At 36.6% G+C, this 130,688-nt stretch overlaps 3 protein-coding genes, 1 non-coding gene and 2 pseudogenes across 4 annotated transcripts; all 6 read right to left on the bottom strand.

Annotated features, from left to right (window-relative positions):
- Positions 1-32,350: 32,350 nt before the first annotated feature.
- LOC115966778 lies at positions 32,351-32,935 on the bottom strand. Its single transcript, XM_031085935.1, has one exon. The coding sequence runs from the start codon at positions 32,933-32,935 to the stop codon at positions 32,351-32,353; it is 585 nt and encodes a 194-aa protein (XP_030941795.1).
- Positions 32,936-47,252: 14,317 nt separating this feature from the next.
- Positions 47,253-51,063, bottom strand: LOC115969180 (thioredoxin M3, chloroplastic). The gene is made up of 2 exons (XM_031088769.1): positions 50,573-51,063; positions 47,253-48,039 (listed from the first exon to the last, which is right to left on the bottom strand). The coding sequence occupies exons 1-2, from the start codon at positions 50,787-50,789 to the stop codon at positions 47,723-47,725; spliced, it is 534 nt and encodes a 177-aa protein (XP_030944629.1). The 5' UTR covers positions 50,790-51,063; the 3' UTR covers positions 47,253-47,722.
- Positions 51,064-51,176: 113 nt separating this feature from the next.
- On the bottom strand, positions 51,177-51,249 carry TRNAR-UCU. The gene has a single exon. It is a non-coding gene; the product is annotated as a tRNA-Arg (tRNA).
- A 5,650-nt stretch (positions 51,250-56,899) lies between these two features.
- LOC115969615 lies at positions 56,900-59,027 on the bottom strand (annotated as a pseudogene).
- A 28,221-nt stretch (positions 59,028-87,248) lies between these two features.
- On the bottom strand, positions 87,249-89,080 carry LOC115967729 (scopoletin glucosyltransferase-like). The gene is made up of 2 exons (XM_031086857.1): positions 88,954-89,080; positions 87,249-88,846 (listed from the first exon to the last, which is right to left on the bottom strand). Exon 2 carries the CDS (start codon positions 88,839-88,841, stop codon positions 87,432-87,434), a length of 1,410 nt encoding a protein of 469 aa, XP_030942717.1. The 5' UTR covers positions 88,842-88,846; positions 88,954-89,080; the 3' UTR covers positions 87,249-87,431.
- A 15,663-nt stretch (positions 89,081-104,743) lies between these two features.
- Positions 104,744-127,595, bottom strand: LOC115969265 (annotated as a pseudogene).
- Positions 127,596-130,688: the final 3,093 nt, after the last annotated feature.

Raw genomic sequence — 130,688 nt, 5'->3', positions numbered from 1 at the left:
GTTTATTAAACAAACCTAAAACTAAGGCTCAAACTTGGCTTATTTATGAACAAACAAACATGAATGAGCTTTTTATTGAGCCGAGCCCAAGTTGTTTATGATCTGCTTAGTTCATTTATAGCCAGGGGGAGAGGAGAGAAAGAAAAAAAAACAAAAATAGTAGTAGCGAGAATAGTGTCTTGTTGGTTGTAGCACGTTCAAATTGGATGTTAAATTTTTTTTGATAGTTTGTTGAGACTAATGCATGGCTTTTGTGGGATTTTAGCTACATTTTTACCTTAGACTAGTAGTTTGTTGAGACCAATGTGTTGGTTAAGATAGATTGACCTCGGTTAATTAATTTAATTAGGTCAAATTACATGCAAATTGTGGAGGCACTAACAAATCACCAAATAAATTAAATGCAACAAAAATTAAATTGATATGGTGATTTGTTGACAAATAGGGAAAACCGTTCACAAGGCAAAAATCCCATCGGGTGAATTTATGGTCACCGCCTCCAAGAATCCACTAATCAATAATCAAGCGGTTACAAGTATGAGGAATCTTACCACAACCCTAGCCTATCCCAAAATACCAACCTATAGTTGAACATTCGCTTCAATACCCAATTGAACTTGATATTGTAGTAGCGTTTTTTCCTTTTTTGCACAAATCTCCAATTTGGGACTAACTCCTTTGCATGGATCCCAGTACGTGACTAACTCCAACAACTTGAATGATTATTGTTGCCAGCAAATTTCTTCACTTCATAAACAATGAAGGTTAGGAAGCACTTGGTTACAAAACTTTAAGGCGTACAAATGCAGTAGTTTCACACAGAGTATATGAGTTCTAGGTCTTTGTTTCCATACCTAATGACTTTTAAAATAAGCTTTATATATGATTAGATTTGTGAGAAAAGAAACCCTAATAAAAAAAGTTATCATGGGTCGAATTCCAGATCTGGAAATTCTGAAATCATAGATCTCAATAGATCAAGCTTGTGTCGAACTTCTCCATTAAACTTTGAAACTAGCATTTGTCTAGCTTCTGTTGAGACTTAATGAGACATATTTTCTTCACTTATTTCTCGAATCAATCTTTATGTCTTTAACAATACCACTTGATATGTTTGAACAACATACTCCTTGATATATTAAACCCAAATTAGATTTACCAAATTATAAGTAAAGTGTGTTTTGTCAAAAGATTAACCAATTAAATAAAAAATACGACCCTAACATGATGTGAATGCTCCAAGCTCAACTTCTTTTTTTGGAGGAACTAAGCACCGCAATCAATTTTAGTTGTAAACTATATCCTAAAATTTCTATATTATATATCATTATCCTTCTTATAAGTTCAAAACACTTTTTCAACTTGGATTCTACGGGGAAATTAGATTAGAAGGAACAATGGAAGAATAACAGAACAAAGTTAAAAAGTAAGCGTAGAGGTTCAATGAATCACTTTATTTAATACAATTTTTACCCCCACTCAAGGAGTTTGCTAAAAAAATACATGCAAATCATCTCCATTATACAATTATAGACACCATGGTTTTAAAAACCAAATCGGATCGGCCAATCCGATTGGTTCAACCTGGGAACAAAGCACCAATTTGGTCTGATAAAAACCCTTAAAATCGGTGAAAACCAGCCAAAACCTGGGTTGAATCGGGAACTGGAGGCAAAAACGGTTTATGTAATGGTTTGATTTTTAAAACCATGATAAACACCCTATTTCAATCCATTTTATACCTGAGGTTCTCAGTCTCAATAATGAAGTAAGTAAATAATGAAGTAAGTCCTAATTTCTACCAGAATTATCAAAATCACGTGTAAACCCCAATAGTGTTGATTAAAAGATTCATGCATAGTTCCAATTGCCATTTGCAATAGGTGCCTTAGAGTTGCACACCACTCATTGGCATACGACAGTGTGCCACTCAGAGACATAACCCTAAAAATCCTCATTTTCCATTTTGGTGATTGATCAAGTTAGCTAGTCTAGCCCGATAGTTAGCAAACACCAAATCCTATTAGCCTTCTTAGAACACTAGCATACAGGGATTCAAAAAAAAAAAAAATCCTTATTTTACATCTTCAAACACCACTTTATTTATTCTACCGACCCATTTCACAACTCACCCAACATCCCAGTTCTTATTTTTACATACAACCCAATAAAATAATATAAACTACTTATCTCTCTTTCTCTCTTTCCTCCCAAACTCTTTTTCTCTTCAACCACAACCACAAATATAACGAACCACCACACCCCTACCACAAATATAACTAACCACCACACACCCACGATCAAAACTAGCCACTCCATATAGTACCCATTATATCAACCACATCACCACATAATACCAATACCAGCAGCTGCTGCCACCACCCCCACAGCAAATCTATCACCACCACCACAACCTCAAAAACAATCACAACCACCATCATCATATGATAATACTCATACCAAAAATCAAATTTAAACAAAAAAAAAAAAAAAAAAAAAAAAAAAAAAAAAAAAAAAAAGAGAACAACAACCCACTATGATACCACCGCCGCAACTCTCCACAACATCAAACCATCTCACCACCACAATCTATGGACGCCCATTTTTTGGATTTTGTCACACATTGGGTCCTTGGCGACGTGATTCCTGTGAATTGTGTATCTAGTAGGAGTTGTGTGTGTTTGTGTGAGTCCCTTTTTCTTATTTTTATTTTAAGAGTTGCCACCAATCATTGGTTTTGTATTAGATGTGATTGGTCACCTAGGTGTGTAATTTATTTTAAGTTACCTAATTAACTAAACCAAAATTTCAAGGTTCATTAATTAAGGCAAACCAAAAGTTTTTGAACCAAAGATCTTAGACTCGGAAGTTTGGTTACATGTGGGGAAGGTGTTAAACACCCCACAACGCCTATCCAAAGATAGTATCTCATTTTTCCAAACATTAAATTTTATGAAGAAATAGAATACTTGGCATTTTGATTTTTTTTATAATGTTTTTTCAAACAATATATATATACACACACATGTGAGTAAAGATTTACATATGGCTAGCATATGAATATTAACTCCAACAAAAAATATACAATCAAGACATGTGAGGTATGTACAAGAATGTGAGTATACTTTACAATAGCATGTGAGTATTTATTTATTATATAGCTAGCATATGTGTGCTAAATGCCATACAAAAACAAACATAGAAAAAGATGGTTGGAAGAGTATCACCTTGTTGTCATTCACCATTTTCTCATTTTAATCATGCAAAAAAAAATGAAAAAGAAAACTCATTAGTGCCAAGAAATGTTAGGGACAATATAAACTTATAGGGTGTTCAAAGAATCAAGAGAATGAACCTTGAACGCAAATCCTCAAACTACTACTATTCTAAGAAGATGTTAGAAAATAAAAAAGTTACAACGTTATCTTTTATTATTTTAGAAAAGCACATATTTTTTTAGAAGAGATTTAAAAAAAAAAAAGTTATGGAAAAGGCATGTATCTTTTTGAAGAAAACATTTTTTGAGAACATACTTTTATACGTAGAAAAACACTTTTGAAAACATTTTATTTTTGAAAACATGTTCTTTATAAAATAAAATTGGAAAACATTTATATTTATTTTTTTAGTTTCGGGTTTCCCCTTTTTTTTTGAAAACAAATTTTTTATTTTGCAAACAGTTTTTTAAATAAATTTTAGAAAACAGATTTTTTTTTTTTTTGAAAACAGTTTTGTAAAACAAGTTTTTTTTTTTTTTTTTTTGGAAACATTTTTTGAAAACAGTTTCTAAAAACAGTTTTGTATGTAAAAATAAATTGTCTCATTTGATAACGTATCCATTTGATAACTTCATATACATTATGGTTTAATAAGAAGTTACATATTCTTAAAACATTGGTTAATGGAGAAGTAAGCTTTCTAAGTAACTCCAACTTTGATGGGCAAGTGGAGGTTATAGATACAAGGAATTTAGTCATCTCTCTATTTATAAAAGAGACATTCAGCTACACCATCAAAGATACTGAATATTTAGAGAGAAAAGAGGGTTAAGAGAGAGAAACCAATTTTATAAGAATTAAGTGCCTTTTATACTAAGACTGATCTTAAGAGATCTAATAATCTTGAGGTCATTGGTTACTCATATTCAGATTTTGCTAGATGTGTTTAGGTGGAGGAGCAATATCATGGAAAAGTTCAAAGAAAAGTATCACTGCTACATCCACTATGGAAGCTAAATTTGTGGCATATTTTGAGGTCATAGTTCATGGATTGTGGTTGTGGAATTTTGTCTCAGGACTTGGAATTGTTAACTCTATTTCCAAGCCTCTGAGAATTTAGTGTGATAATTCTACAACTGTGTTTTTCTCTAAAAATGATAAGCATTCTAATGGTACGAAACACATGGAATTGAAATACCTTACGGTTAAGGAAGAAGTTCAGAAACAATGAGTGTCAATAGAACACTTAAGCACATAGCTTATGATTGCAGATCCATTAACAAAGGGGTTACGTCCTAAAACATTTAAGGAGCATGTTGATCAAATGGGTCTTGATCGTAGAACATGATGGTTGTTATTTTAATGTTACCTTATGCTCTTGACACTTGGAGATCTCATTAAATGTGTTTCTAATTATTCCTATTTTATTTTATGTACATACATATATGATAATGAATGAATAATAACAAGAATAGTTTCTAACAAAAGAGACATTACTGTTGGACTTTTAAGTCACTTCTCATTGATAGGCTATATTAAGTAGGTTGCTAGTGTTGTAGTACATGGAAGGAACTATGTTGTATAATTGATATGGAACTGCCATGACTCGCATTAGTGGGTTGTTTAATTATAGTATTATGATGACCAATTTAAAGTAAGAGGATATGTACCATTGTGCACCTAATAGTTAATCCTATTAAGCCTTTTCATAAGTTATCATATGGGCCAAGTGGGAGAATGTAAGAATAAATTGTCCCATTTGATAACTTCATATATGTTATGATTTAATAAGAAGTTACATGTCCTTAAAACATTGGTTAATGAAGAAGTTTCCTAAGTAACTTCAACTTTGATGGGCAAGTGGAGGTTAGAGATATGAGGTTTTTGTTTTGAAAACTTTTAAGAAGAGCAAAGGAAAAGCATTTTAAAAAGACTCATTTTTTCTTTTCTTTCTTTTTTTTTTTTTTTTTTTTTTTTTTTTTTTTTTTTTTGAAAAAGAGTTCATTTATAAAGAAAGAGGTGTAAAAATATTTTTGAAGAAAAGCATTTTCTTAGAATAGTGTGTAGGGGAAATGTTTACCCAAGCATATTTATCTTATGGCAACTTTAGTAATGAGATCTGTAAAGGAACAACAATAAAAAGTGCAGAAAATAAGTTGCAAGGGAATTAAGGTGTAGAAATTTAAATGACGTAAAAGTAAAATGCAGAAAATTAAATGACAAGAATATAAATTGCTGAAATATTGTAAAGATTGATTAAAAAATGTTCTTTTTTTTTATCTTAAATAAATTTTAATCTCTTTCAAGCCTTATGGATTCTTCATCATAAAGAAATGAGATTTCTAAGTCATCACTATTCTTATGAGACATACCCATATTGTGCTCTAATGGAGGTTTAAGAGAGATGGTAGAAAATCTTTTTTTTTTTTTTTTTTTTTGGTGTCTAGATATAGTATACATACATACATACATACATACATACATACATACATATGTGTGTGTGTGTGTGCGCGCGCAATAAAATAAAGGGGGAGAGGGGATGTGCAAGAAATTAAATGAGATGACATAAAATAAAAAATGGGGATTGGTTGAAAGCAAATGGGATGACATAAATTAAAAGGGGATGGAATTGCTTGAAAGTAAATGAGATGACATAAATTAAAGAACAATCATAGTAAAATCCCTAAATGCCTAGGTGGGATGGGATTTCCTCCGCCTAAGGGTACCTCCCATACAAATCCTAGGTGATGGTCCAATACTCATCTAGGGAAAACAAGCACAATAATATGAACCAACAACAATAATATGAACATCAAAATAAAGAGATAGATAGATATATACACAATATATACAAGAGCATAGAAAAATAAAGCAAATACGAACAAGTAAGATAAAAGAAAAATTTTATATGTATGGAGAAAGATGATTACAATATAATAAAAAGGGTGGGATAGGTGTAGTTATTAAGAAACTAACCCATCCCTATACCCTTACCCACAAAAATTATAATAAAAATGGATGGAGCTTTTTTGTGTGAGTTTCCTAGAGAGAGAGAAAGAGGAGAGAGAAATTTTTTTATGAATTTCCAAAAAGGTAATTTTCCGGAATTTTTTTACTACTTTTTTTTTAAAAAATTTTCAATTTTCCTCACTTTTTTCTCACTATTTCACTATTTTCTCTACCTATTTCTTCCTATTTTTCTCCATGATTTTTCTTTAAAATGGGGAGTTTTTATAGAGGGATGAGGAAAATGGGAGGCTAGCACTAGTGTATATTGATACACTAATGCTAGCCTTCCACTTTTGCCACCTCATCAACCAATTTTTTTTTTTTATCTTTTTCTAATTTCCGGCCTGATATTTGTGCTGCTGTTTGGAGGCCTTTCTGAGCTCCATTTTCCTTGAATTTCATATGCATGGAAAGCTCTAGATGTCCAGTTTCCAATGGTTCTGGCCTTTGATTTGGAGCTACGGTCGTCAAGATATTGCGCTCAGAAGGAATGTGACACATTGCTGAAAATTTTTGTGCCTTTTTTTCTTGAAAAATTCATATCTTCTAATTTAGAGCAGATATTGTTAAGCCCTTTTGATGAAAATTAGCAAAGATCTTTTTCTTCGAGATGGTCCAGCCTGCTCGTTCCAGTTCTCGCCTAATCGGTAAAGTTTATTGCGCAAAGTTAGGTAAAAAACTACTAGTTTTTCCTATTAAAAAAAAAAAAAGTGAAGATTTTTATTAGGGTTTTTGGTATTTTAATGATATCTCATCCATTTTAACCCTGATTTTGGCCCATAAACTATCGTTTCGAAGGGAAAAATATGCCCTATGAGACAGTCCAAAATCAACACGATCTAGTAGTCGGATAAAAAAGTCAACTTTTTTACCATACCTGATTAGGGTTTTGATCTTAATTGCTATAAAATTGATTTTTCAATCATTGTGACTTTTTGATTCACCATTCAAACATTTTGTATTTATTTTTACCATTTTTGGCTTTGAAATTCATGATTTTGCACCTTTTTCAATCTTTTTGATTTTTTTTTTTTTTTTTTTGATGCATGAGTCAAGGCTAAATGAAATATAGTATTGACACAATCCACCACACCACACATAGACCAAAACCCACCATTGCATGACCCACCAAAACCCAAAACCCACAACCCATAACCAACGACCTCCACACCACCACGACCACCAATTCTAGCCTTATCCCACCTCTAGCCATTGATTCCAACCTTATCCAAACCGAGAGAAACCCAATCCAAGAGAAACCCAAACCCTAGCCACTAATCCACCACGCCAACCACTAAAACCCATAAACTCAATCAAAAACCACCAAAACCCATTAACTCAAAAACCACAAAAACCCATAAAATCTAAAACCACCAAATCGGAGAGTGAAAGAAAGAAGAGGCGAACAGAGAAAAGAAGGAGAGAGAAAATCGGAGTGAAAGAAAGAGAGAAGAGACAAAGAGAGAGAGTCAGAGAGTGAGGAGAGAGAGAGAGAGAAACCAAAACAGAGAGAGTAGGGAGATAGAAATGAGAGGAGAGAAGAAGAGGTGTAGCGTGATTGAAGAGAGAGAAAGATGAGATATTTTTAATAAAATAATATCTTTTTTTTCATCCTAAGCTATAGTTAGTATAAAAATATAGATTCCCACCCCTCTCCCCGGTGGCTAATGTTTGGCTTGTTTGTTGCTAAAATAGCAACTTGGGGGGGGGGGGGGGGTTTACACCCCCTAATGCTAGTGCTCTTAAGCCTATTGTAGAAATAGAAATTTTGCAACCAATTACAAGATTCCACATACTATTTAGTGGGTCCCATTAACATTATTTAGAGACCAATGTAAATATTCCAAGTGTTTTTAAATAAAAAATTACAAAGAATACTTAAGAGCCAATTGCATGTTGACACGTGTTAATTTAAATGACATAAGAACTCTAATTAAAATTTGCCATGTGTTATTTTAAATTAAAACACTTTGGCTAATCAAATAATGTCACATGTCCCTTGGAGAACAAGACATAAAGTCCATCCATTCAAATCATTACACGTGTCACTAATGAGAGCCAATCACATGTCTTCAAATCCTTTATAAATAGAGACCCTTCTCAATCTTATGGAGGGGATTCAGAAAAATTCAGAAGTCTTAAAGCTCTGCCATAATCAAGTTCCAAAGCCTCCAAGAACATCAATAACTTCAATGTTTGAATCTTAAGAACATTTCAAAGCAAAATCATTCAAGTCATCTTTCTAGATCTCAAAGTTCATTGGAATCAAGCTCAAAAGCCTCCATAAACACCAAGAGACTACAAATTAGTGAAATTCTACGAATCCAAGCCTCCAAGGTCCCAATGAACTTTCACTAAAAATCTTCGAAGACGAGGAACATTTATCTAAATCATTCTTCCTAGTCTTAAAGTTCTACTGGAATCAAGATTCAAAGCTTCCAAAAACTTCAAAGACTTTGATCCATCGAAACTTCATCAGATTCAAGCTCTAAAGCCTCAAAGAAATTCCACCACAAATCTTCTAATTAAGATTAAGAACACACGAAGAATACAAAGAACAAGAAATCTCTAACAAGCACAAAGCCAGAGATCATCGTAATTTCATTCCAAAGATCTTTCAATCTACTCCAAGGGGAGGATATCTTGTGTTTGAGTCAAGATCACATCGACACAATACTTCAATTGAAGACTTTTCCAAGGAGATCAAATCAAAGGATCATTCTATTGTATTAGAATCCAAATATAGAGAATTGTACTACTAATTTATCAATAAAAATTTACACTTGTGAAACATATTCAATTGTTTCATTTCCAAATTTGAGATTTTGTGCTTACACCTAAAAATAATACCCTTCACCTCCATTTCAAAGGATCTAGAAATCCCCCTGCCAAAACTTATACAATTTTACCATTGGCCTAGTACCAAAGTAATAAGCAATGATTTTTTTTTTTTTAGATAGATAGAATTCTACTCTAACTTAATCTAAGTGTATATGTGTAAAATTTTCTTATGAGATTTAAACCCCGGCTCTTACCACCCACACCTCATATGCACTTATACTTGTGGAGTGACTATCGCGCCAAGTGTGCATAATAGTAAAGACTTTTGAGAAAACTAGTATTTCACTCACTAGTCCTAATCAATCTCACTACCCATCCCATCTTAACTCTTTGAAGTTGCTAATACCCTATCTTGAGCCTTGCTAAAATGTTATACTTCCTATTTGGTTAAACAAAATCATGAAAATTGTTCCATTCCAATGGGAATGGCTGGAATTTCTCTTACCAATATGCAAACCGAAATAGTAATACCCTATGTTACACCTCAGATTAAATTTTGCCCAATTCTTGACTTGTTTTGGCAATTCTGGTCGATTTCAGCCAAAATTCATCTTTTGCTTGGTATGAATTTTGGCCTTCACCTATATGTGTCATATTTTGCTAGGTCAAAGCTCACAAACAACACTTCTCATTCTTTGATCTATGTCTCACTCTGGCATAGAGGAGGTGAAAAAAAGAAAAAGATGATGATGATGAGAATAAGAGAACAAGAGAGCACTGAGACTCGCAGTTGTTATAAGGAAGAAGATTGAAAGTCTGAAAGAGTAAGTGAGTAATGAAGAAATCTCGAAACAATACACCGAAATAGACTGATAATTAAATATTATATCCAAATGGACAAATTGTAATGGATTTGAAACGATATTCAGAACATTAGTTGAACACACAAAGTTATGATGGACAACTGAGAGACAAGTCAACTAATCACCATCGGTTGCTGCTAAGAAAGGAAGTAATGGACGATCACCATGACCCTTTCCTCTTTAACCTTTTATTTTCTTTATGAATCACATGTTTTGGTATTTTGCTTGTTGCCTTTTGTTCTTCTTGTTCTTTGTACTTTATTTTCAATTATTGCATTCACATTGCACCCACAAATCACCCATTCCTTTAGGACCGTTTGGATTAAGGGGGAGAGAGGGGGAGGGGAGTAGAGTAGAGTTGGCCAGAAATTAACCTAATTTTTTGCCAACTCTATTGTGGGTGTTTTGGAAAAATGGTTGTATAAAATAGAAAAAGTATGTTTTTATTGTAAAATAGACGAAAAATTTTACATGGACTGATGTGAATGCCCTAAAGGATTAAGGGCACGTTTGGTACACTAAATGAGAATTATAGCAAGAATGGTAATCTTTATTACTGGAAATAAAAAGTAATGGAATAAATAAACCTATGTATAAGTTTGGTTGTGAGTTATAATATTAGAATTAAATTTAAGATTTATTTTAGGCAATATCTTACTCACACAATTATATCTCCTTGATTTTATTTTTTATTTTTTATTTTTTTTTAAAAAAAATTAAAAGAGAGATGAAATTAGATCAATTTCTGGCCAACTTCCCTCTACTCTCCATTCCTCCCCTTCATTCCAAACAAGTCATTTAGAGAAGTGTGGATTGTAGTGTTATGTGGTATGTTGTGCTAGAGAAAAACGGTATAATAAACTGAAAAAATTAAACAGCATACTCATTTGGGAAATACCTTCTAAATATATATATATATATATATATGAAAAATTGAAAATGACAAAGTTTATCTCCAAACTAGTTTGAATTTTTTTTTTCAAACTTCGACTAATAAATTAGCATGATTATATATTTTGAAAATCGAATAATTGGATTGCATGTTCTTTATGTTCTTAACATGCACGTCAAATTTTGTTCGAATCTGATGTTAATTACTATTCAATTTATAAACATATTTTTTACGCATAATTTAATTAAGACTACAAAAATTTGAAATTTAAATATTTGATTAATAACATAGTTATTGTTTTTTTATCTTCTTGAAATTTTGCAAGCATAGAGAATATAATAATAAGAAAATGCAATTTGAAGGTAAATTTTTCAAAAATCATATCCAATAAAAAGATATAAGCAAAGTTTGAAGGGTTTTTCTTCAAAAAAATTTGTAGAGAAACTTTGTTCAATGAAAAATTGAAAAAGCTATCAACATCAAATACGGCCAAACTTTCTTCAGCCAGGGGCCAAGACCACCAAGCATTTGGGAATGGCAATGGAACCAATATAAAATCAACAACTTTGTCAAATTAAACATGATGGATCCATCTTGATGGACTTGACGTAAGACGAGTGTACTCGTATTGGACGGATCACGTTAGGACGGGCGTAGCGTGGATGGATCGAGCGGCCACGTGACATCCATTTCATCATCATGTAGTCTCCAAGGAACCTTAAATACTTGTGACACATGATTAGCCCTAATTCGTAGAGTCCCAACATGAATGGAATTCCGATACGACTAGAATTCTAGAATATACGTGTATTAATGAGTATCTTTCTTATAAGGAAAAGATTTGTTCCGCAAGTCTTGGGGTATGGCCCTATGCGACTATAAAAACCTAATGATCCTCAAGAAAAAGGTATGCATAATTTACTCCTCTCTAACACTCTAGAGTTGTGAGAATAGTTCTAACTTGACCTTCAGAGGGTATTTGGCCAGCACCATACCGGTGCTCTCTATTAGGTCTTCTCTTTTTGTTGTGCAGGTCTTGCTTCCAGTGTGCGAGGACTGTGTGGCTCACTGGTGATTTTTACGGCATCATTAGTTGGTGCCGTTTATGGGAAACGACAGCGATTTGTAAGCCATACAAATGCTTCCCGGACAAAGAGTTGTATGGTACTTACTCGCTCAATGGCAACCACCAACAACGTTCAAGGAGACGAGCCGTGACCCATTGCCCTAGAGAGACAGGTCCAAACCCTCACAGCTGTAGTGGAATGCCTTACCAAACAAAACGTAGTCCTAGAGGAGCAGCTACGGTAGAAGAATGTAGCCATAAGTATCCAAGAGGAGGATCAAGAAGGTACCAATGCTGAATGAAGAGACCAGGAAGGGCCGAAAGGAGGTAATGCCTCAAGCAGACCAGAAAGGTAGGACATGAGTCGTCCATCAACCGTTGATATGGCTCTGCCCCACATTGTCGCGGAGATGCAGATGATGAAAGAACGAATGGACTTCATGATGAACGCACTCAAGGGGAGAGTGTCCAGTGATCTCGACGATCTAGTCCACCGAACCGACTCACCATTCACCATGTCAGTCAACTCTTTCTTCCACCAAAGTTTTGTATGCCGCAGGTGGAAAACTACGATGGAAACAAAGACCTGCTGGATCACTTGGACTCCTTCAAGACCCTCATGCACCTTTAGGGGATACCAGATGAGATCATGCGCAGAGCCTTCCCCATCACATTGAAGGGCCTCGCAAGGGTCTGGTTGAGCAGGCTGACGCTCAACTCCATTAGTTCCTTCAAAGAGTTAAGCGCCTAATTCGCATCGCACTTCATCGTGGGACACAGGTATAAAAAGTCTACTACATGCCTGATGAACATAAAGTAGAGGGAGGACGAGACGCTGAGGTCCTACATAACTCATTTCAACAAGGAGACCCACTCAATCAATAAAACGGATGACAAAATACGCATAGCAGCATTCACTAATGGCCTATGGAAAGGAAAATTCTTATTTTCTCTATATAAGAATGATCCAAAAACCATGTCGAATGTGCTCTACAGGGCTACCAAATATATGAACGTGGAGGATGCATTATTGGCCCAAGAAGAGAAGCCTAGAAAGAGGGAAAGACAGGAAGACACTCGGCAGGATAAGGGTCGAAAGATGGCTAGAACCGGAGAATGACGGGAAGACCGACACTCCGAACCCCCCATTGGGAAATTTGCAAGTTTCACACCGCTAACGGCCTCGATAAACCAAGTCTTGATGCAGATGAAAGACGAAGGAGCTCTGACGTTTCCCGGCAAGCTGAAGGGAGATTCCAATAAGAGGTCAAGGGATAAGTATTACCATTCCACCGTGATCAAAAACACGACACAGCCGATTGCTAAGATTTGAAGCAGCAGATAAAAGCTTTTATAAGACAAGGGAAATTACAGAGGTTCGTTCGTAAGGAAAGGACGGATCCACCACAGGAGCAAGCCCCACAACAGGAGAATGAACGACTTAGACCCCTCATTGGAGATATAAGAATGATAGTAGGGGGCACAGCCAAAACCGAGTCGTCCAAGAAGGCCCATAAGACCTACCTCAGAATGGTCCAGAACGTCTAGCTGACAGGCTCCGTACCTAAGATGGCATAAATCGACAACCCTGTAATCGGATTCTTGGAAGAAGACACTTGAAGGCTCCACCACCTGCATGACGATGCACTTGTTGTCAGCCTACGAGTAGGAGATTATAACATGCACCAAATTCTAATCGACAACAGTAGCTCAGCACATATCCTATATTACCCGACCTTCCAACAGATGAGGATTGATAAAGAACAACTGGTCCCGATAAATACCCCCCTCGTCGGTTTCGGAGGCACAAGGATTTTCCCCCTTGGCGCCGTCACATTGTCAGTAACGGTAGGCGACTACCCACAGTAGATCACCAAGGACATAACATTCCTTGCGGTTGATTGTTCATCCGCTTACAATGTCATTCTTGGATGACCAACCCTCAACTCATGGAAGGCTATAACTTTAACCTACCACTTGATGATCAAATTCCCTATAGATTATGGAGTAGGAGAGCTACGGGAAAATCAGGTGGCTGCACGCGAATGCTATATTGCCATGCTAGAAATGGATGATCACCAACATACATTGTGCATAAATGAACAAAGGGCAATAGTAGAGCCAGTTGAGAAGCTAGAAGAAATAACCCTTGATGAATCAAAGCCCGAACGGACGACTAAGATGGGTACATTATCAAGTCGGATGGTACAACAAGCGCTTACAACTTTCCTTAAGGACAACCAAGATGTGTTCGCCTGGAGTCATGAGGACATGCCAGGGATTGACCCTTCAATCATAGTACACAAGTTGAATGTGTTGCCCTCATTGCCTCCCATCCAACAAAGAAAACGAGTGTTCGCTCAAGAAAGAGACAAAGCTATAGCTGAAAAAGTTCAAAAGTTGCTTGATGCAGATTTCATTCGGGAGGTGTACTACCCTGACTGGTAGGAAAATGTGGTTATGGTTAAAAAGGCCAATGGAAAATGGAGGATGTGCGTTGATTTCACGGATCTTAATAGAGCCTGCCCAAAAGACAGTTACCCACTCCCACGGATAGATGCCTTGGTAGACTCGACCGCAGGACACGAACTTCTGAGTTTTATGGATGCTTTTTCTAGTTACAACCAGATCAGAATGGAGGAAACGAATCAAGAAAAAACTTCCTTTGTTACGAGCCGGGGGCTTTTCTGCTACAAAGTAATGTCATTCAAACTCAAAAACGCAGGGGCGACGTATCAGAGATTGATGGACAAGATGTTTGTCCACCAGATTAGGAGGAATGTGCAAGTTTATGTAGAAGACATACTGGTGAAAAGCGTAAGGGAAGACGACCACTTAAGCGACCTCCGAGAAACTTTCGACACGCTCCAAACGTACAATATGAAGTTAAATCCGAGTAAGTATGTATTCAGAGTCACTACGGGGAAGTTTCTGGGATTCATGGTATCTCAAAGAAGTATAGAGGTTAATCCAGAGAAAGTACAAGCCATAATGGAGCTAGCTCCACCAAAGACGATTAAGGAAGTGCAAAGCTTGAATGGCAAAATAGCGGCATTAAATAGGTTCGTTTCACGGGCGATGGACAAATGCCTCCCCTTTTTTTCTTACATTGAAGAAGTCATTTGAATGGACGGACAAGTGCCAACAGGCGTTTGAAAACCTAAAGGCGTATCTGTCATCTCCCCCATTACTCAGCCCATCCAAGCCAAGAGAAGAGCTTTACCTATACTTAGTCGTCTGACAAGCCGCTATCAATGCCGCTTTGGTAAGAGAGGAAGATGGAGCTCAGAGACCTGTCTACTTCGCAAGCCGAGCATTTTAAGGAGCAGAAAAGAGGTACCCCCAGATGGAGAAGCTGGCCTTCACATTGGTAACTACGGCACGAAAGCTTAAGCCGTACTTCCAAGCGCATACCATTGTGGTCCTAACGGACAAACCTCTGAAAAGAGTCATGAATAGCCTTAAAGCTTTAAGACGGATAGCTTTATGGGTTGTAGAATTAAGCGAATTCGACATACAGTACTGGCCAAGGACAACTGTAAAGGGATAGGTTGTGGCTGACTTCATCGCTGAGTTCACTCTCATGGACGGCCAGGGGGCAGAAAAGATCCCCCTGTGGAATATTTACTCGGACGAATCTCCTAATAGGCAAGCAGGTGGAGCCGGTGTAGTGCTATTCTCCCTAGAAGAAGATAAGATCAAATGCATGATCCGACTCGATGCGAAAAATAATGAGGTAGAATATGAAGCCTTGATTGCAAGACTAGACCTTGCAAGGGCAAAAAACATGATCATACATTGCAATTCCCAAGTCATAACTAGTCAGGTCAACAGTGGCTACGAATGCAAGAATGAAAGAATGAAAAGATACCTCGATGAGATGAAGGGCCGAATTGGTAGTCTCCAAATCAAGTTCGTCCAAATCCCAAGGGCGGAGAACGAACGTGCCGATTGACTTGTTAAGGCTGCCTCAACAGAATGCATGCTTGTCCCCAATAGGTCTTATCTTTCATCTAAACCTCCTCGCTCATTGATGAGAATACAAGTGTGTAGGAGATAGGTATTGAAAACAACTGGACCCCGCCATTAATCTCCTACCTAAAGAATGGAATGCTACCGAACGGGAAAGACGCCACAAGGAAACTAAAGGTCCAAACCTCACGATTCGTTATTATAAAAGATGTTTTGTATAAAAGAGGTTTCTCCCGCCCATATCTGAGATGCTTAGTACCCGAGGAGGCAGAATATGTCATGAGAGAAGTTCACGAAGGGATTTGCAGAAACCACTCAGCGGCAAGATCACTAGTACACAAGCTGATTAGAGCAAGATATTACTGGCCCACCTTGCAGAAGGATGCGCAAGCCTATATCAAAACCTGCAACAAGTGTCAGAGGTTCAGCAATGCCATCAAACAACCATCCGAGGAACTAACCCCTATGACGGCCCCATAGCCATTTTCTTAGTGAGGATTAGATATCATGGGCCCCTTCCTTACAGCAGTCAGGTAGCTGAAGTTCCTGGTGGTCAACATCGACTACTTCACAAAATGGGTGGAAGCCGAAGCCTTAGCCACTATCACGGAAAAGAATATTCGGAGTTTTGTTTGGAAGAACATCATCTGTAGGTATGGGATACCAAGAGTGCTTGTCTCTGATAACGGAAAGCAGTTCGACAACCACGCATTCAAGGACTTCTGTTCGGAGCTAGGAATCAAAAACCATTACTCGTCACCCGCCCACCCCCAAGCCAACAGATAGGTAGAGGTTACAAACCAATTCTTGCTCAAGATCATCAAGACTCAGCTCGAGGGGGCAAAGGGCATTTGGCCGGAGGAACTTCCAAGCGTTTTATGGGCTTATCGGACAACACCAAGAACACCTACCGGGGAGACACCGTTCCTACTAGCGTACGGGAGTGAAGCAGTCATCCCAGCCAAAGTTAGACTCACAAGCTACAGGGTAGACAATCATGACGAACGGAGGAATGACGAGACCATGCGCCTGCAGCTAGACTTACTAGACAAAGTCAGGGCTACAGCTAAACAGAGATTGGCACAGTACCAGAACCTCATGGCCAAGCACTACAATTCCGGAGTTAGGCACAAGGACTTTCAGGTTGGAGATCTCATCCTAAGGAAAGTAATAGGCGCTAGCAAAGATCCTACCCAAGAGAAACTCGGCCCAAACTGGGAAGGACCCTACAAAATTACGTTGTGGTAGAGGAAAGGCACGTACCACCTCGAGACACTAGACGGGGCAAAAGCTACCCCATCCATGGAACACCGAGCACCTAAGAAAGTACTACCAGTAGAAAGCGACATTCAACAGATTCTCAGTTTTTTCACATTTTGCTAGTTTAATTTAATTATTGCAACATTCTCCGCTTTTGTAGTTTACTATCTAGACGGTTTATTTTCTCTTTTTAAGTTTTTAAGCTTCTCCTTTAAAGAACTACTTTTGGTTTAATAATACAAGGAATATTCAGATATGACTAGTCTTTTTATGAAAATTCTACTAAGTCCATAAAGTGGACGGTTCATCCATGAAGGATGAGAATTTTATGGACGGTTCATCCACAGAGGATGAAAATTGTATTCAAGTCCACAAAGTGGACGGTACATCCACGAAGGATGAAAATCTTACCAAGTCCATAAACTGGACAGTTCATCCATAAAGGATGTAAACACTATCAAGTACATAAAGTGGACGGTTCATCTAGGGAGGATGAAAATCCTAGTCCAAAAAAATGGACGGATCGTCTAAAGGAGATGAAAATTTTAGTCCATTTAGTGGACGGACAATCCTTGAATGATGAATTATTAAGCCTATAAGGTGAACGATCCATCCAGGGATATGAAAATTTTTAAAAGTGGATGGATCGCCCATTGAGGGTGAAAGTCTAACCAAGTCCATAAGGAGGACGGTTCCTCTAGTCATTAAGATGGACACAACTTAAAGTCCAAAACACAATGTGGACAGACACATTTTGGGATATGGGTTTTTAACTCCATGGCTAAAAAATGGAAGGCCTTAAAAGCACATAACAGATGGATCCGTCGAAATTCAAACCCCCATAATTTCCATTAAGGCTTAAATGACGGGTCATATAGAATGGACCCATTGTGTTCATAACAACCATGAAACAAGCAATTAAACCAAAATAAGCGGATAAAAATATAAAACCCTTGAAGGGAAATTGTTTAACATGGAAAAAGTGATGACGGATAAAATGAAAGGATTGTTCTCCCAACTTACAAAAAAAAAAAAAAAAACTACTCTTGAGGGTTTGCATCCTTCTCCTGACGGGTGTCATTCCCTACAAGTTGGACTTGACCTTGAGCATTCCGTGCTTGGAGTTGCATCCTCAGCAAAAAGATCCTCAGTATTCTCTGAGGCGACGAGCATGATGGAGGTTTGGCCTTGGTCTTCAACTTTGATGTTGGACATGTCCAAGTCAGGGTAGGCCCTCTTGACTTGACGGAGAGCATCATCAAAACCCTCTAGAAAAGAGTCTCCTAGCTCGGACAGCAAGGCGTCGGAGTTGCGGTATTCATGGATCGCCACTTCCTTAGCCTGACGGAGTTGATCCTTCAGGTCCTAGATCTCTTTATCCTTGTCCTCCAGGACCTTTTTTACCTCCTCCATCCCCTGCTCAAGCTCCTTCCTTACCTTCTCCGAGAGGTCAAACTTCTTTTCCATATTAGACTTCCATGCTTTGAGCTGATTCAATTCATCTTCCGTCAAGTCTGCCTTTGCCCGCACACGCTCCAGGGTTATCTCATGGTGAAGGCACCGTCCCATTAGCCCTTTCATGATGACCATTGCCTGAAAAGGGAAAAGGGGGGTTAGATGTGAACTAAAAAGTAGTGACAGATGGAAAATGGACAGATGGAGAATTACTTGAACTAAAGAGAATTACTTGAACAAATGGAATGGTTTCTTAAGTCTTCATAATCGTCAGTTGTCATGATGGACGTCAGCGTCTCTAGGGCATATTCGGGGTCCCCACGAAGAAGGACGGGTGGCTTCTTCTGAGAGGGTGACGGCCCCTTCATTAAGCCTTTTCCAGCTCCATGCTTAGTCGGGGTAACCGTCTTCGCCCCTTCTGCCTCCAGCCCCATGACGGTATCCGAAGGAATCCTGGGCTTTTTGGGTACACCGTCTTGTTTGGTTAAAGTTTTCCTCTTAGTGGACGGGTTGTTTGGGCCCATTCCCTTTGGTGCCTGAGTACCGTCCTCTACCTTCTTAGCAGCTTGGGCCTTAATCATAGCCCTCCTCTTGGCAGCATCCATTTCTGTAAAAGGAAGACGGACGAAAATTAGCTATATGGTAAGAAATCCAAAAATTCAAATAAGTGTTAGTGACAGACTTACGTTGGTGCACTCGAATGTCATATCTAATGGCCTCAGGGGTAGGCTCTGGTTCGTCACAATACCAATTAAGAGTGTTTAGCATAACTAACTTAGCCCAAGTCCTCTCATCCGGCTTGGTCTTATTAAAAATCCTTTCTAGAAAGCTCCACTACTCAAGAGTAATTTGTGGACGCTGTCGAATCGTAAAAAGAGAACGGTTAAAGAGATTGGAAAAAATGAAAACCGAACAATTAAAAGGACTCATGCATTAGGACGGGTGCATATCGGATGGGTTCAATATGCCCTAAGTTGTGTCGACAAGCATGAACTCTATGTCCCCTGGACGGCCTATCCATTCATTCCCCTCTAGGAAGAAATAACAACTCTTCCAGTTCCTATTGGAGTTCAGGGTCTCGTACACAAGCCTCAACAACGGGCTTTTAGGTGTAAAGCTATACATGCCCCTTGATTTATCTATCTCATTTGGATGGTAACAGTTAAGGAATTCTCATACCGCCAACCTCCTAGCACTTTCCGACATAACCCCATAAAAGACCTCCACTGCTAGGAAGACCTTCCAGGCATTTGGAGATACCTGGTTGACGAACAGGCCTAAGTGTTGGAGTAGCTCATGATGAAGGGAACTCAAGGGAAACCTGAGCCTAGCCTTCAACATCTCCTCATATACTCCGACACATTCCAAACCTTCGTAGTAACATTTCTCCGACTCGTAGGGCAGATGGACGGAAATGTTATCTAGTATCTGAAAATGGGCTCTAAACATTTTGAAATGTTTCTCTTTAATTGAGGAAGTGAAATAATTTACTGATCACTCAGGTAGCATGACGAATTGCCTAAGTCCATCAGGACCCACAACGGGTTGGATTGGGAGGTCATTGTTGTCTGGTCCATCATTAGAACCCTTTTCATCACTCATCTCCAAACCCTCATTCCTTGAGGACAGAGAAGAAGCAGACGGGCTCCTCTCTTTACTCTGACTATCATGGTCTTTGTGACCTGACGGGTACACTTCCTCGTAGCCCGCCCCGTCATAGACAAATGACTGGTGACTTGACGCACTAGACATGTCCTACAAGCGACGGTTAATCCTAAGACTTTGATGTGTCTGTAGTGGGCGACGGTAATGCAAATTTAAAGTGTAAAAAGAAGAAATTTTCTAAGTGGAAGGAGAGAAATACTCACCAAAATAGCAGGATGGACGGATAAGAGCTACAACAACGGGTAAAACGACTGGATGGTCTTGTTTGTCTAGCAAGGATGACAGATGTGCTCTGATCGTAGATTTCAACAGAAAAGTAAAAAGTGAGAGGGGGGAGGGTTGGTTTATATAGAGAGATATCACGGAAGGCAAAGTGACACTTCGATCCAAGAGAATGGCCACTCAACGAACGCCACATGTCCTGCGCAATAAATGATTTCAAGCCAACCTGACAAGTCTGAGGATCTCGAACGAACTGTCACCCCATGGTTCCTTCCACTCAATATCACGAACCCATAGGGTGAAGGGGGCAACTAAAGAGGAAAAATTAAACATGACGGATCCATCTTGACTGACTTGATGTAAGAAGAGTGTACTCGCATTGGATGGATCACGTTAGGACGGGCACAACGTGGATGGATTGAGTGGCCATGTGGCATCCAACTCATCATCACGTAGTCTCCAAGGAACCTTAAATACTTGTGACACATGATTAGCCCTGATTAGAAGAGTCCCAACATGAATGGAATTCCGATATGACTAGAATTCTAGAATATACGCATATTAATGAGTATCTTTCTTATAAGGAAAAGACTTGTTCCACAAGTCTTGGGGTATGTCCCTATGCAACTATAAAAACCCAAAGACCCTCAAGAAAAAGGTACGCATAATTTACCCCTCTCTAGTACTTTAGAGTTGTGAGAATAGTTCTAACTTGACCTTTGGAGGGTATTTGGCCAACACCACATCGGTGCTCTCTGTTAGGTCTTCTCTTTTTGTTGTGCAGGTCTTGCTTCGAGTGTGCAAGGACTGTGTGGCTCACTGGTGATTTTTACGGCATCATCACGTGAGATGTAGGGGTTGTACGTAATCAAATCAAGTCCACAACCTTTTTGTTAAGCATGTGTTGTTAACTTGTTATACTGTGAGTTCTAATTAGATCAACTATTGAAATCTCTCTAAAAATAAAAAATAAAAAACTTGTTATACATGAGATGGATTGCACTTAAAAAATCTAACTCCATCAATGGACGATCATGCTATTCTTGATAATGGATTTCAGTTTCTTGAAAATGGCGGGGTGCTCTTTAAGGAGGTGAAAACAAAGAAAATAAATAAACCAATAAAAATGTAATGTAATGATTTTTTGAACTGTTAAATCTCTTTTTATGGGAAGTGATTAGAAACAACAGAGTCTTATGTTGTTCTTTGTTTACGATGTAATCGTGCTGCTCAAGTGATGCAAAAGAGAAATACAGGGTCATATGTCCCTCTTTCTCTTCCCTATTGTATATATTGTTTTTACTTAATAAAATGTACTATCGTTTCCTCTCAAAAAAAAAAAAAAAAAAAAGGAAAAGAATCCTAACTCAACTAGAAAAGGGAAAGAAATTCCTAATTCAACAAGCAAAAATAAAAGAACATAAAATAAAATCCCATTTAAACTAGGAAAGAGGAAACAACATAAAATAAAAAATCTGCTTAATCAACCAATTTGCATCAACATGCCTATGATTATTTATCATTTGGACCAATAGGAACTATCTTCAATTATATTTTAATTATTCATTTTTGGATCAATCAAAATTACATTGGAATTAATCTTATACATGCATGCCGCCTATCAGTAGATATCATGTTTTCCAACCTTCGTTTAATCTCACCACCAGGGAAACCATCATTCTATGATGAAAGGAAAAATCAAAATTTTGATTATTATATTTTAAAAAACTTAATTGAAAAAAAAAACTTACAAGTCCTAACAAAAAAAAAAAAAAAACTCATGCATAAATTGAACCACAAATTGCAAGATCAAGCTGAATTATGATTTTTACGGATTATATGCAGTCCATGATTAGGGTTTATAACATGTGATTATGATTAATTTATTAAGATTGTTTATTGAAAGTATTAAAATATAATTTTAATTTATTTATGTGACATAATTTCATTAAATCAAACCTTAAATAAGAGGGTGGATGCATGCACTAGATAATTCCCTTGGATAGTTGCCTTAATTTTAAATAAATAGTTTATTATCTTTTAAATTAATAAACATTTAAAATTAATAAATATCTCTTGGCGTTATAATACTTGAAAAATGATAAAATAGGTCCAAAGTCGTATTTATCTCTTAGATTGATCAGAAAATCAAGTTGGACGCAAACCGAATAAACTTGAGTCTCTTATAGTAAAATGTCGATTAGATTTTTAAAGTGCATCAAGTGCCAATAGGAACTCAAAAAACATCAAATGGCACTTAAGTACTCTGTTTTGAAATCAAGTCTATATTTTTAAAGTGCATCAAGTGCCAATTGGCACTCAAAAAACATAAAATAACACATAAGAATTCTGTTTTGAAATTAATTCTTTATTTTCTTGATTTAGTTGAGATGCGACTTGATCCAATCATTTTCATAGATAAATGCCAAATAATTTTAGCATTGAGGAGTATATAATTCACTCCAACTTATCTACCGAGGATTTTCACCTTTATAAATTGAGGAGGTATCCTCAATTTCAAAGCACATTCAACATTTGAGTCCAAGAGATAGATTTCGAGAAAGTGTCTTAGAATCCCTAATTTTATCTTGAATTAACTCCCAACGGCCTCCATAAATCTTAAACATAAAATAGTCATATCATTTATTAAGCAAACATATTTATTGACAGACATGTAATAATTAAACTGAAAGTAGTTTATTATCAAGTATATTTAATGAGTGCTAAGTCATTTAAAAAGCAAGTATAATTAATGTTACACATTAACTACACATATTTATTAATGTAAGAAAAAATTGTTATTGTAAATCCTTTTTAAAAGTTAATGCTAATATTTTTACAAACTATTAATATAACAAGTTCTAACTAGTTCTTATCTAAGTTTACCACTAATATCACCTTTTCATTTACCAATAATCACTTATATCATCATCATTTTGTAAAAATTTTATGAAATAGTTTATAATTTTAGCATTTTCCTTTTAAAAACAAGCATGTTTTAGTGGAAGATATTACTTAATTATGATAAATTAATTACCATCAAGATATTTTATATGCAAGAAATTTTAATTGCCTGGTGCATTATTCATGGGACATGAACAGTGCACCAAGGTATATGAACAGTAAAAAAAAGAGTGAACAGTAATTTTTCACACATTTAAAAATTATTTTGTTATAATATTTTCAGTTTTCAGTTTTCAGCAACATAAGTTGTATCCAAACGGACCCTTAATGTTGGAGCATTAATTATGCGTATTTATTAATGCAAGACAAATTATGCAAATATTAAACAAGCATATTTTTTGCAATATTTTTTTTTTATTAATTTATTGCAAAAAATTTAAAGGGAAATGTTAACAAGTGCTCTATATGCATTAGTTTAGGAATTATTTTTAGAAACATTTTATGGAAAAATGATAAAGCAATTAATTTTTTTTATCAGCTTTATATATTTCCCATAAATTGGTTTATTAACAATTGCTCTAAGGGAATCCCTTAACATGACCCAAATTTAAAATCTAGATTTAGACAAATTTATTTTCTGATACATTTAATGAGTCAAGATATTTAATATTCAATTATATTTAATGTTGAATATTTAATGAACCATCCGACTTAGGTTAATGAGTGCCAAAAATGAAAAGCAGAAAAATTGCATTTACCTTCCCTGATTATTGAAATTACATTAAACTCCTTGTAGTTCTACATTATAATAAAAATGTCATTGGTTTTTTTAAATAACAATTATCTTTTGGATAAAGTTTAATTACAAAATTAGTTGTAGCCTAAAGCTACAACCTTACTCAATAAAATAAACATTACTACATGTAGGGTCACAATTCGGGGTCCAAGCCCAACCGTTATGGGGTTCTGGCCCAAGGAGCCCTAACAATGAATTTGTAGAGAGTGGGTTATAGAACTAGGCCTTAACGAAGTGCATACTAGTTAACATTGGACCATACAACAATTGAAAATAAGAAAATATCCTTCATGTTCATTAGATATACGGTCCGAGGAGACGTATGGGGTGTATCTCTGTCTCTGATCAAAGGCTAAGGTTCTTCTCCTCTTCTTCTGTTTTAAGTTCCTCCTTTTTCCTGTCCCCTTCTTCATGGGGACTCCCCTCTCTTATATAGCCCCCTTGAAGTCATCAGAATCTTACACTTGTTGATCATCTGAACCTTCACTTGAGTGCCCGTCCCATTGGACATCTCTCCCATCTTTTTGTAAGTTGTAGTAGTCAAGGTAACATTGTTCGCAAGTCCTCTCCACATTAATGCGGTCAGAAAAGTAGCTGTTATGCATTTAATGTGACAGCTGTAATCTCTCCATTGACATCCTACACTTTCTTACCTCCAACGGGCTTGTGGGACTCATCCTTGCTACTAATACTCGTTAGAGTGAATCTTTATTACTGGCTGAGTGCATGTTTGAGCCATATTTGGTACGTCCGAGGAGACATTCCTCCTCGAACCGTCTTTTAAACAATTTTGGGCCCATAAGAATTGGGTCAGGAGCCCTTTTGGTACCCACAACTTCTCCTCGGATGTGGTCGAATTTTATATGGGGCCCAAGGCCCATTGTATGTTCTGGGGACTTTACCCCTACAATAGCCTCTCAAAATTCTGGTTCTTTCCCTCTTATCCGAGGAGAAAATGTGGGATTTTGACACTTATGGGATCACTTATTGTAAATCTTTGTTTTACGCATGTGGAGGTACAGCCCCACGTGCCTCATTACTACTACTGGCGTTTTGTAACCCACGAGGCACTAATTATTGTGCTTGGTGGCTTTATGTCCTTCGAATCCAACAGTGGGGCACCTGATCAACGGTTGATATTTTCCCAAATCTTTGGGCGGAGGTAAGCCCGTTCAGTTTCTCCCCGCTATATAAGATTTCCTAGGAGAATTACATCCATTTTTTGAAAAAGCACTCAAACGTCCCAGAGCACTCCAGCACTTCCTTTTGCAAAGCATTCAAACTCCACAGACACTCCCTTGAAGATTCCCGGTAAGTTCTTCACAAGTTCGAGAGGTTTAGGGTCTTCGCTCCGGTAAGTGCTCATTTCCCGTATTACTTAGCCTTTCCCCTCTATTGCCTTTCCCGGCTTTCTTCCTTAAGTAAACCTTTTTCGCGTTGCCTAGGGTTAGTGGGATGGGTAAGCTTGAGAAACTGGTAGACTCTCCGACCGGTATGAAAGGCTTTAGGGCCAAATACCATATCCCACCGGGAGTAGGTCTAGAATATTGCTCCTCGAAAAAGATCTTAACCAAGAGAAAGACGGGGTAGGTCACCATTCCAATGATAGCTTTCATAGAAGGAGGAATGACGATCCCTATGGGGAGAATAACTAGGAATTATTTGTGTGGTCATAGGCTGGCCCCCCACCTGTGTACCGCAAACATGTTCCGAATCCTGGGGTGCGTAGACGCTCTAAACGAACAGATGAACCTCAACCTCTCATGGCACGATGTAGTTCACCTATATGAATGTCATTGCCTCAACGAGTCGTATTACCTGAAATCCAGGTCTGACGAGGTGAGGCTGATATCCTACCTTCCCAAGTCCAACAAAGGTTTGAAGGACGAAATTTTGATCGTCTCCGGAGCATGGTACGATGGTCTTCATTGCCCAATTAAGGCGGGAACACTAGGTGGGGCACTGTAGGGTCAAATCCCGTGGAGGGGATCTTAGTCTCGAGTTTTTCTCTTCCTTATTTCAGTTTTAGTTTTGATTATTTGCCTCCTCGGACTAATGTAACCCTTCCTTTGGGTTTTTGCAGACAAAGAACAAACAATTCTGTGGCTAAGTTTGGTCAACGTCTAGGCCCTCAACTTCCTCATAAGGTCCGAAATCTTTGTGAGTGAGGACAGGCAACTGCGTGCCGCTCCTCTCATCTTGGACTACGAGCCCCTTTCACGTGCTTTAGTGGATGCCGGTCAAGCCATCAGAGCTAGAAGTCCTCGATTAGCTCGCATCGACGTTTCTATACCAGGCTTTCTTGCTCAGAGAGACCTACCTCTCGTCCAATTGCCTATTCAGCGCACTCTTCCAGAGGTAGTTGTCCCAGGAGAAGGAGCTGATTCCTCGCACTCGTCTCTTGAGGCTCAAATTGACCAATTCCGCTTCGCCGAGGAGGGAGAGGTATCAGCCAGGCCTATAGAGCTCTCAGACTCCAACTCGGACATAGCTGCTCCTCGGTAGCTCACACTCTTGGCTTGGTAATTGCTCAGGTTGACACTAGCCAAGAGATTGAAGAAGAGGACATGGATTTGAAGCCAAGGTCTGGTCTCAAAAGCCTCTTGTCCAATAAAAACAAAGGGCAATCTTCCAGGGATGCCCCCAAGGAGCAGGCTATGTCCAAGCTTCCTCCTCCTCTTCCCCCCACAATTGACCCAGTGCTACAGCCTCTTCCCAATTTGAGGCGAAAGAGACCAGTGGAAAAGTTGGAAGAGGGCGAGGTCGACCCTGAAAAGGCTAAGCAACAGAAGAAGGGTAAAGAGCCCAAGGAAAAAAGAACAAGATCTGTTGATAGCCGAGACGAGGCAGTTATGAGGAGGGAGCAACAAACCTGGTCCCCACGCCTAGAGTTGGATGGCGCCCCTATCTCATGGGACGCGACTCTGTGGGAGTCCTAATGAGGACAAGCGTCTTATCTAGCTGAGGCCTTGCAGCAGCCCCTTCTCTTACCTCATGACATCAGATCTTTTCATGTCATTGAAGAGAGATATGGCCATGGTAAACGAAGACTCTTCCATATTCAATTTCTTTATTTCGCACCTGCCTATTTGTTATTTTCTTTTAATCAATCTTCCACTACTCCCACGCAGGTCACTCAACAAATTTTTGTAGCTAAGAAGTGGGCCAAGAAGTCTCGCGAAGATCTGAACACTGAGGTTCAATCCCGCCTCGCCGCGGAGAAGGCTACTGGTGTCCTCAGGCTAGAAAAGGATCGCCTGAATAAGGAAATAAAGGAGGTGCTAAAGGCTCGTGACAGTGCTGAGGCCGGACTTAGGACCACCACCAAACAGGCTGAGGACATACGCCAATAGCTTTATTAGTCCAAAATAAACCTTGCGACCGAGAAGCAGATGGTCTTAGACCTCAAGGCCGAGCTATCAAAGACAAAAGAGGTGGCTCGGTTGGCCAGGGAGTCGACTGAGGCTACTGTGGCAGCCTCCTACGAACGTGGAGTGGTGGATATCGAGGCCAGGCTGACCGAGGAGGTGGCTACGGTATGTAGGGACTACATTACTATGTCCTAGCGGGTAGCCTTGGACCGGGCGGCAGTTCCTGCAGACTCTGACCTCAGGAAAATTGGAATATCTTCTTTCCTGAAGATATTCGCGAGATTTCGGGCTCAGTTCCTCCTAAGGAGCCCCTCTTTGCTAAGGTTATTACTTTGGATTCCCTCATACCTAAAGCCGAGGAGGTGCGGCCACTTGCAAAGGACAAGTTGCCTGAGGACACCCTTACAATAAGGGACGTTGTTGCGCAAGTCAAGGAGGCCGTACCTGAGCCCAAGGCAAGAGGTGATCACCCTGAGGTAGAGGTCCCTACAAAGAGTTCTACCCAAGATAAAGCCTAGGGCATTAGTGTAGGACTTTACTTGTAGTCATCTTCTTTTATCTTTTATCTCCTTATTTTGCCAACGTTTGTAAGAGAACGTATTTTGGAAACCAATGAATGATATTATTTCTCCTTTGAATCTTGCTTCACTGCTTCCTTTTCTACCTTTGTTATAAATGAATTTCTGTTATGCTACTAACAGCTGAGAGCCAAACGTTATTCGAAATTTAAGCAATACGATTAAGCATGAATGAACGCATGAGAAAAATGATAGTTAACACTTAGATAAAACTGCATCGAGATTAATTTCCTCCAAGCTTGTGGTCCGAGGGGCCACACAGGATTTTGGGTTATGTTTAATACCTAGATAGACCTGCATGGTGGTTAATTTCCCCCAAGCTTGTGGTCCAAGAAACCAGGCAGGACTTGGGTTCTGTTTAACACTTAGATGAAACTATGCTGTGGTTAATTTCCCCCAAGTCTGTGGTCCGAGGGGCCACACAAGATTTGGGTTCTGTTTAACACTTAGATAAAATTGTACACTGGTTAATTTCCCCCAAGCCTGTGGTTCGAGGAGCCAGGCAAGACTTAGGTTCTGTTTAACACTTAGATGGGATCGCGTAGTAGTTAATTTCTCCCTAGTCTGTGGTCCGAGGAGCCAGGCAAGACTTAGGTTTTGTTTAACACTTAGATGGGACCGCGTAGTAGTTAATTTCCCCCAAGCTTGTGGTCCAAGGAGTCAGGCAGGACTTAGGTTCTGTTTAACACTTAGATGAGATTGCACAGTGGTTAATTTCCCCCAAACCTGTGGTCCGAGGAACCAGGCAGGACTTAGGTTCTGTTTAACACTTAGATGAGATTGCACAATGGTTAATTTCCCCCAAGCCTATGGTCCGAGGAGTCAAGCAGGACTTAGGTTTTGTTTAACACTTAGATGAAATTGCATAGTAGTTAATTTCCCCTAAGACTGTGGTTCGAGGAGCCAGGCAGGACTTAAGTTCTGTTTAACACTTAGATGAAATTGCACAATAGTGTAGCGCCAAGAATTACAAACTTTCATTAATAATAGTACATTTTCAGGTTATTTACATTCTAAGGGCGTGGCACTACATGTTCTTCCAAATCTTCTAAAAAGTAGGCCCCTATGCTGGCCACCGAGGTGATACGATATAGGCCTTCCCAATTTGGTTCGAGTTTTCCCCACGCGGGATTTCTTGCAGTGCCCAGGACCTTCCTCAATACCAAATCCCCGGGTGCCAGGGGCCTTAGCCTCACCTTGGCATCGTAACCTTGCTTGAGCTTCTGCTGGTAGTAGGCAAGTTGGATCATTGCACTCTCCCTTCTTTCCTCGATGAGGTCTAAGTTTTTTTCCAGCAGTTCGTTGTTAGCATTAGGGCAGAATGTGCTGGTCTTTAGTGTTGGGAAATTTTTCTCTAGAGGAATAAAAGCCTCAACTCCATAGGTCATCGAAAAGGGGGTTTCCCTTGTGGACCTGCGTGGCGTGGTGCGGTACGTCCACAAGACATGGGGCAGTTCTTCTACCCACCTTCCTTTCGCATCATCTAACTTCTTTTTCAACTCATTTACTATGGTTTTATTGACGGCTTCAGACTGCCCATTCCCTTGTGGGTAAGCCGGTGTGGAATACCTATTAGCAATTCCCAACTCGCTACAATATCTTCTGAAAGCTTTACTATCAAATTGGAGATCGTTGTCCGAGATTAGGGTATAAGGGACTCCGAACCTGGTGATGATATTTTTCCAAACAAATTTCTTGGTATCAACATCTCTAATGCTTGCCAGTGGCTCAGCTTTGACCCATTTTGTGAAATAATCCATGCCGACAAGAAGAAACCTTTTATTCCCCATTGCTTTAGGAAATGGTCCAAGATTTCCAGGCCCCACTGCGCGAATGGCCAAGGGCTGGATAGCGGATTAAGGGTTTCGCCTGGTTAATGTATATTCGGGGCGAACCTTTGGCATTGGTCGCACTTCTTCACATATTCCTGCGCCTCTTTCTGCATGCTAGGCCACCAATAACCTTGCATTATGGCCCTATGGGACAGGGACCTACCCCCCATATAACTCCCACAAATTCCTTCGTGCAATTCCTCCAGGATAAGTTCAGTGGCATCTGGGTGCACGCATAGCAAGTACGGTCCTGAGAATGAGCGCTTATACAATTTGGAGTCTTTGGACAGCCAAAATCGAGAAGCCTTTCTTCTAATCTTGTCGGCCTCGTTCTTATCTTCTGGTAAGGTGTCGTTCTTTAAGAATAGTACTAGAGGATCCATCCAGCTAGGCCTTGCCCTGACGCTGTGGACCCGTACCAAGTCGGTTCTCGCCATCGTTGGGTTGTATAGATCTTTTACGAGTATGACCTGAGGGAGTGGTTGAGCCGAGGAGGTGGCGAGTGTTGCAAGGGAGTCAGCGTGGGTGTTCCCACTCCTGGACATGTGCACGAGGTTGAAGTGATTGAAACGCGCCCGCAAGCGCTTGACTTGGACTAGGTATTCTTGCATTCTTTCATCCTTCACCTCCAATTCCTCATTTACTTGTCCCACGACAAGTCTTGAGTCCGAGAACATGTTTACGGATTTCCCACCCAGTTTCTAGATCATTGACATTCCTTCCAATAATGCCTCATATTCTGCTTCGTTATTCGTGGCGGAGAAGCCCAGCCTTAACGATTTTTCGATGGTAATCCCCTCGGGGGAAATCAAGATAAGCCCTACCCCTGAGCCCCTTCGGTTGACCGCGCCATCGAGTGTGCTTTCCAACAAGTGGGCTCTTACTGAGAGACTGTGCCGATCAGTTTTTCGTCTGGGTTTAGTGGCCCTCCTCCTCCTTCTAGTGTGGGTTCGGCAAACTCAGCTACCAAATCCACGAGAACCTGACCCTTCACAACGGTACGAGGCATGTACCTAATGTCGAAGACACCCAGAATCGTCCCCGACTTTGCTATTCTGCCCATGTAGTCGGCACTCTAGAGTATTGATCTGAGCGGGAGTTGGGTTAGTACAACAACGGTATGTGCCTGGAAATAGTGGGGGAGCTTTTGCGTGACTTGTATGATTACCAGGACGGCCTTTTCGAGGGGGAGGTAACGGATCTCTGCCTCGTGCAACGATTTGCTTACATAGCAGACGGGTCGTTGTGTGTCGTTGTCTTCCCAGATTAGCACTAGACTCACTGCGTGATGGGCTACCGCAATATAGGCGAATAGCACCTCTTTGGCTTCAGGACTGGACATGATTGGTGGCCAAGACAGGTATTCCTTAAGCTGTTGGAAGGCTAAGGCGCACTCTTCAGTCCACTCGAAGCCTTTCCACTTGTTTAACAAGAGGAAGAAAGGCCTGTACCTGTCCGCCGAGCGGGAGATGAAACGGTTTAAGGCGACAATCATGCTAGTGAGTTTTTGGACCTCTTTGGGTTTCCGAGGAGGCTGCAGGCTATGGATAGCTCTAATTTGGTTAGGGCTGACTTTAATGCCTCTATAGGTCACCATGTAACCTAAGAATTTCCCTGACCCCACTCCAAATGAACACTTGGACACGTTCAGGCGCAACCTGTACTTTCTCAGAATTCCAAAGACATCGCCGAGGTCTCTGATGTGGTTGGACACTAACTTGCTCTTCACCACCATGTTGTCTATATAGACTTCGATGCTCTTACCCATCTGTAGTTCAAACATCCTGGTCATTATCCTCTAGTAGGTCGACCCGGCGTTCTTTAAGCCAAAGGGCATTACGTTGTAATGGTAGTTTCCAACGGGCGTGACAAAAGCCATTTTTTCTTGGTCCTCAGCAACCAGGGGTATCTGATGGTAGCCTTGGAAGGCGTCCAAAAAATTCATTCGAGGGTGTCCCACGGTCGAATCTACCAATCGGTATATCCGAGGCATAGGGAAAGAATCCTTCGGGTAGGCCTTATTCAGGTCTGTGAAGTCCACGCAGATCCGTCATTTCCCACTCTTCTTCTTCACCACAACTGTGTTGGCCAACCACTCGAGGTAAAATACCTCCTTGATAGCCCCTGCTTTCTTCAATTTTATAACCTTCTCTCTCACCACTTCTACATGCTCTTTCGATGGTCGCCAAGGAGGTTGCTTCTTAGGTGTTACGGCCGGGCTAACATTAAGGTGGTGGCAAATGAAATCTGGATCGACCCCGGAGCCTCGTAGGCGTCCCATGCAAACACGTCCACATTCTATTTGAGAAAGTCAATTAGTGTTTCCTTCTCTTGGGGCGGCAGTTTTGAGTCGACATGAAAAAATCTTTTCGGGTCGGAGCCCATAAGAACTTTCTCCGAATCCTCACAACTCACTCCCTCAACAAGTCCCCCACTACCCGAGGCCAGAGCCGAGGTCGTTAATTACTATAAACCGTTCTCGACTGAGGTGGAGGGCTCAATACTCGGTCGTCGCGAGATGGCGGACACCATGCATTGTAGGGCCATGGCTTGGTTCACTATTATTTCTTTCACTCGACCCTCCGACGGATACTTCACCTTTTGGTGTAAGGTTGATGACACAGCCCCTAGGGCGTGAAGCCACGGTCTGGCTACAATGGCGGTGTAGGGGGAGTAAGCGTCTACCACTATAAAGTTCATCTCCACTACGTCTGAGCCTGTTTGTATAGGCAGCCTAATCATGCCTTTCGGAGTGATGGTTTTTCCCTCGAAACTCACTAAAGGGGAGTCGTATGCTGTCAGGTCCTCTGGTTTCAGCTTCAGCCTCTTGTACAAGTCGGGGTACATTACTTCCACGGCGCTGCCCTGATCGACTAGCACCCTCTTCACGTCATATCCCCCAATCCTGAGCATGACGACTAGAGCATCGTCGTGGGGCTGGAGGGTTCCCAGTTTGTCCTCATCCGAGAATCCGATTAGGGGCGTGGCCATCCCTCTAGCTCTCTTGGACTCCCGATCGTCAGCTTCAGCGAGGAGTCGACCCACCGACATTACTCTGAAAGGATGGGAGCCGGTCCTTCCTCGTGCGACAAGAATGACATTTATCGTGCCAATGGGTGGTCTCAATGTGCTTTACCTTGTTTTGATGTTCGACTGCTCCTGTCATCCAACAGGGTGATGCAATAGATGTCTCAACTTTCCCTCTTGGACTAACCGGTCCAAGTGGTTTTTCAGGTTCCTGCAATTATCGGTGGTGTGGCCAAGCTCTTGGTGATATTCGCAATACAGATTCTGGTTACGTTTCGTGGAGTCGCCTGCCATCCTGCTTGGCCATTGAAAGAACGGTTCGTTCTTCACTTTCTTTAGGATCTTATGTAATGGTTCTCGGAACACAGCATGGACTGCCTGTGCCCTGTGGATCCAGACTGCTCCTTATAATCCTTTCTCGGTCGGTTACTGTTGTTAAAGCGGTCCGACCTGAAGTCCCTCATCTCCTAAGGGACAAACTTCGCTTTTCCCTTTCCCGTCTGTTGGTCTTCTTCGACTCTCTTGTACTTGTCGATTTTGTCCATGAGTTGGCGCACACTAGTGACCGGTTTCCCAGTCAGGGACTTTCTTAAACCATGCTCTGTCGGTAGGTCCCTTTTGAACGTGCTAATGGCAACGTCATCGTAATTTCCCTCTATCTCATTATACATTTCCCAATATCTGTCTGAGTAGGCCTTTAGGGTCTCTCCTTCTCACATGGACAAGGATAGGAGGGAGTCTAGGGGTCGAGGGACCCTGCTGCTAGTTATGAAGCGAGAACCGAAAGCCTGTGTCAGCTGCTTAAAAGAGTTTATGGAGTTTGGCTTGAGGCTATCGAACCATCTCATCGTCATGGGTCCCAAGCTGGACGAAAACACTTTGCACATCAACGCCTCGTCCCTGGAATGGACGGCCATCCTCTGGTTAAACTGGCTTACGTGTTCTACTGGGTCCGTCTGACCATTATATATAGCAAAAGCAGGTTGGTGGAACCGTCGAGGAAGCTCAGCCTCCTCTATCCTACGTGTGAAGGGTGACTGGGAGATGCGGTCCAGGGCCTTACTCATGGTGTCGCTCGCTAGGCCCCGATAAGATGGGCTTTTATGGCTGCGTTTGTGAGGTTGCTTTTCCTCGTAGGAGAAGGTTTCACTTGGTGTGGTTCTTGATCTTCGTCTGTATTCATTATCCTCCTCATCACTAGTGTTCAGACTAGGGGAAGGATGCCTTCGCTGCACTCGGTGTAACTTCTTCTTCAAGTCGTCGATTTCTTGCTGTAGAGCCCAATGATCGTTTCGCTTATGGGATGCGTGACCTTTCCCTTTTGAGCGACTTCTGCTCGTGTGGGAGGTATTTACACTACTCTCTCGTCGCTTGTCTTGATCTCTCTCCTGTTCGAGGTTCAAGAAGTTGTCCTGCCGTTGGGAGTCTGTGTGTCCTGTTTGACGCGGACTTGATCCTTCCATTTCTAACGGTTTTACTTGCTGAGGCACGAGTTCTTCCCACAGACGGCGCCAATTGTAGGGTCACAATTCAGGGTCTAGGCCCAACCGTTATGGGGTTCTAGCCCAAGAAACCCTAACAATGAATTTGTAAAGAGTGAGTTACAGAACTAGGCCTTAACGAAGTGCGTACTAGTTAATATTGGGCCATACAACAATTGAAAATAAGAAAATCTCCTTCATGTTCATTAGATATACGGTCCGAGGAGACGTATGGGGTGTATCTCTATCTCTGATCAAAGGCTATGGTTCTTCTCCTCTTCTTCTGTTCTAAGTTCCTCCTTTTTCTAGTACCCTTCTTCATGGGGACTCCCCTCTCTTATATAGCCCCCTTGAAGTCATCAGAACCTTACACTTGTTGATCATCTGGACATTCACTTGAATGCCCGTCCCATCGGACATCTCCCCCATCTTTTTGTGAGTTGTAGTAGACAAGGTAACACTGTTCGCAAGTCCTCTCCACATTAATGCGGCTAGCAAAGTAGCTGCCATGCATTTAATGTGGCAGCTGTAGTCTCTCTATTGTCATCCTACACTTTCTTACCTCCTACGGGCTTGTGGGACTCATCCCTGCTACTAATACTCGTTGGAGTGAATCTTTATTGTTGGCTGAGTGCATGTTTTAGCCATATTCGGTACGTCCAATGAGACATTCCTCCTCGGACCACCTTTTAAACTATTTTAGAGCCATAAGAATTGGGCCGGGAGCCCTTTTGGTACCCACACCTCCTCGGACGTGATCGAATTCTATATGGGGCCCAAGGCCCATTGTATGTTCTGGGGACTGTACCCCTACACTACATATTTTAGAAATCTAACTGTGTGCATGTTTATTACACTCTTAATATACATGTCAAATTTTGTGTCAATTGAATATTATTTATTATATGATCTATAAATTTATATTTTATGTATAATTTTAAATTACAAAAACTTGCAATTTAAACAATTTATTGATGACATAGCTATTGATCTTTAATTTTTTAGAAATTTTGCAAGCATGGAGAATATAAGAAGAAGATGAATTCAATAGTAGATTTGTCAAAATTCACTTTCAATAAAAAAATATTAAGTAAGGTTATGTAATTTAAGACTACAACCAATTTTGTAATTAAACTTTGTTCTTACCTTTCTTACAACTTAAATCCGATAAATCCACTAAATAAACTTTAAAAATGATTATAAAATTTGTATATTTTTGCTTTATTCCTCTCCAAATGGAATTCCCATTTTATTATCTATTATTAATGGATTAAAAAGCAAATAGGGAAATTTTTAAATCCATAACCATAAAAAGAAAAGGTCAAGAAATCAACATTTCGAGTTTCAATATATCCCATTAAAGAAATATAAGATTTCCCATCAAGAAATAACGTTCTTCTTTAAAAAATCATCATAAACCTTATGGTGGAGCACTATTTCCTTGCTTAGCGAATTTGAGCTAGATCAGGAGTTACGCATAAAATTTCAAGAAGCATATTCGCATAGTTCATTGAATTGCAATCGTGTGTTTTTTTATTTTATTTATTTATTTATTTAATTGTATGTTTACAAAAACTAATGAATGGCAGAGGCCGAAGGGTATTTTGGTAGAAATTTCTTGAATTGTATCCTTCCATCATTGCCAATTATCCTTTATCAATACATATGTATTGATAACCATTTTTGAGGTTATTGTTAACCTTTGGATGAAAAGAAGGTAAAAATGAAAATAAAGAAGTTGAAAAACATTGCTTAAAGTGCTAGTGGATCACTAAGCATGAGGCTATTGGGGGGAGGGGATTTATCTTGCTATTTTTTTGGCACCAAAACCAGTGACAAAAAAATATCGACATTCCTCCCTATAATTCTTGAGAAACCTTAAATTCTTTGATGGCCTATTTTGAACATTGCAACATTGATTTTTTGAGCTTTTTCGATTTATTTATTTAATATTATTAAATTTGGATTAAAATAAATCTCTTTTTTTTTTTTTTTTTTTTTTGGATGATTTTAAGAATTTTTTTTTTTTTTTTTTTATATAAAAATTCCATTTGAAAGGAAGGGTGAAAATGAAAATATACAAAATTTAAATTGATTTTTCATTTTTCATTAGTAAATGAATGTTCCTAAACAACAGGGAGTTGGGTGTAGTTCATTTTGAAAATCTATGGAGGTTTGTGTACAATTCAAAACAATGGAGTATTTAGTATAATTAAGCAAAGCTTGGCAGAGGTTAATGCAATTTTCCTAATGTAAAATTAAGGTGCATTTAATACATGTAACAGTCACATTGAATTTGAACAAGCTTTGTATACCACTATACCTGCAATTGGGCAACCTCTAGCTATAAAAGTGAAAGGGCAATACATTTCAGGAGTAAACAAATATCTTCTCTAAGCACCATAAAAATGAAACAAATGATGGTATCCCAATTTTATTGTTTTGTGCTTGTCCTTCTCATAGCCTTTGACCTAAGTAGTTCTTCTACGTTGACATTGGACAATTTTGCTAAACACCATGTACTAATCATCAACAACCTCAACAACAAACTCCTTAACTACCATTGTAAATCTGGAGATGATGATTTAGGCATTAGAACTCTTCAGCCCAAAGGAGAGTGGGAATTCTCTTTTCGCCTCCATTGGATAGCTTCAACACTTTTCTATTGCTATTTTTGGTACGACAACTTCTATGCTGCTTTTGATGTGTATTCGGCATATCTTGCAAAGGTGTGTGGTGGGAACAATTACTATTGGACAGTACAAGAGGATGGATTCTACTTATATTATCCAGAGTTGGCTCAGAATATAAAGATGCATGATTGGTAACAATAATTATGAATTTGACGAAAAGTTTGCAAATCTAAATAAACAAAAATTTATGATTTGATGGAAAATTTATATGGAGTTTGCAACCTAGTTTAAATGGTAGTGTTGTTGACATCAATATTAGCGCGATCTCTGTTTTTCTTTTTTATTAAAAAAATCATTTCATAAGATGAGATCTATAGACCTTTTTTCCTTCAAAATTCATGTCTATGGAAATTCAACCTTCATCTAAGTCACTTTCAGCAAAAGTAAGAATAATCAAGGGTTGGTATAGGGTCAGGGATATACTTTAGCAAACCTTATTGTTGATGATACGTTTTGTGCTTTAGGGTAAATTATAAAGTTGGTCTCTATCTTTTAAGTCATATCTCAATTTGGTTCATAACCTTTCAATTGTGCCAATTTGATCTCTAACTTTTTAGTATTGTGTTAAAATGGTCCATACCGTTAAGTAATGAATGGAAAATGCTAATATAGCTAATGTTTAAAATAAAATATTATTTTCATTCACATGAATAGCCATGTGTATTGCCACGTCAACATTAAAAAGAAATTTAAAAAAAAAAAAAAAAAAAACTATCCTTAATGGCCTCTATTTTCATACTTCATAGTGTCCCCATCACCCACACCTCCGAAATCCATGAGATCAAACCATGGTTTTTAAACTTGGACCAAACCGGCTAGTCCGACCGAGTTAACCGTGAACCAATAATAAATCTGGTTTTTTAACTATGAGAACCTAGTATATATCATTTCTAAGAGAACCGAGTATACATGGAATAGGGAAAGCTGCCAGGATTCGAACCTGAATTCTCTCTCACCTTGTAAGCACCAAGTCTGAAGCCATGACCAACGGACCATGTGCTCTTCTTGGGAGCTAATATGCAGTATTATTAAATTTATATTAAATTTACATGATTTATAGTTTCTAAACTTCTATATTATATTTCTCAACATATTAAATATTACTATTTTTTTTTTCATTGCTAAATTAACTTTTTATTTAAGAATAATACTATGCAATTTATGAATTTATTTTAAAAGTTGTTTTTAGTTAATTGAAATGATTTCTCTTAAAGGATTATTATATATATTAAAAAAAAAATTATGCTTATTTATGTGGTACTATTTTTGTGGGGCCCAATAATTTAAGGACCAAGCCCGATTGCTCCTGGAAATTCCGAAGGCCCAGTCCGAGGAGAGCTGTGGCCCAAGCTCTACAGTACAGAGCACAAAACAATTTTGGAAAGCAGCCGAGGACAGTTTGGTCCTCGGCAGATCCTGAATCCCACCGAAATAAAGGGGTAAAACTGGTATAGGGACGAATTTGTAAGAAGATCCAAAATATCTTGGGGAAGTTATCCTTACTACCCTTCCAGATAAGACCCAACACACGACAGAGCCGTACTCTGCAGCCTTATCAACCATACCCAACAATTCTGGGATTAGACTGATGGGACAAATATCAGTCTTGTAAAGATTGACCCTACACGTGGACGAAGGACAATTAACACAGACGAGTATAAAAGAAGAAAGCAAGTAAATCTAAAGGGGATCCCATCCCACCTCCGAAAAAGGAGGATCACATGGGAGAAAACATCTCAACAACACCGGATTTCACTGAAGAAAGTCCGTCTTTGGATAACCAGGGTTAGGCCTCAATGGTCCTCGGATCAACTCCGAGGAGTCCCATCCCATATGGTGCAACGTCTTAGGGCTTAAATGTTCAGGCCCAACACCTTTTTCTACCTGAATTCCTCTAAAACCAGGATCGGACATCGCCCCGCGACCAGCGGCTAGCTTTTTAAGCCCACTCTCTACAAATTATATTGTGAGGGATCTTCCGTGCGCGAGCCCAACATCCTTATTGGGCCGCCAAAGAATCGTGTCCTTACAATTTTTTATTAACCTTATAATGTACTATTTTATGTTAACCTTATAATATCATGAAATTTTCATTGAAATTTTGTTTCAATTTTTAAGATATTTTTAGTAAATTTTGCTAATATTTACAAATTTAATATATTTATTTATATTTAAATAATTATTAAATTAATTATGACATCATCACGGTACGACCTCGGTTCGACCTTAAAAATCTTGAACCTCTCCCTTTTACGGTTCAATGAACGGTCCAGGTCTGAAAACCATGGATCAAACACCGCAAGTCTCAGTCTAGCATAGGCTTTCCTTGATAAACACCATGACTAAACACAAAAAACTCATCAAAGATATTCCTTTGCCAAAAGAAAACTGAAACGCACGCAATGATCCACAACACAATGTGTTAAAAACAATGCTATCAATACCCTTTGATGATGCAATAGGTGTGATATATTTCTTTGATTTTATAGTATTGATCTCGTATTTGATTTTGGGATGTGTTTGCATTTGTTTTCTTGGCTTATTTTCTTCTTAAAAGTTACAAAAAAAAAACTTGTGTTTTACTCCAATTTATATTCAATTGATTGGCCTAATTGAAGGAGCTTGAAGAGTTTCGGTCGTAGAGAGAGAGAGAGAGAGAGAGAGAGAGAGAGAGAGATAATGTTGATATTTATAATTAGTGAGACATGGCCGCTTTTTTTTTTTGAGAAGGTGCGACATGGCAGCTTATGTGAAAGTCATGTAGCATAAAAAATAATATTTTAATTTGAGCGTTAGCCATGTTAGTATTCTCCATTCTATCACTTAACGGCCACGTCCATTTTGATACAATACCAAAAGGTCAGGGATCAAACTGACACAATTGAAAGTTTAGGGACAAAATTGAAATATGGTTTGAAGGATAAAGACCAACTTTGTAATTTACCCTTATTAGTATTATCCATTCTATCACTTAGCAACCATGTCCATTTTAACACAATACCAAAAGATTAGGGATCAAACCATAGTTGTCAGTATCGTACGATACACGATATGTATCGAATCGTGTGTAAAAAGTTTCGTATCGTATCGGCGTATCATAAGTGTTCATGAATCGTACGATACAGTGTGTGTATCGTATGAATCGTATCGTATCATAAAATTGTATGTATCGTACGATACATAAACAAATGCTTTAAAATGAGATTTTTTGTTAAAATTTGTACTTTTATTTGAATCTAACAAGTTGTTAGACTTGTTTTTAACACAAAATTATTAGTTACTTAATTTAGCTTACTAAAATAACACATTCATAAGTTTTTTCCCCTCTCCTACAATTGCACTACAAAGTACATACTTACCTTTCATTTTAATATTTTAAAATTTATTTAAATTTTTTTTTTATTGTTATTTTTTTAAGTCCAAGAAACTAGAATGCCAAATTTTTTTTTTTTTAATAGAAATAGAAAGAACAAAAAGAGATAGTAAATGTTAATAACGAATGACAATGAAGAAAATTTTAATAAAGAAATAAATTTGTAAAATTATAAATATGATGATAGCGTTGACTTAGATGAGGTCGATTATGCAATTTGATGAAGATAATGAAAATAAATTATTGTTTTTGAGTCATTTGTAATATATTTTCACTTTTGAATTTAAGTAATTTTAATGTGAATGTTATGAACACATGCTAGTTTGATTTATTTAGTTAGTTTGTTAAATATTATTACATAAGGGATGAATAAATTAGTCATTAGTTGAATATATTTAAAATTTATAATGAATATATCCTTTATATATGTATATTTATAATTTTTATAAATTTTATTAAGTGTTTGTGTATCTTACGATACATGATATGATATGATACACGATACGAAAAAATTAAAAATCAATTCACGATACGATTCACCTATTGACAACTATGGATCAAACTGACATAATTGAAAGGATAGGGACAAAATTGAAATATGGTATGAAGGATAAAGACCAACTTTGTAATTTCCCCTTATTATTATTATTATATAACCAATAGGATGATGGTATGTAGTGATTATATATAATAAAAGTAATGTTTGAAATGAGCTTATATAAAAATGGTATTGCACCCATTAAAACTTAAAATCTTAATATAAAAAATCATAGTTCAACTAGGAAAAATAAAAGAACATAAACTAAGATCCCTTTTTTTAATCAACTTAAAATAAGAACCTAATTAAACTAGGAAAGAGAAAACAACATAAAATAATAAAAGTTATTTTAGAATCAACATGCTAATGATTATTTATCATTTGGACTGATAGGAATTATTCTCTAGTTATATTTTAATTAATCATATTATGACTAATTAAAATTAAATTGGAATTGATTCTCAAAAAATTAGATTAAATTGGAATTAATCTTATGCATGCAAGCCTATCTAAAACTATGTTTTGTAACCTCCGTTTAATCTCACCACAAGCAAAACTGTTAATCTATCATTAAAGGAAAAATAATAATTTTGATCATTGGATTTTCAAAATCTTGATAGGAAAAAAAATGTACAACTTCTAACAATCAAAAAAACATCTCACATGCTTAGATTAAGCCAGCCAAATTATGATTTTAACGGTTGATATGCATTCCCATGATTAGGTTTTGGTTCTTGCAAGTATTAATTTGAATTTAATTATACAAGATAATTTCATTAAAGCAAAGCTTAAATAAGAGTGTGGATGCATGTACTAGATAATTCCCATGGATAGTTGTGTCAATTTTAAATAAATAATTGATTATCATTTAATTTAAGAAAATTAGTAAACATTTAAATTTAATAAGTATCTCTTGGCATTATCTTACTTGAAAATTGAAATAGGATACAAATAGGTCCAAGGTCGTATTTATTTCTTTTATTATTCAGAAAACTAAGTAAATCAAACTCAATAAACGTAAGTGTCTTAGTCAAAATGCTAATTGACACTTTAGCTAGTGCATCAAGTGCCGATTGGTAGTTAAAAATAATAATAAAAAAATTTAAAAAAAAAAAAAATCAAATGACGCTTAAAAGCTATGTTTCAAAATTAAGTCTTTTTCTTGATTTTGCTTAGATGTAACTTAATCCAATTATTTTCAAATAAAAATGCCAAATAATTTTAGCATTGAGAAGTTAGTAATTCACTCTAACTCATCTGCCACAGATTTTCCCCTCTATAAATGGAGGAGGGATCCTCAATTACAAAGTACATTTAACATTTTAGTATGAGAGAGAGATTCTGAGTAAGAGCTACTAGGTGATTCTTTATTTTTTATTTTTATCAATCACTGTACTCTTCCCTCTTACAAGCCTAGAAAATTCTAGCTTTAGAATCTCTAAATTTATCTTGAATTAACATCCAACCATCTCCATAAATCTATTTTTACAAGATAGAAATTTCTTCCTAGAGACTTAATTAAACACCAGCCCTTAAACATAAAATAGTCATTACATCATTTATTAAGCAAACATATTTATTGACAAACAATCAATAACCAAACTAGAAACAGTTTATTGTAATAATTTTAGGATCATGCTAATGAATACCCTTAGAGCACTAGTTAAGAATCTAATTAAAGAAAGTTTTTATGAGAAAAGAAAAAAAAGCAATTAATGTTTTACCAATTTTTTTCATTTTCCATAAAAATGATGTCAAAACTTTCTTTAATTGAATTCTTAACCAGTGCCCTAAGACACCCGTTAGCATTTCTCATATAATATCTAGATTCAGACAAATTTATTTTCAAATACATTTAATAAGTCAAAACATTTAATAATCAGGTATATTTAATGCTGGATATTTAATACTACATTTATTAAGACTTGAGTTGATAAGTGCCAAAAATGAAAAGTGAAAAAATTGCACTTACCTTTCCAAAGATTTATTGAAATTATATTGACCACCCTCGTATTTTTAATTATACAAAAACCTCTTTAGTTTTGCAAAATAAACTACAATCACCTCTCTTCCAACTTAACAATGTTAAATCCATTAAATGAATTTTAAAAATAATTTATAAAATTTTTATATTTCCTCTTTTATCCTCTTTTTCAAATGAAATTCTTATTTTTAAATCTATAACTAATGGGTTGAAAAGAAAAAGGAGGAATTATTTTACTCGAAATTTTATAACAACCTAAAATAAGAAAAGTTCAAAAAATCAATATTGCAAGATTCAAGGAATATAAATATTATATTTCCCATCAAGAAATCACATTAGGAAAATTGTAAAAAACTTATGGTGGAGTACTATTTTTTCCGGCTTAATGAATTTGAGCTACAAATAAAAGAACGAGAAGTGTTCGCATAATTCAACGAGTTGCAACAGTGTTCTTTCTAACTGTATGTTTACAAAAACTAATGAAGGGCAGAGGTTAATGGGTGTTTTGGAGGAAATTGCTTGAATTGTATCCTTTAATCATTGCAAATTATCAATACATAGGGTAGGACTATCCCACCATTTTGGAGCTTATTGTTGACCTTTAGATTAAAAGGAAGTAAAAGTGAAAGGAAAAACACTGCTTAGAGTGTTAGTGGATCACTAAACATGGGGCAATTGGTGGTGGGGGGTGGGGGTGATTTTATCTTGCTATTTGTCGGGCACCGAACCCATTGACAAAAATAACATCAAACATCCTTCCTTAGAATTCCCAAAAAATCATGACCTATTTTGAATCTTGCAACATTTAGGACTTGTTTGGTAAGGTAGTTCAAAAAATAGTTTTTAGTGTTTAAACACTGAAAACTGTGAGTCCAAAAAAACTGTGGGCCAAAAAAAAAAAAAACCATGTTTGATAAGGGATTTCTTATAGGAGTGTTCGAGTTACATTTCTCATTTTAGGATGTTTTAACATTGAATTTAGAGAACTCATTTTACCAGTTTTTAGTTTTCAAATAACATTACTTAATGGCACTTTTATAAACATGTTAAAAACTATAGGTCCCACCTAATTAGACCAAATGAGGGAACTTTCTCTCTCTTCAAATAAAATGATAATACTTTTACTGTACTTGTCAACTTAAAAAAAAAAAAAAAAACACATATATACCAAACACACAATTATGTTTTCTTACATTCTAAAATATGTTATTTGAAACATAATACCAAACACATTTTTTGCATTATGAATACTTTAAACACGTGTTTTCACAATACTTTTTAAACTACAATTTTCACAAAATTTTGAACAAAAATACTTGAAATTTCCTATCAAACAGACCTTTAGTTCTTGACCTTTTCATATTTTTCGTTGTTATTGAATTTAGATTAAAAGAAATTTGTCTTTTCTCTTTTCCATGAATTTAAGGGGTGAGAAAGAGAGATTTTCATTTAAAAAGGAAGGGCAAAAGAGGAAATATGCAAAATTTTAACCTTTTTTGTTAGTAAATATAATGTTCTCAAGCAATAGAGAGGTGAGTGTAGTTTATTTTGAAAATCTATGGAGTTTTATGTATAATTCAAAACAAGGGAGTGTTTAGTATGGTTTTAGTAAATCTCGGGGAGGTCAGTGCAACTTTCCTAATTTAGAATTAAGGTGAATTTAATACATATAGTAATCACGTAGAATATGAATATGCATTGTATATGTACAATTAAGCAACCACTAAGTAAGCGAGAAATGCATTTCAAATGTAACAAAAATATTTTCTAATCATCATAAAATGAAATAAAGGGTAGCATTCTAGTTTTATTGTTTTGTCCTTGTCCTTCTTTTAGCTTTTGGACTAAGTAGTTCTTTATCGTTGATACCAGACTCATTTAAAAAACACCATGTACGAATCATCAACAACCTCAATTACAAATCCCTTACCTACCATTGTAAATCTAGAAATGATGATTTAGGTCTTAGAACTCTTCTACCCAAAGGAGAGTGGGAATTCACTTTTCGCCCCCATTGAATATATTTGATGCTAGCTTTTCTCTTGTTATTTTTTGTACAATAACTTCAATACTAGTTTTGATGTGTTTTCAACATATCTTAAACAAGAGTGTAATGGACGCAATTTCATTTGGACGGTACAAGAGGATGGATTCTACTTATATCATCCGAAGTTGGGTCAGAATGTAAAGATACACACGATTGACAAAAATAAATATATAATGTATAAAGGTGATGAAAAGTTTCCATATCAAAATAAATAGTAAATAAATAGAAAACTGATGATTTGATGATGAAATATTTATATGAATTTTGCAACCTAGTTGAAATAGTAGTGTTGCTAACATTAATATATGCTTGACTCAATAAATTGTTTATTTATTTCTTTAATAAACATTATTCAATAAATTATTTATTTAAACTATGGTTTTCTTATTTTCCTTGTTAATAAAATAAGGGCAACTTCATTGTAAAACTCTCAATCTAAGGGGAGATATATAATTAGTTAAATTGTCATTTTAATGGCACTAGTGTGACTTCTCTCATTCATATAGGTTTGGCTCAACAAGAATTCATGGGTGTGTAGTCTCTCACATAAGACTATAAGTATATAACTAAAAGAGAGAAAAAAAAAAAAATAGTGAGAGATGATAATAGTCTAGACTCTAGAGAGCTTGAGAATTGAGTTTGAATTTGATAGATTTTATGTGAGAGAAATACTATTGGTACTTATAGATTTTAGGATACTTTAAAAAAATAAAAAATAGCTGAGCAACAAATTAGGCCAGCAAACACCGATGGGTAGAAAAACCAACCCATAGCCTGTCCCATTAGGCTAGTGAGCTATCCATGGACCTCAACAGTATTGAGTTGGATTGCTCATTAGGCCGATGGGCTAGCAGGTTATTGGGGCAAGCCATGGACCATAAACTATTTGATGACCCTTACCCATGGCACTTGCAACAACGCTCACAACAATAAGCATGAATTTTCTAGACAGCAATTCTAAAAAATTCTATTAATTTTCTTTATAGTGTGTATTATGAAAGTTGCAGTAAAATATATTAACAAGAAAGACATCAATAAAAGACATAATTGAAAAGCCACTATTAACAAGACACAATCTTCAAATCACTTGTTAAAATAGTTATTAGACATCACTTTGGCACTTCTTTTTTGGCAGAATTCGAAAGCCTGGACTTAATCTACCCGCAATCTCAATCGAATGAATTGCATTTTGCTCGACTGAATTGTCTTCCACTTGAGCAAACTATTCAATAAATCTAAAAACCCTCAAACAGAGGGCAAAATTCAAGACCTGCAAATCTGACACAACACAATACAATGGATTGGAGTTTAACAGATTCGTGTCATAAAAAAGTTTATTTGTCACATATACACACACAAGCTCATGTAAATTGCATTTTGGATCCCTTTAAATATAAAAATCCATTCATATAAGTCAAGTGATATTTTGACAGAAAATAAAAAGGCTTTAAAAAATAGTTTACTTTCGTGCAAAATGTAAAATTTTAACAAATAGATGTGGTTTAATGAAGATTTGTAAAATATTCTTTTGAGTAAAATAGTGTCTGTTTCACATTCACAAAAGATTTACAGTGACAAAGATTCACCCAGAAAATAAAGTTACACAGCGGATTTATTGAATATTCTGTAATTATCACACAAAAAAAATAATAAAATAAAATTAAGGGCATTTCTGAAATATATGGAATAGATTGGGACGAGATTTTGTGTCCTAAATCCTGATACTTTTAACTCCTTATCATGTCTTACGAATTGAGCTCTGCAACATAATTAAAAAACTAATTTTTGAGATATTATTTAGATGATCGCATGGTTCCAAACTTCCAATATCATGAATTGCAATGTGCTTTTTTTAATGGTAAAAAGTTATGAACTAAGTGGTCAGTTTTATCTTGAGATCGTTAGAAACCAAAATCAGGTCTATTATAAGTTAATCTTATATTTTCTTATTCTTTTATTGGGAAGAAAAAATACTACTCGTATAGTGAACCAGCTAATAAGAGGAGCATGATTTGATGTCATCTTCCTTTAATGTTAATGCTTATATAATATTAACATTTCTTCACGGATGCCAGAGGTCTCATGGGAGAAGGAATTGGATGCCTCATAAGTTTCACATGGTTGTTAAAGCAAGACAGATTAGATCATAAACTTGACAAGCTCTGAATAATTACTTCTTAGATTGAGACTAACAAGTAAAACTGTAAAACCTAATAACAAGTGACTTCAAAAGAATGATATTCCATAGGAAATCAAATTACTTTCTGCAAGCCAATCGAGAAGGTTTAAATTCCAGATCCACTTAGGAGAGTAGGAAAACAATTGCCAAATATGATCACTTTCAACCTTTAAAAAGTTCCAATCAGAACTTGTGCATAGGGAACTTAATGCAGTTCAGATTTACAAAACTGAAAGGAAGAAACGACCTATATCTACAAAATGTAGTTTCAAAAGTTCAAGCCAGTTCTTCAGCCAAAAAATATGAAAAGCTGAGGGAGAAGAACATCACCACCATAGTGATGACATATTCCAACAGTCCAGCACCTATGTGGGTTATCCGGTAAGCAAACATCTAACATATATACAGCCAAGGTAGTGACACCCGTTGAAAGATTCGAGTTATTCAAATATTATGGTACTACTGGAAAATTGATTTGACTTTGCTTAAAGCTTCTAGTCATGCACAGAACTACGATTAAGATTTCAGTACCCTCTCAATGGCAGCCACATAGAACTCCTTTGGCATGGTACCTACCACAGAGTCACGTTTCTCCCCATCCTTAAACAGTAAAACCACAGGTACAGCCTTAATTTCGTAGTCCTCAGCGATCTCTGAGTCATTATCAGTGTTGAGCACAAAGCATTTGAGTCTCCCAGAATACTCTGCTGAAATCTCATCAATCACCCGGTGGACCATCCTGCAAGGGCCACACCAACTCGCATAAAATTCAACAAGGACAGGGATTTCACTCTTCAGAATCGACTTCTCCCACAATTCTTTTGTAACTGGAGCTGCACATATTAACATAATATTGTCAGGAGGGACATCCAATGTTTTAATCTTTGTGTCTCATTAGTCTCACTTACATTTCAGAAATAAAGCTATTCTACGTAATAGAAGCAGTATACCAAACCATAGATGTGTCAAGGCAGCATGTACCATTGCCTTGAGTACACATTCTATATTGCAGGCAGAGAGATATATTTCTCACTCTCAAAAATGTCATACCTTATGTGAGTGGAAATTTTTTTGGCTAGTCATGATCTAATCTAACACATTTGTTGAGGAATTATATAAGATGCAGAAAAAATCAATGATCCCATCACCCTCGGTTGCTGTTCTTCAGTTACCAAAAAGGTTGCTATTCTTCCTTTGTACTCCCAAACGCATTCAGATCTCACCCAAGGAATCCAAATTCAGAATTCAAACAGATAAAATATACCAGAGTTTAACAAATGACAGAAAAATCAAGTGAGGAAATCTATAGGAAATAGAAATAAGAAAACTGGGAAATCCATTTCAAGAGAGATACTAATTAAAAAAAAAAAAAAAATTTATGAGTAATTGATTCATTGAAAACGCACAAAGGGGCACAACCATAATACACGGGAAATATACAAGAGAAACACCAGAGTTATGATTGAAAATTAAAACGATCAATTGACTCAAACAATTAACATATGAAGGGAGTACATCCACAATAGGGAGAAATAATTTTATGGATCGAAGACCCAAAGGAAAATTCTCACCAATATCTTGTCTGGAAGAAAGAATTCAACAAGAATTATTACTTTATTTCTTTTTTTGATAAGTAATGGAAATGTTTTTGAAAAAAAAATGTATCAGCCTTGTCACCGAGAAAAATATCCTAAGAATTATTACTTTATTTCTAATGGAGACAGATAGAAAACACGGACAAAGCCAAAAACAAAAATTGTTCATCTTTATAAATAAATATAAACGAGAGAGAGAGAGAGAGAGAGAGAGAGAGAGAGAGAGATCCACACCAATCCAATACAATTGACTAACTGAACCATTTTCTTGAAAATGAAAAAGGAAACCAGATCAAACATGCATTAGCTAATACATGCAACATCATTCTACCTTATAAATTGTAGATTTGAAAATCTAGCATGTAATAATCCATTGCTTTTTGAAGTTCTTAGGATAGTGTCATATGGAGTTCCAAAAGATAACTACAAGTGTTACATGAAAATGAAGTTTAAATTGAAAACCTAACATCCAAATATCCAATGACTGATGAAATCCAAAACGTAAACTGACAGCGGTCTTCCTATTTCTGTATCTAAGAGATCTCCAATAAAGGCATCCTGATTTAATAAACCATTACTTGCAATTACTTGATCACCTCGCCAAATATACCTTTGCTGTATCACAAGCAAAAATTATATCGCTTTGTTTCCCCTGAGATTGAATCCACCATCCGCAAAAAACTGGGCCAACAAATAGGACACAATATACAGTTTAAAAATCATATTTTCACAAACTGTTATATTTGTAAAAATTTCCTATAAAATTGAATCAATTATTCCCTTTAAACCTTTTATTTATTTATTTTATGATGTGGAACCTCACCAAGGCAGGGCCCTTTGGCCACATCCCTTGGAAAGTAAACCACGGATACATGCCCCACCCGCTAGAACCGTGTATCAGGTAATCCAAGGGAACTCTTAGTGGGGTCAAACCCAGGATGTCTTGGGTCTACAGCTCATCTTAAGCTTCCAACTACTAGGCTGTACCCTGATTGGTCCTTTTAATCTTTTATGTTCATAGTTCTAATTAAAAGTTTGGCAACATATCATTTTACGCCCTCCTTGTGTGACTTCAAGAAAAGCATTTTGAGAATTTTATTATCAATTCGTCACATATAGATTCACATTACTTCATTTATTCATTACAAAACAATCAAATCCAAGGAAAATTAAATCCGAACCATGAAATGGACGAAATGAACTGTTTTTGAAATGAAGTGTGGATCATGTTCCCAAATCCAAAGGCAAGGTGAATATATTTTGAGAAGGAAAAAAAAAAAACAGTATAAAAAAGCATCTTCCAAATATCAATTCGCAACTCTTTCGATTCAAGGCAGTTTAATCTTGATCTATTCATTTCGATTTTCTTTCTTACTGGCAAGAAACACATGCACAAGGCGGATCTTGAACCCTAAACTACTAATCTTCCAATCTGTTCCTACTAGAGAAAGAACTCCGAGCTCATTGGCCTAATTTCTTGCTAAATTTTAGTTTCAATCTTCAGCGCACAGTTCTACAACTTTACGATTTCGATTCAGTTACCAATGATCATGACACACGATTATACAGCAAGAAAGTTGAAAAGAAAGAAAAGATAACAACTAAGACTTTTTTCAATCAAAGGTTTAATAGCAGCAGAGAAATGCAATATGATCTACAAGTTTCTCTTACTTTTTTTTGTTTTCTCGGAAACCAAACAGAGAGTAGTAACTAATATTCATATGCATAATCATAATTCAAGGGCAACAAAAATGGTTGAATCAGAGAGTACCTTTGGATTCGCGCGAGCAGAGAAGCTTGAGAGGGAGATGAGGAGATGGAGATGGAACCCTAGGGAAGGTGCGGGAATGGAAAGGGAATGAGGCGGGTCGGGTCGGGTCGGGTTTGGTCCGAGAGGGAGAGAAAACGAAGGGGCGTTGAGGAGCGCGTGGGAGAGGTAGAGAGAGCGGAGCCGAAACTAAAAGAGAAGGAGAGGAAGCCATAGGCATTTGATTGGGCACCAAACACAACACAAAGTAAGCGAAGTTGTTGTTGTTGTTGTAGGAAGAATGAATGAGAAACAGAGAGAAAGAGAGAGAGAGAGAGAAGACAAATGGTGTGCGCTGCTCGGGTGCGATTTGAGTCTGATTGATTTGTATGACCAAAAATTGAAAAAAAAAAAAATACAGAGAGAGAGAGTGGCGGTGCACTTTTTTATTTTCTGTTTGGGTTTCTCTGATCTGGTGAGGGTGATGGGTTGAATTAACGGAGGAAATGGGGTTTTCATATATAGTAGGTAGATAGGTAGGTGGAGTGGGGGGAGTTAACGAGTTGTTACTGCAGTTTGGAGTGGGAGTGGGACAGTTAAAAAAGGATATTTACTGTGAAAAACAGTACACGCCCGGTGGGACTCGAACCCACAATCGCCTGATTAGAAGTCAGACGCCTTATCCATTAGGCCACGGGCGCTTCTTGGAGATACTATCCAAATCAGTCATTATTAACTCTTTACGTTCAGATATTGGACATTTAGACAGCTCCAGCAAAAAAAAAGTTTTTTTTTTTTTTAACGAATCATTCTCTCTCTTAGATTACCCCTCTCATTAGCTTTCCCCCTTTAACTCATGTCTCTTCTTTGATAATTGATAGAAGCATTTGGGATGGTTATCGTTGAAGCGCGGTAGCCAAAATTGATCGTGGGTGGAGCTGAGTAGCTATTGGCAGGGCCAGTTGAACAGTAAATGTAATTTGTGTAATCGCCTAAAACCCCAAATAAAAGAAGGCCCACTTGTAAAAAAAAAAAAATATATATATATATATATATAATATATTTACCTATATATATTAAGGAAAATTATACATTATCACCCTAAACTATACCTAATGTTATATTTTGTACACTAAACTTTTCGAATGCATATTTTACACCTTAAACTATGACCATTGTTACACTTTGCACCTTGTACCTTGTCATTAAATTTGCTGTTAACTTGAATGAAAATTCAAAATTTATGGTACAAAGTGTAATAAGGAGTATAATTTAAGGTGGTAAAGTGTAATTTATCTTTTGTTTTTAAAATATTGAGAAGAGGGGCAATTAGATCTTTTCATGTGATGTCATATTTTTCCATCTAAGTTAATAGCAAACTTAACGTTGGGGTACAAAAAGTAACAATGATCATAGTTTAGGATGCAAAAAAATGCATTCAAAAAGTTTAGGATGCAAAGTGTAGCAAAAGGTATAGTTTAAGGTTGTAAAGTGTAATTTTCCCTATATTTTAATTACAAAAAAAAAAAAATAATCCTTTTATTGGTTAATAAAATGTATTAAAAATGCTCCATTGTATCCTAAAATGCGGAAAATTAAAGGAAAAAAGCAAAAATAGTCAAAATTTAACTAATAAAATTAAATTTTAGGAGACAAATTTATTAACTTATTCTTAAAATATGTTAAATCAAAATTAATATCAAACAAATTCATTAATAATACAATGTAATTATCTTGAAATATACTAAAAGGAGAGATTATAAATATTTAAAACAAAAGAAAAAATCTCTTATTTCTTTATCTCTCTGCCTCTCCCTCTATATTCTTACTTTTCTTTTCTTCAAGATCTTTTTTTATAAGCTCGGTCATTCATTATTCAGCCAACCCTGCATAACAGGGGTAACCCCTCTCTCCATCTTTGTCTTTCCAATATTTAAGATTGAAATGTTCGCTTTTTATTCAATTTAAATATTTTAAGTTATATTTTTTAACCCACTTGATTGATAAAACAAGGACAACACGCTGGTCTTGCTCTTGCACAGTTTGCTCACACTCCACAGCACTGTACAGTGACAATGCACACTGCACACAGCTTGACACTTGATAGAATGATAGGACTCTACTGTTGAGTATATAATATTTTATAATGTAAAAAAAGTGGAAAACATTTTCATAGCTGGCACCCACTCACATGGTTACACACTCACTAACCCACCCACACGGGTGACACCCACGCCCAATGTATTCCCACTCAAATTAAAATATTTTTTTATTCAAGCTTTTACTTTGTCAATTATTATAAATTATCATGCTAATTAATAATTTAATGTATATTATATCAACTCATTTAATATATGATACATATCATATATGTGTATGTATTTCTCAAAAAAAGAAAAAGAAATGTTGGAAGAATTTAAATATAAAAACTTATTAGTAATATTAATAATTTTGCATCTCAAAAAGTAAGAAAAATAGATTTTAAATAAAAATTAAATTTTTTTAATAAATGTTATTTAATTAATATTAAAATATAAAAAATGTCTCACGCAAAATTTTCACCTAAACACTCAAAGATGTAGAGCCAGCCCTAGCCACTGGGTGAAGAGGTTTTTTTTTTTTTTTTTTTTTTTTTTTTTGAGAAAGAAGAATTCATTCATTCAACCAAAAAATCAACAGAAAAGACTGTCGAACATTACAAGATTATGGGCATCACTATGGATGTCGCCAAACCAAATCTGGGGGGAATGGGACTGTCTGGCTAACTTAGCCAATTTATCAGCTACCCCGTTCCCTTTCCGTCTTACATGAGCGAAAACAACAGCTTGAAACTCAGAAGCCAGGTGCTGAGCATCCTCAATCAGGTGGCCAAAGGAGGCTAAACACGCTTCGCTTGAGTTGAGAGAGTTTGTTATTATTTTGGAATCACCTTCAAATATCATTGTTTGAAGATTAAGTTCCATTGCAAACAAGATCGCCCTCCTACAAGCTAGAGCCTCCACGTCTTCAACAGATGGAGGTAAGGAAATACGTTCGGAGAGAGCTCCAATAACTTTGCCTCATGGTCCCTGAGCACCACCCCCAACCCCGCAGCAGATAGCTCCTAGAAGATGGCGCCATTAAAGTTGGCTTTACACCAAGAATTGGGAGGAGGGGACCAACAGACTGATGTTGGAGGCTGGAGTGGTACTAGGGGCATATCTTGGACTTGTTGGAACTCCTGAAGCCGTTCAATGGCATCCTAGTGAATCTGAGAAAGGGCAACGATGGTGAACTAGTCCGAGACGAATTTCTCTTGAACCAAATACACCAGGCAATCATTGCAAATCTTTCAACCAATTGAAAGTCCATCATGTTAAGAATACCCAAGAAGAGGTCCTGGAAATTGACAAATCTTTCCGAAATATGGCGCATGCACAAACCGAGGCTGGAGCAAGTTTTCAAGAGGCATTAAATGGAAGATCAATTGAGTCTGAATCAGGGGATACGTTGGCTGATTTGGGGAGATCGGATGGCCAAGATTCGAGGGAAATTTTCGAGGAAAGGCTAAAAGAAATAGACATGGAATTGGGAACATTTGACAAGGCTAGAAGTGGGTTTATAGGGGACAACCTAGAAAGGGAAAAGGTGGGAAATAAGGAACTAAAGCAAGCTAGGAAAGCTGATGAGCCTACTCCTATATCAACAGATAGGCTTGCTGAAAATCTGGATAGACATGCAGAAAAAGTGGGGGCTGCGAAGAGACTTTCCCAGTCACGGGTACATGAGTCTGGAGCTAAAGTTCTTTCACAGACCAGGCTGCATGAGGAGAGCTTGAAAATAGACGTGGAATTAGGCTTAAACAAGGGAAAGGGAGATGCAGTTTCCTTACCTGAACCCACTATTGATCCAGCTGAAATTTTCGTAGTGTGGGAAGCTACCCCGCACATAGAACCAACCCGGCTAGTAAAGCCCGAAGGGAAGGCCCAGCCCAATGGATCCATTTTACTACCTAGTTCAGTGGGGAGCCCACTAGCAGAAAAGAAAGAAAAATCCACTAGCCAAAAACCCAAAGAACAAGGAACATGGGTGAGACTCCCACGTCCAACAAAAATCCCAATTAAAGGGGCAAATGATTGTGTCGTTGAAACCAGAAGAGAACCAATACAGAAGGCTAACCCACGACCTAGCAAACACCAAAATACCTCGGAAGATGATGTCCTCTGTTCAATCCCAACGGCGGTGGCTGTTGTCCAGCCACGCCGGAAGCCATGAACGGCATCAACTAGAACTGTCGTGGGTTGGGAAGGCCACAAGCAGTCTTGGAGCTCACCGAGATGGTGAAACAACACTCCCCATGCTTCGTGTTCTTGATGGAAACCATATCAAAAGATAAGTTTCTCAAAAGCCTTTGCCGTAAACTTAATTTAAATAATTTGTTTATTGTCCCTAGACACAACATTGGTGGGGGTTTAGCTCTGTACTGGAAAGATGGCCTTAACTTGAAGGTACAGAGCTCTTCTCCTTCGCACATCGATGCAGTAGTCGTCCCAGGAGTGGATGATGCTTGGCGACTCACCGGTTTCTACGGAAATCCGGTAACCGCCAACTAGGAACACTCATGGGCGCTACTCAAGCATCTATGTCTTCAATTTAATCTGTCGTGGCTCTGTGTAGGTGATTTTAATGAGATTGTGAAGGCGGGGGAAAAAAGGGGCGGTGCTCCTCGGCTTGAGCACCAAATGATAGAGTTTAGAGGAGCTTTAGACTTCTGTGGTTTCAGGGATCTGGGCTTTGTGGGTGCTCCTTTTACTTGGTGCAACAATCAATTTAATGGGGTTGTTACTTGGATCAGATTGGATAGGGGAGTGGCAACGGCTTCATGGTTGCAAAGGTTCCCTACGGTGCGGATTCACCACATCTCGGGTTCGCTATCTGATCACAGCCCTTTGTGGATATGCTCTGATGACAAATATGTCCTTTTCTATAAGAGTGGCAGACCTTTCCGCTTTGAAGTGATGTGGATGAAGGACGCTGGTTGTGAAGGGGTGATAAAAAATGTGTGGGCTGACCTATTCCCAGGCAACCCCATTAATAAAGTCGTTTCCAAGGTTGAGGCTTGCGGCATAAAGCTGAAAACTTGGAACAAACTTACCTTTGGGCACATTCGGAATCTTTTGGTGAAGAAAAAGAAAATGTTAGCACAGGCAGAAGCCTTGTCAATGGCTGGTCAAAATCATGAGCAAGTAAGGATCTTAAAGGGGGAAGTTTATGAGTTATTGGTAAAGGAAGATTGTATGTGGCATCAACGATCAAGGGTGGATTGGCTTAAGGCGGGGGATCTCAATACTAGCTATTTTCACAGCCGTGCAAGCCAACGAAACCGGAGAAACTTTATCTCCAAACTGACTTGTGAGGATGGTCGTGTCATTGAGGAGGAACAGGAGATTGGGCAAGTGTTGGTCACGTATTTTAGGGAGCTGTTTACTTTAGAAGCTCCATCCAATTTTGATCCCATCCTCCAGGGAATCGAGAAAAAAGTGACGCCTTAGATGAACTCGGAGTTGACAAAGGAGTACACAGCAGAAGAGGTTGAGATAGCCTTGAAACAAATGAAATCCTTTTCAGTGAAGAGTTGATTGTGGGTGCCAATCTTGACTTATGGATGGCTAATCTTAATCGTGGGGGCATTGGATCCAATAAATGAAATCCTAACTTTTTTTTTTAAATAAAAAAAGAATAAATAAATAATATTTAATAATAGAAAGTCGACTTCTTGTAAAAGTAAGAAATAGTAGAAATATAATTAATGGAAAAAAAAAAAAAAGACTTTTAAAGTTAAATTATTGAAACTTAAGAAATAGTAGACAACTAGACATTTATCTTTCACTTTTAGTATTATATATAAATTCGGATTGGACTATCAATCCCAAATTCCTAGAACCATGTCCTACAATTATTAAAGAACAACGAAGCAAATAAAAATAACACACACTGAACAACAAGGATAATAAATCCTTTTTGTTTTATATATATATATATATATATGTGTGTGTGTGTGTGTGTTATATCTATAACCAAATGTGCATGCGCGTTTGGTTACAAATTAAAAAGCCAACTGATTTTACTATTTAGCTTAGTTTTACTACTATTTATGGACCTCACTGCACTTTTTAGTACTATTTATAACTCTCACTGTACTATTTTAGCTAACTTTTACCTTTATCTACAGTACTTTCAGTAAAGAATTTTCAGTTTCAACTAAATAAGCAGATCTCAAATAGACCATCTATATATATATATATATATATATATATATATATATATAATGATAATTAAAAAGGCTATATTAGCAATTTTTATTACCACAGATCAAGGGCAATGCAACCTTAATTCTTCAATTAAAGCATTCAAATTAGAGTAGGATGATCCTCCTTCTTCAACGGCCTTCCTTGCCATCTACCCAAGTGCCTTGGCTTTGGCTACTTCTTCACCCACCAAAATTTGTCTCATTGCCTTCTCTATTGCTTCCCTCTTGATACCATCTACCACTCTAGTCCATTGCTTAGCACCAACACTAATCCCAATTTTCAGTACCTGAGTTACTAACTTCTCATTGTAAAATTGCTCAACACCCATAGGCCATGAGGGATGGAACTACTCAAGGGCAAGGGCAAAGGGGGGCCATGCCCCCCACCCCCCCCAAAAAAAACAAACCTTTGAGAAAAAAAATGCTAGTATGTGTATTAACAAAAAAAAATTAATTATGGCTCTTAAATTTATATACTTGGCCCCCATCCCCAAAAAATTTACAAATTGACCCAAAAAATCCAACAAATAGATAACAAGCAAAATCTAAAAAAAAAAAAAATATATATATATATATATATAAATGTACATATCCAAATAATAAGAAAAATCTTTGGAAAAATCATAAATCCAATCTAAGCAAAAACAACAATAACAAATTAATTACAAATCCTAGCAAAAAAATCACAAAAACCTAATAACCTTTAGTAGGTCCTTTACCCAATTTCTCCCTCTCACTTGAGGGCTCTATGCCCCTCTCAAATGACTCCACCCTCATAGCCATAGAGACAACTCATATGCTACATATTGATCGCTTCATCCACACATCAGTTTGACTTTGAAAATATTAAGACGTGTCAATTGATTTGCAAAACTCTTGATTATAAAATCTTATTATTAATTTCTTTTAAAGAAAAAAATAGAAATAATAATTAATAAATTAATACTAATAATGCTACTTTGTCAACTTCTAATATTGATATTCCAATTTTTTAAAATCTAAGAACAAAGAACTTTGGCCCCCGCAAAGTTTGAATCCTGGTTCCATTCTTGCCGCCATGTGACCATGGGCACCCCTGCACTCACTCCTTCCAAGGTTGAATTCCACCCACAATGAGTCACAAATCCTCCAACTGCTTCATGATCAAGAATCAAAACTTGGGGTGCCCAACCTGTTATAATTAGTCCTTTACCTTTTATTCTTTTCTCAAATCCTTTAGGTAGCCAATCTTCCTCCTCCTTCTCGTTTTTGCCTTTTCTCACAACCCAAATGAATTGTTGTTTCGAAGCCTCAAGACCCAATTTCAAAATACTGGGAATCAGTGAAGTTTGGCCTACTCCGAAAACAAATATAACTAACTGAATTGGGTTTCTTTGTACTAAGCCACTTTAAACATTCATTTTCATCTATGGAAGCTTCCTGTCCCCTTTGGGCTTTATCTTCAGCATCCTTGTTGCATAGTGAAACTGGACCTATATGCCATGCCTTTCTTCCCATGACGTTTCTAAAATGATCTACATAAGCCGACTCAAGCTCATAGAAGCTGTTAACAACCACCCCATAACTTGTCAGCTCTGATTCCCTAGCTTCTTTCAACAACTTGATATAGTCCGTTTCAACTTCTAGCTGAGTGGTGTCTGGCAGTTGCTTCCTTGTCAACTTTATCTCCCCTGGAAAATTAGGAATGACAAAAGTTTCAAAATCAGATGACACTTTCTTGTGAGGTTCATATGGCCCTGTAGCATGGGCTGCAGCCATAGAGAAAAAACTGGTCCCCTCGAAAACAAGCCTAGGAATACCAAATTTAGCTGCAACATCAGTTGCCCATGGAAAGAACATGTCAGCAACAAGGCAACTAGGTTGGTACTCTTGTAGTAGTTGCTCTAGTGGTTGTTGGAGCATCTTAGTGGCTTTGATAAATTTGTGAGCCATTTCTAGGGAAGTCCCTAAGTCAATATTCTCACATCCTTCAGGCAGGCCAGCCTTAATAGCCGGGAACTTGATGATTTGGATATCAATGTTGATGCCATGAGTTTTGGAGAATAATGGCATGTTGCGAGGAGTAGTGACAATCGTTGCCTTAACACCTCAAGCCGCAAATAGCTTGGCCATCTCCATAGTTGGTATCAGGTGGCCATGGCCCATGAAAGGGAAGAAGAATATGTGAAGCTGAAGACTTTTGCTACCCATAGCACCCGGAACAAGCAGAACTAGAAAGGTTATTAGGTTAGGCTATATTTTTCAGATTTGGTATAAGAAATTTGTTAAAATGAACATTGTTTATAGTAGCCCATGCGCATGGACTTGATAAAGATACTTTGGAATAATATTCTTCTTTAGGTGGCAATAAAAGACACATAGCAAGTTATGATGGGTAAAACATAAAGTGGAACATAAAAAACGATAAAAGATGATTTGTATTCAGAATAAAATAACTCAATAATTTTCATTTCCCAATGCCTACATGTTAAGAGCATTTGCAGCAGTGTAGCTATATTGCTAAATTTTTGCTCCTCAAACACAAAAATGATGCTCCAGCAGTGAAGCTAAATCTATTTTTTTTTTAGCTCCACTACTATAGTGCACATCTATATATAGATGTGCACTGTTCATGAAAGCTAAAAAAAATTATTTTATTTGGCCGGTGATTAAAATAATAAAAATGCCTCTCTCTCTCAATCACTCTCACCTTTCTCTCTCTCAGTTACTCTCTCTCTCTCTCTCAGTCACTCCGTGCTCTTCGACCCATGCCTCCACCAGCCTCAACGTCACCGGCTCAAGTCGACCCAAGCCCCAAGCCTCCGACACATGCCTCCGCCGGCCTCAATGTCACCGGCCCAAGCCGACCCAAGCCCTAAGCCGCCGATCCACGCCTTCGTCCACTTCTCTTCCACCGATCAGACCCATGTTGACACTATCCTCCCTAAGCCGCAAGCCACCGCTACCTCCCATCTCTTTATTCTCTTTGTTGTGATTGAGTTTTTTTTTTTTTTGTTTTTTTTATTTTTTAGTATTTTCATATGGGTTTGGTGGCTGTGGTGGTGGTGGGTTATTTTGGCTATGGTAGTGGTGGTGGATGATTTTGACAGTGGGTTTGTGGATTTTGGCTATGAGTTTTGTGGTTTATAATTGTGGTTGTGGCAGTGGCAGTGGGTTGTGATTGTGGTTGTCATGGCTGGTGGTTTGTGGTGACTGATGGTGATGGGGTTGTGATTGTGGTTGTGGTTTTGTTTTTGGTTTTTCTTTTTTTCTATGTTGTGTTGTGGTTGCCAAAGTAGAGTGGTGGTTGTAGCCGGCGGTGGTGGTGGTGGTTGTGGTTGTGGCTGATAGTAGAGGTGGTTATGGTTGGTGCTGTGTATATTTTTTGGGTAATGGGATATATTATTTTATTATGATGTTTATATTATTTTATTGTGTTGAAACTAAAATAGATCCACTGCTGCAGTATGTGTATAGGTAAAATAGATAAAGTAACTTTTGGTGGAAATAAAAAGCTAAATTTTTAACTCCACTGCTGTGGATACTCTAAGCATATGGTCCTATATATAATTTTATATTCCCATAAGCTTTTTTATTCCTACTAATAATGATAGTCAATCAACATCACATGATGCACGTGGATCGATTAGTTTTACCCAAATACCTACCATTAAATTTAAGCTATTATTTGCAAATAACTTATCAAGTTTTTTGTTGAAATTTTTTTATAAAAAGTGTGCTAAAGTATACTTGTATCTTGATTTTTTTTGAAGAAGTAAGAAAATGAGGGAAAGAGTGAGCATTTAAAAAGATGCACATCATATACTATATAATAAAAGTTTGGCTTAGAAGTCATAATTGCGCTGAGTGATTTTACCAAATTATAGCCATATTTTGGATAAAAACAATTTTTTGGATAGAGACAACAACTTATTTATTCTTATCAATTTCTTTAGATAAAATAACAATAGTGTTCTAAGAAAACATGCAACATGTATATAAGTTTTAACTGATATAGACAACAACTTATTTGTTCTTATCATTTTCTTTAGATAAAGTAATAATAAATATTTTAACAAAATATGCAACATGCATTTTAGATAAAATAATAATAAATGTTTTAATAAAACATTCAACATGCATTTAAATTTTAGTTTATAGAGATTTCTTTAAATAAAGTAACAATAACTGTTTTAATAAAACATGCAACATGCATCTAAGTTTTAAAATTTTAATTCCTACTCCAACTAAAAATCTATTATTAAAATTTCAAAACTTATACATATTAACCAATGATTTTTCCATAGAATCTATCTTGCACATCACGTTTTTGTTTATTTATTATTTATTATTTATTTTTTTCTAGTGGCAACTTATGCATATGTATTTGTATTGGGAGGATATACATGTTGTATAGATTCATAGGAGTTGATACATTTATATGACTCTCTCTCTAGAACAATTTCTTTTCTTAATAAACAACTACCCTCATTTGGTGTGGATAGCAACAAAAAATTCTTTACCTACAAAGACGAATTTGGTTAAGCGACAAATCATCACAAACAATACTTGTGAGCTCTGCCAAAACCATCAGGAAGACGTTGGACATGCTCTTTACCACTGTCCGAGCCTTGGGGAATTGTCGAGCAAGATCCCCTTATGGAACCATAGCAGTCTCTGACAAGCCTTGTCCTTCATGGATATACTAGGTTGTGTTTTTACAGAGAACAAGGATCCAGCTTTATTCTCCATGGTTACTTGGGCCTTATGGACTCGACAAAATAATCTCAAGCTTGGCAAACCCACGGTTACCCTTGATCAGCTGCTGCGTCAAGCCAAGGACAGATTACGTGAGTTCAATCTCCATAACACTACGGTGATTCCACCAGTGGGCAGACCACCAACACATTGGCTCCCTCCAGTAGCATCTCAGTATAAAATAAACTTTGACGGCGCCTTGTTCCAGACAGCAAACTCCACTGGTATAGGAGTGATTATTAGGGACGAACGTGGCCAGGTTATGGTTACTCTATCCCAAAAAATTCCTCCACCCTTTACAGCAATTGAAGTAGAAGCTTTGGCAGCTCGATGGGCTCTGGAATTGGCTATGGAAACAAGTCTTGATTAGGTTACCCTTGAAGGCGACTCATTGATACTAATCTCAGCTCTCAAGTTGGACTCCCATTCTTTGTCTCACTTTGGCCATATAGTGAAAGACATCTAATATCTTGCCTCTTGTTTTTCAAAGATTAATTATTCTCATGTATGTAGGCACTATAATACTGTAGCAATTCACTCTCAATTCCAAGTCTGGATGGAAAATGTACCACCAGATGTTACCTCTATTTTACGGACTGATTTTGACCGTCTACCTTGAATAAAATGCAATGTCTTTCTTCTCAAAAAAATAAAAATAAAAATAAAAATAAAATAATACCCTCATTAATTATTAGATTAGCTTTTTTATTAATTGTTAAGATATATTTCCTCAAATTAAGGGATAAAATTAACAATAGTTTAATTTACGTAAAACTTTATCATTTAAATTTTAACAAATTTAAATTCTATTCAAACTAAAAGTCTGTACAGCCCCTAACATCCAAGTCCGTTTGGGCCTTGGGCCATGGATCAATAGTATGGCCCAGGGGTCCAACCTTTGTTCCACTCGGGATCCTGGCCTAAGCCCACAATAACTACGAGCCTAAGTTGGGTGTTGTTCAAATGCCTAATAAGCGGATAGCGGATTCCTGGTCACATATTGCTCAGCAAGTCATCCCCGGACAATATGCAAATGTTCGGTTACATCGCCCTGTGAGTGCTCGGTAATGCCTTAGGAAACTTCGCCACCGAGCACACTTGCTGCAGTGGGAACCATTTCCAAAGCCACTCACACCTAAACATCCACTTAAAATTAACGACATTAGACCTCTCATTGCACTAGTTTAAAGGTAATGATAATCCCCCTATTAATAATTGGCTATAAATAGGAGAAACTAAAGAATGGAGAGGGGGATGCAATTTTGTGGAGAGAAAAGAGAAAGAGAAAGAGAGTCTAAGAGGAAGAAACACAGAGAAAGAGAGAAAAGTGATCTCATTGAGTCTCTAAATCTAGAACGACCCAAAGTAGGATACCCAAACCCACCATACAAATAAGTTGTGAGCCCAAGTAGGGGTTTGGCCCAGTAACCCTATCTTTGGCGTGCACAATTGGCGCCCACCGTGGGGCTCTCCTACAACGTTGTGGTTCTAAAGGGACTCGAGCTTGGGAAAAATATCTAAAAGGCATTCGGGGAGTCATGCGGAAAACGGATCCGTAAGATCTTCTCGGGGATCTAGCTGGCGAGAGTGCGAACAGAAGGAACAAGAAGGTAGGGAGCATGATCAACAAGAAGAAATGTTCGGCACGAGAGAAGGATCGTACCAAACCCAATGAACAATCTCTGGTGCCACGTGACGTAGGTAGAGGGAGGAGAGAGATGAAGAGCTTGAACGGCTGCGTAAACTAGTCAGGGGCTTGGAGCTGGAGGTAAGGGGCAAGCATTGGAGAAGAGACAGAAATGACCAAGAAAAGGAGGTTGGCAACGGGGGAAATAGATATGGGGAGGGATCTAATCAGTCTGGATCACGGCAACGACGAAGTCGTTTACATTCCCGGGAATCCCGTCAGTATCGAGACCATTCACATTCATGGGGATCTTGACGATATAGGAACCGGTCACTCTCCCGAGAGTTAAGGCAAAGTCGAGACCGCTCACGTTCTCGGGAGAATCAAGTCAGGAATTCAGTCTCCCCAGAGGAAAGACGGCCTCGAAATGCTGCCATGGATGCTATGAGTCGCGCTTTGCGAAAAGAGGCTCAGTCCCCATTTTCGGATGACATAGAATGGGTTGAAATGCCGAGCAAGTTTACCCGCCCACCGTTCAATTGCTATGACGGGAAAACAAACCCAGTAGAGCATGTTAATCATTATATTCAGATGATGTCTCTGCATACTCATAACGATACGCTGATGTGCAAGGTGTTTCCTTCGAGTCTAGGACCAACCGTTTTGAGGTGGTTTAACGGGCTACAGAAAGGATCCATACGTAGTTTTTCCGAGCTAATTCAGGAGTTCGGCGTTCGGTTTGTGACCTGCAACTAAGTACCACAACCGTTAGATGCACTTTTGTCCATGAAAATGAGGGTAGGAGAGACCCTCCGTAGTTATGCTAGCCGGTATTGGGAGCTATACAATGAGATAGGCGGAGATAATGAAAGGGTCGTAGCAAGTACTTTTCGGATGGGGTTGCCCGAGGACTCCAAGCTACGGGAGTCGTTGACTAAGAAGCCTCCCGAAGGCATAAGACAGCTTATGAGACACATTGAGGAATATAAACGACTAGAGGATGACCGGCTGCAAAGTAAGGGCAAAGCACCGATGATGAATCGTCCCCGGCAAAGTGGTTTTCCTTTCAGATCCCGAGGGGGCTTGACGATTTAAGAACCGGCAACACAGATGGGAGAAGTGAATGTGACATTTAAGGAACCTGTACACAGGATTTTTGACCAGATCAAACACGAGCCGTATTTTCGATGGCCGAACAAGATGGGAGGGGACCCATCCAAGAGGAATCAGAATTTGTACTACACCTATCACCGAGACAAAGGTCACACTACCGAACAGTGTCGGGTGTTAAAGGATCACCTCGGGCAATTGGTCAAGGGTGGGCACTTAAAGGAATTTATGCTAGACTCGGGGGGCAGAGTTGCTGGGCAAGATACTTGGCAAAGGAAGAACCCTCTTCCACCCCCTGTAGGGGTGATTGAAGTTATCCATGCTTCTCCGGAGGGGCTTATTGTAGGAAGAAGGAAAGGGGTGTTGACTGTAGTACCAATAGAAGGTCACTCGGATGTACGCCGCCGGATAAGAAAATGAAGTTTGCACGAGAGCCTATCGCATTCGATGATGAAGATTTGGAGGGAACAATCCAACCACATGATGATGCATTAGTGGTCATGGCCCGGATAAGTGGCTTCTTGGTAAAAAGGGTAATGGTAGACCAAGGAAGCGGAGCTAACGTAATGTACCCTGATCTATTCAGGGGACTCGGACTGAGGAAGGACGACCTTGTGAAGCACACTTCACCCTTGGTTGGGTTCGATGGTAAGGTAGTAATTCCTGAAGGGCAAATTTCACTTCTCGTAATTATGGGGGGGAAGGAGGTGGAAGTAACATTTACAATAGTAATTTCATTTTCCTTGTATACTGCGATTCTGGGAAGATCGTGGATCCATTCAATAAGGGCTGTCTCATCTATCCTGCATGTAAAGATCAAGTTCCCAACCGAGCAGGGTATTGCCGTAATAAGGGGAGACCAGCAAGTGGCAAGAAAGTGCCTTATTGCCGTAGTTAATTGGAAGCAGGGGAATCAAGTCAATCAAGGAGAAATAACCAGACAACTAGTGAGAGACAAGGGGAATGGGCAGTTCGAATAGGAGCAGGTTGGGCGGGAAGATACATCCTGAAAGGTCCATTTATAGCAATCACAAGGGCCTCGAGAAGGAATGGGGGCTGGCTGCGCCAAAGAGCTAATAAAGGTAAAGACATTATCGGATACTAATAAATATTTTCAGGTTGGAGCAAGTATGAAAGATGAGGATAGAGTGCAAGTGTTGCTGTTTCTGACTCAAAACATAGATGTCTTCGCTTGAAGCCCTTATGAAGTTCCCAAGGTTGACCCTGGGTTTATCATTCATAAACTTAATGTAGACCCCTCATATCCCCCGAAGAAGCAGAAGTCGAGAAGATCAACTAAAGACCATGTTGAGGCGATAAGGTAGGAGGTTAAAAGGCTGAAGAAGGTCGGAGTGATAAAGGAGATCTTTTTCCCGAAGTGGCTGGTGAATACCGTGGTTGTTAGGAAGAAGGACGAAAAATGGAGGGTCTGTGTGGATTTCACGGATTTAAACTGAGCATGCCCGAAGGACCTGTTTCCTATGCCAATAATTGATCAATTGGTGGACGCCATTTACGGGCACTTGAGGATGAGTTTCCTGGATGCCTTTCAAGGATACCATCAGATCGCCTTGGCCGCCGAAGACCAGGAGAAAATGGCATGCATATCCCCCGACGCTAATTATCATTACACCGTGATACCCTTTGGGCTAAAGAATGCCAAAGCGACATATCAGCGGATGATGACGAGGATGTTTCGGGACAAAATTGGGCATATGGCTAAAGTGTGTATTGAAGACATGGTGGTAAAGAGCAAGCAAGAGGCACGGCATGTAGAGGATCTTCAGGGGGTGTTTGAGATATTGCAAAAACATAGGTTACGCCTTAACGTAGAAAAATGTTCCTTTGGAGTGGGGGCTGGCAAATGTTTGGGATACTTGATCACTAGCCACGGGATAGAAGTTAATCCCAACCAGATCGAGGCCGTGAAGCGTCTCAGGTCACTAAGCAATCCGAAAGAAGTACAGGTGTTGACTGGGGTGTTAGCCGCTCTTAACTGATTCATCTCAAAATTTTTCGGATCACTGCTGTCCATTTTATTAGCTTTCAAAGAAGTGGAAGGGAGTTTGGTGGGATGATGAATGTGAAAAGGCTTTCCAGGATCTCAAGGAATACTTAACGCAGGCACCGATGCTGATAGCACCAAAGCCCGGAGAGGAGCTGTTTATGTATCTCTCGATATCCGACCATGCTATAAGTACCGTACTTTTAAGAGACTGGGGAATACAAAAACCCGTGTATTATATTAGCAAGACCCTAGTCGACGTAGAGACCAGATATTTTCCTTTAGAAAAATTGGTGTTGACCTTAGTACATGCCACCAGGAAGTTGCCTTAGTATTTTCAAGCTCATATAGTGTATGTATTGACCGAATACCCCCTACAGTCATTATTGAAAAGATTTGACTTCACGGGGCAGATAGCTAAGTGGGGGACACGGCTCGAGGCATTCGACGTAAGGTATAAGCCAAGAAGTTCATTAAAAGGGTAGGTATTAGCTGATTTTGTGGCAGAATTCTCTCCTAAGAACCAAGGGGAAATGGGCTGTCAATTGGAGCATCACCCGTGGAAGGTTTATGTGGACGGTGCTTCTAGCGCCAAATGGGCCGGAGCCGGGATCGTCATAATTACTCCAGAAGGTATTCTGTTGGAGCATTCATTCAGGTTGGGGTTTAATGCCTTCAACAACGAGGCAGAGTATGAAGCTTTGCTTGTCGGATTGAGGGTAGTCTCAAGATTGGAAGCCTGAGACATGGAAATTTATTTGGATTCACGGCTGATAGTTAATCAGGTGCAGGGAAGTTTTGAGTCTCGAGATCCCTAGATGAAAGCATACTTAGAGTTGGCAAAGCAGGCCATGAGTAACTTTTGTATGGTGAAGGTGATCCAAGTGGCCCAAGCGTAGAACAGACATGCCAACTCCCTCGCCATGCTTGCATCATCAATAGCCGAGGAAATTCCCCGACTAATCAAAATGGAGCTTGTCCCTGAGCCTAGCATTAAGGTGGCAGGAGATGCGGGGGCCGCAAGGGTCGAAGTCACAGCAATTGCGAGACTTGGACCATGCTAGATGAATCCCATCATTGACTTCTTAGCCAAGGATCAAATCCCGGACGATGAGAAGGAAGTCAACAAGATCCGCAGGGTAGCTGCCTGGTATTGGTTGTCGAAAGACTGGAAGCTCTATCGCAGGTCATTTGGGGAACCGTACCTTTTATGCTTGCACCCAGAGAAAGTAGGCCAACTCTTGGCCGAGTTACATAAAGGGGTGTGCGGCAGCCATGTATTAGGACGATCATTGGTGCACTGACCAATGATTCAGGGATTCTGGTGGCCCTAAATGTAGAAGGATGCCGCAAAATACGTTTGCAAGTGTGAGCAATGTCAGAAGCATGCCCTCCTGATTCACTAGCCAGCAGGCCATTTGAACCCGATTAGTAGCCCTTGCCCTTCGCATAATGGGGGCTTGATATCCTCGGCCCATTTCCCCGAGCAATGGGCAATCGAAGATTCGTTTTAGTAGCTGTAGATTACTTCACCAAATGGGCAGAGGTGGAAGCTCTGGCTAATATCCGGGACGTGGATGTGAAGAAATTTGTGTGGAAGAATATAATCACCAGACTTGGGGTGCCGGACTCCCTTATATCGGATAATGGACTATAATTCGATAGTCAAGCTTTCTGTGAATTTTGCAACAACCTCGGCATCAGGAACAAATATTCCTTTCCAGCGTATCCCCAAAGTAATGGCCAGGCTGAGGCCATGAACAAGATAATCATGAATGGCCTAAAAAGAAAGCTGGAAGGTGCAAAGGGTAATTGGGTCGACAAACTACCCAATGTTTTGTGGGCATACCGGACAACTCCTCAGAGGTCTATGGGGGAGACCCCATTCTCTCTCATGTACGGGGCGGAAGCCGTGATACCAGCCAAGGTCAATTTATGTAGCGCGTGAGTTTTAGAGTTCAACATGTCCCAGAATGACAGTCTGCTGATAGAGCGTATTGATTTACTTGAAGAATATCGAGATACAGCGACTATACGACTAGCTGAATATCAGCAAAAGCTTGCCCGACGCTATAACCAAGATATAAGGGTGAGGGAATTCAGTGCCGAAGACCTGAATTAAGGAAAACCGTAGGAAGCATGCGAGATACAAATGCCGAGAAGTTAGCCCAAACTTGGGAAGGACCGTACAGAATTATAGCCATTGTAGCGTAGGAGCATATTATCTAAAAGACATGGACGAGATACTGTTGCCCCCGGCCATGGAATATTTATAATCTCAAGAAGTTTTATCAATGACTATCCATACACGGAAAAATGTACCTTGTACTAACTAATATGATAACGATGTAACTTGTTCGTGTAGGCTCAATCAACTCTATTTGTTTAGCACATCCGGTCGTTAAACGCGGAGGAAGGTGAGGAGATTCAAGTAGTCAGTTATATTCTACGGACAGAAGTCTGCTTCTCGGTTCGATCCCTATCACCGAGCAAGTGGAAACCTTATTCAAAAAAACATTCTAAGGACAGAAGCTTGCTTCTTGGTTTGATCCCTATCACCGAGTAGGTGGAAACCTTATTCAAAAAACTTTCTAAGGACAGAGGCCTGCTTCTCGGTTCGATCCCTATCACCGAGCAGGTGGAAACCTTATTCAAAAAACATTCTAAGGATAGAAGCCTGCTTTTCAATTTGATCCCTATCACTGAGCAGGTGGAAACCTTATTCAAAAAACATTCTAAGGACAGAAGTATTACAAAGAGATTAGAATATAGCTGCATAGTCATAAATGCAATTAAGGCAACTAGTCGGCAAATAAACCTTAGTCAAAATCAAGCATGAAAAATCAATTACTTCATCACCAAAACCTGGTGACATTAAGTTTAAACCTGGAAATTAAATAATTGTTTAGTAAAAAAACCACAAATTAACTGTTTAGTCGCCACAGTCCGGCGACGTAGGCAAACCAACTCAAAATAAAAATTACTTAAGTAAAAGTGAATGAGGAATAATGTAAAATAGGTTCTGCAATTAAGCGGTAAGATCCACGGGTTACGTCTTGGATGCCATCTTGGTAAACTGATGCTCAGATGCAAAAGGTTGGGGGTGAACATTTTTGCCGGAAGGGCCATCAGTGGGGGGGGGTTGCTGGTGGCTTCTGTCCCGATCAGTTCCACATGAGCGTCAATCTGCTCCACCAGCTCCCTCAAACTGTCCATCTCCTCCTCATCAGTAGGTCCAGCAGGGTTCTGCGCGGTTGGGGAAGGGTCCGGAAAGGGAATCCAGTTAGGGTCCCTTAGAGGGGAGTCCTCGGGCACTTCTGAGGCCTGTAGGGCAGCCATCCAGCCCTCCTGAAAAGACAGCTGTCGAGCTTCCATTACGACCAGTTCCACGCCCTTCTCCGCATCAGCAAATCCCTTATCATATCACTTACTTTCACAAGCTTTCAGGGCCGCTCGTAAATCGGCTACTTCCTCGGATAAGGTGACGTTCAAGCTCGCTGCTTTGGCCAGCTTCAAGTCCGTTTCATTTTGTTTCGATACCACCTCCGCCAACCTTTTCTCAGCCGATGCCTGGGATTTCTCCGCGGCAGCAAGTCTCTTCTCGGCAGCATCAACGGTTTTTGTTTTCTCCTTAGTTATTTTAACAGCCTCCTCCCTACCGACCTTTTCCCGATCAACCTCCTCAATAAGATCCTTCACCCTCTTGTTCAGGATATGAGCTAGCTGAGCGGCCTATTAAAGATGACATTAATCACGCATGGTAATTTAAAGAAACAACATATACGACAATAACGAGAATGTGTGTAAAAGGCAAGTATACAAGAGAAGAAAAGTTACCGCGATAGTGTGCCATTGAAGTCTCCTCCCCATGGATTCATCAGTCCTATCTGCAAAGGCGCTCACGTCCTCGAGCAGAAGGAGACCGTGCACTAAGCTTTAGGCAATACGGCCCCCTTCTCCTTTCTCTTATACTCGTACACTGGCACTAGCTGGGAGAGGCGTGCCATCCAACTAGAAGGTGGGTTGCCACAACTGTGCTGGTCGGGAGGAAGAAGCCACGTTTGTCCTGACCTGGTCCTGGGGCTCCCGAATAGTAACACCCCTCGACAGTGAGGGGGAGTTTGAATCTGAGCGTCTCCCAGGCTGTTGGAGGTGAAGTCAACGACCCGTTGTCTTTTGCGAATGCATCCGGAAGGAGGAGGAGGTGGGGGATGGGCAAGAGGAGCCGGGCCACGTCCCTAGGGTGGCTGTTACTGCGCAGTCTGACTTGCACCAAGGATAAAACAGCTAACTGTTAAAGTTTTGTGGGTCACCATCTCTTTGGGGACAGAGTGCGTCCTGGAGAGTCACTGGATTCTACGGCTTCTTATTCGGCTTCCTGAACAGGAGCCTTAGGTTCTGTAGGTACAACTTCACGTTGGACGGCCTCGTGAGCACGTTCTCGGAGATATTAGGATGCTACTTCGGCTGATTCGTCCCTTATAGGCGTGAGTTCATCCGAACAGGTGTATTGCAGGCTAATATCTCAGGCTTCACCTACAGTAAAATTGGGAGGCAAGAAGTTCGTATGTCGAACATCTATATAGGAGAGGAGAGGGCTGTCTATAATAAGGGCTTGGTCGAAGGATTGCCAAGTGGAATACACAGGGTCCACGCCGAGGATGAGATGGGATGCTCAGAGCTGCCCGTCCCGATGAACAAAAATCTCGGACCTGAGTACAAAGTTCAGGTCTCAAATGTGAACCGTTCTAATATCTTGGGTAAACACCGAACTGTCTGCAACAAAAGATAGCGAATCAGAGTTAGGGTAAATAAAATAGCTACGAACAGAAGGGATAGAATAAATTAAATATTAGAACGAACCAACTTCATGCTGAGATAAAGAGGGAGGGATACCACCGGCAAACCAATTGCCGCGCACCTAGACGTATTCCCCAGCAGAATTTCTATTATAGTCCGGCAGGCACGAAATTAGCCGTACCCTCATGTCTCTAACCTTTAAATAGTAATTGGATTTCTTCTTTCCACATAGGCTGTACATGTGGTTTATGTCATGATGATCTAATTGCAAACCAAATGTTTGGTTTAACCTACTCACACAACTCACTACCCGGTAAAAATTGGGGGGAAGTTGGTCAGAACTCAATCCAAAATATCTAAGGGCATTAAGCAAAAGTGGGTCTATAGGAAATCTAACCCCGCCCTCTAAAATAAACATCAACGGGAAAAAGGCAGTGCCTTCCCCTCTGTGGAGAGCGATTTCGCTTTCATGGCAATACATCACCTCCACATCATCAGGAACGCTATAGTTTTGCCTAAAAGTTGCTAAGGGAACCCCGACATTCAAAAGATAAGCAAAACTCATCCTAAAGCCTAAGAATCGGAAAGAACTTTGGGAAAAGAAATTAAAGCAGAGGAAAGGGGAAGAAGACTTACTTTTGGCTCTAAGGGAGAGAAGGATTCTGGGTTTGTGGCCAGGTATGCTGGTGAATGCTCGACAGAGAGAAAGTTCAAAGGACAAAGAATGAAAAGTGAGAAAATGAATTATGATGGACTATTTATAGGAACCAAGGAAAATGGGCATCGGTTAATAAGCAACAATTGGTGTTAATTAGCAATAATGAAGCAAAAAGAGAGACCTTAGAAATACCTAGAGCCACCAACACGCACGCCTCGGTTTGTGAACCAACAGGTAATAATGACGGCTGAACTAGAAGGTCAGATGCAATGCGCCTTTTGAGAAACGCATTAATGAATCTCTGTAACTGCCCAAAACATACCCATTGAGTTTCTCGGGCAACTACTGCCTCTCTGGCTCCTTGATTCGTCCCCGAAAGCCGAGAACGAATTAAGGGGGGGCTAATGTATGGCCCCTAACATCCAAGTCCGTTTGGGCCTTGGGCCATGGGTCAATAGTATGGCCCAAGGGTCTAACCTCCGTTCCGCTCGAGATCCCGGCTCGAGCCCACAATAACTACGAGCCTAAGTTGGGTGTTGTTCAAATGCCAGATAAGCGGACAACAGATTCCAGCTCACATATTGCTCGGCAAGTCATCCCTAGACAATATGCAAATGTTCGATTACATCGCCCTGTGAGTGCTCGGCAGTGCCTTAGGAAACTTCGCCGCCGAGCACACTTGCAGTAATGGGAACCATTTCCAAAGCCACTCACACCTAAACATCCACTTAAAATTAACGACATTGGACCTCTCCCCCCCACTAATAATTGGCTATGAAAAGGAGAAACTAAAGAATGGAGAGGGGGATGCAATTTTGTGGAGAGAAAAGAGAAAGAGAAAGAGAGTCTAAGAGGAAGAAACACAGAGAAAGAGAGAAAAGTGATCTCATTGAGTCTTTAAATCTAGAACGACCTAAAGTAGGATACCCAAACCCACCATACAAATAAGTTGTGAGCCCAAGTAGGGGTTTAGCCCAATAACCCTGTCTTTGGCGCACACAAAGTCTATTATAATTTTTTTTTTAACTTCCTTCCCTAGAAAAAAAAAAAAATATATATATATATATATATATATATATATCCAAAATCCCATACAACACCCTCACATTTTTTTCCCCCCTAAAGTTGCATTTTTTTATTATTAATTATTTAAAAAATTATTTTATTAATTGTTAGGATATATTCCTCAAATCAAGGGATAAAAATTAATTATAATTTAATTCAGCTAAAACTTTATCATCTAAGTTTCAGAAATTTAAATCCTACTCCAACTAAAAATATATTATCAAAATTTCAAAAATTATATATATATTCAACAATGATCTTTCCATAAAATTAATTATTCTTGACTCTCACGTTTTTGTTTTTTGTTTTGTTTTTTTTTTTTTTCTCGTTTTTTTTTTTCATGTTGCAACTTATGTACGCATATGTATTTGTATATGATAATTTTAATTAAATAAATTCATATTACTTATTCAGTTATTCTTATTTGTTTCTAAATTTTCACGTATGGATATTATGTCAAAGGAAGTCCACTATGTATTTGTGTGTTTTAAGTTTTGTTTATTCTATGTGTCTAGTTTGTAATTTCCAATTAGCTTAACTGGTAAACTTTTTGATGGTTGAATAAAAGATCTAGGATTCAATTCCCACCTATACCAAAAACCGATTGGTGTCTTGATTTGATGATAAATGAGTTATTATCAAGAATGGACGTCATAGGTTGAAACTCTTGTAAACACAAAACTTCTCAATTGCGGAAAATCAAACAACTGAAATAAAATATGGTTTGCAAATATAAATTTGTAATGATGAATAATGAGTACAATCTCTATTTCAATTTTTTTACAAAAGAATACCCTCTGATTCTATCTTCTTTGAACTTGACCCGAACAAGAAATCTTCTTGACTTTGGTTGGAAGATGGATTGAACTATCTTCACAACAATTCTTTAACTTTGAGCTTATTACAGATTTATTATTCTTCAAGTATTCGAATGTGAAGGCTTTTAGGTTGAAGTTCTTTGGGGCTTTAGAGGTTTGATTCGTTGAGCTTCAAAGATTTGGAGTTTGTTGAAGTTTATGAAGGCTTTTCAACTTAATTCTAATAGAACTTCAAAGAACTTCTTTGAATGTTCTTCATGTGTACTTGAGGTAGAATCATGTAGAATTTCTCTAGAGTTTTGACGTCTAAGAAAAATTGTGTGGAATAAGAGGAGGTATGCTCTCTATTTATAGTGGTTTCAAAGGATAAGTCCCACTAGGGGTGTCAATTCGGGTTAACATGTCGGGTTTGTGTTGTGTCGAGGTAGGGGTATTCAACTAAATGGCTCGACCCTAACCCGGCCCATTTAATAATCGTGTCATGATCCTTCAACCCTAACCTAACCTGTTAATAAGGCAGATTGACTTGATGCAACCCATTTGACACGCTTAATAAACGAGTCGTGTTGGGTTGACACAATGTAACATAACCCATTTCAACTTGCATAATATTTAATATAACATCCATCTATAATTTTTTTTTTTTTGTATCCTAAAAGCAGTGCATACACTTCAAGTTTTCAACCCACATTTAAAATAATATAGTTCAACAAAAATATAACATTCATCTAGAAATAAGTTCTTTACACTCTAAAAGAAGTGCATACACTTCAACTCAAATTCAAAATAATATAGTTCAACAAAAACAACATAGTTTAACAAAAACAACATAGTTCAAAAAAAATATAATATCCTTAGAACTCGTCAAATGCTAAGTATCAATATTGAAAAAATTGGAGCAAATAGTAGACTAATCCTGACTATGACTACGATTATCATCCATAGAGAGAGAGAGAGAGAGAGAGAGAGAGAGAGAAATAACTTGTTTAAGACTTTGAGTTTGAGAATTGGACATGAGAGAGAGAGAGAGAGCAATAACTTGTTTAAGACTTTGAGTTTGAGAATTGGACATGAGACTATAAAATAGTAGAGTGAGTAATATTGCTGAAATAAATAAATAATTAGATATTTATAAGAAGTTTTAGAGATTTAGGGTTTAGAGATCTAGGGTTTGTAAAATTTCAATTTTCAATTATATTCTTTGTAAGTTTTTGTAATTACTCACTTTTCTTTTTAAATTTAAAATATATATTGAATATAAAAGGTATTTGACAAATTTAAAATAAAATGAATATTTATTTGTTATACGAGTTAAATAGGTTGTATTAAGTGGGTCATTTTAGGTTGACACAAATAAATTGGCGTGTCAAACGTGTCTATTACGAGTTATGCAGGTTGACCCGCTTATAACACGTTTCTTATTGTGTTGCTTTCAGGTCGACCCGTTTATGACCCAAACCCATTAAGGCACAACCCTAACCCGCTGTCGGGTTTATGTCATGTTCGCGGGTTGGGTCGAACATTGACACCCCTAAGTCCCACTTGAGATTGACCTCCTTGCAGATAATTATCGCTATTTTTTATTTATTTTAATAGTGATAATAATTAACTATTATCATTCCAATTTAATTGAGATATTTATCTCTATGGCAAAACTACTATTTTCATCCCTATATTTTTACTCCATTCCCACTTTGGTCCCTCCTTTTTTATTTTACCATTTTTAGTCCCTAAAATGAAAAGCACGTTCTATTTTAGTTCCTACCGTCATCTCACTAATGTAAATTATCTACATGGCAAACGAAATGAACTATTGGCACACAAAATGCTAATGTGACCATTAAAATATAAAAATAATAATTTTTATTTGGCATTAAAAAATGCCACATCAACATTCAAATTTAAAAAATTAATTTATTAATTTTAGCTAAATTAAAAAAATTAAAAAAAATAATTAAAAACCAAAAATCACATGAATTAAGATCTAAGTTTATCTCGAACAAAAACAACAAGAGCACCAACCCTGATTGAAGAACACAAAATTAAAAACAAAAAATCACAAACCTAGAAAATAAGAATACAAAATTAAACTTTAGATCCACATTAGATTAAACATGAACACAAAATTTAAAAACCAAAATTTGGATTTCTGGGTTTTGTAAACCCTCTTTCTCCCTCTCTCGAATTTAAGGCTCAGATTTTTATATTTATTTTTAATTTCCATTCAATGAGATTCCTGGGTTTTGACTCTACGCGTGTGTATTCAAGTTTGAGATTGCAAGTGGAGAGGTTTTGTTTTTAGGTGCAAAGTTCTTTGGCTTTACGTTTCATTCTTGGGTTTTGTTTTAGTTGTGTGTTTCTCTTTCAGTTCAGGTTTTGAATCATTTGGCAAAATTTGGGAAGGAGATAGGCATGAGACATGAGCTGGTTGATAATTTGTTGGCCTAAACACAAACACATTAGAATTCACACCAACATTCTTCACAAACAAAGATAAAATTGAAAAATTAAACATGAACACATTAAACATTTGAACAAGAACACAAACCCAAAAAATTTAAAACCCAAAAAATTAAATTCAAATCCACATCAACACAAAATTAAACATGAACAAATTCAAAAAATAAAACCCCCACACCAGTACACCACCAACGCATCAACCACAAAAATCAAACCCAGATTTTTAGCCCCCCAAACACTAAATTCAAACCCAGATTTTCAGCCCCCAAACATAAAACTGAAAACCCAAATTTTCTTATACTTTCTGAGAAACCAAACACAAAACTCAGATCCAAACCTTAGAGCTAAAACCAAACCACCTCCAACCTTAGATTCAAAACTATCAAACCCAAACGAAATGAACCTCAGACCTAAAATCGGCTTAATGAGAGTACTAAACTCCACAAAACCGTTGGATAGATAACACCCAGCGAAGCAAGAAGTTAACAAAGCTTTTTTTTTTTTTTTTTTTTTTTCTTTGGGTTATGGCTACTCTGCAGTTTGCACTCCACGGAGAGAAAAAGTTTGTTTTCTTGTTTGGAAAAAGGTTTGTTAAATCATTCAAAAGATTTTAAATTTCACTTGCTAGCTAGGTTAGATAGATGATATTGACCTTCACCATGGTGTTGGGTCTGAAGGGCACCCAAGTTAACTGAGGTATTGCTGGCTAAAGGGCACCCAGGCTAAGAACAAGTAACGTGCTTCATCAATGAATTGGCTTGTACTTCCCATCCCATAAAAAAAATAAAAATAAGAATTGGCTTGTGTTCTTAAATTTGGGTTGGTATTCTTGTTGTTTTGTTTAAGATAAACTTCGATCTTAATTCATGATTTTTGGTATTTAATTCTGTTTTTTTTAATTATTTTTATTTAGTTAATAAATTAAATTTTTTAATTTGAATGCTGATGTAGAATGCCAAATAAAAATTTTATTATTATTTTAATAGTCACATCAGCATTTAGTATGTCAACAGTATACTTCATTTGTCACGTAGACAATTTCCGTTAGTGAGATGATGGTGGGGACTAAAAGTGAAATCGTTTTTCATTTTAGGGACTAAAAACAGTAAAATAAAAAAAGTAGGGACTAAAGTGGGAATGAAGTGAAAATATAGGGACAAAAATAGTATTTCCGCCTATCTCTATTTAATTAGAATAATTATCATCAAGATATTTATCTTTATTTAATTAGGATAATTATTATCTTAAATGACACATGTCAACACTTGATTTATCTAATTTAATGACATATTAATTTAGAATTTGTCACTAAATTTTAATGTAGCATTTTATAATTGGCTTAAAATTTTTCCTCCTACAACTAGCTCCCAAAAAAAAAAAAAAGTTTGTAAGCATTTTGATTTTTTCAATTGACTATCACTATGAAAAATTGGTTCAAAATATATCTTTCATGTGCTATAGTGCAATCTGATTCTAAGTCATTTTTACTTATTGATTATTAAAATTTTATCAATGTTTATCTATTTTTATATTTTAAAATTTTGTTTATGCTTTATGTTAATTTCTTAATATGCGGAATTCCTCCCATATTTCTTCAAAAGTCAATCTAACTAAATTCAATTTAGAATTCCTCCTATATCTTTATAGATAATAGATAAAATTTGGTTAAATTAGATTCATTGGTTCAAATTCCAATGTAAGTCTATCTTCACTCAACTTCTTTTTCATTTTTTTAAAGTTCTAAAATTTGGATTGTTTTTCATGTGCATAAAATTAATATATGTGTTCTTAAAGGCTAAAACACAACATAATTAAAGGCATTACTCAAGTTGTAAAATAGGGTGTCAGCCATTTGAAAGATTTATCAAAATAAAACTTAAAAATGAAATTTCTTTTAGGTGTACAAATACAAATTTTTTAATCAAGTTTGGAATTAATTATTTTAGGATAACTTTATTTATGTAAATATTAGAAAAGATTTAACTATTGTGTTCTCACCATCATTAATAATAAGGAATCATAAAAAAAATTAGGAAAGTTTTTATTGATAATTTGAATTAGAAATATTATATGTAAGGGCAAAAATACAAAATTATGCATTTTAATAATTTTATATAATAATAATAATAATAATAATTTATTTTGTTAAAAACGAGTTCTAAAATTATGTAATATTTACTCATTTAGTTATTATTCCTATATATATATATATATATATTTATATCCATTATTAAAGCAGTGCAACACACGAGAATTTCACTAAAAAAAGATAAAAGTTAAAAAGTTGAGCTTTTAAGCTAATGTCTAATAAACACGCATATTCATTAGTTTTCAATTACCAATTTCTTAGTGCCGCTCTTTCTCAAAAGTAAAAAATAAAAATTGACAAGGTTGGCAGTTTTCATAGGAGAGTTTTGTTTTATGTCGATGCCCGGCCTCAATTGGAGCAGAAAATCGCTACCGTCAGCCCTTCGTTCGACCACCCGCCTTGACAACGCTCCCACGCGCGCGGGACCTGTTGGAGGCCCCTCTCGATTGGTTGGTGTGCTTGGTGTGGTTCAAGCGGAGCTTCGGGTGCTCTCTCTCTCAGTGGAGGAAGGTATTTTTCTACCTTTGGCAATGTGACAGGAATTATGGCCATATTTTAAGGGAATTACCAAAGGTAAGTGAAGTCACCACCAATCATTAGGTTTTTCTAAAGTTTTATTGGTCACCTGTTTCTAGTTGATTTTATTACTGATCCTAAGCTTAAGAAAAAGGGTCTTTTTTCCTAATCTAATGTGGATGGTAAAAAGTCTTGATTCATGAGTCCGAAAGTTTGGTTATGTGTGGGGAAGGTGTTAGGCACCCCACAATGCCTGTCCAGTGACAGTTTTTTGTTTTGATAAAATCTAAATTTTTGGAGATTGGTAGTAAAAAACATTATTTTGGCATTGGCTTTTGGGCCTTCACATGCATGGGGGCTTTGAGGTTTGGCTTTTGAATAGATGTGGTCCTAATCTATGCTTTCTTAAGGCATTTAGGCAAAGTACCAGATTTCCAAGGCAAAAATCCAACGACATGTCACCTTACTTTCGCGACGGAAATTAGGCATCGCTTTGCCTTAGGTAGCATGGAATGTGAAAATCACACCAAGAGGGGTGAGCAGGTATATATATATATACATACATCATGCATAATGCAAGCACATAAAGTAGGAAAGTAAATGCCTACATTCCTAGAGCATGGTCCAAAATATAGGTGCAGAAAAAAGTAAACAGGGGTTGCCATACTCTAGAGATAAGGACGAATGGTACACAGCATGATATACCTAATACAACCCATCTAAGAGAGAAAGGAGGGAGGAAGGAGGGGGGTTTAAAAGAGTACATAACAAAATAGGAGAGGCTAGACCCCTAAATCTATTGAACATGCCGCTTGGCATATCTACATACTTGCGTCTTCGCCCTTTTTGCTTGTGCTTGGGAGACCGTGCCCTAGCTCCATGCGTTCTCGATCCATATGTGTACATGCAAAGGTAAAAACAAGAAACCAACAAACAAGCAATGGAAGGAAAAGATGCAAAGAGCATATGAAAGAGGCATAAAACAGACAAGCATGATAGACATAGCAAGCAAACAAGTGAGAAGACAAACAAGTAAGAAAGCAAACAAAAGGTGGTGTCCGCGAGGGACAAATGTAGGGGTGGATCGAATATCCATAACTTCATTGTGTTGAAGCATGGATGACACACTAGCAAGCAAGACTCTTGCATGGACATGTGAGCAAGCATGACAAGATGCATAGAAATCCAACGGGTGGCACAAACAAGCATGGCAAGCATATCATTGCACGGAGAGAAAAGGGGAAAGGTATGTACGAAGAAACTAGCATCATGGTGATGCATCCGAAATGGTTACAACCAACGGGCCTCACGGGCGTCGAATGTAACCACACAACCACAAACCCGCTAAGGGCGTCAAGCGTGGCAAAGCCAAGAACTAGAGAGGCTAACATAGAAGATAAAGCATAGAATCAAGCAAATATAGACATGCAAATAAGGATGATCCAAACCCTTTGATATGGGCCAAGGTGTACGGATGATGATCAAGACCATAAAAGGGGTCAAGATCTAAATCCTACTGAATGGCCAAAACACAAGAAAGAAAGACAAAAGTGACAAAAGGGCTACAATAGCATATGGCATGACAAACATAGCCTAGGTCTAGGCACACAAACATGGCATGGGGCGCACAAGCACATAGGAGGTAGTATAAAGCATGTAGAGAACATAGATACATGCATGTAAACACAATGATCTACACATATGAGCATATTAAATATGCATGTAAGCATATGAATGTACATCTAAGCATGCGGATGTAAGCATAAAAACATGGAATAGATCCAAGCAAGGCATAGTTAATAACATCATACAAGCATGTGAGCATGTAACCCTAACATCAACCTAGAACAAAAAGAGGAACAAAGCATAGGAAAACATGGCATATAACATAAGCATGTAGATCTAAACATATAAGCATGTAAAGATGTAGATTTGAGCATGAAACATGGCATAAGGCATAAAAAGCAAGGAGATGTTGGCTAGAAGCACAAATAAACCACTTAACATGCTAAAGAAAGTAATAAATCATGTTATTCAAGCAAAAAGAGCAAGATAAATATTATAAAAAAATTTAAAAGGTTAGGGGTGTGGATAGTAGCTAAAAAGTTACATCCACACCCCTAAACCCCAAATCCAAAGTGTAGAACCAAGGAGAGAAAGATAAGGTATAAGAACAATACCTTGTATTTTTGATGAAGAAGAAAAATCAAGAGGTTTTGATGTGTTTTTTTTTGTGTTTGAAGAGAGCAGGGCGCCTAGGAGTTTCTCTTTTTTTGGGTTTGAAGGGTGCCTAGGGCCTTTTATAGCCCCAACACTATTTTTGAGGCGACGGCCCTTCAAGGGCTTCCACCTTCAAAAGGCCTTGGACTGGGTTGATCTTGGCACCCTTAGAAAGATCTTGACTTCCTGTTTCTGAAAAGGTATGGAACTTGAAAATCCAACAGTCGAATCAAAAGTTATGGCTCTCAGAAGTTAGTGGTGCATCGATCGATGTATTAACCCGATTTTCATGATATCTTGGCCGTTCTAACTTTGATTTCAACCTATGAATAGTCGTTGGACTGTGAATTTGATAATCTTTGCAATGACGTCAGTTTCAACCCTTTCTGACGACTGGATCAAAATTGAGGTTTTTGGGGCCTGCCAAAAGTCAACTCCAAGTCAAGTTTGGTCAAACTGGGTCAAAGTTTCCAAAAATCTCTGAGAAGCTTAGGTTTGATGAAAATTGTTGTTTTGTGAGGGTTTTGACCTTGTTTGACCTTCAGTCAACCCAGGGTTGACTAGGGGCATTTTGGTCGTTTTGGCTGAAAGAGGCACTTTGGGTGCTCCGGTGTCCGAACGAGTTGTGCCACGTCATTCTAGATGTTCTCACGGTCCCATAGAGAGAAAATAATATCTTTGGATTTTTTGAGATCCGACATGCAAATCGAGAGCGACCAAAATACAGTATCAACATTTAATATCCTGGTAGTGGTTTTAGAGATTGAGGCTTGGGCTGTCATTATATGGACTTTTTGTTGTTGTTGTTGTTTTGCTGAAACTATATAGGCTATTTTGGAACACAAGAGATTGAACTGTTACATGAGGCAACCCAAGTGCACCCCAGGAAGATTATGGAAAAGGAAAATTAATGCATGTCAATAACATAGTAAATAAACATCAAAATTATTATTTTGTGATTAGTATTCGTAAAATTTATGTAATAGAATCTATAGTATTTTTAACATTATATCTCAGTTGCTTTAAACACTAATGAGAGGCAATTGGGGTGTCGCTTGTACCTATATAACTTTTTTGAAAATCTTTGAATAAAAAAAAAAATCCCTCTAATACTTTTTTATTTTATAAAAAAAACTGCAATACCAATATGTATTAAACTGGTGTAGGAAAAAATATACAATTTAATTTTTGTAATTATTTAATTTTGGTATTTTTTTTATGTAATTTTCGTTATTTTAAGTTTAAGTTATTTATTTCCTTATTTTTGGGTGTTTTTAATGCTTTTTAGGTCAAATTTGATTCATGTTATGGTTAGATATTAATTAGGAGTTATTTTAAAATATATTTTCTTATTTGTCAAGTTTTATGGAGCCCTTAAATAGGCCTCTAAGTTTGTAAATGTTTATTTTTATAGAGATCATTATCAATAAAATTGCAAAGTTTTTCTCAAACTTTTCTCTGGTGGATTCAAGGAACTTTTCATGGATTCGAGATTTATTACTAGAAATTAACAGTTTAATTTCTATTCTATCAAATAGAGTATCGTATGTGCTTTTTTCTGGCTTCCACAACATCATAAACTCGAGAACTTACAAAAGGGCAATCCTCCCTACATGCTGACAACAAAGGGGAAGGCAGTAGATTGCCATTGTTAAAACAAAAGGATGCATTAGAATTAAAAGCTAATTTAGCAAAGGAGTGAGTTGTAACGTTGCAAACTCTCTTGACCCCAAAAAAAAAAAAGAAAAAAAAGAAAAAAGAAAAAAGAGGAGTAACTAGAAAAGTCTTTAGCTAAACATAGTGTTATCTAACACTATGGAAATGGACCCGTCAACACAATGGCGGAACCACTCGAGTACCCAGGGGGACCTTGGTGCCCCCAAATTTTTTGAAAAAAAATTAAGGATATATATATTTTTTTGGAATTATCCTAACTAATTTAAAAATTTGTAAAGAACCTTATCATTTTGGCCCCCAACCTGATAATATATATATATATATATATATATATTTATATTTATCACTAATTGGATTTTATTTTATTTAAATGAAAGTTATATTTATTTTTAGACTTTTTTATAAGATTTTTAGACTTTCTTAAATTTGGATTTTATTTTATTTAAATGAAAGTTTTTTATCAGATTTTTAGACTTTCTTAAATATATATATATATGTCAAATAATTACAATAATTCAACATTTACTGTCTTTAAAATGAACATGTAGATATTTTAATAATTACCTCAATGATTAAAAGAGAAAAAAAATTCTAATTTTCATACCAACACATTTACTTGTACCATATCAATAGAAAAATTGAACATTCAGAGGCTTTGTTGAATGCTGATTCACTGCACCAAGCCACCGCAGGTGACTCTCACTCTCTTCGTTTGCCTTTTTCTTCTTCTTTCTAGTTCTTTCCTTTAGGCTGCTGCAGTTTTGTGATTTGCAATGTAAAACGTAAATCTAATAAAGCTTGAAGCTTCCATGACTAGACTAGACACAAAAAGAAGACAAGCTTGAGCCTTGAAGCTTCTGTGTAGGCCCTCACCCCTATGCAGCACCATGTCCCTGACCGGTTGACCACTTTCCCAATTCCCACTATTTCCCAGGTAGTTTATTTTACTTTTCATTTGTTTTCTTTTGTTTTTCTTTATAATATATTAATTATTATTATAATAATCAAAATATTATATACCATGGTACATTTATAATATATTATTTGTTATTATAATATTCAATATATTTATATCACAGTACATTATAAAGGTACATGATTAAAATATACTACTATATTAACATGGTACATTTATAATATATTATAAATGTGTCTGGCCAAAAGATATTAATTTTTTCAAGAATTATTTTACTAACTTTTAACTTAACTTAATTTTTTGTTTAATATTTTTTAATGTAAAAAATTATAAGATTTGGTTATTAATAAATGATGGCCATGTCGTATTTGAAGGGTTAGACTTTTTAAAATAATTATATTTTAAACATTATTTAATAATCATGGACTCATTTTATTATTTATTATCGTTCTTAAATTGCTATCATATTTCTCTAAAAAAAAAAAAACAGATATCATATTAACAATATATGAAAAATAAATGTTTAAAAATATATAAAACATATAAATACAATTTTTTATAATTAATTAATATCCGTATCCCGTTGCGCACATGTTGTATCTGAATTTTTCAAAAAAATTTCATATTGCCATGTTGTTAGGAATGCTATAAGCATATGGATAATAATTGTTGTATTGAGATTTAGTTAGTTAGTTAGTTACAATTCCAAGCATGTTAATCACATTTAGCACATGTTGAAATTATTAATGAATATGGGGAATAATAGAACCTAGTTAGTTAGTTACAATTCCAAGCATGTTAATCACATTTAGCATATGTTGGAATTATTAATGCACATGGGGAACATGGGGAATAATAGAACCAATAGGATGAGGCCATGTGAACCAATGAAATTAGAGCTAGTCTCCTATAAATACATGATTGTAATCCAATATGAGGAATCAATGAAGAATAAACCAATTTGTTAGTGCATTTCTCTCTCTTAATCTCTCTCTTTCTCTATGGAGGGTGACTACCTCGAATTAAGTCAATTTCCCTATAATCCCTATCCATTCCCCTATAATTCTCATTAATCTCCATTAGGAACCACCGGGTTCCTATCACATGTTGTACCCAAATTGATGTTAACTTTGTTACACAACCATAACCATCTTTGCATCTACCTTCCAAAAACACAATAAAACACACCAAAAGTAGAACATAGATTTGAGAATCAATCTCTCTCTCTCTCTCTCTCTCTCTCCACGACAATCTAAGAAACAATAGTTTTTTTTTTATTAGCTATTTTTTTTTTTTATAATTTTAATATCTAAGATCTGAAAAATGAAAATCTCCTAACAAAATTTTACTCCTTTTTTTTTTCTTCTCCATTTGTTCCCTTTTATTATTTCTCTCATTTTTTCCACCTTTGTCTTCTCTCCTTGTTTCTTTTCCTTCCTCATCTTCTCACTTTCAAGTCTAAGCCATGCAGATTATGAGGAAGCAAACAACTTGGTTTAGGATAATTATTGAGTACTCCCGGAGTACTATAAATTCATACTCCCCCCCTCACATAATTGTGAATTCCATTAATTAAATTCATGGTGGGATCCACAATTCATGTGAGAGGGGAGAGTATGCATTTATGGTACCCCGGAGTATTCAATAATTTTCCCTTAGTTTATTGGTGGAGGCATTGAAGAGTGGGACTTGACCAAAGTGAATTATGGCAGATTTTTGGTGAGTTTTAGGAAAGTTGTGTAAAATCTTGTTGGGACGACAATTTTGCCTTGCCCTACTTGACCTACCTCTCCCTACTTTGCCCCACATGGGTTTTCCTTGCCCTGCAAAGGTTGTGGGCCGAGGATGGGGAGAGATTTTAGCCCTGCACCGTGGGGCGGGGATGAGTTTAGAATTTTTAGACCCAACTACCCCACATTAATAAGGGTTAAATTGTAAATTTTTTCATACCCTAAAACCCTACTATTTAAACAAATATATCATCAACTTATTTTGTTCTACCCAACAAGGATCTCTACCTTTTTTTTCTTTTTTTCTCTATCAAGGTTGGAAATAAGGTACCAATTTTAACATTTTCTTTTATCTTTTATTATAAAAAAATTTATATACTATTGAATCATTGATTTTGTATTATGAATTTTTGTTTTTGTTGTGATATTGTCTTGTTAAACATTTTAATAATATTATTCAATTTTTGCTAAAAATTAATTTGATTTGATGGGATAAATTTATTTTTAATTTCAAGTATATTTTTAATAACGAAATAGGTTTTATTGAAAACAATTGCAATAGTTGTGGGCAAATTAACAAGAAGTAAAGTTTTATAGGGTGGGGTGGAGCTTCGCGGGCCCCCAAGGGGAGGGGATCAAGGGAGTCAATCTTGTACTGGAGGTTGTATTGGTTTAACTAGTGGAACAATATATTTCGGTACCGGTCAATACCAGTGTACCATTTCGGGTTTACCGTTATTTTTTATATTTATAAATATATATATTATAATAAATATAAAAGTTTACCATAAAAAAATACCTCAATTCAGAAAAAATTATTCATGGTTTTAGACTTTAATATCAATTAAAAGAAAAAGAAAAAAAATACAATATGAAAAATAGAAAACTTAATTGTTCATTGTATACTAAGAAAACAAATAATGCTAATAAGTTACAATATTTACCATAAACAACAAGTGAAGGAATGAATTAAAGCCAAAAAAAAAAAAAAAGAATGTGAAGGAATGAAAGAAAAGAAAAAAAGAAAGAAAGAAAGAAAGAAAGATGGACACGTGATGACTCTAAAATAGCAAAACATATACAATAAGTGCATTAAATTGCCACACCACTTCCACCTAACCATCTGACATCATTAACTAAATAGTTAGATAAGAAAATTTGAAAGATACAAAGTTGAAACCACACAATTGTAGTGCATTAGTAGTGAAGAAACCAAAGATGCAGGAAGAAGTTGCAATGGTAGCTACAATCGAGAGGAATGGGATCTAAATTAGAAAAGGGTATAGAAGGAAAAAAAAAAATGAAAGATTTGGAGCATAGATCTTAGCCAGTAAGCACCAAGTTAGTGAGTCACAGACCCATTTTTCTCATCTTCTTCTTCATTTTCTTTCTCTTTTTTCTTCTTGTTTGTACCGGTCCAAAACCTCTTTACCGGCCGAAATGCCCAAAGTATCCCGAAATGACCAGAACAGACCGGTACGACCTGGTATACGAGGCGGTATGAATCACAGCAATTTCTGTATAGGTGATGGTTTTGGTATGAAAATTTCCGGCCATACCAGCCGGTATGATACGAAATTGACTATTGGCTATGGGGCAAGAAAATTTTCTCCATCATGCGGGATGGGACAAGAATGGAGGAAGAAAAAACCATGTAGAGTAGGGGCAAAGACCCATCTTTCAGACCCGCCCCACCTCGCCCCATTGCCATCCCTAAAATCTTGGCTATTGAGTGATTGATCTTGCTAATGAAATCCTAAATTTTCGATTTTTTTAATAACATAGAGTAGATAAATAATGTTTAAATAAAGTAGTAAAAAAAGCATAGAAAGTCCACTGTTTGTAAAAGAAAGAAATGGAGGCAAAAAAGGAAAGAGTGACTTTTTTGGTTAAATTTAGCTAAAAATCTGGCCTAATCCCATGCAAAATGCTATAAAAGTTGAAACGTAAAGAAATAGCAGACAACTAGACACTTATCTCCAACTTATTATAGTATTATGAATTTTGATTGGACTATCGATCCGAAATTCCTAGGACCATGTCCTACAATTATTGAAGAACAATTAAGCGAGTGAAAACAACACACACTAAACAACAAGGATAACAAATCCTTTTTTATATATATAATGATTAAAGAGCCATACTGGAAATTTTTAGCGCCAGAGATTAAGGGCAATGCAACCTTAATGCTTCAATTAATGCATTCAAATCAGAGTATGATGATCCTCCTTCTTCAACGGCCCTCCTTGCCATCTCTCCAAGTGCCTTGGCTCTGGCCGCTTCTTCACCCACCAAAATTTGCCTCATTGCCCTTTCTATTGCTTCCCTCTTGATACCATCCACCACTCTAGTCCATTGTTGAGCACCAACACTAATTCCAATTTTCAGTACTTGAGTTATCAACTTCTCATTGTAAAACTGCTCAGAAGCCATAGGCCATGTGACCATAGGCACCCCTGAAGCCACTCCTTCCAAGGTCGAGTTCCACCCACAATGAGTCACAAATCCTTCCACTGCTTCATGATCAAGAATCAAAACTTGGGGTGCCCAACCTCTTATAATTAATCCTTTACCTTCCATTCTTTCCTCAAATCCTTTAGGTAGCCAATCTTCCTCTTCTTTCTCATTTTTTCCTTTCCTCACAACCCAAATGAATTGTTGTTCTGAAGCCTCAAGACCCATTGCAAGTTCGAAAAGCTGAGAATCGCTAAAATTTGGCATACTCCCAAAACAAATATAAATAACCGAATTGAGTTTCTTTGTACTAAGCCACTTTAAACATTCATGTTCATCAATGGAAGCTTCCTTTCCCCTTTGGGCTTTATCTTCAGCATCCTTATTGCATAGTGAAACTGGACCTATATGCCATGCCTTTATTCCCAAAACTTTCCTGTAATGATCTGCATAAGCCGGCTCAAGCTCATAGAAGCTGTTAACAACCACCCCATAGCTCGTAAACTCTGACTCCATAGCTTCTTCCAACAACTTGGAAAAGTCTGTTTCAACTTCTTGCAGAGTGAAGTCAGGAAGTTGCATCCTTGTCAACTTTATCTCTCCTGGAAAGCTAGGGATGACAAAAGGTTCAGAATCAGAGAAGACTTTCTTGTGGGGTTCATATAGTTGCAAACTATGTTGTGAAGATTGGGAAAAAAAACTGGTTCCCCCGAAAACAAGCCTAGGAATACCAAATTTAGCTGCAACATCAGTTGCCCATGGAAAGAATAAGTCGGCAACAAGGCAACTAGGTTGGTATTCTTCTAGTAGTTGCTCGAGTGGTTGTTGGAGCATTTTAGTGGCTTTGATAAATTTGTGAGACATATCTAGGGAAGTCACTGAGTCAATATTCTCACATCCTTCAGGCAGGCCAGCCTCTACAGCCGGGAACTTGATGATTTGGATATCAATGTTGATGCCATGCGTTTTGGAGAATAATGGCACTTTGCGAGGAGTAGTGATAATCGTTGCCTTCACACCTCGCGCTGCAAATAGCTTGGCCATGTCCATCGTTGGTATCAGGTGGCCATGGCCCATCAAAGGGAAGAAGAATATGTGAAGCTGACCACTGTTGCTACCCATAACACCTGGAACAAGCGGAAATAGAGAGTTTATTAGGCTAGTCTATATTTTGCAGTGTCGGTATGAGAAATTTGTTAGACATGAACATAGGGAAACAGGAAGACAGGAATACTTTGGAATATTCTTCTTTACGGTGTAAAATGCAACGCTCTCATTTCAGTGTCCACAAGTTGTTGCCCAATCCAGCGGTATGAAGTTATTAGGCTAGGCTGTTATTTCAGCGCCGGAATGAGAAATTTGAGAAAGAATAATATTCTTCTGTCGGTGGTAATAAACACGTTCTTGTGCACTCCAATAATGTCCTGTATAATAGTATATATAATTTATATCCGCATAAATTTTTTTTATTCCTACTAAGGGTCTGTTTGGATAGAGCTGAAAACTAAAAATTGAAACTGAAAACTGAAAAATACTGTAGCAAAATAATTTTTAAATGTGTGAATAGTATCGTGAGACCCATTATTAATGAAAAAGTTGCTGAAAAGTGATATTTGTAGATCCATAAACAATGCACAGACACACTATTCAAGGGAATAAAGTCAAAAGTTCCGGTTTTTGAAAAAAAATAAAAATAAATTCACAAAAACGCAAACGTGCGTCTGGGAAGCGCATTTGCGCTTCCCAAACGCACTCTAAGTGTTGGTTTGGATAGCACTTAAACGTGCAATGTCTGCGTTTTAACGCGTTTTTTTTTTTTTTTTTTTTTTTTTTTTTTTTTTTTTTTTTTTTTTTTTTTCAGGCGCAACTGTTGACCTGGTCTTTTGTGAACAGTGCACTTGTGCACTGTTTACGGGTCCCACAAACTCTATTTTTTATCAACTTTTTCATTAAAAATGTGTCTCACGGTACTATTCACACATTTAAAAATTATTTTGCTACAGTGTTTTCAGTTTTCAGTTTCAGCAAAATAAGTTATATTCAAACAAACCCTTAGTGAATAAACATCACATGATTCATTTATCAAAAAAAAAAAAAAAAATCAAATGATTCACATGGACTGATTAAGAAGGTACGTAGTTGTACCCAAATATGTCAAATGGACTGAAAAAAAAAAGTTTAATATATTACAAATATTACTGCCAAATTTCTTAAAATTAATGCATGTCAATAACATAATAAATAAAAATGTTAAAATCAAGGATGAAACTAGGATCCCGAGTTAGGGGGCTGTAGTATAAAAAGAAAATTATTATAAAATTTCGAGAAAAAAAATTGAAAAAGTTATGAAATTTCAATTAGTATTAACAAATTGTCAACAAATGCATAAACACAACTATTTACTATGCCATTTATCTATTTTGTATCATTTGTGGCTAAAACAAATTCAATTTATATAAACATATAATAATAATAATAAAAATCATCCACTAACATAATTGGGCCCCGCCTCATGTATTTATTGCTATACTTAAATAGTTGCAGGAACGTAGGTGAAATTTTTTATCCAAACTCTAATTTTGGACCCATTTGATCCACTAGTTTTTTTTTTATTTTTATCGTAGAGAAAATATCTTTCAATGTACTAACTCATTGCACAACACGAGTCATTATTGAAACAGAAGAGGCATTAAGCTCTCTGCCCCTCTCTTCTCTATTTCAGATAGTATAAGGGAATTGAGAAATTGAAAAGATAGAGATCTCCTACTCAAATGAGAGAGAGATAGAAATACCAGATTTAGAAGCTAAAGTGTAGCTTTGTCATATGTGTTGTGTTAGAAGTGTGCTTAATCTGCTGCCAAGTTGTGCTGTAGTTCAGCGTCTCTCCCATTTAAGGGTTGTTTTTTTTTTTGGGGGGGGGGGATTTGATGGAAAGATAAATAATTTAAATTCACAGAATAGTTTTGTTTCAAAAAATTTTAAGGTCTGGGCTTTTTTTATTTTGGTAAAATTGGTAGATTACGCTAAATTTTGTAACTTTTTTATTGTTGATTTTGTTATGGGGATTATTTTCTTGGGTTTTCTTGGGCTTATATACTAATAATTTTTTTCCCAAATTTAAGGGGGGGTGGGGGGGGGGGGGGTGTCACTGCCCCAAAGCCAAAGAATGGCTCCGTCCCTGGTTAAAATGATTATTTTGTGATTAATATTTGTAAAAGTTATGTAATAAAATTTATAATATCTTTAATATTATTCTATAAAAAACATAGACCACTGCTGCATATATAATTTTCAATAGGTGAGCCATCAGATGAGCTTCTTGTTAGTGAACGAAGAAGATCATAATTAACAAACCAATGTTAGAAATCTATGTCAACAGCTTTGATCTTGTGATGACTAGTGATCTACGTGCATGTTGCTTTCACCACGCATCGGAGGCAACTAAGGTGTCACTCATATTGTCATACTCATACCTATAACTTTTTTATAGTCTTAAAAAAAAAAAAAAAAAAAAAAAAAAAAAAAAAAACTCTCTCATAACCTAGTGTAAGGAGGATGGGGGACTACACATGCTTGAATAAATAATCAAATATTTGAAGAGATCTGAATACTCTGTTGACACCCAATTTTGCAATCTGCATTTAACCTCACATGGAGGGTAAAATGGTAATTTTACCTTGAAAATAGGCATCTTAATTGTGGTCATTAGACCCTTAATCTCATTTTTCCAAAATGATCTTGATGTTGTAACGATCAAATTAACTGATCATAAGCCCTAATCGGATCATCAGATTGAAAGTTATCTTCAAATCAAGTTTTAATGGACGAGATGCACTATCACAAATTGAGTCCAACTATATGTGATTATGAACAATTGATTCCAATTGGTTATAATTATAATCAATTTGAGATTAATGACGTGTCATAATTTGATTGGTTAGGACTACATTATATGGTAAGGTTGCAACTAATTAATTAGACAAAAAAACATTAATTATTCAATGAGTAATTTGTGTAATTATCTTTTAATTAGGGTAAATTTGGAACTAATTAAGTTTAAAATTGGAGTGATTGGAACCTATTAATGTTAATTGGAAACTAATTTTGGACCTATTAATGTTAATTGTGCTGAAATTATTTTCTAACAAATGACCTCTGCTCATCATTTCATTGATATCTCTCAGAATATTTTGAATCTGTGAATGAGATTAATTTTCCCAAAAACTAGATATCTGAGGCTTCAATTTGAGTATAAGAACGAGACAATTCCGATTAGAATTGAGTAAGATGTGATTTTTTGAAATTGGCTCTACAGGTTGTTACAGTAGCTACGGGAAAACCGAATTTTGCTCGCTCTTTACTCCCACCAATCTTTACATTTAATGCACTAGATTTCCCCAAGGGCTAAAATAAGATCTAGGTCCATGATTCTTTGTCAACCCTTATTAAATGACACTATTTATATTTTCTCCACTACTATTATATAAACCCCCCCTTTCCTCCATTCCACCAAAAAAAAAAAATTCTCTCTTCTTTTCTATTGAGTTCTAGTGAAGTTGAGTAGTCTTGTCATATCTTGGTCTTCTTGAGACTCAAGGTATTGAGTGAGACTCACTCTCCCTCTCTTATCTCTTCTTTTCCTCCACCCTTAGGACCTCCACCAAAAGTCTCCTCCTCTATCGTGTGGATCTTGCATGAAAGTATAATACATTTCCCTAATTGATTTTTTATGTTTCCATGATGGAAATTTAAGATTAAAGCATGATAGTAATTATTTAAAGGGCCATGCTAAGGGCACTCATTAACAATCCATTTTAGAAAAGTTTTGACATCACTTTTATGGGAAATGAAAATAGTTGTCAAAATATTATTAGTTTTTTTTTTCCCCATAAAAACTTTCTTTAATTAGATTCTTAACCAGTGCCCTAAGGGCACTCGTTAGCATTTCCCTTATTTAAATTCTCTTGAAAATATTTGAATGTTCTTATGTGTTTTTCACAAGTTCTTCGTTATTTATCACATATTCATGCATAACACTAATTTTAATCTTAAATCCACATAAAAAATATGAAAAACATGTTTGTTTTGTAAGTCTTTCAAATCCTTGAATCTAGGATATCACCATTGATGGTGTAATGAAAATCCACAAGTCTTGTCTCGTCCATATAAGTCGTCCAAAGAAAAGAGAGGAAGAAGGAACATCCTCACGCAGTTCAACCTCATCCGTCCTTTAGCCTTAGACGAGCATATTTCCACTAGGTGTGAGGGAAATCGAACCATTACTAGTCAAGTCCAATCGTTGTGGAATGCAGATCCAAATAATGTAACTTCCATGGCAGTTATGGAAGTTACCTCCGAGCCTTTTGGACTGCTCAACAATAGGAACAGTTACCAAGCAAGTAACCGCTCCCCGCATGCTATATAAACGCTCGCCAACAAGAGAGTAAGGGATTCTAACACTTCCAATTTATTGGGAATTACAGAAAGACTAACTTTACCATCGGAGGGTTCTTGGCCGGCTTCCACCGGTCTCCTCTGATTTTCTATTTGTTTTCTTAGGACTCAGTCATAAAATCATCAACGCCCGAGACTTTCAGCCCACTGATATCACAGGATTCATCAATTGGCGCCGTCTGTGAGAAAGAAAGAAATTTTTTGTGTTTGAACTTCATCGTTGAATTTTGCGATTTCTTTCTCTGACAAAGGGCTGAAATGGTACGGACAAGGTCCAGGGCTACTAGCCTAGGCCCTCAAGAGAGCAGGGGAGACCGTCAATCAGTGCCTACCATGCAACCATCTTCTGTCCAACACGTGCAATCCATGGCTGCCGCTATGGTGGAGTTAACCCTCCAGAACCAGGAGTTGGTCAGAGAACTTAATTTAAGGAAGCAGCGTCATGATGGGAACACTGAAGGACAGGCCTAGAGTCAAGATGGAAGGAATGTTGAATTTGAAAGCCAATCAAGGGGTACCGCTTCACGGAGGGTGCCTCATTTGGAAAGGGAAATGGACCAAATGAGATGAACTATGGATGAGATGAAGGAGAGTATGAAGAGGACGAACCCTATAGAAGATTTGGTTCACAGAACTGATTTCCCCTTTATGGCTTCCATCAATGCTCACCCTTTGCCACCCAAGTTCAAGATGCCTTCTTTAGATTCGTATGATGGGACACGGGATCCGTTTAACCACATTGCCACCTTCAAAACTACCATGCACCTTCAAGGGGTTCCGGATGAAATAATGTGCAGAGTTTTCCCTACTACCCTCAAAGGACCCGCACGAGTATGGTTTAGCAAAATACCTCCGAACACGGTAACGTCCTTCGAAGAGTTAAGCAAGTTATTTGTCAACAATTTTATCGGAGGGCAGAGGCACAAGCATTCCTCGTCCAGTTTGCTAACCATAGAACAAGGAGAGAATGAAAGTTTGTAGTCCTTCATCACGCGCTTCAACAGGGAAGCCTTGGCAGTGGACGAGATGGATGACAAGCTCCTTTTGGTGGCTTTCCACAATGGGGTTCATTCTGACTTATTCGTCCATAAGTTATATGAGTAGGAGCCTCAGACCATGGCATGAACTCGTCCATTCAGCCCAGAACTTTATGAATGCAAAAGATGCTATCATAGCTAAGAAGAGGAAGAGAGTTGAGAAAATGGAAGCCAACCCAACACGCCATTCAGAACAAGGTCCTCATCGTAAAAAGGGACTAACATAAGACAAGAAGGATTGAGACAAGAAGGAACCCCTCAGCACGAAGTCAATAGTATACACCACTGAACGTGCCGCTCGAGCAAGTCCTTATGCAAATCAAGGATGATCCTTCCTTGAAGTGGCTAGAGAAAATGAAGGGAGATCCTAATAAGTGCAATAGGAATAAGTATTGTCGCTTCCATAGAGATCATGGGCATGATACGGACAAATGTTTTGATCTAAAGTAACAGATTGAGAATTTTATAAGGTAGAGAAAATTGAGGAGTTTCCTTGGACGAGACCACAAGGATGAGAAATTCAAGAGTAAAGTATAAGAGTCGTCACAACCACCGCTTGGAGAAATCAGAGTTATCATAAGGGGAAGTTCTACAGGCCAGTCGTCCAAGTCCAAGAAGGCATACCTGAAGGTGGTGTAGAGCGTCCAACTCTTTGGACGGTCACCCAGAGTAAGAACCACAGACGAACAAGCAATCACATTCACGGAAGATGAAACTGAAAGAATTCACCATCCTCACGACGATGCTATTGTCATTACCCTGCTTATTGCTGACTACACGACCAGAAGGGTGCTGGTGGATAATGGAAGCTCGGCAGACATTTTGTATTTCCCAGATTTTTAGCAGATAAGGCTAGGACGAGACCGGCTTCGTCCAGTGAATTCCCCCTTGGTAGGTTTCGGTGGAATGAAGGTGCAGCCCGTGGGTACTATTACATTGCCAGTGGTAGTGGGGGCATATCCACAGCAAATCACCAAGGATGTGAATTTTCTTGTGGTAGACTGTTCATCCTCTTATAACGCCATAATTGGAAGGCCAACTTTAAACAGTTGGAAGGCTGTTACATCCACCTACCACCTGTCGGTCAAGTTTCCAACAGATTATGGAGTAGGACAAGTACAAGGAGACCAACTAGCAACGAGAGAATGTTACCTGGCCATGTTGGCCATGGTTGAGCAAGTTCAGACCATGAATATTGAATAAAAGAGAATTGTGGTAGAACCCATCGAAGTTTTAGAAGATATTTCCTTAGATGAAAATAACCCTGAGAGGTGTACCAGGATTGGGGCAAATCTAGAAGAGAAGATTAAGAAGGACCTCGTCCAGTTTTTGAATAAAAATACAGATGTATTTGCTTGGAGTCATGAGGATATACCAGGTATAGATCCTAATGTCATCACCCACTGTCTGAACATATGTCCTTCCTCCAAGCCAGTGCGACAAAAGAAAAAGGCGTTTGCCCTTGAGAGAGATAATGCTATTAAAGACGAAGTTCAGAAGTTGATGGTGGCGAAGTTTATACGAGAAGTGTACTATCCAGATTGGTTGGCCAACATAGTAATGGTCAAAAAGGCAAACGGCAAGTGGAGGATGTGTGTAGATTTTATTGATCTAAACAAGGCTTGCCCCAAGGACAACTATCCATTGCCGCGCATTGATCAATTGGTGGACTCTACTGCTGGCCACAAATTACTTAGTTTTATGGATGCTTTCTCAGGATACAACCAAATATGGATGGACGAGGCCGACCAGGAGAAGACATCCTTTGTTACTAGTCAAAGCTTATTCTGTTATGAAGTAATGCCCTTTGGCTTGAAAAATGCTGGAGCAACATACCAACGATTGGTCAACCACATGTTCCGTCCTCAGATTGGGTGAAACGTAGAAGTCTATGTGGATGACATGTTGGTAAAAAGCTTGGACAAAGGAAAACATCTAGACAACCTACAAGAGACCTTTAATACACTCAGGCGGTACAGTATGAAGTTGAATCCCAGCAAGTGCGCTTTTGGAGTAGCGTCGGGAAAATTTCTTGGATTCATGGTTTCATATCGAGGGAACGAAGCAAACCCGGAAAAGATTAAAGCAATTCTAGATATGAAACCTCCGCAGAGTATCAAAGAAGTCCAGTCTCTTACCGGGCGAGTTGTTGCCCTCAACAGGTTTGTTTCTAAAGCTACTGACAAGTGTTTACCATTTTTCAAGGTTCTAAAGAAAGCATTTGAGTGGACGGACGAGTGCCAAAGAGCCTTTCAAGACTTGAAGACGTACCTCGTTACGCCCCCGTTGCTGAGTCCGTCCGTGATGGGAGAAGAGTTGTTTTTATACTTGGCGGTGACCCCACATGCTGTGAGCTCAGCATTGATAAGAGAGGAAGCGAAAGTACGAAAGCCAGTATACTATACTAGCAAGGCATTGAGGGGAGCGGAAGGATGATATTTGCTAATAGAAAAGCTGGCCTTCGCACTTATTACGGCTTCTAGGAAGCTGAGACACTACTTCCAAGCCCATGTAATCAATGTTATGACAGACCACCCGCTCAAGAAAGCCATGAACAAGTTGGAAGCCACAGGAAGATTGATCCAGTGGGCTGTCGAACTCAGTGAGTTTGACATTCAATACCAACCGAGACATGCTATAAAGGCTCAGGCCTTGGCAGACTTTATTGCGGAGTTCACACCAAGCTGCGATGATGTAGAAGCAATGGATAGTAAAAAATGGGTCGTCCATGTGGATGGCTCGTCCACGCAACATGTAGGAGGAATATGAGTGGTTTTGCAATCCCCTAAAGGAGATAAGTTGAAGCATATGGTCCGTCTGCAATACCGAGCAACCAACAATGAAGTTGAGTATGAGACCCTGCTCAAAGGGTTGGAACTGGCTAAGTCTATGGAAGTGAAGTCAATACTCGTCCTGGGAGATTCTCTATTGGTCATGGGCTAAATAAATGGGACATATGAGGCAAAGGAAGGACGAATGACAAAATACTTGGAAAAGGTGTTACAGCTTGTGAAGAAATTCAAGGAAGCTAACTTCGTTCAAATCCCAAGGGAGGAGAATGCGGAAGCAGATACTTTAGCAAAGGAAGCCTCAGCGACTGGAGCCATGGACAAATTTGACGAAATTCAGTACGTCCCAGGTATAGATCTCCCAAAAATGCAGAAAATAGGGAATGAAGAAAATTGGATGACCCCAATAATGTCATACCTAAAGGACGAAAGGCTTCTGGAAGTGAAGGATGAGGCCAGAAAACTCAGGATTAAAGCAGCCAGGTATGTCCTTATGGACGAAATTCTGTACAAGAGAGGCTTTTCTCAACCTTATCTCAGGTGTCTGGCTCTGGACGAGGCGAACTATGTGTTGAGGGAAGTTCATGAAGGAGCCTGTGGAAATCATTCGGGAGCCAGATCACTCATCCACAAGGTCGTCCGTGCAGGGTACTATTGGCCAATTGTCCAAGCGGATGCAAAAGCTTATGTCAAGGTATGTGACAAATGCCAACGATTTAGTAATGTCCCCAGACAACCATCAGAGTATCTCACCCCAATGATGGCCCTGTGGCCCTTTGCTCAATAGGGACTAGACATCCTGGGTCCCTTTCCACTCGGAACTAGACAAATGAAATTTTTAGTGGTAGAGATAGACTATTTCACCAAGTGGGTGGAAGCAGAACCCTTAGCAAGTATCACACAGCAGAAGGTAAAGAACTTCGTCTAGAAGAATATAGTGTGCAGGTTTGGGGTGCCCAAGTTACTGATATCCGACAACGGGCGACAATTCGACAATTCCCTTTTCAGGGACTTCTGTGAACACTTTGGAATCCAAAATCATTATTCCTCCCCCGCCCACCCTCAAGCCAATGGTCAGGCCAAAGTTGCAAATCGATCCTTGTTGAAAATCATCAAGACTCGACTTGATGGGGCAAAGAGAGTATGACCAGATGAGCTACCTGGTGTCCTACGGGCGTACAGGACGACGGTGAGGACCCCTATAGGGGAAACACTTTTTAAGCTAGCCTATGGAAGTGAAGCAGTCATACCTGCAAAAGTGCACATGGCTAACCATAGGGTGATGTCATATCAGGATAAGGATAATGAGGAGTAACTCTGTTTGAACCTTGATCTAATAGACGAGGTAAGGGCAGATGCAGAAAATAGGGCAGCGAAGTACAAGAACCTCATGGCTAGGCAATATGATGCAATGGTGAAGCCAAGACGTTTCAACGTAGGAGATCTCGTCCTGAGAAAGGTCTCTTTGGCAACCAAAAACCCAGCTCATTGGAAATTGGGCCCTAATTGGGAAGGACCCTATAGAGTTATCAACTGTAAAAGGCAAGGATCTTACTACTTAGAGGCACTGGATGGGAGAAAATTGGAACATCCTTGGAACGTGGAGCACCTGAAGAGGTACTATCAGTAAAAGTGAGCCTGGACGAGTATTACTATGGATGAGCTTAGAGCTTGTCTGTCTACTTATGTTCTACTTATGTGTGATGCTGTTTGTGTTTGATACTACTACTTTATTATTTATGTTGTGGTTATTTGTGTCGTTATTATGGACGAAGTTATGGAGTTTGTACTAACTAAATAAAAGAGGCATTAGTATGTATGTGCCTTATCTATAAACGATATTTTTGTTATGTACAAAATGTTGTGTGAATTTCAAATCTTCATGCTATTCTCGTTCAAGCTAACCCACAAGGGGACTAAAATTTTTTTTGAGACGAATAAAATCTCTGGACGCGGAGATGTAATGTCTAAGCTTTCCTAAAGGTAAAGCAAAATCTAGGCACCCTTGTCCAGAGAAAAGGACGAGGTAAAGCCTATACCTTAAGCAAACCAGTGAGCCAAGGGATACTCGTCCATACAATGGACAAAGTAAAGTATAATACATATCCAGACCATGGACGAGGAAATCCATAGACGAGTGTTTTGAACTTGTTAAACCACCTGCTAAAACAATCCAGTCCATGGACGAGCAGAATGCAGGGTCTTATCCTCATTAAACATGAAAATCAGCCTAGTCCAAGGACGGGTAATGTTGATAACTACCATTTCACAAACAAATTACATTTGGTGAAATTCTAATAAAATGGTAGAAGTATATATATGAAATATGGACGAGTCAAACATGAAGTCTTGTATATAGAAATGAAAAGTCTCGTCCATGCATATATAAAAGAAAAATAATAGCATTCATTCAATTATTTCAAAGGTGGACGACCAATGTCCAAACACCCTTATGAAAGTACAAGTTTAATAACTCGTCCTAAAACCACGGACAAGCCTAATGTATTTGAGTTGCATCAAAAGGTCCCAAAACTAAGGACCAAACAAAAACAAGAAAGGAAAAATACAAAGTTCTGTAAAAACTCGTCCTTATTGTTATTGTCACGCCCCGAACCCAACTATAAAGACAGGCATGTGACAACTACCGCATACTTATAAAGTAAGCACCTTACAAGTGTGCAAGGTCTTCTTAGCAACTAAAATTTATCCTCAAAAATTAAATCAAATAAATTCAAAATACCTCAACAATTTCTTTATGAATAGATCTCCAATAATTTAAAAGGAACAAAATCCAAACCTCATGTACATAATGCCAATTGGCCAATAAATATAAAACTATTAGAAGACCATCCAATCCCAAAATCACTAAGCTTCTTTCCTGCTCACAACACAGCATCAAAACTTCCAAAACTTGCTATTCTTCACAATCTGAAACTGGAGGGGAAAAAGGGAGCGAGTTGACAACTCAATAAGTAACTAAGGTCCTAATAAGTTCTATCAAGCAATGGATCTATAGAGTAATAAGATGTAATATGAGTCTTCAAAAGTTATAATTTACTATGGGTTTTCAAAAATAACTAAAGAAGTTTCATAGTCTTAAAATAATAAATAGTTGCAAATAGATCACATACTTTAATTTGACAAATATATCATAGATGGTTTAGAAAGTAGTCAGTTTTCCATATATCAAAGCTATAACTTACATATGTTCCAAATAAATACATAAACAGTTTTAATGACTCAAAATAGTTCAGATACTCAAACATTTCCAAAATCACATATGTAGTTTTAAGGACTCAAAATAGTTCAAATATTCAAACGTAATTCATATTCTTAACAATCTTATGACTATGGTCATGCTATATCCTCGTGACTGGGCATCAGAGTACCAATGAATAACTCCCATTGGTTGGGTATCAGAGTACCAATGAATAATCCTCATTGGTTTGAATATCAGAATACCAATGAATAACCCTTATTGGTTAGGTATCAAAGTACCAATGAATAACCCCCATTGGCTGGGTATCAGAATAACTTCATAGTCAGATTGATCATAATCGTATATATGAAATCACAGTTTCTAACAAAAAATATCTTATTCAAATACATACATACATACATACATATATATATATATATATATATAATCATATATTCAATATTCAAATCTATTTGTGATATTTCTATAATTCTTTACTTGAAATCAGTAATACAATAGAAATAAAATTGTAACAACTGTAAACAATTTTCAGTAATTAAAATACGTAAAATAAAACCAATTAGGATAAGGTTACTTACCTCCAAAAGCTATTCCAAAAAGAACTTTTCCCTAACACTTCCTCTAAAAATCCTTAGATTTCACCTTGTGTTCCATTGAATTGATAGTGGTCATGATGTTGATCTATGAATCATTGTGCTCTACTTGATTTTTGAGATTCCAGATTACTTCAAGTGTGAAAACAATTTGAGCAGTACATTGTTCTTGTAAAGAATTTGTAGGAGAATCCAAATTTGGAAAGGCTATGGGGGTCCAGCAATAGCTTCACAATATCTATATTATTCGAAATAGGGAGAATCTCAGATTTCAAAGCCCCATAAGCTTGTTTCTCAAAAAAAAAAAAAAAAAAAAAAAAAAAATCCCCATAAGCTTCCAAACCAAACATCCCAGCAATTGCAATCTCAGAGCTATGTTCGGTTTTAGGGGTAGGATGCCTGTTGGGATTTCACTTTTATGATTTACCCTATGGTCTTGACTCGTCACATTTGCTGATATAAAACAAAACTTTCCTTTGGGTCTCTAATTGATATCAGTCAATCTTGTCTTCGTGAGGAAGGGATGACAATCTACTTCTTAATAGCTTCCACAGATTTAGCATCAAATAACTCCACCAATCTCTCGATGTTTACAATCTTGAAAAAAAGAGGCTTGATACCATCATGGGATTGCATATTATGAGGTATGTTTAAGCTTTGTTTTGTATCCATTAGGCCATGGACCCAAGGATCCTTCTCTACTTTAGTCTTTTGGATAATCTCCCCTCTCAAAATATCTCTCCATATACGTTGACTTAATAAGCTTATATATATAGCTAGGGTTTCAACTTTATTTTCTAAAACTCCCTTATAATTGTAAATTATAAAATTGACCCCACAAAAGATTTACTTAAATACCTTTCCCTTTTCTTTTTTTTCCTTTTTTCCCGGATATTACAGTTATACATGTTTGGGCATCATTGGTGGTTGCATTGGCGGAGCCAGGGAGGTGCCAGGGGGGCCATGGCCCTCCTGACTTTTCAAAATTTCTCTTTATAATATTTGATAAAATGGGAAAAATGATAAATTTTATGGAAATTAAAATACCCCCCCCCCCCCAAGGATTTTGAGATTAGTAAATATCCAAAACAAACAAAAAAAAAAAAAACAAACAAAAAAATCTTTTGAAACAACCCAATGAAATAAAAGTTTTGGCCTATCTGCATATAACAAACTCCCTTACGTTGTTGCCATTTTGCCTCCACAAGTTGCTGTTTTGTGAACTCAATTGTGGCACTTTGCCTCCACAAGTTGCTGTTTTGTGACCTCAATTGTGGCTAAGTCATAGTTGGACTCGACGAGTGTGCCTCAGGGCCGGCTTAATAGGTGATGCAAGTGATGCAATCGTCTAAGGCCCCCACTTGTAAAAAAAATTATATATATAATATATTTATTTATATATTTTAGTTAAAAAAATTTTAAGCATTTTTATTGGTCAATAAAATGCATTGAGGAGGACCCATTGTATCCTAAAATGGAAAATATTAAAAAGAAAAAAAAAAGTCAAACTTCAACTAACAAAATTAAATTTTAGGAGACAAATTTATTAACTCATTCTTGAAATATACTAAAATCAAAATTAATAACAGACAAATTCATTAATAATACAACGTAATTGTCTTGAAATATGCTAAAATACATATTATAAATTTCAAAAACAAAAGAAAAACCTCTCATCTCTCTATCTCTCTGCCTCTCCACTGTCTTACCTTTCTTTTCTTCATCTTCATCTTGATTCTTGATCTTTTTCCATCAACTTAGTTAGTCAGTTTGGCTTGAAATTTTTCTTTGTTGATTCTAGCATCATACCAGTCTACCAGTCGGGCACAAGAGGTATTCTTCTTCTTCAGTTCTTCCCCTCTTTCTCTTTGTCTTTTCGAAAATAAAGACTTAGAGTCTTCTATATTTTTAACTTAAATTATATATATTTTTAGTTTGTTTCACACTTACTGCACAATTGTTTGATGGGATGGGAGTCATGAGACACGTCTTTTTTGCTAATGATGGCTTTTCTAATTCTGCCCCTCTTTGGACCTTGAATCATTGATAGTCTGATACTCTAATAGGACAAAACAAACACAAAGTACTAAAAACTTTACTAAACTAGTACTAAACTCTCTTTTCTTTCCATAGTGGTATTCTCTTTGATAGGACACGTTTTTTCTTTAAAACTTAGCCATAGGAATATAGGATGTAGTGGAGTACAGCTGGATGGTTCTCACTTTTTTTTTTTTTTTGATAGGAGTACAGTCCACAGACCACAGTTATAACTTACACGGTTTGGTCCGATGGTTTCTCACTTTTTTTTTTTTTTTTTTTTTAATCTGACACTTTATTTATTATTATAAATTATTATATTAATTAATAATTTGATGTGTATCATATCAACTCATTTGTGTTATAGTGACACTAATTTATTAAACTATGTATTAAATTAATTTTTATTTGTGCAGGTTTAAACTTTAAAGTGGTCACAGCTTTAGAAAAATTTCAATAAACAGGTTCTATTGTTCTATACTTTAAATTTTATTTTTAGTTAAATTATCATTTTTAATTATAAATTGTGTAACAAGAAAGATTAAGTGGATTAGCTATATTATCAATTGAAAAAGAAATATTAGAGGAACTTAAGTAGAAAAACTTAATTAGTAATTTTGCATCTCAAAAAGCAAGAAAAATAGATTTTAAATAAAAAAATTCAATATATATATTATTTGATTAATATTTAATTATAAAAGAACCCCATTTAAAATTTTCGCCTAAGGTCTCAAAAGTTGTTGAGCCAGACCTGGTGTGCCTAGTGGTAGTATCTCTCTTTGTTGGTCTGTTTTGGTCATTTTGAGTTTCTGTTGTTATTTTAGGATTTTATGTTTAGTTGTATATTGACTACTTTATTGATATGTGTAATATATTGATATATTTTATTATGTTTATTATATGTATAGTCTACAGTACAGAGTGGTTACCAGCTACCATCATTTATAATTTACAATTTGTATTTTATTTTTTAAATTTCATAATGGTGGCTGGCTTGTTATGGTTTATTTGATAAAATGATTTGAGTATTTGTAATTATATAATCATATTTGAACAAGTAGCAGTATAATTATTTTATAGATATGAATTTACACCTTAGTTGTTTGGTTTTGTCTGACTCTTTAAAAATTGCTTATAGGATCATCAATTATTAATTGTCAAAAGTCTTATAGTTCAATAAATATTTGTTGGTGCTTTCAATATAGTCTAAAACTCAAATCCTCTGTCTCCAGCTATCAATTTTCCAAATTATAAAGAATCAATTATAAATTATTTTGGTATAGCACCCAAAAACATAAGCCAAAACTTTAGAGTCAATGTTAATTTCTGAAATAAAACTTTTTTTTTTAGTTATGAAACTTTTTTTCATACTTAGCTTGGCCCTGACTCCGCAACTAGGTGGTTGGGTCACAACAGTTTGAGTATTAGATTTATAGGTTTGATTGGTGGTTGGGTGATTTCTTTTGGTAAATAACTAATATTTAAAAAAAGTAGTGAAAAAATTAAGAAAACGATGCTACTAAAAGTTAAAAAAAAAAAAAAAAAAAAAGGGGTGGGGGGACTATGCTATAAATGGAAAAAAATGGAATTTTTAAGTCAAATTTAGTTAAAATTTGTGTAATCCCATGCAATGCAACTTATAATATTATTATAACCTCTAGTATGTAAGTATATGGACATTATTTCCGATTAGTATGTAAGTGGCCACATATTTCCAATTTCTTATGAATACATCCTATAATTACTGAAGAAAATTCATCAAAAAAAAAAAAAAAAAATTACTGAAGAAAAATTAAGTGAGTAAAACTCACACACTAAGCAACAATGATAAATTTTTATATTTTTTTATTAAGGATGAAAGAACCATATTGGAAATTTCTTGTGTCAAATAAGATCAAGGATAATGTGACCTTAATTCTTCAATTAAAGCATTCAAATCAAAGTAGGATGATCCCCCTTCTTCAACAGCTCTCTTTGCCATCTCCTCAAGTACCATGCCTTTGCCTTGCTCTCATTTCCTCTGTTTCTTCACCCACCATAATTTGCTTCATTGCCCTCTCAATTGCATCCCTCTTGATACTATCTCCCATCACTCCTATCCATTGTCGAACACCAACATCAACCCCAATTTTCAGAACCTGAGTTACTAACTTCTCATTGTAAAATTGCTCTGCACTCAAAGGCCATGTGACCATGGGCACCCCTGCAGTCACTCCTTCCAGGGTTGAATTCCACCCACAATGAGTCACAAATCCTCCAACTGCTTCATGGTCAAGAATCAACACTTGGGGTACCCAACCTCTTAGAATTAGTCCCTTGCCTTCATTCTTTTCTCAAATCCTTTAGGCAACCAATCTTCCTCTTCTTTTTCATGTTTTCCTTTCTTCACAACCCAAATGAATTGTTGTTCAGAAGCCTCAAGACCCATCGCAATCTCCATTGCAATCCCCACAGGTCGAGTTGGGCCAGGTTGGTTTAGGGCCTAAGTCGAACTCGACCCAGATGGATCGAGTTGCTAAATTTTGGACCCATATTCAACCGAATATTTGGGTCGGATCCGACATTTCGGGTAATGGGTTAACCAAGTCGGAGTTGTCGGTTTGTCAGGTCTGGGCCTCAGATTGGGCTAGAATTTTTGACATAATTAAAATTATCGGAATTTCCTTTTTTTGGGCATTTTTAGCCCAAATTACTCAGTTTGGCAATTTAATAAACCCTATTGATTTCAGATTGTTTGAATTCCCCATATATTTCAAATTGGGCCTCTTTTTACTTAATTTATTTTAAAATAGGGCTTCAAGCTTAGTTTATATTATGAACTACACTAGACTTGTTGGGCCTTCAAGACATATCAAACCCAATATAATCTTGCAAATCCTCACAAATTTTCACAAATTTAAACCTGGACAGAATAACACAACACAACACACCAAAAGGCCTTTTTATTTATTTATTTATTTATTTTAATCACCTGTGATCTCTAAAACAATAGAAGCACCTAAGCAGTACATATCAATCCAAATACATAATCTTTCCCACATTAACCACAAAAAATAAACACAACAAAATAGACTAAAGATAGCACAACCCAACTTACAAAAACCCTAATTTTACCATATTTGATCTATTAAACAACACAATAAGCACTTAGGTATTAAGCTAGTAGCTCAACAACTATTAAACCTGCCAACCAAAACAAATAATATTTCTAGCAACAAATAAATCACAACAGATAATACTATACTGCAATATTCCAATTAATGGACATATATACTTAGTACCATAGAGGCAGTTACTGCAAGTTTTTTTGGGCAGTAAACCATAAGGCAAAAGGCTTGCTAGTTATAAAACGTTCCAAGCAATATAATTAGTTCCAAGCAATATAATTAGTTACAATAATCAAATACCATAAGTATTTCCAAAAAATAGCTTCCCAAAGCATTGAATGACTACTCCATAGTTTATAAGTCTATAACTAATAGAAAACAAAACCTATGAACTAAGATTTCTTTTCTATATGCATTGACAGTTGAGTATTGCTAGAAGTTAGAAAAGCGATATATCCAAAAAAGCTTCCAAAATATTCCCAAAAAGCTGCCTTCTTTACAAAATAAATGACCATCCTCCTACAATAGACAAAAAAATATGCAACAAACAATACATTAGTACCAAATACAAGACCAACTAGTAAGGAAACCAAGTTTATAATAGTAAGGGGCTAAAGGCAGAATCATACCAAGTCAGTGATTAATCATCAATGCTAATTAAGGGTCATTTGCCTGAAGTGGAACCCTTGCTTGAACTAGTATTTGCTGTTACACTTGCTGTTGGTTGTTGATTTAAAATTAGAAAAAAATAGGAAATAAACACAATAGATTAAATTTTGCTTGAATACATGAGACATTCAATAAAATTAATAGGCTATAAGTTTCAGAATTTAAACATATTACCTAAGTCAAGTAACTCCTCCTCCAATGCCTCTACATCATCCCTTGACTAGCGATGAGAAATTGGAACTGTGGCTTGAAGCCAATTTTGTGAACATACAAGGTTTTGAACCATGAGAGGGGATAGTGAACTTCGAAATGGATCAACGATGTGGCCTCCAGTGCTAAATGCTGACTCAGATGTAATAGTGGAAACTGGTACAACCAGCACATCCTTAGTAACTTTAGACAACACTTGGTACTTACTACAATTGTCCCTCCACCACTCCAATATCTCAAAATTCACATCCTTTCTACCATCACAGTTTTTAGCCAAATACTTTTCCACCTCATTACTACAACCTACAAATTGCTCAAATTGTAAGAAACGTTCATATCGCAAGTGAACCAACACATATGGATCACTAGCATCACTTTCCAATTATGTCCTCTCATTCCCACTTTGTTCTTGCACATTTGGTGAATGAATAGAAGAGTAAAAATTATACAACTTATACAAAAGATCTTTCACCTTATCAACCATTACTTCTGCCACTGCATTCCCATAAATTCAGAAAAAGAAAACTTCAAAAACCTCAATTTTTTTCCTGGGTCAAGAACCACAGCCACATACAAAAGAGGATTAATTTTCTCCCCTTCCCCCCAAAACTTCTCAAATTTAGTTTGCATGTTTGTGGCTGTGTTTTTCAAGACAGTGTTTTGGGATTTAACTAAATTAGAAATACTCTCCTAAATAACAAAGATCTCATCATAAAAGGCATTTGAAGTAATGTACAAAGAACTGGAGAATTTCTTCGTGCATTATAAAAAAGCCTTAAGAAAGTCACAAATGCCCTACAATTTTGGAAGTCACTCATACAAGGAGATCCCAAACCACCACTATCTTTCTTGGTCCTAAAGTATGACGAATAACCATCATCTTCAAAACCCATTCAAAGGAACACTTTCTCAAATTTTTCAGTAGTTTCTAACATGAGATAGGTCAAGTTCCACCTAGTAGGTACATATACGCTAAGAAGACTCTTGGACTCCATACCTAACCTCTCCATAAAACTCCTAAAAGTTTGATGCCTATTGGGTGAGGACTTCACATAGCTCACAACTTCACGCACCTTGGCAACAAGTGCATCAATCTCTTTTAAACCCTCCCCCACAATGAGATTAAGGATATGGGCACAACACCTCATGTGCATGAACTCATTTCCTAAAACTATCCCATTCCAATCTTTAGTCACCCTTTGCAAAATTTAATTGTTGTTAAATTTGAGCTAGCATTATCTACTGTCAAAGTGAATATCCCATCAATCCCCCACTCACACAAAGACATCTCAATCTTTCTACCTATAGTCCACCCCTTGTGGTCTTCAACTTAACAAAAATTTAAAATTCTCTTATGCAATTTCCAAGCATCATCAATAAAGTGACATGTGAGACACATATAATTTAAATTTTGAATAGAAGTCTATGTGTCCATAGTGAGACACACCCTACAAACCTTGAAGGATTTCCTTAACTTCTCTCTCTCACTATTATAAATGCCAATTACATCTCTAGCCACAGTTTGACGAAATGGGATATCCTTTAATTGAAGCTTAGGTTGTAAGGTAGTTACATATTTCTTAAACCCATACCCCTTGACATACCTAAAAGGCAACACATCAATTATAATCATTTCGGCCAATGCCTTTATAGAAGCCTCAATAGAAAAGGTTGTTGACAGAAAGTGGAACCCATCTTCTCCATCTTTTTTGGGTTCAAAAGCTAATGTTTTCTGCCCTTTAACTAGATCTTCTCTATTAGGGTTCTTGGGACATATTGGCTCATGAGCTAACAAATTACTAGTACCTCAACTCTTTCTATCAGCATTATACGATTTTTGGCAATAATTACAAATAGCCTTAATTTTACTAGTATCACCCTCACCTATCTTTATTTTTTCAAAATGGCCCCAAACAACTGACTTTTTCCAACCACTACAAGTACCACTAGCAGGAACTGTCATACTCACTTGGCAAATGAGATGTGTATTCTTCTAATCATTTTATACTTTCAAATAGGCAAATGCCTTTTCAATATATTTTACTTTTTTTTTCTCTCCTAAACAAGCTGGAAGAGTTCAAATGAATACACATTCACAAGCGCACAAAGAGATCTATTACAAGAAGATGCTAAGATCATTATAAGCACCCAGATTATGTTCTCATTGATTATCTGTTTGTGCTTTGAGGGACATATATGCCACATAAGTGAAACCTTTTTTTTTTTTTGGACTAGTATTGAGATAAGATAGAGAACCAATAATTTATGTTTGTTAAACCAGTGTTATATTCATTATCTAAATTCCACAGTCATTCAGCTGGCATAAACTATATATTTCATTCTCATTCTTAGATTTTGAATCATAACTTTGCACCTTCAAATTTTTTGGAACACACATAGACTTAGCAAACGGAACCAAAGTAGTTAATCAAAAGCATATAATGAAATAACATTCAAAGTTCGGCCAGAAAATAAATTCGTTTTCAAAGGAAAATATTAGTCTATTACTAAAGGATTGAATTGTTGCATTAAACCGGCATCATCATAGCACTCAATCGTATGACATACTTGTTCTCAATAGCATGAAATATATATATAATCATTACATACGTTTTTTCTTAAACACGTTTCTCAATCCGTTCTTTGTTTAGTATTTTCTAGCTTTGACTTTGTTTTGGTCCAATTTCATTCATCAAAAGAGACGAACAACGCTGACTTATATGATTTTTATTGACCTCCTTTTGGATGAGGGATCTGAATTATAAAATTCCTCCACTGTCAACAACTCTTTCATCAATTCCTTTGAATTTTGAGTTAAAGAAAGTTAAAAGGAAAAAGAAAATGTGAGAGATAGAAGAGAGAAGTGGGCATGTGTTTACCACTCGGCCTACTCTTTTCCTGGATTCTTGTCCAATGATGGATTATTCTTTGACCAATTTATAGAAACATACTAAAAAAATATTAATCCATTTTACCCCAAAATATCCCTTTTATCCCAAAATATATAAAAAATACATGGGAGCTTTAAAAAAAATAAAAATGTTTATGCAGACTTTCCATATTTGCCTACCTTTGCCTATGGGAACATCCGTGCGCTTGGCCAAGAGTGTAAAGGCTGAAGGTTTTCGACAGGGAAAAATCTCCTTCAAATAATTAGAAAGGAATGAGATAAGGGTGTTCGCCTGTTTGGGTTGAGGGGTGGGCAATGGGCCTTTGGGTTTAGAGGTTCGACATGTGTGTAGAGCTTGTTCAGAGGCTTTTATTTATAAAATATTTTTTCATTCATATTAGCATTTTCCATTGATGTCAATTTGGGGTTCATTGCTATTTCAATATTCATTTTTTAGTGCTAGGTTTGTGGGTGATTTAATATTTTTTGTGCATAAATCTCATCACATTCCTAGGTGTTTTTATGATTGGAAAGTGCACCAACCTTAAATTAAGATAAATGGAAATTTATTGACCTTTAGGGAAAAAAAATAGAAGAGCTTTTGATAATAATACTAAAATGATAATGCAAAATAATGAATTGGTCTAATTCAGTCTATTTCGGTCCACTTCGGTCTGATTCGGTCCATTTCGATCCACTTGCTTCTATTTCGGTCAACTTTGGTCTATTCGGTCAATTTCTGTCTATTATAATCGATTCGGCCCATCTCGGTCCATTTCGGTCTACTTAGTCTATTCGGCCTATTTCGGTCCACTTTCCTAGAATAAAGTTTCTTTTCCGATTCATTACCAGTTTTTTTTTTTTTTTTTTTCAAAGACATTTAAGAATTTTAATTGATAAAGGGCTTTAATTTTTTTTTTTTGTAGGGCTCGCACAAGGAACTTCTTAAATAGATTAGTAAGGAATTGGAGGTTATTTGTATTGTAGTACTATATTACAGACTCTTTTTATATTGATTGTAAATAGTGCAGACGATTAAAAGATACAAAATCTTACAATCTTATATTCTTATTTATAGACCTGATAAAATTTTCGGTATTAAAAAAAATGGAAAGGACATTTAGAAAAAAAAAATTATAGCGGTCATGAAAACAAAACCTCTCTAACAGATATAAACTATAACGCAAAAAACTTGCAGCGTTTTTTTTTTGGCAGCGATTTTGGCTGCTACAAAAGGCCTATTTTTCTATAGTGATATGGCATATTTATTTATTGCATGTCTACATGAAATAGGTGTTGGAAAGAACCAAAGATTGAGAGAGATGAGATGTACGAGAAGAAGAGTTTTTTTTTTTTTTTTTTTTTTTTTTTTTTTTTAAGAAGAAAGAGAACGAAGCCTTTATTAAGAAAACCCAGCTAAATCAGTCTGAATTTTCAAAAAAAAACTGTAGTGGAATATCCTCCATCCACACAACAAAGTTTGAGATAAGAGTTGAAATATATATTTTCACATGAACCAAAGTAAAAGCTGTATTCATGTATGATGTTGGGAAAAAACATTAAGCATACGATGATTACTCATTAAAGTTCATGTTTTCTTGGTTAATATACATAATAAGAGAATAGAATGAATTCAATCTAGAAGAAAAATATTTACTATAATTTCTAGAAGAATGATGGCATACATATTGTGTAATTTAACCGTCATCATCACATCACCCAGTTGAATTATATACTTGTCCCTCAACAGAACGCCGAATATCGTACCAGCATATTTCAAATTTTATACTTCTTTTTCCATTTCAGTCAATATCTGTCAGTTCAAAGAGCATTTCTGTCTTGATTTCTAGCATACAGTGGTCTAAATTGGAAAACTCAGATTATACTAGTTGACTCCTTTATGGTTTGAGGGAAAATCTCTACTCTATTTTCAACAACCCAATATTAAGTGGAGCTCCCTTTCGCAATTCTTATTTTTTACTTTTGAGAGAGTGCTTTCATATTGTTGAAAAGTCTAACGACACTTTATTATTATACTGCTATACATATGCATCCTTTAGTGATTTGCCAAAATAAACTTGGTTTTTGCATAGGTAATGTCATTGTAGATGTTAGTGAATTTGCTTGTAAAGTCTATAATATGGAACTTGGTTTTTTTTTTTTTTGGGGATTGGAGAATTGAAGGGTGGGCAATGATTCTCACCTATTTGGCTATTTGTTTCTGTGTATAATTTGCATTGCACTGTTCACGCTTTAAATGTAAAAAAAGTTATATATATATATATATATATATATGGACATTTAATGTGAAATTATAGATGTTGCATGGTGTACATCAATGAATATGTAAGAACATTTTTCCTTAAGGAAATGACTGTGTACCAAACTACCAAAGTGTTTAAAGTTTAAACCAATATAGGGAATTTTTTTTTTTAATTTTTTTTTTATTAAAGAAGAAGAAGAAGAAGAAAGAAAGAAAGAAAAGGCCCTAAAGGAAAAACTGTGAGGGCACACAATATATATATATATATATATATATCATAAAATAGTAATTAGAGAAAATGCAAAAGAAAGGTCTTTTCTATTTCTTTTTTATTATCTATCATTGGCCAAAGGCTAAATCCATATATGAACGTATATAATGCGTCCGCCAAGTGGAGAACTGAAAACATAACTTTTTGATGGAGCTTTTACATTGTATTTTCCAACTCTTGCCTACTCAATTTTGAAAAAAAGGTCAATTAGGCTAGTTTGCACTTCTCTCTCTCCCCACTTTCATTCCATCTATACCAATATAAATACCCACTTATGTAAACCTATCATTACTAAGAATTAACATCTAGCTCTTTGTTTGTATCTTGCCCTCTTAATTATTTCACTTTCTAGTCACTTTCGTAAGTTGCAAATCATACTATGGGTTTCACAATTGCACAAGGACTCATGCTTGTGTTGCTAATTGCTTCCACAATGGCAGTTAGCACAGCCAACAAGGGTTGGCAATTTGGGAATTGGCCTTACCGTGGCCCTTATCACCCCAATAATACACAAACTTCCAACAGGATCATCGTGGGTGATTCCTACCACTGGAATTATGGCTTTAACTACACCGATTGGGCAATCAAACATGGTCCTTTCTACCTAAATGACACTCTAGGTGAGCTTGATTACTTTGCTATTGCTACTTGTTACATATTGCCATGCATAGTTCAGGTTGTAAAATATAGTGACCAAAATCATATTTTTAAACCGCTTGTGTTTTTATGACAAGTTATAAAATTCATCAAGATATCAAAATAGTCAATTCTAACTTTGAACTTTTTCTTCACTTTATTTATTCATAGATTATCAAGTTGGATCCTTAAAGGGACATGAAAATGTGTGCAATTTTTTTTTTTTTTGGTTGTTGTTGTTGTTGTATGCAAATATGCATAGAAAATAATTGTTTATATAATGTTGATTGCAGTTTTCAAATATGATCCCCCAACTCCAAAAACATTTCCTCACAGTGTTTACTTGCTACCAAACCTCCGGAGCTTCATTAAATGTGACCTGAAAAATGCCAAGAAGTTGGGAAATGTGACACAAGGAGCTGGGGAGGGCTTCGAGTTTGTGCTGAAAAGGCCATGGCAACCTCACTACTTTGCTTGTGGTGAGCGCAATGGCTTTCATTGCGTGAATGGAACCATGAAGTTCTTTGTGATGCCAATATTCCGCTGGTATAGATAATTATTAGAGAATGTGCATGCCATGGGAAATTTTACTTACTAATATCTTTTTATGTTTGTTGTATTTTAGCAAATAATGAGAGTTTATATATATATATATATATATATAAAATTACAAAAACTACTCTAAACTATCACCCAATTTTTGATGTGTTACCTAAATTTTGAAACTGAGCAATCAATCCATCAACTTCACTTAAAATTACAAATAGCCTATATTATTATGATTATTATTATTAAATTAAATCAATTTAACTCTGAGGGATTTTTATTATTATTTAAGGAATTAAATGAATGCAAGTTTAGAAGGGAAGACAAGAGGCGATTTGACTGAAATTATTTTAAATCACTTGGAAACTATTTGTAATTTTAAATAAATATTAAGGGATTGGTTGCTCATCTTAAAGATTATGAGTCACATTCTAAATCGGGTAATTTTTTTTTTTTTTTTTCCTTTCCATGTCCTTACAGACAATGTTATGAGTTATAAATGATTGAGATGATAGAGAATAAATGTATCAATTGTGACTGGGTATTCATGCTCCACGGAGGTGCCTCTTGCATCCTTGCTTTTTTTTGAGAAGCTCCTGCATCCTTGCTAGTCTTACTGTAATATTTACAATTATATATTGAAAAGTCGGAATCTTCTACAATTGGAAATGTTTGTGACATTTGGCATAATGATCAATGTTTGTCAATGCACAAAATCATTACTTGGATGTACATGGAGATGGTTTGGAATTCTATTAATATCCCAATATCAGCTTATTTGATTTGATGATGATCACCACCAAAGAAGATATAAAAATGTAGCTTGAAGGTGAGCTAACCAGCTAACTACTTAAGGCCAGAGGCTAGAGAGCACGAGTATGGGTATGGATACAAATATGTGTACAATGTGACTATATGAGCATTTTTTGAAAAATTATAACATGACACAATAGTATAACACAGATAACATAAATACGGTACTTCAAATGAAGTGTTCGTCCTCCCTAGTTAGTAGTTAGTAAGGGAAAACAAATTACAAATACGATGATCAATGTTTTAGAGCAAAAGCTGTCATGTTTGGTTTAAATATTCGAATTAATTTTTATAAAGACATAGTGTATATATAGACATTTACATTATCCAACAAAAAATTGTCCCATAATTTGTTTCCCTCATATAGAAGAACGGAAAATATCACATACAATCATAACCATATTAAATGTTTATTTGCTATATAATTTTTATATTTGTATTAAAAAATATATGAGTGAAGAAAAAAAAAGGCAAGAAGGCTTAATTGGAGTTCATCTCACAATGAGGTGTTATATTGTAGGGATGTTAGGAAGATAATATGGATGGGAAGACTGATTTTTTTTTTTTTTTTTGATAAAATATAAAATGTATAGGGATGCTACTTGACCAAAAAGTTTAAGATAAAAAGTTTGAACCTAATTATGTTATATTACCTAATTATGTTATTATTATTATTATTATTATTATTACACTTTCTATTGCTTAGTGTGCCTTATCTTTTAAGCATAATCAAAATGAAATGAGTATTTCTAAAAATTTCTAAAGTGAGAATGTTAAAGTATTCTCTACATTTTTATTAGAGAGGTACTACGTCTATAATATTTTCATAACAAATTATAAATGGTTAGTTGTTATTGGTTTTAATTTGAACTTACAACTGAAATTACTTTTCTACCCCACTAATAACAATCCATGACAACTTGCCACATAGAATTTATTGTAAAAATATTATGGACATATCATTTCTCTTTTTCCTACGAGATAAGAGAAGCACAAAACCAATAATTCATGTTTGTTAAACTAGTGTGATGTTCATCATTTAAATTCCAGGTAGTCATCAGTTGGCATATTCTATTTCATTCTCACTCTTAGATTTTGAATCATGAATTTGCACCTTCAAATATTGTGGAACACAAATATACGTAGCGAAAGGAACCAACTTTTTGTTTTTAGAAGAAAAAAAAATTAATTAAATTCCGAAGAAAAAATATTATATGATTAAAGGAATATGTAGTTACATAAAACCGTCATCATAACATCACTCAATCGTATGACATACTTGTTCTCTCAATAGCATGAAATATATATTATATAATCATTACATACGTTTTTTCTTTAACCACGTTTCTCAATCCGTTCTTTGTTCAGTAGTGTATTTTCTAGATTTTTGACTTTGTTTTGGTCTAATTTCATTAGAGACAACCAGCGCTGATTTACATGATTTTCGTTGACCCCCTTTTATTTGAGGGAAGAATTATAAAATTCCTCCACTATCAACCACAACCCATTCATCAATTCCTTTGAATTTTAAGTTAAAGAAAGAAAAAACGACCAAGAAAATGTTGGAGGCCAAATATACTTTCCATTGGTTAGTATGAGAGACATGAATTTAAATACTCTCGTGTTTTTTTATTAGTAAAAAATGATAAGCTTTCTTACCCAAAAATAAAAATAAAAATATGGGAGCTTTGAAAAAAATGAAAATATTTATCCAAACTTTCCATATTAAGCCCACCTATTGAGTTGAGTCATTGACCAAGCACACAGAACACGCCCAAAATACATTAGTTTGGTAGCGGAAGCAAGGAAGACGATTTCGTACCGTACCGGCCGGTTCCGTCAGAATATTCCGTTCTGGCGCCTAAATCGGTACAAAAACAAGGCTGAATCGTATCGCCCAAAATACCGGGGTGTACCGGCTTGTTTCGGCTATTCCGGCGAATTTCAGAGCTTTTGGGCAGTATTTTTGTTTCGGACCAGTACAAATATAACTGGGTTTTTTTTAAAAAAAAAAGAAACTTAATACTTACAGTAACTAGTGACCATCATTGGAGCATCAGCTTGCTAGATCATCAACAACATCATCTTCTTCTTCGTTTTAGCCACTTACATCTTCTTTTTAGCCATTGTTATCGCTCCCTTCTTCGTCTGCTCTCTCCCTGCTTCATCTGCTCTGCTTGTTTAAATTCTCTCTACTTTTTTGAGGAGCTTTTTCTACTTGAGAAACCGAAAAGGGTGTTTTAAATTTTACATTAATGTTGGACTAGTATAAGATATACTGTTTTACATTAATGTTGGACTAGTATAAGTTCAGTTTCTCTTGGTTTCTCCGCCAGAACCATAAAAGCCTTTTATTTTATTTGCTTGTCCCAAAGCCACGTGACTCACATTGGTTCTTATCTCTTGCTTATTTTGCTCTTTCAATTACTTTTTTTTTTTTAGTCAATTGCTTAGATGGGCAAATGTCAACTTCTAGTGGTATGGAGTTTACTCTATTTAACTAATTACGTGGATTATAAAAATTTTCTCCATCACAGTTTGTTTATCCTTTATTTTATTTTAGAATGTCCCAAAATATTGTCCTATTTCTAAAAATAAAAGTCATTAATTTACTAATGTTCCTATTATACTCCTAATATTATCCTACTTTATTAATTTATTAATATTCCTATTATACTCCTATTTCTAAAAATTAATCTAATTGGAACACCTTTTTAGTTGTCTCATTAAGAATAACTCTTAAAAAATTAAAAAATAAAAAAAACTGATAAATTTATTTAAAGCATTTTTATAAAGCAGACAAGGTAATAAATGATATTCCCTTAAAAAATTTGACTTTTCAAACAGGACAAACAAATTGGGACAGAGGAAGTAGAAATTTAGCTATTCTTATAATGTGTTATCAAATTCTTTTAGTTGTAAAGAACATAGAAGGTATAGGCTCTAAGAGAATTATTATTATTATTATTATTATTATTATTATCAGGGGCGTAGCTAGGAATAATTACTTTGGGGGGGGGGGTGGGTTGTAGTAGAGATATACTAAATATAATTCATAAGTCTATTGAATACAAAATTATTAACTTTCATATATCATCATATTTTTATACATTAATGAACATGAAAAACTGTCTAGTTCAATGTAGACATACAAAAAAGATTGAGAGGTAGCAAGGTAGACAACAGATTGCATCCCTTGAAGGTGAGTATTCCAACCAATTTCAATGTGATTCAAACCACGAAGATTGAAAACCACGAAGATTGAAATCTACGACGATGATTGTTCGGTCCTTTGTATGGATACTCTATGTTTCTAGGTTGATATGGACCAACTATGAGATAAGCACGTCAAATTTCATCTTATTCGTTGACAGGGAATTCATATATTTGTTTACGTGATACTAGATCACGATCTATTTTGCTATTCAGACTTCAATATTTAGTTCAGTTGTTGAGAAAAAAAGAGAGAAGTGAGATGAGAATGACTGAATGAGATACCTTGAGGAATTGAGGTGAGGGCTTAAGGTTGAGGTGATGAATAAGTTAGCGGGCTAGTGGAGGCTACGGGCGTCACGGCAAGCGGGTGAGGAGATTGTTTCCAAGGCAGAGGCGTGACACTATTGGAGGCGTGAATTGAGAACTGAGAAGGAAAAAACCCAAGGTGTAGGTGTGACAGTCAAATTGTTCTCTGTTTTTTGATTAGGTATTTTAGATTTGGGGTTGGGCTGGGCTGGAAGTGTGTTTAGTTTAGACTGGAAGTGTGTTTAGTTTAGAGGAGAAAATTTTTATTTTATTAAGGATTTGGGGTTGGCTGGTGGGGCTAGATGTGGGCCAAGGTTTTTCTTTTATTTGAAGTTGTATTGGACTAGAACTCTAGCAGAATTGTTGAAATAATTTTGGGGGGGGGGGGCAGATATTAATTTTTAGGGGGGCTCAAGTCAATTTTATATATACTCTAAGGGAAATTTGAAAATTTTTTTTGGGGGGGGGGGGGCAAGGAGCCAAGTGGCTCCGCCCTTTATTATTATTATTATTATTATAGCGGTAATCCCGAAACGGTACACCGGTACCGAAATATTTCGTTCCAATAACCAAACTAAAACGGCTTCCGGTATGGTATTGACTCCCTTGAACGAAAGTCCTCAATGAAATAGTGTTTGGAGACCCAAGTATTGTTGGACATAGCCTCTATGTAGGGAGCACATGTGTTTTCTGCAGGGCTATACTAAATTCATAATACAAATGTAGTCTTGACAACAACCGAATAAAATTGGAAGTTTGAACCTATTATTGTGTTTGTTTGTTTATATATATATATATATATATATATATATATATGCAAGAAAATGGTAAGAACATGAGGCAAGTCACATCCTACCCAGGGAGATACACTCTTGATGCATATGATCCCACAATCCCAGGTGTTAATTGTGGTTTGGATCCAAGCATTAATAGCGAGGAGGATGAAGGATGAAGGTCAACCACTAGACCTCCCACTTGGGGTTATTTGATGCTTAATACTTAACTACTTGAGATGGTATATCATATATTCGGTGGTTACATATAACGGATAAATGTTCTTCTTCTTTTTTATTTTTATTTTTTGAGAAACATGTCCTTATTCATAATTACCCATTATTGAATTCAAGGTTTTTCATTTGTTTCTAGGTCCATTCCTCTCGTCTTTTCCTCTCTTTTTTTTCAAGAATATCATGCATTTATGAGGTTAAGGGTGTGATCCATGGTTTTAAAAACTGGACCGAACAGTTTAACCAGAAACCGAATATATATAGGACCAGTCCAATTAAATTAGTAGTTCAGTTGTGAAAATTGCTAGTTCAACCGATAAAAATAAAAAACTGGACCCATTTTCGGTTCATTGATCGTTCCAATATTTAAAACCTTGGTGTGATCACTTATGTATAACATGGTAAGAATAGATTTTCCCAATTACATTTACAAATAATTAAAGGTGGGAAGTTTTAAGAATAACAAAAATAAGGGATGAAATTGAATCAATTGACTTGATAAAAAAAGAGACTCATTTATGTTCATTTCTTAATAAACAAATCAAGCTTTAGCCTTTGTTTTAAACAAACAAGCCAAGCCCAAACAAACATAATTGTTCATTAACAAACTCATAAGCAATAGTGTTTAATACAAAACAAGCTGAATTTAAGATTTTATGTTCTTGATACATAAATCCATTACTCATATTTGAATATAGACATGGCCCACTACTTGGACAATTTACCCAAAGTTCAAATAACCCAATCACTCTAAAGCATTTGCATCAACTCATATAAAAATTTGTGTATATTTTAGCTTAAGAACTTTTTTTAAAAAAAATACTCACTTTTCAAAATACCCCACGTCAAATTATCTATTTTACGTTACATTTCATTAAAATACTATTTCTTTACCAATTTCTTTTTATTATTATCTCAAACCACATCCCTCTCTTCCTCATGGGGTAAAATAAAAAATTATTAAAATAAGAATTTACAAAGCTACAATAATTGTCTGTATTTACACGGTTATTGTAGTAACAAAATAAATATACACATTTATAGATTAATTAATGTGAGTACTTTTAGGCTTAAATGTGTAAACTTGAAAAAAATTTCTATTATACATACTCTAATGTGAGTGCTCTAATCATCATCATTTTCTTCTTCTTTTCTTCCTTAAATAAATAAATAAAAACTCTTCCTATCTAACTTAACTACATATTACGGGTGTGCAAAGGTGTTGATTTTTTTGTTAAAAGAAATTAAAAGGTGTCGGTTAAAAAGTATTTAAAAATGTCACTTATAATAGTTTCTATCTAGATTTTGGGGGGGGGGGGGGTGGGAGAGATTTTGAAGAGAAACCCTTCAAACTCCTCTTACATCTTTTTATTGGATATGAATCTTAAAAATATAACCATTGGATTGCATGTCTTTATTATATTCTCCATGCTTGCAAGATTTTAAGAAAATAAAATATCAGAATCTATGTCATCAATCAAATGTTTAAATTTCAAGTTTTTGTGGTCTAAAATTATGTATACAAAATAAATTTATTGATTGAATAGTGAATAACATCTAATTTGATTAAAATTTGACATGCATATTAAGAATATAAAGAGCATACAATCCAACAATGGCTAAATTTTTAAAATTCACATTCAATAAAAAATATATATATAAGAAGAATTTGGAGAAAAACCTTGTCCTTTTAGGGTACACCGTCTCACTTAAACACGTTGGTGTAATTTATAGTTGAAATAGGGAACTTTCATTTAAGATACCTTCTTCAAAAATATTAGAAAGTTTCACTTAAATTAGAAAGTTCTTAGAGCACTAGCATCAGGTGTGCCAAATGCCAAATATTTGGCATTTGGCACACCAAACATCGCTCTATATATTAATTAAAATATTAATAACTTTTGTGCATGTAATAAGTTATATATATATTTTACAATTATAAAAAATGTGATTTTATTTGTAGAAAAATTATAATAAATATTTTTTAATCCCACTTTATTTATTTTTTTAGACAAATTAAATTAAATTCATTATTTTATATAATAGTAACACTTCTTTTATATATATATATATATATATAAGCATTTTTTAAGAATTCCGAAACACCCTAAAACGGTATGCCAAAATAAGCTGGTACTGAAATATTACATTCTACTAGACAAACCAAAACGGGGTCCAAAGTGGAATTAGTAACATTATTTTTTCCATTCTCTGCCCTTTATGGTAGATGAATGTTTTATAGTAACTTTAATGTTTGCAAGCTGTGGGTTCCAGTTAACTCAATTAGTAAAATCTCTGATAGTTGTATAAGGAATCTGAGGGTTCAATCCCCGCCTACACCAAAAACTGATTGGTGTCGTGGTCTGATGATAAAAAGTTATCATTAGGAGCGGACGTCATAAGTTGAAACTCTCTCTCTCAAAAAAAAAATCAGTATAAAAAAAAAAAAAAAAAAAAAAAACACAAAGAGGAAAAATAAAAAGATAAGTAAGACTATTAAATATCAATTAACTACAACCATATCCTGAAAAACTAAAACCGAAACAAATCCTGATATTTTTTTTAATTCAATTAAATAAATATAAAAAGAGGCATCCAGATTCATAAACAAAAAACAAAAAAAAACAAAGAAGCTAAAAAATGGAAGCAGGAGGGAGTAAAAAAGAAAAAGAGTTAGAACTAGAAGTGAAAGAAAAAAAAGAAAAAAAAAAGAAAAGAAAAGAAAACAAAACAAAACAAAGAAAAAAACAAAACAAAAAACACAAAAAACAAAAAACAAAAATTAAAAAAAAAAAAAAAAGGATCAAAGAAAGCAAGAGGAGCAAAGAAAAATAAAAAAGGAAGAACGAACAAAGAAGCACAAAGGACCAAATAGTCTTTACCTACACAACTTTTTATCTCTTCTTTTCTCACTATTTTGGAGAGATTGTGATTTGGTGGGTAGAAAAGAAAACAATCAAGTCTTACCAATTTTATCGGTCCCTTCATTCCAACTAAATAATCTCCTAACCATTTCCTCTTTTATTTTCCAGTTGCTTTTTTCCATCCTCCCCAAAATCATCCCAACCAAACATGCAATAACAGTTGCTTTAGAGCATTCTTATCAAAAATGCTAAAAATGCTAAAAATCAAATTTAACCACCAACACACAAAAATACCCACTACATTAAAGCTTTCAAATGCCAAAAATTTTGACACTCAACTATAATAAGCTATTATCTATAACAGCTCATTGTAGTAGTAATGTTAAACTATTTTTTTTTTTTTTATTCCAACAGTCTCTTTTTCTCACTCTTCCTCTTTCTTATTTTTCTCTTCTTTCTTCTCTCTCCTCTCTCACTTCCCTCTTCTCTCTTTCCCATGGCTTCTGTTTCTCTTTGTTTCACAACTTAAGCTCCTCCTTCCAAGGCTGAACCTCCATGGACAATCTCCACAAGCATGCCACCACTCACCACCACCTTCACTATGGGAATCTCAAGGCCGAACTCTCTCTTCTCTTAAGCTCTTTCTATTTTCCTTCTTTTTTTTTTTTTTTTTTTTTTTTTTTTTTTGATCAGTGGGTTTGGGAATTGAAAAATTAGATTTTTTTTTTTTTTTAATTTCATTATTATTTGGGTTTGGTTGTTAAGGTTTGAAAATAAGGGATTTTAGTTTGGATTTGTGTTTGACTTCAAAGTGGGTTTGAGTTTGTGATTTGGTTTTGGGTTTGTTTTTATTTGTGACTTTGGTGGTTTGGGGTTAAGGATGTGGGTGGTGGGGATTGTGGCAGTAGGTGTGGGCGGTGGCGGCTGGTGGTAGTGGATGTGGGCAACAGCAGGGGTTGAGTTTTGCAGTGGGTTTTGGTGGTGGCTGTGGCAATGGGTGTGGGTGGTGGTGGCTAGTGGCAGTGGGTTGGGTTTTGCAATGGATTTCAGTTTGTTTCACAGTGGCTTTCGGTGGATTTTAGTGTGTTTTGCAATGGGTTTCGGTGGGTAGTGGCAGTGGGTTGGGTTTCTAATGGTGGTGGTGGCTTGGGTTTTCTGATGATGGCGGTCGTTGGTGGTGGCCATAAGTGGTGGCTTGGGTGTTTTTGTTTGGGAGAAGAGATACACAAAGAAAGAGAAAGGAAGAGATGCAGAGAATAAAAAAGAATAAAGAAATTATATTTTAATGAAGTGGTAAAAAAAATATAAAACCTTTGATGCTAATGTATATTATAAAGTTGGATGTTAAAATAAATAAAGTAGTGTTTTGAGATGCTAAATACTATTTTTTTTAGCATTCTTGATGTGAATGCTCTAAGTACCTTTTGGGTAAAGGGATGGAACCAAGATTTTAAATCAGGGGACGAGAGCTTGAGTAAAAGAATAATCATGAAAATTAAAATAAACATCCATTTAGTATTAATAAACTATCAATAAATATAAAGAAAAAACCATTGTTTCGTAATACATTACAATGCAAGAATATATATATATATACACACACACACATATATTGTTTTCTTTTTTGGGATTAAGAGAGAGAGAGAGAGAGAGAGAGAGAGAGAGAGAGAGAGAGGAGTGTGTTGGGAGGACATAGCTGGGCGAGAGAGACACAACACAGGAAGAGAAAAGTGGACATTTCACCGTAACTTTAACAGTTGCTTTAGTTTTTTTAGGAAATCAAATGTTTGGTAAAGCCAAGTTACGAAACCTTGGATAGATAGAGAGATATGAATGTGTTTTGATTCTTCTCTCATATCTTGTTTTATTGATATATTATTGCAACTTTCTTAATCAATTTGGACAATTTTCCAAACTATAATTCCAACATTAGAAAGCTAGGTTCTTGGGTTTTGATTTGGGAATTGAGTTGATGTTTTGTGAAACGATGTCATAATGTTTGACTAAGTTTTGTGTTTTTATTTTGGGTGAAACGGGGTCATTTGGAGAAGCCAGCTCTTGAATTTTTTTAAAGTGGTTTAAGGGCTGATTCCCCCCCCCCCCCCCCAAAAAAAAACAGTCAGCAATCCTATGTGCCACTTAACAGCAAAAACTAACCGAGGGGTGGGAATTGCTAACGGAACCAAACTTTAGAGTGTAAAATCAAATTTCTGAAACGTTGGGGTGTAAAATCCGAAGAACCTCAAACTTCAGGAGTGTACTTTACAATTTACCCTATAATATTTTAACCTCTAGTAGGTAAGTATATGGACACATATTTCCGATTAGTATGTAAGTGGCCACATATTTCCAATTTCTTATGAATACATCCTGTAGTGCTACAGCTGGCATAATGGTTCAGCTTCTCTGCATGCTTCACTCGTGTGCATCCTCTGGCGGCTTGCCAGTCGTGAGCTACCCGCAAAATCCAGTCGTGAATCCCTGCTTCAGTGCACAGTTTTGAGCATTTCTTCACACTCTCTCACACACTACCCTTACATGATTCCCACCTAAATACAAGGTTTCTAAGTGCTGAATTACAAGCAAATTGACACGGAATAAAACCAATAAGATGGTTGATTAAATTCAACCCTACAATCTCCCCATTTGGCTATTCCATGACAATACCCTAAAACAAACTCTAGACTTAACATGTGAGTTGGGAACAGTTGAACAAAATTCATTCACACCAAAATCTAGAATCTATGAAGCTCTTGAACCATAAGAATAAGTATCTCCTGAAACACAACAACACAGTATGATCATTGTATGCAGAAAACTTGTAATGCATATGGAGCAAGCACAATGTGATGAAGCAAAATGGACTTAAGCAATAAACCATTGCTTGACCAAAAACGAACAATCACTATAAATAGTGATCATAATGCTCATTCACACACGGAATAAACATTTGGACATACAAACTAATAAGCTTAATGCAAAGTATTATTTGCATGTCCAACACTCAAAAATCTTTTTGGATTGATCCATATATGGTTGAGCACACATACATCACATTTAAACAAGAACAATCGAATAAATGAATAAGGCATTCATTGAACATATGGCATGTATGTTGTGTGTGTGTATCAATTGTGGAATAATCCTTAGTCTAGAATGAAACTTTAATGATCAATTCAATCAAGTCATACACAACTAGTACTAAGTCAAGTGGTCTATCTCAATTAGAGAAATGAACATATATGATCTCCCACAAGAAAATGATTACATATCTTTGAAGTTTTTCATTTGGCTTCTTTACAATTCATAACATTTGATCATATTGAATCAATACATCTCATTTTGAGATCGATGTCTGAAATTTTTTATATTTCAATTTAATGAACAAGCCTTTGACTTTTTGGGTATCATACATTTTCATAAAAGTCGCTTTCCCTTTTTTCTAGTCGAATATTAGTATGTGCGATGGCTTTTGCAGCTCATTATCTCTTTTCATTTTAAGATTTACATTGATTGAGCTCTTTAAGCAAAAAATAATAAAAAGTGTGGGAAGATATATAGGCACAAGTCTATGCAAGTATCAAAACCATCAAGACTATTGACCAATAATTCATGACAAGCTTGAAGATCGATTTACAGCAATCACACATAGATTTCAAGATTTTTCCCACAAAAATAGATGTGCATACATAACAAGCTAAACTCATAAATGCACTATGCCATTAGTACGAAGGAACAAGGCCAAACTCACATGTGAAATGTGCTCAAACATATACGATCAAACTTTTTGGATTTTTCACTTTTTATGTGTTTTTGGATTTTTACACACACAAAAACAAAAGCATAAAAGTAAGATCAAATGCAAAAACAATCAAAACAATGCATATAAAGAGATGCATGATGCACAAATGCATGACAATGAAACATCTAATGCATGAAGGGTCCAACATAGATCGAAAGAATTAGATCAAGGACCAAAAGAATAAAAGCTCAACCATAGGAACCCTTCCTCATCCAAACACAACGATTATTTGGAATGAGTGTCTCATGAGAAGTGAGACGAGGGTTGGAAGAATGAGAACCGAAGATGCATATAAACAAGGAGTTAAGAGCATTAAATACTTTCTTTAATGACATGCTATTTTCACTCAAATCCGATTTACCCTTTTTAGCATAGCTTCCAAGAAGCTCAAGTTTCTCTTTTCTTTTAATTATTTTAAGAGTATGAAACTTAGAACAATGAGGTCTTAAATGATTAGAAGCACCACAATAGTGACATACAATGTATTTAGGTCCACTAGGCTTTTTGGGAAGGGATCTAGTAACATGGTTTTGTTTCCTCTTCAACTTATGACATTGAGGTCTTATATGACCAATAACACCACAATGGTGACAAGTTTGAACAAACTTAGATCCATCCAAAGCCTTAGGTTGAGACCTAAATGAAGGCTTTGACTTAAAAGCCTTTCTCTCAATCTTTTGATTATTAAAGGCAATTTTTAGCACCTGAGATCAAAGGCAATACAACCTTAATTCTTCAATTAAAGCATTCAAATCAGAGTATGATGATCCTCCTTCTTCAACGACCTTCCTTGCCATCTCTCCAAGTGCCTTGGCTCTAGCCACTTCTTCACCCACCAAAATTTGCCTCAGTGCCCTCTCTATTGCTTCCCTCTTGATACCATCTACCACCCAAGTCCATTGTTGAGCACCAACACTAATTCCAATTTTCAGTACTTGAGTTATCAACTTCTCATTGTAAAACTGCTCAAAAGCCATAGGCCATGTGACCATGGGCACCCCTAAAGCCACTCCTTTTAAGGTTGAGTTCCACCCACAATGAGTCACAAATCCTCCAATTGCTTCATGATCAAGAATCAAAACTTGGGGTGCTCAACCTCTTATAATTAATCCTTTACCTTCCATTCTTTTCTCAAATCCTTTAGGTAGCCAATCTTCCTCTTCTTTCTCATTTTTGCCTTTCCTCACAACCCAAATGAATTGCTGCTTTGAAGCCTCAAGACCCATTGCAATTTCAAAAAGCTGAGAATCACTAAAGTTTGGCGTACTCCCCAAACAAATATAAATAACCGAATTGGGTTTCTTTTTACAAAGCCATTTTAAACATTCATGTTCATCAATGGAAGCTTCCTTTCCCCTTTGGGCTTTATCTTAAGAATCCTTGTTTCATAGTGAAACTGGACTTATATGCCACGCCTTTCTTCCCAAAACTTTCCTGTAATGATCCGCATAAGCCGGTTCAAGCTCATAGAAGCTGTTAACAACCACCCCATAGCTTGTCAACTCTGATTCAATAGCTTCTTTAAACAACTTGGAAAAGTCCGTTTCAACTTCTTGTAAAGTGAAGTCAGCAAGTTGCATCCTTGTCAACTTTATCTCCCCTGGAAAACTAGGAAAGACAAAAGGTTCAGAGTCAGAGAAAACTTTCTTGTGGGGTTCAAATAGTGTCAAACTATGGGTTGCATATAGGGAGAAAAAACTGAACCCCTCGAAAACAAGCCTAGGAATACCAAATTTAGCTGCAACATCAGTTGCCCACGGAAAGAACATGTCGGCAACAAGGCAACTAGGTTGGTACTCTTCTAGAAGTTGCTCGAGTGGTTGTTGGAGCATTTTAGTGGCTTTGATAAATTTGTCAGACATATCTTGCTGGGAAGTCACTGAGTCAATATTCTCACATCCTTCAGGCAGGCCAGCCTCTACAGCCGGGAACTTGATGATTTGGATATCAATGTTGGTGCCACGCATTTTGGAGAATAATGGCACGTTGCGAGGAGTAGTGACAATGGTTGCCTTCACACCCGCGCTGCAAATAGCTTCGCCGCGTCCATCATTGGTATCAGGTGACCATGGCCCATCAAAGGGAAGAAGAATATGTGAAGCTGACGACTTTTGCTACCCATAACACCTGGAACAAGCGGAAATAGAGAGGTTATTAGGCTAGGCTATATTTTGCTGTGTTGGAAGGAGAAATTTGTTAGACATGAACATAGACACAGTACATTATATAGTAGCACACAGGGAGACAGGAATACTTTGGAATATTCTTCTTTACGGTGTTAAGTGCAACGCTCTGATCATTTCAGTGTCCACAAGTTGTTGCTCACTCGCTCCTATAGTCCAATTTACAGAAACTAGTTTGTTCCTGCTAATAATGATAATTAGTTTTCAATTACCAAGTTCTTACAAAGCTGATTTCATTTGAGTTTGACTAGCACGACACAACCAACATCTACAATTACAGATATTGACAAGGTGTTTTTATTACACAAATGGCCGGTTCAATAGGTGATACAATTGATGCAATTGTTTAAAACCCTCAAATAAAAGAAGGCCCCACTTGCCAAAAAAATTATATATACTAACCTCTTCTATTTTTTGGGTAAAAATTAATGATTTGCATTTATTATAATTTTAGATTTCTACTTTTTCCCAAAAAAAAAAAAAAAAAAAAAACAAAAACAAAAACAAAAACAAAAACAAACGTGTGGTGAGTTTTGTAGATTAGAAAAGTTTTAAAACTAACAAAAGAGTGATCCTATTTTATAGGGAGTTAGTAAGTAGAAGTACGAATTTAAATCAACGTAAAAGTAGGAGTTTATTAAAAGCATGAAGGCATTTCAATATAGAAGTACGAATTTATTATTTTTATCAATTTACTATTTCAGCCTCATTTTTAAGTTTCAGGTTGGGGTATTTTTTACAGTAAAAAAAAAAAAAAAACAATAACTAACTTTTTTTTGCCAATTTACTATTTTAACCTCATTTTTAAGTTGTTGGTTAATTAATTTAGGGGTATTTTTGACATAAAAAAAACAATAACTAACTTTATGAATCCTCTTAATATATACAGATAATATATTTATCTATATATTTTAATTAAAAAAAATTTAAGCACTTTTATTGGTCAATAAAATGCATTAAAAAGGTCCCCTTGTATCCTAAAATGCAAAAGATTAAAAAGAGAAAAAACAACAATAGTCAAATTTCAACTAACAAAATTAAATTTTAGGAGACAAATTTATTAACTCATTCTTAAAATATGCTAAAATCAAAATTAATACCAAACAAATTCATTAATATTACAACATAATTGTCTTGAAATATGCTAATATAGAGATTATAAATTTAAAAAACAAATGAAAAACGTCTCATCTCTCTATCTCTCTGCCTCAATGCCTCTCCATTTATATTCTTACAGTCTTACCTTTCTTTTCTTCATCTTCATCTTGATTCTTGATCTTTTTCCATAAACTCAATCAGTCAGTCTAACTTGAAATTTTTCTTTGTTGACTCCAGCGTACCAGTCTACCAGTCACTAGAGGTATTCTTCTGCAGTTCTTCCCCTCTTTCTCTTTGTCTTTCTAAAACTGAAACTCAAAGAGTCTTCTATTTATTTAACTTAAATTATATATATTTTTAGTTTGTTTCACACTTTCACTGCACAATTGTTTGATGGGAGTCCCATCATGGGACACTTTTTTTCTATGGTAACTTTTCTACCCCTCTTTGGACCCTTTTTTGCTATGATAATTGATAGGACACGTTTTTTGCTAGGATGATAGGAGTAGTGGAGTACAGGCTGGACAGTTTCTTACTTTTTTTTTATAGGAGGGATGGCAATTTATATTTGACCCGTAAATACTCGGCCCGATTCGACCCTAATGGGCCGGATTTTACCCGATTCGTTAAAGAATAGGGTTGGGTATGGGTTAAAAAAAAAAAAAAACGAATCGGGTCCGAGTCAGGTCCGGGTTTTATCAAAAACTCAGCCCGAAAGCTGGACCCGGACTTGGACCTGGTTACTTTGAAATTACAAAAAAAACCCCTTATATATATAATTGTAAACCCTAATCCACGCTAGGGATGGCAATTTATATCCGACCCGCAGATACTCGACCCGATCCAACCCTAATGGGCCAGATTTTACCCAGTCCGATAAAGAATAAGGTTGGGTCCAGGTTTTATCAAAAACCCGGCCCGAAACCTGGACCCGGACCCAGTTACTTTGAAATTACAAAAAAACCCCTTATATATATGTATGTATATAATTGTAAACCCTAACCCATCTACCTCTCATTTCAGCTCACGCCTCACACACTTAATCCCTCTATCACTCACTTAGTCACTCAAGAGCACGCACAAGAGCACTCTGTCACTCACTCTCAATCTCACAACTCACACACTCACTCTTAAGCACAGACGCGGTACCGCCCAAGCTCTCTACCTCTCACCGTTGGTCCCGTTCCCAACTGTCACCGCTACTCTATTCTCTACTATCCTGTCCCCACTTGATGCCACCACAAGCCACCGCGAGCCATCAACTGAGGTAGCTTCGTCTCTTTCTCTCGCTCAATAGCCAACCCCAAGTTGAGCTTCCATGGCTGAACCTAAGCACTCTTCCCTCTATCTCTAGATCTAAAACCCAAGGCCGAAGACCTCAAGCTGTCTCTCTCTGATCTCCAACTCAGTGCCAAGACTCTCTTCTCTCTCCATTTATATTTTTATCTTCGTCTTTATATTTATTTTTTGTTTGATCTGAAATCTCCTCCGTTGGTTTGGTTATTTCTGGGTTTAAGGATTGAAAAATGGGATTTTTATTTTTTTTTATTTGGGTGTGGCTGTGGAGATTTGAAAAGAAGGGATTTTTGGGATTGGTTGTTTGGTTGTGGGTTTGATGTTGAGTTTGGGGCTTGTTTCAGAAAAGCTTCCTTTCTGGTTAGGCTTAAAAGGGCTCAACGAGGGCGGGTCCGGGCCTCAGAAAAAAAATCTATTTAGTAAACGAGTCGGGTTCGGGCCGCGGGTTGGGTCCAGGTATGCAAAAACCCGACCCGTTGCCATTCCTAGATAGGAGTACAACCCACAGTTATAACTTACACGGTTTCTCACTTTTTTTTTTATTTTTTTATTTTTTTTATCTAACACTTTATCTATTGTTGTAAAATATTATACCAATTAATAATTTGATGTGTTTCATACACTCATTTGTATTATAGTAATACTAATTTATTAAACCATGT

The sequence above is a fragment of the Quercus lobata genome, chromosome 11 (genome assembly GCF_001633185.2).
Source record: "Quercus lobata isolate SW786 chromosome 11, ValleyOak3.0 Primary Assembly, whole genome shotgun sequence".
Taxonomy (NCBI): Eukaryota; Viridiplantae; Streptophyta; class Magnoliopsida; order Fagales; family Fagaceae; genus Quercus; species Quercus lobata.
The sequence above is the reverse complement of the archived record's forward strand: the minus strand, read 5'-3'. Positions and strand labels throughout refer to the sequence as shown.

Bases quoted from the DNA above. Each gene is read 5' to 3' on its own strand.
- LOC115966778 (XM_031085935.1), bottom strand. From the start codon at position 32,935: ATGTCGGTGGGTCGACTCCTCGCTGAAGCTGACGATCGGGAGTCCAAG.
- LOC115969180 (XM_031088769.1), bottom strand. From the start codon at position 50,789: ATGCCTATGGCTTCCTCTCCTTCTCTTTTAGTTTCGGCTCCGCTCTCT. The intron at 48,040-50,572 runs GTACTCTCTGAT...TAATATGTGCAG, and splicing joins CTGCTCGCGCGAATCCAAAG to CTCCAGTTACAAAAGAATTG.
- LOC115967729 (XM_031086857.1), bottom strand. From the start codon at position 88,841: ATGGGTAGCAACAGTGGTCAGCTTCACATATTCTTCTTCCCTTTGATG.